The 144,179-nt window shown below is 37.9% G+C and overlaps 4 protein-coding genes, 1 long non-coding RNA gene and 3 other non-coding genes across 10 annotated transcripts; 6 read left to right on the top strand and 2 right to left on the bottom strand.

The window, feature by feature from the left end:
- The first annotated feature begins 2,930 nt into the window (after window positions 1–2,930).
- Window positions 2,931–5,748, top strand: CHST14 (carbohydrate sulfotransferase 14). Its single transcript, XM_063304211.1, has one exon. It carries the CDS (start codon window positions 3,355–3,357, stop codon window positions 4,462–4,464), a length of 1,110 nt encoding a protein of 369 aa, XP_063160281.1. The 5' UTR covers window positions 2,931–3,354; the 3' UTR covers window positions 4,465–5,748.
- Window positions 5,749–9,556: 3,808 nt separating this feature from the next.
- On the bottom strand, window positions 9,557–16,824 carry GLRX5 (glutaredoxin 5). The gene is made up of 2 exons (XM_063304215.1): window positions 16,457–16,824; window positions 9,557–11,815 (listed from the first exon to the last, which is right to left on the bottom strand). Exons 1-2 carry the CDS (start codon window positions 16,752–16,754, stop codon window positions 11,637–11,639), a joined length of 477 nt encoding a protein of 158 aa, XP_063160285.1. The 5' UTR covers window positions 16,755–16,824; the 3' UTR covers window positions 9,557–11,636.
- Window positions 16,825–17,117: 293 nt separating this feature from the next.
- On the top strand, window positions 17,118–20,082 carry LOC134498074 (uncharacterized). The gene is made up of 3 exons (XR_010067986.1): window positions 17,118–17,272; window positions 18,798–18,999; window positions 19,802–20,082. It is a non-coding gene; the product is annotated as an uncharacterized LOC134498074 (long non-coding RNA).
- LOC134498138 (small Cajal body-specific RNA 13) lies at window positions 19,428–19,700 on the top strand. The gene has a single exon (XR_010068004.1). It is a non-coding gene; the product is annotated as a small Cajal body-specific RNA 13 (non-coding RNA).
- A 10,223-nt stretch (window positions 20,083–30,305) lies between the features above and the next one.
- Window positions 30,306–30,376, top strand: TRNAG-GCC (transfer RNA glycine (anticodon GCC)). Its single transcript has one exon. It is a non-coding gene; the product is annotated as a tRNA-Gly (tRNA).
- A 255-nt stretch (window positions 30,377–30,631) lies between these two features.
- TRNAA-CGC (transfer RNA alanine (anticodon CGC)) lies at window positions 30,632–30,703 on the bottom strand. Its single transcript has one exon. It is a non-coding gene; the product is annotated as a tRNA-Ala (tRNA).
- A 5,568-nt stretch (window positions 30,704–36,271) lies between these two features.
- On the top strand, window positions 36,272–48,017 carry PDIA4 (protein disulfide isomerase family A member 4). Its single transcript, XM_063304210.1, has 10 exons — window positions 36,272–36,556; window positions 38,791–38,959; window positions 39,651–39,856; window positions 40,917–41,055; window positions 42,448–42,653; window positions 43,057–43,215; window positions 44,117–44,268; window positions 45,328–45,484; window positions 45,571–45,804; window positions 46,629–48,017. The coding sequence occupies exons 1-10, from the start codon at window positions 36,463–36,465 to the stop codon at window positions 47,042–47,044; spliced, it is 1,932 nt and encodes a 643-aa protein (XP_063160280.1). The 5' UTR covers window positions 36,272–36,462; the 3' UTR covers window positions 47,045–48,017.
- A 36,143-nt stretch (window positions 48,018–84,160) lies between these two features.
- Window positions 84,161–143,542, top strand: EZH2 (enhancer of zeste 2 polycomb repressive complex 2 subunit). Of its 3 annotated transcripts, none has more exons than XM_063304209.1 (20): window positions 84,161–84,324; window positions 101,876–102,000; window positions 103,880–103,981; window positions 107,647–107,763; window positions 113,908–114,028; window positions 114,707–114,859; window positions 120,367–120,469; window positions 121,497–121,660; window positions 123,457–123,548; window positions 127,951–128,191; window positions 132,441–132,610; window positions 132,774–132,868; window positions 135,807–135,847; window positions 136,633–136,758; window positions 138,160–138,338; window positions 139,692–139,787; window positions 141,781–141,862; window positions 142,399–142,479; window positions 142,580–142,664; window positions 143,224–143,542. In XM_063304209.1, the coding sequence occupies exons 2-20, from the start codon at window positions 101,884–101,886 to the stop codon at window positions 143,282–143,284; spliced, it is 2,226 nt and encodes a 741-aa protein (XP_063160279.1). In that variant the 5' UTR covers window positions 84,161–84,324; window positions 101,876–101,883; the 3' UTR covers window positions 143,285–143,542. The 3 variants fall into 3 exon arrangements, with proteins under 3 accessions (XP_063160279.1, XP_063160276.1, XP_063160277.1); XM_063304206.1 differs by having other exon boundaries at window positions 103,880–104,008; XM_063304207.1 differs by having other exon boundaries at window positions 84,161–84,328; window positions 103,880–104,008.
- Window positions 143,543–144,179: the final 637 nt, after the last annotated feature.

The following is a 144,179-nucleotide window of genomic DNA, read 5'->3' as shown; positions in this document are numbered from 1 at the left end:
GGAGATCATCTGGCCGTGTTTCTTGTCTGGTTTACCTGGAAGGACTGACAGAATCTGTCCTTATGACCTCACCCAAACTAGCTGTCACACCAGGGGCAGACAGCAGAATTCTTGACTTTAGACTAAACAAGTTGGGGCCGGGGGGTGGGGGGAGGTACAAAAGTGGGGAACTCCCTTCATTAAAAAAAAAACCCTTTCAATATACAGTGAAATAGCAATCAGGGAGTGGCCTATACCAACCCTTCCTTCTTTCTATGCCAGTTGGCTAAATAGAGGGAGAAGACTTGTTGAAAAATATGACAGTCTCCATCTCAGGAGCAAGATGCTCTGGCGCTTTAGTTTTCCCTTGGCTGGAGCTCAGCCGTAACGGATATATACAATATATATTACAGGAGTAAAGTATTAAAGGATTGTAATATTTCTTACCAAAAGCAATCTCTGAAGAGTGTCCAATCTATCTTCTTTCCAGATCTCCCTCAAGACACTTGCCCAGCTGACTAATTTTTATAAACATGGTGTAAATCCTCCAAACATATTCTTCAGCTCTTTATTACCTTAAACAACCTTCTCGGTAGGTTGAATTGCTTTTCAGAATTCTTAGGCTTTTTCTTTACCATTCTCATACTTCCTTTAGTCACAAATTTCAGCTGACATCAGACCCTCAAGCCATTTGATCAAACCAAGTATTCATTTAGTTTCAAAACCTAGATTTCAGTACTGTTTCTTTCCCAAAGAATACATTTCTCTTTAAGGATGTAGGAATCAATGGAAAATATTTTTCAGTGCTCTTTATCTTGAGCAATCTATTTCCCTAGATTCCAATTCAAGCATGCACGTTATCACATTGTTTCACACACTGTATCACTGAAAAATACGGTTCATATGTGAATGGAATGTTCTTTCCCTGTTCCTAAATTTTCAAATTCATTTAATTCCTTGAATGAGGAATAGGCTTAGATCTCCTTTCTGCCCAGATAGATTTTATTCAGTTTCTTGCATGCCTGCCTTTTTTAAAATGTTTTTGAAAGCCAGCGTGATAGATACTACTGGATGATAGTAATTGTCTAAAATGCTCAAATTCTTATGGTAGTTGTAAAACTGAAGGTGCTCCAGGTTATGTGCTGTCAACCCTTCAAAGTAAGTCTAGTCAAGAACAGAACCCTGTAGGAATTCCAGGAATGTTATTTTATTGTTGTAGACTAAATTAACAGAAAAGCCTGTCCTCCTTTTTAATCACAACAAGGTCAAGGTGGGTCTCTTCTGAGACTCCATCTAGGCTAATTTCCCAGGACTGAATAACCATTTTGCTGCTCAAGGCCAGAACTAACTTCCTCTACATGTGCAGGCTGTCTTTCCTCTCTCCAATAAATGTCTCTCTAAGATCCTAAAACTAGATAAAGATTAAGGTATCTTTGAACAAATGGAGAATGCAGCTTCTTTTTCACTCAGCAATGCCCAGTGTACCTCCAAATATTCGAGGAATGTCCCTGAGCATGTACAGAAGTGTGTTACTTTAGAAATGCCAAGTGTTGAAGCAGTTGTTCCTTCATGCCCATTATCAGCAGTCTACAATCCAAGATTCTTCCTTGTAGCTTTTTTACGTAGCTTCTTTATCCAACTGTTCCCCTTGTATTTTCTCCTCCTGTTCTCCCTGCTGCCTAGCACTTATTTCTGCCATTTCAGTATTCTGACAAAGCAGGGATCCAAGGAAAAGATAATTTCACAAGCATCCAGCCAGACTGCTCAGAAGGCTCCCACAAGAACACTGTTCTATGCTCTTACCAGCACAGTAATGATACATTTCTAAGATGAAATATTAGGCACACATCTTCACCCAAATTACTATTTTTTTTTCTTATACTTGATCTAGGGAATAGGATATATATAATGTACAGTGTGGAACAATAACTGAATTACACTAGTTTCTTCTGTAGGACGTGTTAGTCTATGGTGGCAAAACATCAGGAATCTAGTAGCACCTTTTCCAACTAACAAATTTTATTAAAAGGCATAAGCTTTCATGAGCTGCAATTTACTTCATTAGATGCATAGAATGGCTAGGCTGATGTAGGATTTAAACTGGGGTGAGGTAGGGAAGGGAAAGATAGGGAAGAGGAAAGGAAGACAGGTAGGTTATGCAGATGCAGCTTACATGTGAGACAGATTACAAGTACCTTACCAATTAACAATTGTAACATGTTAAAAACCCATTGTGTTTGTTGAGACCTTCTAAGGTTGCCTGAAACCTTTTGAATGCAATAATTTCTCCCTAAATGGTCTGTTAAAATCCTGCTTTATTAAAGCAATCACTCTGAAGCCTGCTATGGAGCATCCTCTGATATTTCTTTGTCCTTATTTTGGGTCCTGATAGTCAAACTTGTATCCATTAATTCTTTTGTACAAAGCTTGTCCCATTTGTCCTATGTAGAATCCAGAGGGCATTGCTGGCAGGTTATGGTATATACAGTATAACATTACATTTCCAAATGGCTATTTGAACTCAGTGAATTCCATTCAATAATACCCTACATAACTGTGTCCCATTAACAGCAACCTATGCCCATACAAATGCTGGATCCACACACTGAGCTAAGCTATAGTGTGATTTGCTTGGTACAGACATTTCACAGATGAAATAGTAATGTCTTTGTGTAACAATAACCAATTGTAAGTACATAAGCAGATTATCTCACCAAAAGATTGCTGATATGACAGAGGACTGAATTTGCAAACAGTATATTAGGCTGAGGACTTGTTGACATTCAGAATTGCTCACTTAAAATGTGTTTTTGCTCTTGTTCCTTCCTCCCCTCTCCCCCCCCCCCACACAAAAGAGTTGCATAGTTTCTGTCATGTGAATTATCTCTATTTATGATTGAAAGGAGGGAGGCGGCTGTTTTGGGTATAAGCTGTGCTTCGCCTGCTCACTCACTGTACCCTGAATGTTCTTTCCAGGAACTCTGCAGATGCAGCAGCTACAAGGGAAAGGGGAGGGGGAGGGGAGGCTCCAGTTATAGGAACAGGCCCTCCCTGCTAAGCCGTCACTGCCGGCGGCCGCCCTTCCTGGCTTTACAAAGAAATCAGCCCATCCGGTCTTTTTCGGCAGCTGCCCTGCAGGAACCTTTTCTTTCTTTTGTCTCATGGAATACACGAGTTCACCAGCTGTGGGGCCCTACTGTTGCTCCGCAGAAGACGTCTGTCGAGCTGGACTGGGCTGGGCTAATCAAGGGGGCTGCCAACAGCACTTTTGATATACAGCCAGGGCCCTTTGCCTCCAATCCGTCCAAAGCAACGTCAGTGGCAAAAGCATAGTCTGCCTCAAGTTTGTGCTGCCACCATCTGAGCTTCCAGGCCATGTTTCCGCAGCCCCTTGTGCCTCTAGTGACAAGACGCAAAGAGATGGGGGTGCCTTCTGTGCGTCGGACCACATTGTCTGCCAAGACCCGCCCACGTGGTACCAGTGGCACTATGCTGCTGCCTTCCATGTTGATGTTTGGTGTGATTGTGGCGTCCAGTGGCCTACTCCTCATGATTGAGAAGGGAATTTTGGCTGAAGTGAAGCCTCTCCCCCTCCACCCCTCTAACAGAGAGCTATTCTGGAGAAGAACAGGCAGCAGGAGAACAGCAGGAGATGTGGATTACCAAGTGCTGCAGGACATCCGAAATAGGACAATCCGTACCATGTGCAGACAAAAAAACATGCCTCGCACCATTTGGGACCTGTCAGCAGGCCAAAGGAGGACAGTGCTCAAACATATTCTGGTTAGTGACAAACACCGCTTTTTATACTGTTATGTTCCCAAAGTGGCTTGCTCCAACTGGAAACGAATTCTGAAGGTTTTAGATGGCACATTGGAGAATGTAGATGTTAAACTTAAAATGGATCACAAAAGGGATTTAGTTTTCTTAAGTGACATGAAGCCAGATGAGATTCGTTACCGGCTAAACCACTATTTCAAATTTATATTTGTCAGAGACCCGATGGAAAGACTTTTGTCTGCTTATAGGAATAAATTTGGTGAGATTAAAGAATACCAATTAAAATATGGTGTGGAAATAGTCAAAAGATATAGGAAAAACCCTGGAAAAAGCATGGGCGATGATGTCACCTTTTCCGAATTTCTCCAGTATCTCATAGATGAAGACACAGAAAAAATGAATGAACATTGGATGCCTATCTACAACTTGTGTCAACCCTGTGCTATAAAGTATGATTTCATTGGATCCTATGGCAGACTGGAAGAAGATGCCAATTTTGTTCTTGAAAGGGTACAAGCACCATCTTTTATACGTTTCCCAGAAAGGCAAATATGGTATAAGCCTGTAACTCCTGAAACTCTGCATTATTATATGTGTAGTACTCCAAGAGAACTTATAAAAGAGCTATTACCAAAATATATTCTGGATTTCTCTTTATTTGCATATTCCCTTCCAAATGTTACTAGTGAGTTTTGCAGAAAATGAACTGTTTCTACTCTGAAGCAAACTGTATCCTATGCAGTTTTCTAATTTTATAGCTTTTTAATACTTTTTGATATATAATGATTTACTATACAGTATATGCTATCTTTGCGTGAAAATAGCTTTAACTTTTATACTATATATACACGCGTCGCTGAATTAAGCACAATATGTTTATTTGGACTGTGTTATTTTTGTATATTTTAGGAACAATGCATTTTTATAATTACCAGAATACCAACTGCAGGACAGTAGAGTTTTGGGAAGGTTGTAAAACAGCAGGAGGAACAGAAATAGCAAAAACAAGCCTTGTTGCAGAGGGCTCAGAAGAACCTGCATGGTGTATACCTTGTCTCTCTCTGGTATGAGTTTGATACAATGTTGCATTAAAATACAGTGACATGGGATTTTTAAGTTGGTTAATGTAGCTATTAAGGTAGATAGCAGTCCTATATTATTTGGAAGTAAGTCACATTCAGTTTGCTAGACATGCTTCTGGATAACGAGCAGAGGAACAAGATTTAAATCAAATACAATTTATTTTATATACTGGTTTAATATATTCATCAAAGCTTATTTGAGCACTGAAATGTGGGGAAGGCCATTAACATAACTGGTTTATGTGATCAGCAAAACAATTTGATTACCTAAAATTCAGTATTGCTTTCACATTTTTTGAGGTAATAAACAGGACAGGCGTAGGTATGAGTAGCTGTATCTGTATGAGTAGCTGTATCTACTTTAGGTTCTCATAATGGACTTCGTATTTTTCTTACTGTGATGGTTTTGTAGGACAGCATGATTTATTTTTATTTTCTCCATGGATGTATATGGGGATGTGTTTTATTTGTGAAATAAAATATGTTTCACAGTCTCAGGATTTACTTCTAATTTACCTGTTATAATTTTCTTAGCCTCAGTTTTCAGGTCATTTCTTAAATTCTGATTATCTACCTGCATCCTAGATGGTATACGGGATCTCATCATCATGGCTTCATTCATTAGAAAGAATGAAGCAATCTACTTCTTCAGCCCATGAGGGCTGCAGACTGGACAGAGTTATGTGTATCATATGAACCACCTTTGCCACAGAAACAAGAATATTGTCAGAAATAGTGGAGGATATTGTACCAAATAAGATTCAACAACATTTTGTGGATGGAATGGAGGAGTGCCATCTTTTGCCGCAAGCAAGAAAAAGTCTAGGACCAACAGACCCAATAGCTTTAATTTTCAGGTATTTATACATTCTTTCCAGTTTAATGTGCATGTAATTATTTACTTGGATATTGTATTTTACCCTCTACTATGCATTTCTGAAATGAAAAAATAAAAACACACCACCATTTTCATTAGAGAGGATTTCTTTTACAGTGCTTTGTGTGGGAGTTCCAGCCCTTAGGCTTCATGGAACCCTTAATTTCACAGATTCTCAGGAAATCGTCAGTTCAGACTGATGGGCTAACCTGTTCCTTTCTTGGTAGCCCAGTATCCAGGGTGAAAGAGCAAGGGATAAAAGTCACTTGCTGAGATGGGTGGCTATAGAAATCAAGGAAGCAAGCAAGCAAGCAAGCAAGCAAGCAGTGACCCACCTTTGGCTCATCTTACCTATTGTAATGGTATGTGGAAAAGGCCTTGGGAGACTGGGACAAGAGACACTGCCTAGGTCAGATAAGAGACAACATAGCCTGCAGCTAGATGGTGGGCAGGGCAAGAAGCTCAGAAGAGACCCTCCCTAGTTTCTTAGGCTGTAAAGGAGACCTGGGGAGAATTGTACTTCTAGACTTGCAAGATTCTGTTAATGTAGCTTTACAATAAAGTAGAATTAGCTCATCTGGTCATGTTTCCTGTCTGGTCTACCTAGTAAGGCCGACACCTATGATTGTTTCAGATTATCCCCAAGAGAATGTAACCATAAAAGGAAAAAAGTTGCCACCCAATCTTTTTATCTTTGTTCAACTAGTTGTCTTTAGATGTGTGATAGAAATTAAATCAGCTATATGGTGAGGTGGGTGCAGATGTTCCTAGTTCACTGAACCATTAGTGGTCGACCAGCATAGGACTAAAAACAATATGCCTACTCATATCTTAAGTCCTTGGGGAGAAGAGGCTTCACCTACCACCCATAAACAACTGATAAAAGCTGTCAACACTGTGAAACAATTTTAAAGTGACAAAACAAGATATTTTTTGAGACTTCATGGGTCAATCCATTCTACATGGCATAGGGTTCGCTTACTCGAGGGACTGTCTCACCTAACATCTGCCTGGCTGATTCAATCTTGCAGGGTTGGTGTGCTCTGGGTTCCTTCGATTACCAGTGTCATCTCTCAGGACCCCAGAAGCATGCTTTCTCTGAAGCAGTACCTGCCCTTTGGAATGAGGTTCCTCCTGAGATCCAGATGGCCCCCACTCTGCAGTTGTTCAGAAGTGCCATTAAGACCTGGCCCTTCACCCAGCAAAAAACCCCTTGCTTCATTGTGCTTGCCAGCTTTGTTTTATTGTAATTTGTTGTGAGTTGCCCAGTTGTTGAGTCAAGTGGCATACAAGTTTAGTAATAAATAATTTTATTATATCATATTCTCTTGAGGCTGTCACATTGGCTATATACTGGTATTAGGATTTTAAGTACCATGCCTGAATACCAGTTGTGAACATTATGATCAGATGTGTTCTGTGTTCATATTCTGCTCCTGGCTTCTGTAGACATTGGATTAGTCACTGTGAACCATATGGACTTTAGGTCTAATAAAGCATGTACTTCTTGTACTCTTAATATGCAGCCTACATATTGACCAGCATTTGAGGATCAGCATGTGAAATTTTATTTATCAATCATGTTTCTTTACTGCCCAAGTTGTATTACAACGGCATACCTTTGCTGTAGCATTTAGAAATCCTGGCTCAAAAATGAAGCTCTCTAGGTGTAGCTTGGCCCATATTCTTAGCCAAATCTAATTGGGTTATTGGGTGGATTAAGGAGGACTGAGGAATAAAAATATTATGCATTAATTTAAGCTGTTTGGAGCTGAGATGGAAAGACATTTAGTCTTTTGAAAACCTAATGTTCACAAAGAAAGCAGAGCTAAGGGAAATCAGTTCTTTGCCTGATGGGGGGAAACAGTACAAGGGTAGGCCTAGCAATATTTTTGTGTCCTTCTTGCCTTCATTTTTGAGATCTGAACAAACTAAGTTTAAATCCTGATGCAGTCCCAGCCAAGTCTGAAGTTTGCAAGTAGGTCTGTAGGGAGGAGAAAGGATTTGTAGTTGCTCCATACAATATGAATCAGAAGTGGAAGAAGAGCAACATAAGCATAGAACAAAGCAGGATGGAAAGAGAAAAGCACAGAAAAATGAGGCTCTCTTATGTATACTGGATAAATAAAAACAGAAAAACAGTAAGGTGGACAACCTTGAACCACCCCAGTAGTAACTTGCTTTTGTAGAGAACTTCTTGAACTTGAAAGTAGTAATCTTGAAAAATATTACAAACCTTTAAAATAGGACACTCTTCAAAATCCTATTTAAAAATAGATTGGTTTCTAATGCAATTGTTTGCAAATAAAGTCCTAGCTTTCCTCAAGAATATGCATGTGTTGACATTTGTAATGCAGACAGTCAAGATATATCTGGCAGAGTTTTTCCAGACAATGAAAAATATTGCTATCAGTGATACTACAAATTGTCCAGTCTGCACATTTCACAAGGGCAACAAGAGTACATTCAGATAACTTGCCTGGTTTTGTATTTCCCTATTTCCCAAGATGTTTCAATTATCAGAGTGAGAAATAACAAAGAAACAATATCATGGTTTTAGTTTTTTGTAGAAATTATTATTTGAATGCATTAACTAGCACCCATTCTATAAAATGGGTATTTTATTTGTGCTTTTGGAAACATTAATTTATGCTCCAAGTACCTGGGAATCCAGAGGAGCACCCTTCCCTAAAGTCAAATAAGGATATCATCTCCATCACAGTGAGTGAGTTTTGAAAGGTAGTTCAGTATCTTCAATCCTGCTCATTATAGGCTTGGTCTTTATAATGAGTTACATACCACATAGAGAAAACATGCTTGAAATAAGTAAAGTAATAATTATATTGCCACCAAAAGAGAATACTAAGATACAAATAATACTGAGTAATATCTAGAAAATAGCAGGCCTGGATATTGGAGAGATTATGGAGAGGATGGGCAAGTAATGGAAGAGAGATTAGACATAAACAGTCAAGAGATAGAAGGGTAGTCTCTTGGTATCTTCTAAATCACAACTCAGCCTAGCTGGAAAGAAGTCTAGGAAGAAGCATTTCACATTAGTCAAAGAGACTCCACTTTAATGAACGAACTGTGAGGGTTGGTAGTCCATTTGCAATTTTCAAGATCCTGTATTTTCCCCAATGGTAGCATTCAGGATACCATACTGAAGTCTCTATAGTTCTTGCTCTCTTGATCTTTCCCAGCTGTGTATACAAATATATAGACTTCCCAGTAACCAAGTAGTAAGATAAGCTATACTAAATTATCAATTACAATGTTCAATTTTAATAGAACACTAAAAAGGGGGGCCACATTAAGAGCTATGCATACTCTCTGGTAAAGAAGTGAAAATTCAGTGGACCCTGTATCCAAATTCCATCTCAGAAGACATTTGTTATACTCCATATAGAAGAAAGATCTATCTCTTTTCTAATTATAAAGCAAGAAAATAGCTTCTCTTTCCCCATTCCTAACACTGTAAATCATGTTCAGCCATCTGAGATTTCAGCAAGCTTTATCCCACACTTTGTCTTTAGTCAGAAAAGCTAAACATGTTGTGTCTGTGTAATCAGAAATATTGCATACTAAAACCCCTTAGATAGCTCAAAAGGAACGTTTAAAAGAAACATTGATAGTAGTTTCTACATATTGCTTCGTAGATACTTGACTAAGAACAAATGCAGTGCATAAACCATATAAAGTTCCAATCTGAAAGACTTCAGTTAGCCCATTAGTGTTTTGAATCAAATAATCTCATTATATTGAAGAATGTAAAAAATCCATTTATATATCCTTATCGCAAAGGAAGATGGATATAATCATAGATCACGAATACCTGTTTCTCAGATAATCTGGGTATATTTTACACTGCTCATACGTATACAGTGTATAAGGAACATAAATGCACTGGTCTTTTGCTATAGTTGCACTGTATACCAAGAACAAATATATTTTTCTACTATGGTTACAAAGAAATCTAATATAAAGATGTTTTCAAAAAGTAATTCCAATTATTATTTCTTTAAATTTTTTAGCCTGTAACATAAAACAATGTAAGCTGAAGGTGTTAGTTTTATGCGAAACAGGAATTAACAGATGCTTTTGAAAATGTCTCTGTGTGTGTGTTTGTCACAAAATACTTCAGAATCTTAAAATTAAAAACTGTTTTGCAACCTGCATCCAAGTGGTATGTGTGCTGATATAAAAGTTCAGAGATACAACACTTTTTATTCCAAAATGAATCCTCTATTTCTTATTTTAAATTGAAAATAAAAAGTAAAGCTTAATGTGATTATCTGAGGCAGTCTTTTGGGTAGCAGCTTTTACTTCAAAACCTATCAACAATATCCAAAATCTCATTAAAACATCTAATACTTACTAGTCTTATTATATAAAAATAAACATAGGCTGATTATCACAATAAAAGCCCTACACAATTAAAAGTACTATTTATTTGCTCTAAGAGACACAAGGTCCAAATACTATGTCCTAAGGACATGTGTGTGTATGCACCAAACACTATTCGCCAAATTAAAATAATTGAAGCATTTCCAATCAATGCTTTCTCACTGTTAGTTATACCTTTAATTCTTGTTCTAAAGAATATATCAATGAGGATAAGGCATTAATAGCCATAAACCCTGCTCATGTGTTTACTCAGGGGAAAATCCCACTGAGTTGAATAAGAGTTATTCTTCTGGTAGCACTGTTGGACTTTTAGAGAAAGTTGGGATAAGAACAGTGGAATAATGTGTAAGCCTGCACCACTAATCCTGAGTTTGTTTCAGTTTATCTATTTTCTTACTCTCCCAGATCAAAAGAATGAACACAGAAAGCCCCGCTGAAATGGACAGACTATGTATTAGTATCTCCCAGCTACTCCTTCTCCAAATCAGCTTTAAACATTTCTTCCCCTTCCCATTTCACTTTCCTAAAGCTAGCAAAAACTTCAAAGTTTTTGAAGTTCTTTGAAGAAGTTGCTTTTCCCCACTTCTATCTTTAACGTGTTTAACTGCTTCCCTCTTAATATTAATTTTACACATTAATACAACTTTTAAAACTGTTTAAAAACTAAACATTAAAATTTTATTGTCAACATTTTGAAGTGGTAATCTACAGCCAAGAGTAGCCAGGATGATACACAGGAAAGAGTCTACAATCACCAGCCTATTGGTTAAAAGTAGTCAGAGGAGACAAATGTTAAACTCAATTTTTTATGAAGGAATGGACCCTGCACTCTTACCTCCTTAGATGCTTCTGGACATCTTAACAAGTTGCCTGTTTTCCCTTAAATTGAAACTTTGGTGTCAACACAAATACCATTAATACAAATAGTTATGCTAAAATAAAGGAAAATGAAGATGAGTGATGATAGCATAGCCTCCCAAAGAATCGCTGTATATACGTCAAAAGCTGTTTCTTCAAAAAGTTGGAAGAGCACCAGTAGCATCATCATCTGCGAAGAAGCCAGACTGTCTGCAATGTGGAACAAGTGCAGTTAAACATTCCAAGGTCCACAATGCAGGAGTAACTCAAGAGGATGTTTCATAAAGAAAATTAAAAACAAAACAAAAAAACAAAGACAAATAATTCCAAACTATTCTGGAATAAGTTCTTAGTGTGAAGGCAACTAAAAATGTTTATCGATTTTCATTTGACTTAATCCAATATAAAGCAGTGCAAAACAGAAGTGAATAGCTTTTTTACTTTGACAGCACTGTACTGCAAATGTTTTGCAAAAGTGAAAATTTTCATGACAGAATATTCATACATCAGTCTATTATACTGTGCAACAGATAACAGAACACTTAATGATAAATCTCATTAATTCAAAAACCTGCCTTTTTGAACTAAAATACAGAAGGCTTTTCTGGTACCAATTATCAAAAGGTGTCTTTGTCAAAGTCACAGTAGCTTCTTTATTTTTTGCCATGGTCTTTCTCTGATTCCAGAAGTGCAGACTGAATTCCTAATTTCTTAAGCTCTTCCACTAGGTCTCCACTTTGATGCATCTGGAGTAGTATGTCACAGCCTCCCACGAATTCACCATTGAGGTAGACTTGAGGAATAGTAGGCCAGTTGGAATAATTTTTAATTCCTGAATCAAAAAGTAAAAGGAGGTTACATAAAATATTCCCAAACATGATAAACAACATAGAACAAGGCTTCTGAAAGCCTGGACAAAAGGACAGCCATTAGAGCAGTGTTTTTCAACTTTGGCAACTTCAAGATTTGTGGACTTCAACTCCCAGAATTCCCTAGCCAGCATGCTCGAAGTTGCCACGGTTGAGAAACACTGCGTTAGACAATACTGGTGATGGATGCACTAGCTATCTTGCCTGTCTTCATAGTCATACACCTGTATTACTCTTGCTCTCCCATTCCCTTCCTGATGCAGGAACCTACCTTTCGTTACTCTGTAAAGTATCAGTTGCTCTGACAGCACTGCATACTGTAACTGAAACCAAGTTGAGGCTTCTAGATGTGAAGCTGATGACACCCACTGGAGCTATAAAATTTATTACCATGTACTAAGTAAAAAATGTTGCAAAGTGAGTGTTCCCAGAACATCTGATTGGACTTGCATGCATGAATGGACCTAACATGGGTTGGGACTTACGGGTAGTGAAGTTGGGAGGGGGAACATGCCAGGAGTGTGAAAACATCTTGTTTGGACTATCTCTGGTATCCAAGGTCAAGCTGCCGAACGGCTGGAGACAGCTGTGTGAAGCTGAACTGACTGGCACGAAGAGGGGGGGATGCATGCCTGAAGGGGGGGGGGGATTGTATTCATTGGATTGTTTAACTGAGGGAAAATGTGGGAACTTTTTTCACTGTTCTGTATACTACTCTCCATTAAAGAGATTTCTACTATAATCATGTATGAATCGATCTTAATGGCAGACTGAGTAATATAGTCATTACATGAAGCTGCAAATCCCTCAGTGGGACTCTACCTGGAGACATGTGTACCCAGCAGAGTCCAAAACCCTACAGAATGTCGAAATTAAGTAATACAGTAATTACAGTGAGTGGTTTCAAGTTAGAATGGAAGCAGCATTGGAAAATGGAGAAATGTGAGAATATAGAAGCTGAAACTAGTGTATATATATCAAAATATTTAGGAGCCAAAATACTGGGAAAATGTAGTTTTAGGGCCTATTAGTTTATGTAGGAAAACAGAAGAAATCTCCATGTGCAGCATTAAAAAATCTCCACTTTTTCCTATCATTGGTTATCATCTTTTTTGCTACAATTTACATAACTTCACAAAGCAACATTTTAGTATAACATTTTTCACTAGTTATACTGGAAGATGGCAGTGTAAACTGGCTAAACCAGCTAGATAGCAAATTACAATCTGAACAAAGGTTTCCCCGTTCTGACCAGATACTTAAGAACTGGATTACACACTAACAATCATTTTGTTTTTAGGGGGGGGGGGTTGTTTAAGATACAAGCTCAAGAAATTCTAAGACTGGGGGTGGCATATGGAAAACCTACATTTTAAAAAATAATATACAAGTGGGGAGGTTAATAAAATGTTGCACTGTATTCTCCTTCCAAAAGGAATATTCTTATTTCAGATTCCACAAACTATTTCTTTCAAGCAGAGTAATCTACTATCCTTCTTTCTTGTATTTTCTCTCTCCCCCATTTTTAAGAATAGTTTTATATACCTCAAACAAATACCAATACCCATTTACCCTATTTACCGGTGCTATAAACCTATCAACATTCATTAACTTGATTTTGGTTTTGGAAACAATATGTAGCTGTAATTAAAGTTCCAGCAGAGATCCTTTACTAAAGAACTGCAGAACTACATAAAGAATCATGTGATGTGTGAAAAATAATATTTTACAAAGATCTATTATATCTTAAAATTAAGCCTAAATATTTTTACATTAAATATTTTGTCACTATGTCCTGCTGATGCCTTCAGTTCTATTTGCCAATCCACTTTCATCCAAATTCTTATCTTTTTCTAACAGAACCTAGGGAGTTCAGAGTGTGGTATAGCTTGTTACACATATATGACTGGCATAATTTTTCTCACTTCACAAAGCACAGGAAGTAAGAATAATAATTATGGCACTGTTAAGTAGAAACCTCTCAAGAATGGGATTCCAGAGACTTCTGGAATCAGTTACCCTAATTCTCTTTTAAATAAAAAAAATAGCGTTCCGAAATCCCAACATAGACCAGGGTTAGTGACTGGATGTTATGCAAAGGAAAGGGGGGCAAGGGAGGAGAGGGGAAAATAAGCAAGGAGGAATTCTGTATGGATACACATACACAAAACATACTTAAGTTAACACAGGACATATTGGAAGTCAGGTGTCTATTTTACAAATTTAAGGCTGAAACTTAAAAATGAACCTATCTTCATACTTCCATGAAAATGCAGAAAACGCCTTAAACCACTTGCAGATTTGGATCTCATCTAGAGTTTTTGGACTTACAAAACTTACTTCCAACAAATGTACAGGACTGAAGATTAATTTCACATGATGAACTTAATGGTTGCTTACGAATAACAGCTATAGTTTTTGGAAAGAAATATTGGTTTTCCATAATAAACTCACTTAAGGGGACCCATACAAGAATACAACATTTTTCTTCCCTTTTGGAGAAGGAAAACATTTAATAATTTTTTCCTCATTAAAATAGCAGTTACTGAAATTTTCAGTATCTTCATTTCATCCATTAACACTATACCCATATCTAAATTCTTAATGAGTAGTTTATAGGGTTAGCCATTAGGACAAGTATATGCATTGACACAGAATTATTAATTGTTTACTGTATTTGCATAGGACTCTTTCACAAAAATACAAACACTAAAACATAAAATCGAAAAATATAAAACACAAACCAAGAAATCCAAAAATACAATCTAACTAGCACAATCTAAAAGAAATACAGGTGTCAGGCCCAAACACTATCTGGAAGAGCTCCAGCTGTTTCTGAAAGGCAAGTAAACTTAGGGATAGTCTAACTTCCAATGGGAGGTCAATCCAGAGGGCTACTACAGAAAAGCAGTGACTCAATGTTTTCCCCCTCCTCAAAGTATGAAACCACAGCTGTTTTTCCCAGCAAGCTCAAGCCAATTCAAATGGGCAAATATGGTCCTCAGGGTAGTTTGGTGCCAAACCGTAAAGAACCTTGTAACACAGCACTTTAAATTGGGCCTGGCAGCTTATAGGAAGCCAGTATAATGGTATGTACAATATAATGTACAGGTACAATGTGCTCCAGCTAGTAAAGGAGGACTCTCAAGTTCAAACCTACTGCTTCAGCGATAGTGCCTCCACATCAAGTCACCACTGGAACTGCCTGAGTACCCTGACGGACAAAAACTTCTGTCTGGCTAGGCTTCAGTTTTAATGTATTCCTTCCCATACAGACCCTCAAAGCCTCCAGAAAAGACCTTAACAACCTCACCGGTATGGTGGCTATGTGCCAGTACAATATGAGATGGCACTTGTTCTAACCTGCTTAATCCTGAATACAAGAAGTAATTTTGAGAAGGAAAGCAATCTACTTAAGAGAGACCAAAATTGGACACAACATGCACTTTATGTATCATTATTTAGTAAGCAGAACTGCATGAATGGTATCACCATTTTGTTTTTGCAATTCTTTTCTAACAGAGAGAGAGGGTCATATTACACACAAAGGAGAACAGGAGTTTAAATCTAAATAACTTTGTTTAAAATGGAATTTAAGAAGATGCAGCACTTCTTTCCTTGTACATGGTAAACCACTCATACTTAAATACCAAGATAAGCAGCAGAACACATTTTGCTATATGTGGTCAAGCAGAGAAAAAAAAAGTTCTGTAGGCTTTATTAAAGTCAAATGAGTATGTTTAATAAGTTAAGTAATGTGATTTTATATAGCATTAGTATGGGCACATAGTATGCATTAAGACTAGCACTGTGGGCTCAAATTCTAGCTCAGCTAGAATATTCAGCAGTAGTGCTATTTTATTTGCAGCAAATTAAAAGTTTCAGTGAATTCAATACAGTAGGGCTTTTTGCCATATAAAAATGAAGCATGCTGAATTATTTCTGGACAGCCTTCTTTTCCACTTTGAAAGCAAAGAGAGGCATTAGAGACTGAAGGCTTTCACTCACAATTTCCCCTTGATAACAGACAAGATTATTGTTTTCATCAGGCAGCAAAGTCTCAAGACCACAAGCTGCCAGAAAGCTCCATACGTCAAACCAAGCACCAAAAATCCGGAGGCCACTAGACGTCTCTGCCATTACCTAGTTGTCCGCATTTTTCTGCTCAGATAGCCCTAGCCCAGATGAAGGCAAGCAAATGGAGGAATACGAACAAGCACGTTCCCCTTATGCAGAGGCAGGCGGGCGAGGGAACAGTGGTTATTGCCGCCACTGTTTTTCCCCAAAAACCTAGTGCAATGGAATGGAAATGTGTCTGTGGTTTATAATTCTTGGTTTGGCCAGCAAAAATAGGTGACGCCTGTCCGGTCAAGTAAGTCCAACTTGCTTCATAAGGTCATTGAGAGGGGGAAAAGGGGGGGGCTGAGGAAAAAAGAACATTCGGATTGCTTTGGAGGAAAAGAAAACTTACGCATATAGCCTAAAAACCCCAGAACAGATAAACGAAACGCCGTGCGTAATACGTGGAGGCCTAAAAAAGGGCTGAAAACGGCTGCGGGTCCTAGTCGGTTGAAGAGAGGAAGGCTGAACAAGGCGACGCCTACCTTGCCGGAGTTCGGGGTCCTGGAGGACGTCATAGGCGCGATAATCATTAACGCCATGAAGGCGCAGGATCTGCACCACCGCGTTGCTGAAGCCGCACTGGGGCTGGGCCGGGCTGCCCTTCATGAAAACCACCACGGGGTGTGCGCGCACCAGTCGCTCCACCGCCTCCTTCGACCCACCGCCCCCGCCACCGGAGCTCGACTCCGCCTGACTCAGCGGCCGCACAAAATATCCCCAGACCCGTGAGCGCCCCGCCAGCCGCAAGGCTGCGGGCAGCCGGCAAAGTGACCCACTCATGACGACCACAACCGCCCTCACCGACCCGACTTCGCAAAACCTTCTCCCTTTAGCGCGACCTTCCTTGCTAAGGGCCTCCCAGAAGCACTCCTTTCTGATTGGCGCTGATGGTCCCGCCTACTTGCAAAGTAGTTCTGTGAAAGGTAGAAGCTACTATCAATCACTTTCAAGCTATCGGAAGCTGCTGGGAAAGGCTGTTTGCACCTTAGCCCTACGCGGCGGACCAATCCGGCGGCACCGAATTGCACCTCTGGATTGCGATTAGCTAAGCTCCCGAGCCAACCGTAGCGCGCCGACTCGGGCCTTTAAAAGTCTTTGCTGCAGATGCGGCGTTGCTGTTTTGGGTGTTGATGGTGTGGGGATTTATTGGGTCGTCGATAGTAAGGAAGGAGATGGAAAGAGTTAGGATCTTGAAATGTGAAGCTGAAAGAACATTTTTTGAAATTCTGTACGAAGGAAGAATAAGAGGGCACCTTCCTTTGCGTGCCGGGCAGATAGGATCTTGAACTAACGGAAAGGTAGCGTGGGTGAAGTTGAATCGTAATTGTCATGGAATAAGATTTTCAGGGGATAATACAGTTCATTTGTGTTATGACACTGCGTTACTTTTTGCTGCGCTGCTGGGGGGCTTGCCTGGAGTGGAAGCGAGATTTAGAAGGGGGTCGGGGGTTAGTTAATTGGTCGTTTAACTGCAGTCCGGCTCCCAACCCGAAATCCTCTCCAGGTTTCAGTAGGTGGCTTACCTACTGCTTAAAGGCAAATTCCAGCTTTTTATGAGAGTACTAGATTATATTAAGTTAAAGCAACAGGCCTATGTATTTCTTAGGCTATGGAGCTGTGATTAATTTTCAATTTAATGGCCATGTTCATAGGCATCCACCAGGGGGAGGGCACATGATGTAAACTTGGCTCCTTACATACTCGTGTAAAACTGTGTTACACAAGTACAAAGGGGCAGAGCTGATGTTGCAATTTTTCAATGTGCATTTCATCATACATATTAGCATCATCGTTAGGCCAGGGTTACAGTTTAAATGCTGTTTTTGTTTATGGTATATATCCAGATGTGCTTCCTGTAATTATCTGAGTTTTGCACTCTAGGATGAAGAACACATTTAGGCCTTGATACAGCTGCAGCTGCCTGAAAATTGCTATTATAGATCCTCAATCATCTTATCTCAAAGCTAAATATACCCAGCTCTCTCATGGTTCCCTCAGTCTCCTGAGCATCTTTCTTGCCCAAAAGGGAGTGGAATGATAGACTTATTTGGACATTATCTAAATCAGAGCATTCATAATCATTCTGATTAAGGTCCACTTCTGTTAACATTGCTCAAGTGACATATACAGAAAGCAAACCTATACATTTATGGCCAACACAGCTTCTAACCTGCAGATACCTGCAATGAAACTAGCATTAGACAGTTGTTTGGCATGGGATGGAATCTAGAGGGTCACATGTTGTGTGTTCAGGATTCATAATACCTGAATTATCAGGGTTATTAAATTCCTGTGATTTGAGAATGTTTATATTGATGTGACCAAAAATTGTATTTACCTTTTTTCACAGTCATGTTATATTCAAGTTTATGTTCAACAATTAAAGAAAAACAATTTTAGGTGAATTATTACCAAGTTTGTTACCTGTCATTTCTGTTTATTTCTTTTTCCTAAGTGAAGAACTTTGCATTTGTCTTGGTCAAACTTCCTTTTGCTTGTAAGTGATTATCAAGGTACAAAGTGGTATGCATGAGAGAAATTGTAATTCAAGGTATGGTTTCTCAGTACAAGCTGAATGCAAAATGATTGGGTTTTGTGCTTCTCAAGGATATTCAGCAATATTAAGTTTGAATTAATTCTGATACTTTCCAGTCTTCTAAACACAGCAAATAATCCATATTTTATTGTAAACCACCCAGGGTCCCCCGTGCGGGGGAGATGGGCAGTCATAGAAATATGATTGATAAATATTTGATGTCCTACATTTTTATTGATTAAATTCCTGAACATTCAAATCATATTTTTCTTTTTATGGCAACACAGATACATTTTTCATTGCTGAATTTAAAAAACAGGATCTATTAGTATGATGAGCATCTCCAAGATTACAGTGAACTCAGACATTGTTATACCACCAGTTAAGGATGGTCTCATGAATTATTTATACTGGAATTACCAATGAGCTGCCATAAGTGGAATGAAAAAAATGGGAGAATTAAATTCTGTGTTCCAAAGAAAAATAGAGGTACTTGCTACATTAATACTGATGAAAATATAATAGTTGAAGTTGATAGAGTCGGGATCTTTGTCCATCATTAATGGTAAAACAGAATTAATCTGAAAAAAAATGAGGATTTATGAGCATCCTATTTGTAATATTTAAATGGCAACACCATTTCAGGGTTGGTGTTCAATAACTATTGCTGCTGGGTGTGTGTGTAAAGAAGAGAATTTACAGTCATAGCTTGGTATTGAAAAAAACCACAGTAGGGTTTGTCTGTAAAAAATGTTTCCCCAAGTTCTAAAAAGTTAGCCATGCTAGTGACCAACAGGAAAAACAATGGATTGTTATGACACATTCAAGATTAACGCCATGTTTGAAGTTTTGTAGGCAAGGGCATATTCAATCAGCAGTATCAGAACTTGTCACAATTAATTTGTTGGTCCTCTTTAAGTCTGCAGCCTTGAAACTGCCCTTAGTTGGCTTGTACTCTGGGCATATTGGGTTTGCAAAGAGTATCTGATTGAGGAAGCCGAGGCAGGACTGTAAAAGAAGTAGCAGCAGCTCCATGTGCAATGTTCCTCTGACATACTTTACACTGTTACCACGGAGATGATGATTGTCCTTGTATCATTATCCATCTGTCAGCAGTAAGAGTAAATTTGCAGTGTGATATTGTTCAGCAGATGAAGAATTTCTGCTGGACACATAAAACTGCTACATTTGTTTATACAGTATTTTTAAAACCAAGTAATGCATCTCTATTATGTTCCAAACATATTTTAAAAAGTGTAACTATTCCCTTTTGGTGTGTTTCTGTTTTCAGACTACAAGCTGTAATTGAAGATTGTATCTCAAGAACTTGCTTAATATTTAAGTATGTAGCCTTATACCTGTAGAACTTGTTTTTTTTTTTTTTTTTAAACTTTGAAAGTCTAATGACATGGTAGGGAGGGGAGAGATGGTGAAAGTAATAAGATATATTTTATTATGTATCTTAAATCATTTTCTCCCAAGTGGATGCTGTGCTTAGAATCTAGTTATCCATTTTGTAGTGTAGTGGATATATTTTTGAAACTATTGACATACAGAAAGTGCTGTTGCATACAGAACTAGAAAGAGCTATGATAACACAATTTCCCATAAAAGCTACTAGCTAGATCCTAGTGATTTAACTGGATTTAATTTTAAATGCTATTATAATTAGTACCTTGAATGCCCTAAAGATCTATCTTCTGGCTTAAATTTTATTGTTCATGTTCACATGGAATGTTGCAATATGCATACATGTCTATCTTGCCGATGAAGGTTCTCCGTCATCCAGGTGGAATTGTCTGGTATTGTCCAAGCAGCGAAACGTTTCTACCTAAAAGAAAGAAATCCAGTTGCTGTGACTCAACCTACAGACAATGTCTATATTGCATGATTGTTTTGTTCAATGAGTTTGTTACCCAAAACACTCTGTGGTTGTCTCAGATGTAGAAAGGTAAGCTCAGAAATTTTGGATAGGCTATGGAGAACATGTCTCATTTCACTTGCATTAAAGGCAGTTAGTTGTGTCACTGCTGAAATAAATCCAACAGACTGTATTCTTGTCTCTTTGGTAATGATTGAGATTAACTTTAATAGATGTCCTAATACAGTAAGATGTACATGAAGGAATTGGTGGACCTTAATTCAGATCATGTGCCCTAAACTAGTGTTTGCATACTGGTTTTTGTCTTTTCCATTTCTGGAATAGCTCTTTTTTTAAATTTACTATTTTAATATTAAAACAGGAATAATCTTATTATCCAAAATCTAAACATTTCCTAGTTACAAATTCTGTCATATTCCCTTGAACATGTTAATGAATGCTTAATTTTATCTTCCGTTTTTAAATTTCAAGCAAGTTACGTGCTGATGACATCTTTGTGGGAGGAGGAGGAGATGAAAACTGCCCTATATTAACAAGCACAACAGAAATGACTTTTCTTTTCTGGTTCCATTGTTGTATAACAGCTTATGCCCAGTCCCATATAATTAAGTGAATCAGTCACATGGACAATGAAGGCCAAAGAATAAAGGATAAAGAAACTCTCTGCATCTGCAATTGTCCATTTCTAATTTTTTAAATGCCTGCATTCCATGTGATATGAATACCGTGGTTCATTAGTATGCATAATGATTTTATATTATACATATCTGGAAGCTTTTAGAGGGTTTTTTTTTTAAGTGTTGGTATCTGCTCTGTGGGACAGATCAATGGCTTATTTATTTATTTATATTTCAAATTTTGTCACTGCCCATCTCACTCTGGGCGGTTTACAATAAAACAAAAAGCTAAGGTAAGATTTCTCTTTACTTGGTGTATTTTAATTGTATAAAAGGAATAAATTGTCCAAACCACCAAAACAATACCTGCATTTGTCACCTGATTCACACATTGAATAAGCCCTTAACAATGGTTTGAATAAATCATGATTGAATTCACAGAACACACAAAATCAAAGTATACTGTGGGTCAACACAATGTGTGTGTTATCAACCAAATCAATATATTTTATTTTTATTTCTCATGGTCTGAAAATAAAGTATTCATTGGCAAATACCAAGCAGAATACAAATAGCACCTGAATTTAGGAAACCGGATTGTTTTTATTAGGAAAATTTAGAACAGTACGTTGAAATATAAGCTGTACTCTTACACAAAGTGGGAGGAAATCCACAAGTGGGAATGTGGCACATAATAAGAAAAAGAGTATGTTAAACATGGAGACAGTTTTGCTTATTTTTATCTATCTATTTCTGCAGGTGGTAGGATCAGAAATGACTGGAAGGACAGTATTTCATTTGTTCGGAAGCTGACCTGGTTACCCTGTCATGCCAAGCGACAGTTGGCTGGATTGTAGAACACACTAACCATATGCGTGATTTATAATCCATAACTGCAAATAGAATAAAACCAAGCAATTATATGACACTAAGCACAACACATACAGATAAGAAAAATCTACTTGGGGACACCCTTTTACAAATCTGTGTAAATATACAAAAGAATTTGATAGCAGTTAAGATATCTTAATATCAGTTAGGAAACTTAGATATCAATCTAGAAACCCTTCAGGGAACTGTTTAAGAATGTAAGTAATAAACAAAATAGTCTGTATGCCAGAGATTGTAAAGGAAAACTATTATTTAGTGACTTTATAACTTTTATTCCACAGAAGCAGCTTGTGTAGTATATTCTGGAAACAACAAATTCATAAAGCAGAAGGGAAATGGCTGGATCTTGAAAAAGCACAGTGGAATTTGGATTTGATTAAGTTGCTCAAATAACTAGCAATTTCTTTGTTCATACTATTAAGGACCTCAATTAAAACTAGAAATAAACGTATGTCAAGCCAAAAGGGAAGCCTTGTGTGGTGCAGAGTGGTAGGCAGCAGTATTGCAACTGAAACACTCCCCACAACCCGAGTTCAATCCCAGTGGAAGCTGGATTCTCGGTTAGCTTGCTCAGGTTGACTCAGCCTTCCATCCTTGTGAGGTTGGTAAAATGAGTACCCAGCTTGCTGGGGAACGTGACGACTGGGGAGGTAAAGGTAAAGGTAAAGGTTTCCCTCGACATAAAGTCCAGTCGTGTCCGACTCTAGGGGGCGGTGCTCATCTCCGTTTCAAAGCCTTGGAGCCGGCGTTGTCATAGACACTTCCGGGTCATGTGGCCAGCATGACTCACGGAACGCCGTTACCTTCCCGCCGAAGCGGTACCTATTGATCTACTCACATTTGCATGTTTTCGAACTGCTAGGTGAGCAGGAGCTGGGACGAGCAACGGGAGCTCACCCCGCCGCGCGGTTTCGAACCGCCGACCTTCCGATCGGCAGCTCAGCGGTTTAACCCGCAGCGCCACCACGTCCCTATAAAATGAGTACCCAGCTTGCTGGGGAACGTGACGACTGGGGAAGGCAATGGCAAATCACCCAAGAAAACGTTGCGAAAGCGGCATCCCCCCAAAGGGTCAGACATGACTCAGTGCTTGCACACGGGACCTTTCACACACTTTCACAAGACAAAAGGAAGGAAGCCATACTGTGATCTACTGTTTACTGTGATATATGAAGCCTTTGAACATTGTATACTATTTTCACAGATATTACTTAGAAAATAGGGTGATTGAACATTATTCCAACACCAAATCTGTAAAGATTATTTTTGCATAAAGACGTGTCTGTAAATGTCACTTTCAGTCAGTGGTGTGTATGTGTGTGTGTCTGTGTGAATGAAAGCATGGGAAATAGTTCCTAAATTCTTGCATCAGCTTCTCTACAATTGGTTGGACTTCATCCACTCAGTTGGACTTCTGTTTGCACATCTTTCCCCCCCCCACATTAAGAAATACAGGGAAGTACTGAATAGATAATTGGGTGTCCAATACATTCACACCAAAGGGAAAACCGTTACAGCAGTCAGATTTGTATAGACTGTAAATTCAATCAATCAATCATCATTACAGTCATAGACCAGTACAATTAAAAATACTCAGAAGTGTCTGATAAAATTCTCAGACGTGATAAAAGTACAATCCATATCATAGTTGAAATTCAGCAAGGCTGTGCAAGGAGTCTTCTGCACAGTGCTGGTGCAACTGAAGCCCCTCCTTTAAGCACTGAGGCAATCACATCCTTGCTACAATGATTATGAAAGTTTTCTGATAGCCTGTGCATGCAGAACCACATCACTTAATCAGCAGTCCCAACAGAATGTTGTCTGCGTGAGCACAAACACATATAGACAACTTGGGAAAGCCTTCAAAGCTGCAGCCCCCAAGCCTTCTAGGGCATGTGTCTGACTCAGCCTTTGAAGAGGGGCATGCTGCTTGCACCAGCCACTTTTGAATGTATAGCACAGCCGCACTGGGCACCTATGCATCTTTTCAGGAAAAGATGGCATTCAACTAACTGCTGGAGATGTTCTCAATGCTAATCTTACAACATGGTGACTGCTTTTTAGTGAGAAAGTATCTTGCATACTTTGGTTTGGAAAACTCATTTGTATTGAATTATGTATTTATGAATAACATATTAAAACTGGAAACTAGGAAGAGAAAGGAAATGGACATTAGTTGCATGTTCTTATGGTTACAAGAATGTTGTAAGGGTGAAGGATACTATATCACCTCTACAACAGTCAGAACTTGCCTCTTCTTCCATATTTAAACAACCATTCCATCCCTGGGGGGTCTTGACTGGACAATTACTAAGAAATCTGGTCTGCTTATATTTGTGAATGTTTGATTTCCCACCTACAGAGTTAGGTTAAATAAATAAAAGGAAATTAATCGTATCCTAAACAAATATATTTTGTAAGGCTAATTGAATTTGAAGAATTGATTATTATGTGTCATGCAGTCGTTTTTGACTCCTAACAACCACATAAATTTTCTTCATGATGATCTACCCCTAACCTGTTCTTTCAAGTCTCTCAGTGGTGCACTCATCGCCACTGTAACTGAGTTCATTCAGCCTTTGGTACATCTTGTTGCTGTAGGAAAGAGAAGAAGATAACCAGCAGCAAGGTGGATGGACTCGATTACGGTGGCGATGAGTGCACTGCTGGGAGACTTGAAAGAACAGGTTAGGGATAGATTGTCTTGGAGAAAAGCTATCTATGTGGTTGCTAGGAGTTGAAAATGACTGAGGGCATATCATCATCATCATCTGGCATCCAGTCCAAGCAGAAAAACCAAAAGCTGCAATATGCTTTCAGAAGGGATGTGAAGTAGAGAACAAATGTGCTTTTTGAGCTATTTTTGAGATAAGTTAAGGTTCAACAGGGACTGCTGTTCACCAGTTTGTTTTTTTCAAAAACAAACAAAAAAATGTCAGCCAGCTACCTATTGCAAAGGTGGTTGGGATACTGCTCCAAAAAGCAGTTAAGTGGCAAATAGCAGCTGGCAATGCCAACAAGAAATAACTAGCCCATGGCTAGCCTCCAACTTAGCATAGTAAACATGCTATTATTTAAAGATAAGGTTCATATAATATGACCTGTAGTTTGTTTTACTATTGCCCACTGAATAAACTACAGCTGGCTAGGTTTGCACAGTATCGTCATACAACATCGTCTACAAACCTCAGTGACTAGGTTCACATATGATGATAAAGAAACCTAAATATCTATGTTATGGCTTGCCAAGGTAGTGAAGGAGCTTACATTCCTGTCCTTATTCTGATGCTAGACCTCCTTTTCCTCCAGTCTCATAACTGGCTGAGTTCATACAACATACTAAAGCATATTGTGGTTGGATTTTATTTCAGCATGTGGTATAAACTACGACATTGTGATTTGTAAACTGTGTTTACAGCAGTGTTTCTTTGCTTATAGCCTCGACTGAGCTCTGTGTCAGCACGTCAACTTGAAGATGTGTGGATTCAACTCCCAGAATTCCCCAGCCAGCCATGCTGGTTGGGGAATTCTGGGAGTTGAAGTCCACACATCTTCAAGTTGCCAAAGTTGAGAAACACTGCTTTAGACAATGAAGCTTACTTTATATAGCCTGCTAACCCATAAAACCTTCAGCAAAGGATCGCTACCTTGTCGTGGTGCTGGAGCTTGAGCACCTCAATGATGCCATGAGCTAAACCGTGAAGGGCCACCCAAGAAGGGAAGGTCATGACAGAGAGGTCAGACTAAATGCGATCCCTGGGGAAGGTAATGGCAACCCACCCCAGTATTCTTGCCGTGAAAACTAAATGGATCAGTACAACCAGAGATATGTCGGTATACCATCGGAAGATGAGACCCCCAGGTCGGAAGATGGTCAAAATGCTACTGGGGAGGAACAGAGAATGAGTTCAACTAGCCCCAGACGTGATGATGCAGCTAGCTCAAAGCCGAAAGGACGGCTAGCGGCCAACGGTGCTGGTGGTGAACGGCGAATCCGACATTCTAAGGATCAACACACCACTGGAACCTGGAATGTAAGATCTATGAGCCAGGGCAAATTGGATGTGGTTATTGGTGAGATGTCAAGATTAAAGATAGACATTTTGGGCATCAGTGAACTGAAATGGACTGGAATGAGCCACTTCACATCAAATGACCACCAAATCTACTACTGTGGACAAGAGGACCACAGAAGAAATGGAGTAGCCTTCATAATTAATAGTAAAGTGGCTAAAGCAGTGCTCGGATACAATCCAAAAAACGATAGAATGATCTCAATTCGAATTCAGGGCAAGCCATCTAACATCACAGTGATCCAAATATACGCCCCAACCACAGATGCTGAAGAAGCTGAAGTAGAGCAGATCTGCAGCACCTACTGGACAACACGCCTAAAAGAGATGGTATTTTCATCACGGGAGACTGGAATGCTAAGGGGGGCAGTCAAATGACATCTGGAAATACAGGTAAGCATGGCCTGGGTGAACAAAACGAAGCAGGACATAGGCTGATAGAATTTTGCCAAGACAACTCACTCTGCATAACAAACACTCTCTTCCAGCAACCTAAGAGACGGCTTTATACATGGACTTCCCCAGATGGACAACACCGAAACCAGATTGACTACATCCTTTGCAGCCAAAGGTGGCGGACATCTATACAGTTGGTAAAAACAAGACCTGGAGCTGACTGTAGTTCCGATCACGAACTTCTTATCGCACAATTTAGGATCAGACTAAAGAGATTAGGGAAGACCCACAGATCAGCTAGATATGAGCTCACTAATATTCCTAAGGAATATGCAGTGGAGGTGAAGAATAGATTTAAGGGACTGGACTTAGTAGATAGGGTCCCAGAAGAACTCTGGACAGAAGTTGGCAGCATTGTTCAGGAGGCGGCAACAAAATACATCCCAAAGAAAGAGAAAACCAAGAAGGCAAAATGGCTGTCTGCTGAGACACTAGAAGTAGCCCAAGAAAGAAGGAAAGCAAAAGGCAACAGTGATAGGGGGAGATATGCCCAATTAAATGCAAAATTCCAGAGGTTAGCCAGAAGAGATAAGGAATTATTTTTAAACAAGCAATGTGCGGAAGTGGAAGAAGACAATAGAATAGGAAGGACAAGAGACCTCTTCCAGAAAATTAGAAACATTGGAGGTAAATTCCAGGCAAAAATGGGCATGATCAAAAACAAAGATGGCAAGGACCTAACAGAAGAAGAAGAGATCAAGAAAAGGTGGCAAGAATATACGGAAGACCTGTATAGGAAGGATAAGAATATCGGGGATAGCTTTGACGGTGTGGTCAGTGAGCTAGAGCCAGACATCCTGAAGAGTGAGGTTGAATGGGCCTTAAGAAGCACTGCTAATAACAAGGCAGCAGGAGACGACAGCATCCCAGCTGAACTGTTCAAAATCTTAGAAGATGATGCTGTCAAGGTAATGCATGCTATATGCCAGCAAATTTGGAAAACACAAGAATGGCCATCAGATCGGAAAAAATCAACTTATATCCCCATACCAAAAAAGGGAAACACTAAAGAATGTTCAAACTATCGAACAGTGGCACTCATTTCACATGCCAGTAAGGTAATGCTCAAGATCCTGCAAGGTAGACTTCAGCAATTCATGGAGCGAGAATTGCCAGATGTACAAGCTGGGTTTAGAAAAGGCAGAGGAACTAGGGACCAAATTGCCAATATCCGCTGGATAATGGAAAAAGCCAGGGAGTTTCAGAAAATCATCTATTTGTTTTATCGACTATTCTAAAGCCTTTGACTGTGTGGACCATAACAAATTGTGGCAAGTTCTTAGCGGTATGGGGATACCAAGTCATCTTGTCTGCCTCCTGAAGAATCTGTATAACGACCAAGTAGCAACAGTAAGAACAGACCATGGAACGGACTGGTTTAAGATTGGGAAAGGAGTAGGGCAGGGCTGTTTCCTCTCACCCTACCTATTCAACTTGTACGCAGAACACATCATGCGACATGCTGGGCTTGAGGAATCCAAGGCTGGAGTTAAAATTGCTGGAAGAAACATTAACAATCTCAGATATGCAGATGATACCACTTTGATGGCTGAAAGCGAAGAGGAACTGAGGAGCCTTATGATGAAGGTGAAAGAAGAAAGTGCAAAAGCTGGCTTGCAGCTAAACCTCAAAAAAACCAAGATTATGGCAACCAGCTTGATTGATAACTGGCAAATAGAGGGAGAAAATGTAGAAGCAGTGAAAGACTTTGTATTTCTAGGTGCGAAGATTACTGCAGATGCTGACTGCAGTCAGGAAATCAGAAGACGCTTAATCCTTGGGAGAAGAGCAATGACAAATCTCGATAAAATAGTTAAGAGCAGAGATATCACACTGTCAACAAAGGTCCGCATAGTTAAAGCAATGGTGTTCCCCGTAGTAACATATGGCTGCGAGAGCTGGACCATAAGGAAGGCTGAGAGAAGGAAGATCGATGCTTTTGAACTGTGGTGCTGGAGGAAAATTCTGAGAGTGCCTTGGACTGCAAGAAGATCAAACCAGTCCATCCTCCAGGAAATAAAGCCGGACTGCTCACTTGAGGGAATGGTATTAAAGGCAAAAATGAAATACGTTGGCCACATAATGAGAAGACAGGACACCCTGGAGAAGATGCTGATGCTAGGGAGAGTGGAAGGCAAAAGGAAGAGGGGCCGACCAAGGGCAAGATGGATAGATGATATTCTAGAGGTGATGGATTCGTCCCTGAGGGAGCTGGGGGTGTTGACGACTGACAGGAAGCTCTGGCGTGGGCTGGTCCATGAAGTCACGAAGAGTCGGAAGCGACTAAACGAATAAACAACAAAACCCATAAAACACAATGGCAGACTTCATATACTATTAAGATTTGTTTGGTTCGTGTGAATGCAACCAAATGTAGTCTATTCAATAAACCATGGTTAAGTTTTAAGAAAATATGCAAATTTAGTTACTTTTTTTCTCTGCATGTGTTTTCTCTGGTTTCTCTGCATTTCTATGTATCTGGGTTTTCTTGTTTTTGTACGTGTGAGAGAGAGAGAATATTATTTTACAGAGAGATATTGCCAGTATTTTATTTAAATAACTTCTTTGTTCAGAAGTTACTACACAAAATTAATTATGCCCTTGAAAAGTGTTAATTGTATCTGTGTGGAAAGAAACAATAATTTTAATTTGAAACTGGGAGACAAAATCGCAGTTTCTAAGACATGCCCACACAGAGCTCAGTCTGGGCTATAAGCAAATAGCATTTTGAGGTGCTGACTGTGTCTCTGAAGATCTGATGCTGAAGAGGATTTTATTGTTGGATTGTTTTAGCTGTTTCCACCTATGGTTAATGTGTAGAATATGAGAAATCCTAATGAATCTTTAAGAAGCTAAACTAGTATCTCTTAAAATTTCTAACATTTTGGGGAAGAACTGAAAGGTACAGTAATCTAAATAACATGAAAAGGATAAAGTACACACAATAAATTGCATAGGTGCTAACTTTGTGATGTGTCAGAGATCACTGTGCTAGCATGTGTAAAACCTCTCATTCTGGGAACAGAATTCTTTCAGAGATGTCTGGAATATGACATTCGTTTTCCACTACAACCTACCCCAGGAGTTTTCTAGAATTGGAAAACAGCCAGACCATCTCCAGAGCAGTAGGCCCAACATAGTTTGAAGTTTTGCAAAAGTTTTTGCATAGTCTTGCAAAATTCTCCAGAATGTTCCAAAAATATAAGGAGTCTGGTAGTAAAGGCATAAGCTTTTGTGAACTGTAGCTCACTTTATTACATTCATCAGATAAAATTGGTTAGCCAGACAGATTTTTGACAACCATAGACTAGCACGGCTTTTCTCCTACAGTGTCTGTAGTGTTCCAGTTTCTTTACTTTAGAAACCTATAGCAATTTTTGAAGTTACTATCCCTACAAAGGAATAAATTATTTTATGATAAAATCATTAGGAAAATATTTTAAATTCCCAGAACAGTTACTTCATAATTGCAAATTGATTCTTAGAGATGAAATCTTCAGAAATTCCAGTGTAAAACTGAATTATATGTAATGTCTTATAACAGCTGGATTGCATCATAACAATGACTTTCAATCCCTATGGGTTTAAATTAAGAAATAAATAATACTATTTAATTATAAGCTACTGCTGTTGCAACTGTCAGTGTTCTCCATACACTTAAGCATTAACACAATTGTTTACAGAATATTATATGCATTTCACTTATACCTGATCTCATTGTTTTTATGTATTTCTGTTACTATGTATCTTTACATGAATATGCACTTACTAGCTGAGGATAATGCTAGACAAAATTAAAATAATGGTAATCCTAGTGTAATATGATGCATAGATGTTTTTCCAGAAGGAAACTCTGAAACAAACATTCCCATACATGCATTGGTGGTTCAGTGGTAGAATTCTCGCCTGCCACGCGGGAGGCCCGGGTTCGATTCCCGGCCAATGCAACTTAATTTTGGGGGGGGGGAAGGATTGCAATTTATACTAATTATGTTTTTCACTAAACTTACATTCCAGAAATCAACAAAAATTGCATTGCCTAAATTAGGACAAAAGCTCACACATAACTCTTTGCAATCATATAAGCCATGTCTTTGAAATAAGTTTGTAACATGAAGACAAAAGTAAAAGAACTTGAATACACTGAAGGACTGTGAAGCTTTACATTTTAAAGCACTCATTGGATTGCTAAACAAAATCTTTGGAGATGCCGGGGATTGAACCCGGGACCTCACACATGCGAAGCGCGCGCTCTACCACTGAGCTACATCCCCCAGCTGACTGTGGCTGGTCAGTGAAGTATATGCATTCCACACATTACAATACTTCACAAACTTTTCAGAATTACTGTATAATTGTACACATATTTGCCCCATAAAAGAGCAAAACAGTGAGCCTATCCCTGCCACATGCTGGGACAGTAACGCGAGAAAGACAGAGTACACCACGCAAAAATTATCAATGAAACTTTCCTTACCTTTTAAATGTTGCATGTTTCCAAAGCTCCTCCCCACCCTTTCCTTGCCTGATAGAAGAGCAGGCTCCAAGGACAATTAATTCTATCACTGATGTTTTCCTGATATCATATATTTCTTTATGAAAGACTTTAATTTCTGTCCCAATCTTATTTAAAACTGACACACATCCACAAACAACACCAAAAAACAAAGCAACAAACCCATTAAAGAAAATTAAATTCCCTTTCTTTAAAAAGCTATTTCTACATGCCTGATCCCCAAGAATGTTTGCTTTCAACACAGTAACTAAGCATTAACCCAGCCATTTTTGCTTCTTCTGACAAACATCATTTCTCTCAACATGCACGTATCACCCACCACCTTTTTACAATTTCTCCATCCATTTTCCAGTTTTTAGTAAACATTCTACCAAGGCATACAAATTCTGCTTGTTCTAGTTTTTCAACATTTAGGTATAATTTCCAGTTGCTTATTCCATCCTCCTCCTCCTCCTCCTCCTCCTCCTCCTCTTCCTCCTTCTTCTTCTTCTTTGCCTTCAAGTCAGTTTTTGACTTCTGGCGACTGCCTGGACTAGTCCCTGCAGTTTTCTTGGCAAGGGCTCCCCCGCCCCGAAGTGGTTTGCCATTGCCTCCTTCCCAGGGCTGAGGGAGAGTGACTGGCCCAGGGTCACCCAGCTGGCTTCGTGCCCAAGGTGGGACTAGAACTCAAGGTCTCCCAGTTTCTAGCCTGATGTCTTAACCACTACACCAAATTGGACCATTTTTTCCTGCCAAACACAAATTATCTTGTTTTTTGGTAAATTAACTTTTAGATTTCTTCTCATCACATCATACAATCTATTTTTTACTGCAAATTATTCAGGTTCACAGCCAAGAAGATGGCATAGTCTGCATACCAAAGTACATATATATTTGTTATCTCCCACCAACTTAGTATACCACAAGCATTCCTTATACATTTATCCACAAATATCCAAGGACAAAGCAGAAATCCTTGTCTCACTCCCTGCTCAATGTTGAATCATTTGCCAAACATTCCACTTATTCTCCTGCATCCTTTACTTCCATCATTCACTTTCAACAACCAATCCTCAATGCCATAGTCATACAAAAAATCCCGTAATTCAAGTCTATTCACTTTAACATACTTCTAAATTTAGTCTCACAAAGATTTCTTTTGTTGAAGAACAAAAATCTAGTCTGACATCCCCTTGCTCAGCATAAACTACACTGCAGTTCCCAGATTTTATTAATTCTCTTGTCGCCTTTCAGTCAGAATTCTGATACCTTCCCAGACAAAACATTCTTTTTATATAAACTACCACATAAGCAGCTATGAATGTAATGCGCATACTTATGCCATAGGTAAAATAGCAATAACATTACTACCCATTAAGATTTTTGTCTTCATTAACTGGACCAAGAATATGATAAATATTTAAATCCTATTTATCAATTTAAATGCTGTAATATGTTCCTGTCACAAATATACACTTAACACTGACTTGCACCTATAGCATGATATTGTTACAAACATGTGAAGGGGAAAAGCACCTGCTGCACAAGGAAATTTGCCTTTTTTTAAGGAAAAGTAATATTGGATGAGACATTGCTGTAGGGAAAGTCAGAGCAGGGAAGACCAGAAGTTTTTTAATAGGGCTACTTGAGCAAATAAAGGAACAAAAACAACCTTTACATAGCTCCTATTGAAGAGCACTTAGCACTTGTTTATCAACTATGTCATAGAAGTATGTAGGATGGGCTTTCTATCACACAACCATATCACATTCATCATCAGAACAGCTGTACTAAAAAAGAGCAATTGAGGTAGGATTGTTTTCAACCCACAATTTCTCTTTGTTTTAACCCATTTTTCTTTTTAAAAAAAGTAATTTGTCAGAAAATTCATTTGTGAAACACTGATGCATATTCTGATCCGTTCTCCAGATGCTATTCTCCCTTATCATGTCCCTGCCAGCCGTTTCCAGACAACTTCTCTGACATTTCAGGTGATTACAGCTTTGGAACCATCTTGCTCTTGCAGGAGCAACTGAGATATCCATTGTTGGGAAGAACACTGAAAGCTTTGAGATGGGCTGACAATGGGCAGAGGGGCTGACAATGGGCAGGGGGGAAAAAAGGCATGGGGAGAAAGCACAAATGTGACTTTCAGTTTATTTGCTTCTGTACATATAGGCAGGGGGGTAAGATGTATTTGTGCAAAATGAGTATGTAGTAGCTATTTCTCTCTTGGAGAGAGATGCATTTCCACCTTTCAGCAAAATTAATCAGACAGATGGACTGCCGTGAGAAAATACACTTATACCTGTTGCAGCTGTAGTTTGATTAATCAGGTTTTGCTTTCTTCCTTTTTGCTAAACACCACCAAGAAAACAAGTGGGATTGTTGCTTTCAATAAGGCCCTTAGCAGCATCAACCCAGTGGAGATGGTTTGGACCACTAACATGGGACTCCTTATCTTATTTTTGCTCTGCTACATGGCATTTGCTTCCAATTGTTTCATTTTACACTCTGTTCTCATCTATGCTGAGTGAGCATTTGTATGAGGGTCAGACAGTCCATTATAACAACAATGCCCAGGTAACAACTGCTCCTCCACCCAAAAGTAGGAGGCTCTCAACCTATTACACTGCACAGAAAGGAGAAAGCACAGAAAATTAACACTGCTTCCAGTTTGGCCTAGTGGTTAAGGTGCTGGGCTAGAAACCAGGAGACTGAGAGTTCTAGTCCTGCCTTGGGCATGAAAGCTGGCTGGGTGACTTTGGGCCAGTCACTCTCTCTCAGGCCAACTCATCTCACAGGGTTGCTGTTGTGGGGAAAATAGGAGGAGGAAGGAATATTAGATATGTTCACTGCCTTGAGTTATTTATAAAAATAATAAAGGTGGGATATAAAATAAAGTAAAATAAAATAAATACAGCTTCCATTTAATTAGTAGCTTTTCTTGTCCCTGCCAAAAACTTATCAAAGGCCTGGGTTCCTTGCAAGGCTTCTTGTTCTAGTATCAGTCAGGAGAAGACTAGCAGTGTGTTTAGTTCATTCAGGATGCAGTGCCAGCTCTTATCTTTTTCATAATATTTAAGTAAGGCTGTAAACATGCTTAATCCGTATTTCAGCAAGTGGCAGGCTCTGGCTGATCTTGGCTGATTTAGAAAGCTAAGCAGGCTTGGATCTACTTAGTACATGGAGAGGTTCTATCTCAGGTCAGTGCTATAGACTACATTGGAAAGATGATGATGATGATGATGATGATGATGATGATGATGATAAAAAACACACACCCAACACCATTCTGGAAGAAGGAAATGACAAACCACTTTAGCATGGTATGTCTATATTGTCACCAGGTGAGCCTGATAAAACTTTAATCTGGCAATGGACTGATTGAGGGCCAATATAGTGAACCCAGTTCACCATAAATATGGCAGGTGTCTATATGAGTGATATCCAATTCCCTGATGCTTGCAGAGCCAGTTTTATAACTAAGTGGCTTAAATGTTCTCTGCAGCAGTTGACCTTTTACCAATCTGGACTGGTACTCAACCACTCCGCACACATATAGACTGGCTTTAGCAGTCAGTGCATTGATATCACTCATTTAGATTAGCATACTGCATATGGGAGGGGCTGCCTTTGATGCAGTCATTTCAGTGAGTACAAAATATGGCAGCTGAAATACCAAATGGAACTGGTAATGACCACATTATTCTAATATTGCATTATTTTGCTTCACTAGCAGTTTATTTCTAAGTCCAACACAATGTGTTTAAGTAAACTCATTCCTTGGCTAGAGACCATATGAAGGAGCATTTCTATCCATGTATTCCCATGAAGTTCTCAGGGTACTGATAGACCATGGGAGCATTTATTTTCAGTGGTGGTCCTCCACTTCAGAATACTCTTTTCCGAAGAGTCTGCTTAATGCTTACTCTATTCTCCTTCTGGTATTAGGCAAACCCATTTTATTCCCCAAGCATATTGTTTTTTCTTTTTAATTCTATGTTATTCCAAGTTTTTGATACAAGGCAACTAACAATAAACTTAAAACAAGCAAGACTAAATAAAATCAGGACACAAAAACTCAAGTAAATGCTACAAATGATGTAACAGATAAAAGCAATATTTTAAAGAGATAACTTGGTAAATTAAAGATAAATGTAATACCTATTCCAAATACCTGTATTTTTACAGGCAGTTTCCATTAATACTACCTTCATTTGTTAAGTTTTGCTATTGCAAAAGAGGATATTAAATGGCTGGTTCAACACTTATATCTCAGTAACAAGTGAAAATTTAATAGTAGGAAGGATGCCATTGGACTGGTTTTTCAACGAATCTGGCTAGGAAACATCCTATGTAATCTATTAAACTCTGATTCACACAGAACTTTTGGGGAGTTGTGTTTCATAAACATGAAGTAATGTGCTCAGCAACAGGTAAACCAGCCTATATTCTAATGTCTTTTCCCTTCATTACAGCGCTGCATTATTTTTCAAAAAGTTTTTCAGAAAAGTTTGGAAGAATGAACATACATTTTGGAGAGCGAGCCCTACAGGATACTGTAGTGCATTGTACAGAAAAAAAAAATCTGTTTTCATTCCAAAGTAATAGTGTTACCCCCGGGAATACAACCTCCTACGTGGTAGTTATTCAAACCTCTACCCTCTGCATTTCCTCGAGGTTTATATCTGCACCAAGAGACAAAGGCCTCAATCCTGAAAAATCCAGTATTCTTTCCATCCAAAATTCTGCAATAAGCCTGCGGAACAATAAAAGCTGATGGTTACACGACTATCTTCTGCTAAATCTAACAACATTAACATGTTTGTTCTTTTTAGCAAGGCTAGTCCAACGCCTGGTGACAAGGTATTTAACTAGAGCGCTACACCCTCCCACTCTAGGGCTCAACTGACGTGGACCAGCCTAAGCGGCTGCCGCCCACCCTCCACCTCTCTCCGTCCCTCTGTCAGACCAATCCCACAGCGAGAAGTGGCTTTCCCGCCGGCTAACGGAACCCACCGCCGTCCTCCCCTTTTCCTTTGTCCACTTTCCTCTTGCTCCGCCCCAGGGTTTGTTTGCCTTTCCAAACGAGTGGCAAGTCGGGATTGGTAGTTTCCAGGGTAGCCAATCCGTGAGGGGCACCTCAGAGGAGTTTTGTCCTTTAAAAAAAATCCGCAGACGCTGCGCGCACAGTGACACACCCCGCCGGGTTTTCTGTTGTGCGTACCGCCCCAGCTCCTTCTTGCAAATAGAGAGGAGATTTGCTGGGGGAATGCAGGCACGGGGACACTCCATTTACCGAAATCGAACTCCCCCCTGCTGAAAGTCAGTTCTTAAAACACAACTTTCATTCGTTCCAACACAAGTCCCTCTTGGATTGGTTGACTACTCAGGAGTCTCCCTGCTTTCCTAGCCAATCAGGGCGCACGACTTCCTGTAAATTCGCCTTCTGGGAAGGAGAGGCTTTCTTTCCCTGAGGGAAGGGGGAGGAGGCGGCGAGAAGAACTGGACGGGAGAGAAGACGTTGATGCTGCAATGAACGTCAAAAGAGTGTGCCTGCTAACCCTTCTCCTAGCGCTGGCACAGCTTGCTGTATTAGCCAGGTGCCAGGAGGAGGAAGAAGGGGAAGGTAAGCGTTTATCTCTCGGGAAAAAAAACCCTGCTTTCTCTAGGCTGAATCGATTGGCTGAGTTATTCCATCTTCCTGGAGGTGAGAAAGCTCAACGGGATAATGGAAGTGGCTCCTTCCAGTTCAGGACAGGCGGAAGGCATTTTGGGTTGGGAAGGTGCTGGTGGACAAACGGGAGATCGCGAGGAAAACAGAAGAGACGAAATAAAGAGGTGTGGAAGAGACCCCGAATGCCAGGCGGTCTTCTCGAATTGATGGTATTTAACATCCATATATGTTTGATGTGGAGTATTTCCTCCTTCAAAATTGCAGACATACTTTGATTCTGCACGTATATTGCTGCTTTTCGGATGTCTACATTGGGCATAATTTCCAAAGGAGGATAATACATTAGTGGTAAGCTCAGGGTAAGCTCTGCTATAAATTTGGAAGATACTGCTTTCAAAACTGGGGAGAGGGAATGCCAGTTGATTTACCAATTATAGGTAAATTGAATGTCCATGTTTAAAAGTTTTTTCTGAATATTGGGCAACAACAGGCAAAACTGACTTTCCTGGTAGCATGTAGGAAGTATCTAACTGCTGTTGGGGAAAATGTTGAACTTTCAAAATGACTTAAGGGTTTTGGGATTACCTTGTGAAGTACACATAGTTAACGAAATATTTTACCTCTTTGCCCCATAACCTTTTCGGAGTATGCTCATGAAAACAATCACTAATTGCTATTTTGAATGCAGAAAGCACATATATTTCATGAAAAAAATCTCAGGTTCAGTCATTGACACCCAACAGGCAGGAAAAGCAGTTAAAGGCTCCTGTCTGCAATCCTGCTGCCAGATAGTCATTACTGAGTGAAGACTACATACACGCACACATTATATATATGTGTGTGTGTCCGTATGTGTATATAGAGAGAAATTGACAGGACAAGGACAGAATGCACATCTATATATTTGTCTAACTGCATCAGCTCTTGCAGGCTATGGAAACAAGGTTTTTTGCTGCACAGTTAGCAGGTTTATGCTAGGATGTACTAGTTGTTTGTTGTGACATACAAATTAGATCTCTTGGGATGGTGTATTTATTTTTTTAAAATTATGTTGATTTAAACATGTGTAATTAAATCTCCCTAACCCTGTAATTAGTTCACCTTACACAGGCAAGTTGGAATCAGAGATAGAGGTTGTACTGATCTAAGGTAGTAAACATTTCTTCTTCAGCTAATTCATTCCAACTTTCTGTTAAATTTCACCCTGTGAAGGAAGTAAAATGAATCTCTTTGTTGTGATTTAAGTATTGTTTAAGAACTTCTGAAAAACATGCAGCTTGTATAAGTATCTGTCAAGATAAGTTATGGCTAGTATAGGTTGGAATTCTTTTCTTTTCACATAGTAATCAATGAATGGTAGGATTTAGGAATGTAGCACATGGTTTCGAATTTGAAGAGGTTGTTTAGTTTTGAAAAAGGTTGTTCTGAATATTTTGGAAGTGTTTCAAATTAGTTTAAACTCTGTTGAGTTCATAATGCTTCCAGAATGGCTGCACATCCGTAGTGGTTTACAAGCTTGAATTTGGGATTCTTTGGGTGGGAATGTTGTTCAGATGACATTATCTGAAGAATGAGCTGTCTGACGTATCTACTAGTATTTCATCAATAATTTAGCAATGTAGTGCCTTCCTAACTGTAGATCTACAGTTTCTACAAGCCTCAGCCATTAATACTAATTGTGGAAGTTATAGGTTAAAACATGTAAGGATGGCAGATTCCTTACTTTAGAAAGTGACCAACATTTTTAATGTGCAGTTTCTGCATGGCAACACTGATTTCATAATTTCTTCTACCAGCACACCTTTATGCTTATCACTTATTTCTTACTAGAACTCATGTAAAAATGCATAACCTGCCAAATGCTAGACAAAATTAAGGCTTTCCAGATCCTTGATAACCTCTAAGCCAGCAACAACCAGGAGGCACTATGCTTCCTTAAGAGGATTTAGGGGGTCAGAAGCTGTGCAAGACTGTATGAGGAGCACCACTGTAGAATTGAAGTTTTGAAAGAGAAGTATGGTTGGGGGGAACAGAAGGAGGAGAGACAGTGTGATATTCATTTGGGTAGTGTCCTGTGGTCCATTCTAAATATTTGGGCTTTGCTGAAATAGGATTGTAGCAGTGCATTTCATGTGCATTGCAATGCAGAGCTTACAGAATTAGAAAACTATATTCCTTTTAATTAGATTCTATTGCCAGTGAGGAAACTGATGATGATGACGATGACAATGACGATAATGAAGACGATGATTCAGAAGTAAAAGAAGAAAACGGTGTTTTAGTGTTGAATGATGCAAACTTTGATAGTTTTGTTGAAGGCAAAGATACTGTACTTCTGGAGTTTTATGCCCCCTGGTAAGCATGATGCTTTCACGTTTCCATTTTCATCTTTGAAACTGATTCTGGTTTAGTGCTGTTTACAATACGGTGGCCTACATGTGGATGGGTGAGAGCTGCTGCAGCCAAGCAATGCAAATACTGTTGCACTGGATGTCAGTAGGCCTCTAGGTACGTTTCAGAATGTGAGCTTTGGTGTTTAAAATCCGAAGTGGCTTGACTTCTAAGTTTTTGGAGAACTGCCTTATCTAACTAGAATTAGCCCATCCAGTCCATTCCTCTCAGAATTGTTATGGGTTCCTAGCTTATGAGAGGTGATGTCAGTGGGGGCTCTCATCCTATGAAAGAACCTCCCCCTGTAAGTTAGATTTGCAACAAGTTAGCTTTTGTTTTTATATTGTCTGAGTCTTTTGATTCTGTAGATCTATAAAAATGAGAAATAAATGCATAAAACCATAGCATTATTCGGGTGAACAATTTCACTCACATGGGGCCCACAAGGTTGAAGTCTACTGATGATGCAGCAACTTATTTTTCAAATAGCTTTCCTCTATCAGCAACCACATTCATTCCTTCAATATGATTAGAGTGCTACCTAGCTAAGCATTGTATTGAGATAAAATTGCCTTTGTCCTTAATCTAAATTTTTCTGTAGAAACAGAATAATAAAATAAACTCCTGTCCAAATTTACTCTCTTGTTTTCTTTAGGTGTGGGCACTGTAAGCAGTTTGCTCCAGAATATGAAAAAATATCCAAAACACTAAAAGAAAATGATCCACCCATTCCCGTTGCCAAAATAGATGCTACAACAGCCCCTACTGTGTCAAGTCGATTTGATGTTAGTGGTTATCCAACCATTAAAATTCTGAAGAAAGGGCAGCCAGTGGATTATGATGGCTCAAGAACAGAAGCAGGTAGGTAGTGACTTTTTTTCTTTGACCTATGTAACACATGAACTGGAAATAGGAAAGTGTGCCACTTATTTACACATAGCCTACAATTTATTCCAAATGCATGAGACCACCTTGAGTGATGTTTTTTTTAAAAAAATACATGAAGGCAATGTGTTGTCTTGTTACAAGGGTGCATTTGCAGGAAGATGCACAAGGAATCAGAATATTTTCTTTCTGTGTTTCTGGGAATCATGCAAAGGATATACATCTTTAGTGTCCCAAAGGGAGATATACAAACTGTATTTGCACTAGGAAAACTTTTATTGCTCCTTGGGCAAAACCTGGAAAGAGGATGCACCACTGTTTGCTACATCAATATGTGTACAAAGGTTTCCTATAGTGTAACCTATATTTGCTGAAGACTTTCTATTACAGCACCAGCCCAAGTAATCACTTGTTGATTAATTTTACAAACAGTTCTGGGAAGAGTACATTATTTTTTCCACACAGTTCTATTGTTTTGAAAATGTAGAATGAGATGTTGGTTCAGAATATTATTTGCATGCATTCTTTCATATAGTGTGGTGCTTTGTCTTTCAGCAGAGCCTATTAGTCAGTTTTCCAGTCTTCTCAAGAAGATGGCTGAAAAGATAATAGCATGCCCAAATGATATTTTTTATGGCTTGATTTCTGCTTGGTGTAAACCAGTTCTCCAACGTGCCTTCACATTTAGCACGATGCAGAATAGCTCCAAATACAGATACAGGCTTGATTCTCAGTGTCAGTTTTGTCTTGTGATTTTCCCAGCTACACCATTTTACTTACATGTAAAGGAGTGGTTGACACTTTAGTCTCTAATAAGAATAAGAAATCATTCTCATTCTTATACGAAAGTGCTCTAATGATGAAGGCAGAAATATGGCTTGATTAAAGTGCCCAAGACCCTTCTATTCTGGAGCAAGATGCATTTCCAAATTCTCTGTAGTGTACAGTTGTCCTTTTGTGATAATTACACTTGTTAAAATGATGCACATTTTGCTAGTTAAGAATAAAAATGAGTCTTTTCATATTATGTTTTTAGAAATTGTGGCTAAAGTAAAGGAGGTTTCACAACCTGACTGGATCCCTCCACCTGAAGCTACATTAGTTTTGACCAAAGAGAACTTTGATGCAACAGTGAATGAAGCAGACATAATTCTGGTTGAATTCTATGCTCCATGGTAAGAAGAAGTATATTTTATCATAGTTGTCATGACTTTTTTTTTCTTCCTTTGGCAGCACACCATAAGCCAAGGTTTCTCAACCAGGGTTCCGTGGAACCCTAGGGTTCAATGAGAGGTCACTGGGGGTTCCCTGGGAGATCATGATTTATTTAAAAAAATATTTCAAATTTGGGCAACTTCACATTAAAGAAGTAGGTTTCATTCTTTATTTTCAGTTTAAGAACACAGTTAATGCATATATACAGGCCTACACATGAAACTAATAATTTTGTAACTTCTGGCCTACATTCAAACCTGAACATGCAGGGGTTCCCCGAGGCCTGAAAAATATTTCAAGGGTTCCTCCAGGGTCAAAAGGTTGAGAAAGGCTGCCATAAGCCAACACTGTTGGATTGTGGCACTTCTTTTCAGAAAGTTTGATCTTTCGTAATAGGGAAGCTTTTCATGTATTTCACTGCTTCCATGTTTGCAGTTCATCGATATCTAAAAATCCTGCAGTTTTTTTAAAAAACATCTGACTTATACATTGAATAACTTAAAACTGCTAATATTTCAAAATAGGCCTGTGCAAAATTATCCCTTTTTTATAGCTATTTTCCTGTAGGCTAGGTTTGGATATTGATAGTTAATTATTTTACCTAATTAGATCTTGGCACAAATTTGAACCTGCATGGCACATGTGTGCTTTTGAATTACTTTTTAAAATTGACAACCAGGTATGATTCTATCCTCTTTAAGCCATATTATATTTACCATAGGATTCAAGTATATCACATTCCTCCCTGAAAAGCATTTTGTTATGATCTGAATTTTGGAGTTGGAAAACAGCCCACTGAGGACAAATTCATATTTTTCATATCAGCTGCACATCCACTTGGGGTTACCTGAAGCACTATTAAACCTGCATATCCAAGGCACTTATTTGAAAAAATGCACACATCGCTTTCATCCCTCAATCCAGGGATATAGCCTGTAGAAATGTCTGGTCACTTATATTGAATCAGGTCCCATGTGTAAAATAAATATGCACTGATGTTTCAGTAGACAAGTTGCTGGCTTCTTCAGGGCAGATGTGAAACTGAACATGGCAATAGATACCATTTCCATAAATATTGTGTATATTCATTGGAGCAGAACACCCAGTGACCAATTGCTAACTGCTATGTAGATGATGACTTGTAACACTGTTATATCAAAATATATGTTTCAATAATGTTTACCTAAAATGATATCTCAACAGTAACATTTTTCCCTTTAAAAATGAACACAAAAAAATCTTATATCTGAAATGTTATTTTTTTCCTTTTGTTCTGCTTAAAAAAATTCAGAACAGTTTTGAGAACTTTTAACTGTAAATTTTAACCTCTTTCTGCCTCCCTTCTGATATAGGTGTGGACATTGCAAAAGATTAGCTCCAGAATATGAGAAGGCAGCTAAGGAGCTTAGTAAGCGTATTCCTCCTATCCCCCTAGCAAAAGTTGATGCTATTGCAGAAACAGATCTTGCAAAGAGATTTGATGTGTCTGGATACCCTTCTCTCAAGATCTTCCGCAAGGGCAAACCTTTTGACTACAATGGGCCAAGAGAAAAATATGGTATGGCAAACTCTTCTGTTTGCAACAACCTGTAGATTTATTCCTATTTCCATTCAATAGCTGGGGAGCTGAGACTTAACGAGAGTTGACTTCATTAAGTCCAATATATGGAATCTATCTATCTATCTATCTATCTATCTATCTATCTATCTATCTATCTATCTATCGACCAAGCTGACATTTCTAGAGTCAGCCTGCTTCCCAAAAGGGGAAAAAACGGCATTACTTCAACATTCCTTTCTTTTACATGCCCTTTATTTTTTTCAACAATAATTTTTAGAACAAACATGATTTTTAGTTGATGGACTAAAACTCTGTAAGATTAGCAGTCTTCTTTTTTCAATTATAAGATACTAAATGGATGATTTTTCGGACCATAACAAGAGATTATTTTTGTTAACAGGAATTGTTGATTACATGATAGAACAAGCTGGCCCTCCATCCAAACAAATACAGGCCATTAAACAGGTACAAGAATTTCTGAAAGATGGAGATGATGTTGTTATTATTGGCGTTTTTAAAGAAAGCCAGGACCCAGCTTACCAACTCTACCAAGATGCAGGTACATTTTCCTTTTATTATGAAGTTGTAAACATTGCTCAGTATTAGCACATGGACAGTACTTCCTAAAGCTTTCTGAGAATGCAGAGCAGTGGAAAAATATCCTTCAAATTATAGATATAGAAATTAAATAATACGACGCCATCTTTTTCTCTTATAATTGCAGTGCCATGTTAATTCTCAAAAGGCTGTCTATATCAGTTGATAACCTCCGGTTCCTGCTTTACTAAAATGAGGTGACGTAATTCCCCTGTTCTCTCTCAGAGGAAAGAATAATATACATATTGGAGGAAAATAAGATTTGTTTATTTAATTTTTATCCCGCCTTTATTATTTATTTATAAATAACTCAAGGTGGTGAACATACCTAATACTCCTTCCTCCTCCTATTTTCCCCACAACAACGACCCTGTGAGGTGAGTTGTGCTGAGAGATAGTGACTGGCCCAAGGTCGCCCAGCTGGCTTTCATGCCTAAGGCGGGACTAGAACTCATAGACTCCTGGTTTCTAGCCCAGCACCTTAACCACTAGACCAAACTGGCATAAAGGAGAAGGCAAGCAACAACACACAGAACTAAGTGCAGGATTTAAACAAGTTAATTTGCTATTATCTGGCAGCTGATAGAGCTTCTGTCTTGATAGTAAAGAGCCTCTGCAGAGAATGGGAAATCTGAGGAATTATCCTAATTAAAGTATTATATAGATGATGTCATAATGTGGAACTACAAGGGTCAATCTGACTTCAAATAGAAACTAAAACTAGGGAGAATACAGAAGAGTTTTATTGTTGCATTTCTGTGTATAGTTATATTTTAATAAACTCTGGGAAATAGCAATACTGTGTAAAGTATTCAGATTTTTCAAACTTCAGAATGTCCTAATTCTTTGGGGTTTTGTTTCAGCTAACAGCTTGAGAGAAGAATATAAGTTCCACCATACTTTCAGCAGTGAAATATCAAACTTCCTAAAAGTAGATCCTGGAACACTGGTGATGATGCAACCTGAAAAATTTCAATCAAAATATGAGCCTACAATGTATGTTTTGGATATAAAAGTGAGTAGCTATGTCAAGTCCATATTAGGTACAGATCAGTTTTATCCTTTTGACTGAGTTATTTGCATATCCTAATTTGTGATGCTCCAGAGTACTTTTTAGAACTATGGAAGTATTTCTTTGAAAAACTGATCCAGGCTCCAAATAATGCAATTAGTTTTGCTGTTTCACATTGGGCTTTCTTGTATTCTGAACTTGCCAAGCTGGATGCAAACATCTAATGGGATTTCATAGTCATGATCCTAAGGTTAACTGAAGTTATACTCTATGTGTGTGTGCATGCATATAAACAACCTAAAGTTTAGAAATCATGAAATGCCTACAATCCAGAATAGGGTGGTCAATAAAAATGATAGAATTTTTATGGCTAGTAATCCCCAATTTTTGGCATGAATTTTCATTAGACTCCTTAGTATGCTTTCAGAAAAGGTTGAAGGCCCACTTTTTTTCAGTGGCTTTTTCCTGAACGGCACTTCTGGCTAATGTTGGTTCTTATAACTGCTGTTTGTATTTATTTTTTCTCTCTTCTCTTTCTCTTCTCTTATGGACATTAACTGAGGAGGGTTCCATCCTTGCTGGTGTCCCCAAAATATAATTTTAAATAAATAAATGAGTCAACAGCTTTCTTTCATACTTCTTTTTGCTCTTTTCCCCAATTTTCTCCTGACTATTCCCACTCTGTAAAAGAATTAGATGTTTTAAAATGTTCAACTGTGTGTGGGGTGGGGGTGGAGTGTAACCTCTTTCCAGCTGCATTTCTTCCATAAGAAATTGGTTTTTTGAAAGCTTCATAGATAATGTTTTTAAAGGCTTATTACTGCACAGTAATCCAAGGTCAAGGAAAGGTTTCCCTGAACTGAATGGCGCTAGATCTTGATTGAAGATTCTTCACTTAATATTTCTTTTAATTCACCTTTTGCGAATGAATAAGCCTCAATAACCCGCACAGGATATAAGGTTCTTCAGTTCTTTGTTAGGATTTGTGTATGAATATTCTCCATAGTAAACCCTCTTGCAAGCATTACATCCTCCAGACTTAGTTTTTGTTGCTGTAAACAGGAATCTACTGATGTTGCTGAAGTGAAAAAACATGTGGTGAAACATGCCCTGCCTCTTGTTGGTCATCGCAAGACTGCTAATGACGCTAAGAGATATGCTAAGAAGCCCTTAGTAGTTGTTTATTATATGGTAGACTTCAGCTTTGACTATCGTGTTGGTAGGTATAACTAATAAAGTAATTTTCATAATGATCTTGTACAATTTAATTTAGAAATCTCTAAATGGCATGTTTGGTATTTCCAGCTACCCAGTATTGGCGTAATAAAGTCTTAGACGTGGCTAAGGACTTTCCAGAATACACTTTTGCAATTGCTGATGAAGAAGACTACTCTTCAGAGATAAAAGATTTGGGACTGATTGACAGTGGAGAAGATGTTAATGCTGCTATCTTTGATGAAGCTGGTAAAAAATATGCCATGGAACCTGAAGAATTTGACTCTGATACACTTAGGGAATTTGTTTTGTCATTCAAAAAAGGTAAATGGTCTTGCTTGGATTTAGTTCATAGACTACTATTTTTTCTAATGGAAGGTGAAACAACATGGATATAGCACTACATGGAGATACTAAAGGCTGGATTTGTGTATCACACTAACCCATGGTGTGGTTTGTTTGATATATTCTTAATGTGCTTGAAACTAGCCACTACAGCATGTTCAAGAAGCCCTAGCCTTGTATGAGTAAGCTTCAAATAGGTGAAATTTTGTTCCAGCATTTCTTAGCCCAGTGTTTCCAAACATCGTTGGGGTAACAGGAATTGAAGTTCAACTTTAGTGAAGTACAACAGGTTGGGGAAAATCCTTTGTAAAATGTAGTTCCACACTTTGCATTGTTGATGAAATTTTGTTGTAAGGAGCAGCATATTGTATTGTAAGCATCCAAAATATCACAACATAGAAAGCTTTTATGTTCTTCAGCAATCTATATCTGGCTGAAAGTTAAATAGAAATTGGGGTGGGAGAAGGACAATATATTGTGTTCTTTTCCTCCTTCGCTTATGCAACAAAAGGCTACAGATGCCAAATGCTCTGAAAGACATTTTCCACCAAAGTGAAGGGATTCCATTCAGTTTTGCCTTCACTTCTGAGTCAGATCCTAGTGAACTCACTGAGCTTTTTATGATCCTCTGTGGCAAATGAGAAGTATCCTCTGATGATCAGGAAAAGGTATTTTGTGTTTTTGATTTAAAGAACAAATAAAAATACTAGCATGGAGCAGCTAATTTGGGGATTGTAATTTTGCAAGTTGGAATATAGGAGATGCTGTCTTGGTATAACAGTGTTCTTCTGCTTCCTTTGTAGGTAAACTAAAGCCCATTGTGAAATCCCAGCCAATACCAAAAAATAACAAAGGTCCAGTGAAGATTGTTGTTGGTAAAACTTTTGAATCCACAGTAATGGATCCAAATGCTGATGTTCTTATAGAGTTCTATGCTCCCTGGTGTGGGCATTGCAAGAAATTAGAACCCATCTATATGGAATTGGGTAAAAAATACAAGAATCAGAAAAATCTGATAATTGCTAAAATGGATGCAACTGCTAATGATGTCACAAATGACAATTACAAAGTAGAAGGTTTCCCCACCATCTATTTTGCTCCCAGCAACAAGAAGAAAAATCCAATTAAATTTGAAACCGGGGAAAGAGATTTGGAGAACTTGAGTAAATTTGTTGAAGAACATGCCACCAAATTAAGCAAAACAAAAGATGAACTTTAAGTAGAACAATTTTCAGATTTAAGGAAAAGTCTGTGCAAACTTACTGAAAGAATGGGGGGAATAGTGCAGCATCTGGAGCAAAGGGGATTTGGGGTAGCAAAACATTGCAGTATGAGATTTTTGTATTACAAAGCAGATCTGAACACTGCACTTTTTGATGTGAATTTTTATTAGTTTAATGTTCTTGATCTAAGAAAATACATTTTTTTGTGACAAATAATCTTGATTCATTTCTGTGTGAAAACAAAGCTTTAACCTTTATCAAACAAATTAATAAGACTAATTCTATCTGATTTTTTAATGGAGAGAAGGTGATACGGACATAAAAAGAAACTTTCTGGTGCATGGCCAAACACATGGCAATATATGAACTGGTTCTTCCTAGTCCTTGCAGAACAGAAGAATAATTCTAGATGGCAATAGTTTCTGTGCTTTATTTTTGCAAGTAACCACTGAGCAACCTATATTCATACCACTTGTGAGATTTATTTTTAACAACTGTTAAAAGATAAAACTAATTCTGAGATTAAAAAATGTTCCTTAGTTACTGCTTAATCCCAGTAAAGTACCACCACCATTATACTTACCAGATGTTTGAGGTGAAACTCATGTATGGCAGGCTATATCCAAAAGGAAGAATTTAAAGTATGGAAAACTAGTGCACCTTTTTTCTCTTCATAACCAAATTACTCAATTGTATGTTCCTAGGCTGGTTTTTCACTTTCATATATCTACACTTTAGCTTCCTGTGAAAGAAGTAAATTTGGATATTTGTTGAACTCTTCTGTTAGGAATTAAGTCTTACGTTTTGTGATCATAAGTTGTCTGTTGGCATGTTAAGTGACAGTAGCAAATGCACTCTTGTAATCTTCATGTAAAAATAAGTAACCTGATGACATTTCTGACAGTCCCTTGGCATTGGCCATACTAGCTGGATTTGGTAAGAACTGAAGAAAAGACAATCTGGAGGACACCAAGCTGCCTGTCTGCACCTTATGTGATGAAGATGCTTGAACAAACCAATCCTTATGCAGCACTGAACATAGTTGGAAGTTAGATACATGTTACATACAAGGGGAGTACACTTCAAGTATGCTTGAAGTAAGATGCTTGATTGTAGGCTAAAGACCAGTATCACCAGATACGATTCCTCAGCTTTCAGTCTGGGTATCTTCTCTCAGTAGGGAAATCCTGGTGCTGTCTCCACACTGGCAGGCAGTAGCACATCGCCCTAAGTACTTCTTGGATGGGAGACAGTCTGGGAGTCCCAGGGCTGTTGGCTGGACTGGGAAGTAAAAAAAAAATCCCTGAAATAAACAACAGCAAGCCATATCTGTAAAGCAGCCAAGAAAACTGCATGAATATAGACCTCAGGAATCAAGTCAACTTGGCATATTTGTCATGCTTTGATGCTAGCTATAGAATGTTGGAAAGCCTTACCACTTCCAGACCGGCAGAAGAGATGCAAACTGAGTTTGTATCTGGTTTGGACACATAACAAGGTTGTGTATCCCGTATTTCTAATACGTTTATTTTTAGGCCTTTTTTGTGAAAATTTACTCTAAATGCCAGGGCCTAATAAATCTTGATAAGTTTCTTCCTGTGCAATATATAGTATCTTATTTCCCCCCCCCCTTTGGCTGAATTAGTAACCTGCATTAAACATCAAAAGATATTCTAGAAGTATCCATGAATACTACTTACTAGTTTTGTCTAACTTTATATAACTAATAGAATTGCCAATGTAGAATATTACATTGGCAATTCTATTATTTATGTACATTTACACAAAACTTAAATTTTAAAATAAGTCATATATTTAGGAAAAGTTTGCTATTCACTATTGCAGCCTATTAAAGTAGTTTCCTTCAATTATTGTTTGAGGCACAGGTGTTGACATGTTCTTTGCATTAATCAGACTTCTTTTCACCTCTGATATATACTGTGAACTATTTAAAAATACTCATAATACTTTTAAATAGATTCACAGTATGTTGCTCAGCTTTAGAATATATGAGCATAAATATTGTGAGCCATAGTAAATAGAATTTCAGATTTTCATCTATCACAATTTGGTATACATATGGTTACTTTAAAAAGACACATTAACATTAATACACTTTTAGAATGAATCATAAAACTATACAGATGTAAAAGGAAGCCAAGCTCTCTAATTTGCAGTCCCCGCCTGGGGAACCCACAAATGTTCTGATAAATGTTCCAGAGTCACAATAAGTGAGATGGGCGGCTATACAAATATGATAGATAAATAAATGCCTACTATTACAAAAAGAAAAGAAATTGAACAAGATGGCTGCCTGATTAAAAACATGCAGCGACCATGTTGCTATTCCTGTTCTCTGGTTTTCCAAGCAATAAAGCTATTGGCATTGGAGGAAAAAAGCCCTTTCATATGTCAGTGATTCCCAAGAGAGGTTCAACTGCACTTGCCTCCTTACTGGTCTTGATCGATTGCTGGAAATTGGGGGTGGGGAGGCTGGATCAATACCTATACAGTATATTCATGCTGCTGGCCCCCATCATCTGCACCTAATTCTCTTGATGGAGAAATCAGTGCAAATATGCCTCCTCCCAGTACCGGCAGCACAGCAGATAGCTGTCTGTGTATGTGTGTTCAGAATGAAATTGACCGATTCCTCTTAAATTTGGCAAAGCTTTCAAGCAATACCTCCACAAAATTAATTTATTCTCTACGTGAGACAGCCTAACTAAAAGTTACTTCTTAGTGTAACTTCTATTTCCTCTTAATTACCCCTCCTTAAACCCCCTAAAATAACTGCCTAATTACTTTTTAATATTTTTATGTACATAATTCTAAGTAGTGGCTTAGGACTTTATACCCTTCTGAAACAAAGCCATAAAATCAACTGAAAGTGTAGTGGTCTGAGGACAGCCTTCCATTATTTCCTGCTCAACTGCTATATAATCAGGAATAATATCAGCATAATAGTAACTTACATACTGCAGAATATCATATAAAAAGAAACCTTAAGTATAAGATAATATCTGCCCTCAAATATCTGTGCCATATTGAGTCTAAGTAAAGTATTGTCCAGTTACAAATTATTTTTTCTTTCTGGAATAACACAACTATGATTTTTCTATAGCTGAAGCAAGCTAAGCCATTCAAAGGTACCCAAACCTTAGCCAAAAGCATTTGCATCCTTGATGCATTTGCAACTCCATTTTCAGAGAATCAAACAGATACCTTTAATAATAGTGTCACCAATCAAAAGACTAGTCAAGGGCAGTAGTGGGAAGGGGGGAAAGAGAGAACAAGGAGATCAATCTGTAACTGACGGTGAACAATCAATTGAAATTGAAGTAATCCACTACTCTCGGACCAGCCAGAAAAACAAGCAACCTTACTTTCTATTTATATATCTTTAATTTCACCTTTTTCTAAGGTATGGTGAAATTTTACTGCATTCAGTCCTTTTTAAAAATGATACAGTAGAAATGTTCAAATGCAATTCATCGACCAAAAAAAAATAAGGCAAATTTTCTTTGAACTACAGATAAACTTGCATATGAATCCTGTATCTCGTATCCTTATGCATGATGGGACACCAATATGCAAAAAGTAGCAGTGAGGTAGCTCCAGCGCGGGCTGAGCAAAGAACAGCTGTGGCGGATTTGTGAATGCTGCAGTTCTATAGGCTTGTTAACACCTGCTACGCAGAAGTTGGTATTAATAAATGAGCTGTTACCATAACAAGGGAAGTTTCCCGTTACGACAGTTTAACTAATGGATAATATTGGTTGCTTTGCTGACAAAGCGCTGTACAAACTGCAGTTTCTTTGGCATATAGTTACAGTATACAATTCACCTCATTTCAGTCACCGGTTGTCTACTGTGAGAACTCAACAGACCTCAGGAAATCCTTTCGAAGACAATTACATGGGAGGTAAACCATTGTTTTGTCCTTAGCTGATGTATTTTGGTACTCTGTAAGTCTATGAAAGTTGGTCTGTACAGCTTTGAGGGGATGATTGGATGTAGATTCAGTCAAATCATCCCTTTGAATCAAGCATAATCATTTTCAAGGGATCAGTTTAGGTAACTTTGAACTGTTTTAGAGATTCAAAGTGAATTTAGGGATTCAGTGGACCTCCTGACTTTGCAGAGTCTCTAACACTGTTGCAGCATTTTTTTCCATTGAAAAACATGAGGCTGAGTGGTATGATGACTTTCTTAAATAAACGTAAGTAGCCAGCCAGTTTTATAAACTGCAAGTACTGCCTGTCTGAACAGTCGGGGACTCCTGTTCTGAAAGAGAAAGTCAAACTGATGGTTCATCTTTCTAAATTTGGTCTGCTCTGCCCTTATGATTTTCTACCTTTCTGCAAATCCGTGACTTTTACTGCATTCTTCTCCTTCCTGAATGTTCGGTCTTTTTATCTGACCTATAGTCTAGTCTCTGAATAGCATTTGTTTTTGGCTATCTCTGTTCCCTCTTTCATTCCGGTTCATTTTCCCCACTTTCTGTTAGACAAAGTTTTGTTTTGTTTGCTATTTTTTATTTTCTTCCTGCTAGTTGTCGACTTGACATGTCAATGAATGCCTTCACTGGATAAGATCTTCTGAAACAGTGTGCTTGATGTTAGGCTACTGCATATAATGCATGGTATTTCTTTGTACAGTATGTTATAGACACTCTGATCGTACACATACCTCAAGCTTTCTTTTTATGAAAATAAAACAAACAGCATATAATACATTATTCATAGAATAACCTTGTTAATGAACCAAACCGACAGAAAACCCAAATAGTCTGAGTATAGTTAATGTTTTGGTCTTTAATAAAACTCTTTTTTTACGAAGTTTCTACTTTTTTATTATTTTTAGGAAAAATTTTGCTTTAGTGCTGCCCAACTTTTTAATAGGCTCTTTGCTAGACAAAGAGGCCACTGGGCTGTCTTTTCTCATGTACATTATTAGGAAAGGTCTGTGTGTCTTCGGGATGATTTTTAAAAGATGTATTGCAATAAACCCTTCAAAGGTATCTAGCTAAAATGAGGCAGATCTGTTCTCTAAAGTGTCAACCACGCCTGCCATTTTCATCCCTTTCTGCCAAAACAGTGAAATAGCTGCAGGCATTTTAGTGCTTCCCGTCATAGTTTATGGTTAAACCTTTTATTGAATCAAATCTCAACTTAGTCCAAATCAGATTTTGCCACCTTCAGTTTGGGTCTGATAGGATTAGGCAAAGAGAGGAGATGGGTTTGACCCTGGTCACTTCTAAAAGACAGGGAGGAAAGAAAGGGTGCACCCTCCATTTTGTTTGATTAGTATAAATTTGATTTTAAAAAGGAAAGGAACTGAAAATAAAGTACAAAATCAAAAGACTAGTCAAGTGAAGCAGTGGGAGTGGAGAAAGAACAAAGAAACCTGTAACTGACTGTGATCAATTAATTATAAGCACCACTGCAATCGGACCAGCCAAAAGAAATGGAACCTCAAATTGAATATATAGCTGTTACAAGCAGAGATCTCTAAGTCATGCTTAGGAATTGTTACTCTAATTACATGCTTTTCAGAGTATAATACTTCTTTTCTTTGTGGTTTGATGGCTCCTGGTTGTTATTAAAATACAAAAGGTTTCTTTCAAGAATTCTGATGCCAGAGACAACGAGAAAGAAGTGCCTTCTGGGTAAATACTATGCAAATAAAAGACTGCCTTCAGCAAATAGAAAAGCGCGAATAGACTGAGGCTGTCGACTTTATATTTCTTGGGTTTATAATGAGTTGTGACAAATTTTGTTAAGATCATTTGCCAACATTCTATAAAAACACGTGGTTAAGCCCTTAAGAGATAGATATCAGTAGAATGCACGCAATTTCTGGTGGGTGAGTTAGGTACAAGATACACGTTTGTTAACTTTTGGGGAGAAAGGCAGAAACCGAATGAAGCAGCAGCAAATATACACAAGCCTTTCCCCTTTGCTTTTCTGATCTTGCTTAGCCAGTATTGTATATTGCTTCGTGCTTTGCAACTGACGTGCAGTAGGAGAGTTCATTACATGTGTATCCATCAAAGCGAAAACACAATAAAGAGGTCATTTGAAACCCGCTTTATAAAAGTTGCTCTTTGGTATTTTTACTTTTCTCTGGAAGCATAATTTCTGTTTACGAGGGTTAATATTAGTTAAAAATCATAGTTGCCTTTTTTTCCCGAGTTGGGAATACTAATACCAGTTTTCTCTAAAACTAATTCAGGAAGAATATTTTCTCAGAACTAAATAAAACAACAGCTATTAATCTTTGTTGTCTTCAATGTTTTTTATAATAAGGTTCCTGTGTCTTTAAAAGCTACTGTATGTGACTGGTTGAAATTCACCATGTGAAGCTTTGGAGCATGTCGTTTTCCCCCTTATTGGGCCACCACCTTCTGAATGTCTGATTGCCAGGCTTCCCTTAATACCACAGGAGCCTTGGGGATAAGTCTACTGGTGTAATTTTCACCTGACAGTAAGAAGATGGTTTGTGGTCAGCCTATTTGGGGGATTGCTTTCTATGTGAATCTGCTTATTTTTATCATCAGAGGCTGTTCTCTTTATCTCTCTGCTTTCAGGAAGGATTGAAATCAAGCTGAAATAAATCGATTGAAATGTAACTAAGACTAGATATAGTTTTGAGTTCTACTAGAAATCTGATTTCAGTTTGATCTAGCGTATGTTCACATTATTAAACAAGATATACCACAGAAAGAAACTACTAGACTCAGTCTCACTAGCTAGGATAATAGTCTGAAGCCTTGTCAAGATAACAGTATTGATTTATATAGACCTATGTGATTGCTGCAACTGCCAATCAAAGGATGGCAACTTTGGGCACCCTAAGAGAGGTATTTGGGAAATGCAGGTGGAACAGCAGCCTTGAAGCAGGCTCAAGGTCCAAGCCTCAGGACATTTCCTCCTGTTAGGGAATAATTTTAGGACAATTGGCAGAATAGAGATAATTTGTAGAAATAAGTGAACCTGTTTCAAAACCCCTGCTTAAGTTATTTAATAAAACTCAATCTATTCCTTTGTTCCTATGTTAACCAAGTATCTGTGCTATCCTGTCTCTACCCTATGTTCTACCCAGTTACATTACCTTAGAGCAGGGTTTCTCAACCAGGGTTCCGTGAGAGGTCACTAGGGGTTCCCTGGGAGATCATGATTTATTTTAAAAATTATTTCAAATTTGGGCAACTTTACATTGAAGTGGTAAGTTTCATTCTTTATTTTTAGTTTAAGAATACTGTCAATGCATATATACAGGCCTACACATGAAACAAATATAATTATTGTGTATTTTCTGGCCTATATTTGAGCCTGAACATGCAGGGGTTCCCTGAGGCCTGAAAAATATGCCAAGGTTTCCTCCAGGGTCAAAAGGTTGAGAAAGGCTGCCTTAGAGGCCTAAAGAACTTCTAAACCCTTAAAGGGGGTCAGTCCCGGAAGGAGAACAAAAATATCATTTAGATCATTTATCATTTATCCCAGGGGGATAACAGCCTATTCATTTAATATATTACAATGCAAAAATATTTTGAGGAATATTAGCAGATAGGGTTGGCATAGTTGCTCATAGATCAAACGGGACTTACTAAAGGAAAGCAGGGAAAATTAGTTTGTCATCAATTGTGACAAAAACAAAGTAGTTCTCTTTTCAAGAATTTCTATCATGATCATCACTCTGGGAAAATAGATGGCATTAGTAGCAATCAGGAATATTGGATAAGACTGCCTCATTCAAATATTCATAATATCAAAGTGTAAGAGACAAATAGAGATTGGCAGCATTTTTGTATGATAAACACATTATTTGTATTTTGGAAGACATCAATATTTAAGTGGAAGTTTAATATATTACTTTAATTAGAACTACTACTGTATTGCCTGTATTCAATCTCTCTACTCTTTGATATTCTCCCAGGCACAGTAGCAGAGAACAAACCCCTGCCTTATTTCACCGTGGGATTTCTTCCCTGCCTTTGTGATTTTGGGTGTCAGAATTTTATTTACTGTAAAATGTCCAGCTGGGTTGAGACAGAGTATACATTTCATAAAGAAATATGTAAATAAGTAAATGGATCACAATATTTGTTCCAAGTTAATAACCATTCAGCCATGTTCTTCTCCAATTGAAGTTCCTGGATCACTTCAAGGGCAGCCTCACATACATCACATAGCAACAATCCAAAATGAATGAATTGGAGAGCATGGATGATTGCAACTAGGGTCTCTCTGACTTCCGGTAACTTACCACACAAAATTAGAAAAAGGCACTTCAAACATTACTTTTGTGAAGTAGCAGGAATGGAGGCCAGGAGATGCTGCTTTTCAGTTGCTGCTCTAGTTTTGTGGAATTAAGCCTTGCCTCCACTCCTACAGTTCTGGAAACTTGAAGAAGGATCTTTCCTTCTTCGGTAAGCTGATGAATACTTCGTTACTGCAATCATTGCTTTACCTTGAATTTAGTGAAATTGGTTAAATTGTTTTTTATTGTGATCTTTTAGTTTATTATAAATTTATTTTATTTACTTTTCAATATTATTTTAATTTTGTATTTTTGTATTTTTGATTAATAATGGGTTGTTTTAAAACTTACGTATACTTGCAGTGGACATTTAAACAGTTTGTGGATATTTTTTGTTGACTGTTGACTGTTGACTGTAAACTGCTGTGAATCTACACTGATTCAGCAATACATGGGTAGAATAAATTAAACTACAAAAGTCACTTGTACCTTTGGTGCTTTTAATGACAATGCTGCATCAATGAGCATGGCAGTGTATGAATCTGGCCATTGGGGGCAGTATGCCTCCCTCCAAAAAAAGAGGCTTCAGCATATCTGGGTCAATAAACCACCTGTTGACTAACTGTATTGGCATAAATATGGTGAAGACAGGCACTCCTCGCCTCTCATCTTTAACAAACCTGATTGCATGGGATAAAGCTGCCCAATCTGCATTGCAAAACTCCAGACAACTACTAGATGGAAGCAGAGTTAGATGTTTCTGTATCGCTTTGCTGTCTTGTCTTGTGATCATACGATTTTCTGCGGCTTAGACTTGGTAGCTCATATACAAGGTCTCAAAAGGAGCTATAGCAGGAGATTATCGAGAGAGAGAGAGAGAGAAAGAGAGAAGAATTGCCACCGCTGCTGGCACCACCTCCCCTGCTGCCAATCCCAAATCTTCACTAAGTAGATTTTACAGTCCTAACTAGATAGCAGAAGGCTAATGGTTAATCAGGGGGAAGGGATGCTTTGGATGACCGAGGAGGTAGAGGAAGAGCTTCGTGGAGCTCAGGCCAGTGGGAAAGAAATGGCCACGTGCCCCTCTTTCCTTTCTACTGCTCTCAGTTCCACAGACTGGGGAGTGGGATTCAGCATCTCAGCTCTATCACCATTGACTACTGCTTAGAGCTGGAATCTGCTCCCACTTGAGAGGTCAGAACATATAGGACAGTTTCCACCACTGTTCTGTATATGAATCAGGCAAACACATACTTCATGTAATTGGTTTGACTCAAATGTGTAGGCTGGTTCCAGATCAGGTTGCAAGGAAAAACTAGAGGTGAACCTAAGTAGATGTGGAGAAAGTAGTTCTTCAGGGGATAAAAAAATCCAAAAGACCAGTCAAGGTTAGCAGTGGGGTGGAACTTAGAAGGGTTAGTGAAACTAACAGTAATAATTTCTGGTAACCCACTACTTTCGGACCAGCCAAAAAAAAAGGCTTGCTCAGTTTGTATATATAGTTCTCAAGATGTAGTTTTCTTATGTTAGGATGATTAATTTTTAACAAACAGATCAGAAGAAAAACTGGTGTGTGATTTATAGTGTATGTCAGAAACTAGATTAGATAACTGGTTTAACTTGTATTTTATAGCAAAATCAAGAAATAATATATTTGTATTTCAGAAACTGCATGATGGGAAATGTAAATATGTTAATAAAAAGCAGTTTCTCTTCTCTTGTGTGTTCAAAAAAAATGTTTTGGATGACAAACTTCTAGCTTATGAAATGGAATAAGGAGAAAGTTATGGCAGTCTTTAATATATTTGAGGGATTTATTTTTCCAAACTTTAAAACAGTCTCTGTATTTTCACACTTCAAGAGAGAATGATTCTCCATTTCTAATACACATAATGCCAAAGGGTTTATGTTGAAATTACAGCAGATGGCAGTAATGCATAAAGAAAATTCTCTCTGTATCTATTCTGGGTTGTTCTTCCTATCAGGTTGAACACAGAGATCTAGGAAAAACTGTGGTATTGTCAATTACAGATTTTGCAAGGAATATTGCACCTGAGTAAAACAATTTGGTTTTTAAAAGTAGCACACAACTTTCATATCATTTGAAATATCACTTTAGATTTTTTAAACACATAAAAAGATTGATGCCCTCAGGTCTAGCTTGGCTTTTGAGGGCTACATTGACACTTCCAGGTAATTTTCTTCACAGAAGTAATTAAGTATTTTTGTTGTTGCCCTTTCTAGCATGTTTTTCAGCTCCCCAGTCCAGTCTATAGCCCTGGGGTTCCTCCATCCTAGGTAAAGGTAAGGTAAAGTTTCCCGCTTAGTGATGTCCGACACTAGGGGGCGGTGCTCATCTCCGTTTCATGGCTGAAGAGCCAGCATTGTCCGAAGACACTTCCATGGTCATGTGGCCAGCAAATCCCCAAATCTAAACCCTACAGCTTCTGAGCCCAAACAAGGTCAGATGCAAGGTGCCATCTGCTGAGTGTTTACATTTCTGCCATTCTTTAAAATCCTTTTAGACACTACATGAATATCTTAATATGTTTAACTGTGAGCCAACTTTGGGTTCTTGTATTTCTAGACACAGATTGTAACAGGTATCATGCCACAGTATTACACAGATTTGAAAGGCTGTAATTTTTTCTCTCAGTGACACAACTTGGCACAAAAGCTCTAAAGCTGAAAGACTTTAAGCATCTTGATGGTCACCTTGTGTAAAGATGGCAGGAAAAAAAATATTTTATATTTGTTACTGTTTCAAAGCAATCTTACACAGAACTGAAATTTTTAGGAAGACTAGTATGGTAATGCTGTCTTACTGCCCTTGGAAGAAAAAAAGGCAAACCTCTAATATTGTTAAATAACCTTCTTCTGAAATATAGCTTGATTACTATCATTATTAATTTTCTTTTATATAAAGCCATATGAGAGTGTTAGATGTGCCCTAACATGTACGCTTTGTTCATCCAACACTGAATCTTAAGAGATCATGAATGAACTTGGAATGCATCACAACACATGCCAGAATATACAAAAGGATTCTTCAGTAGACAAGGCAACATGCAATGGATTAACTAAAAATTAAAAATGGGAAAACTATTGACTTATGTAATGCAACACTTCCAACATTTCCTACCCTGGTGCAAGATGTGGTTTTTCTGAATAAGTGATAAGAACTTTTACATCTCATAAAACTTAGATTGTAGAGAGAACAAATTGATAGTAGCTGACATTTGCTTTGAAATAGATGGCTGTTGCTTACGGCCCTCACTCTATTTTTGGTCACGCAGGAAGTGTTGGTAAGGTTACAAGATGGTTTCTTTGAGCACATGTCAGATTTCTTATGCTGATATTAATTATAAGAACAAGATAGATCTAACAAATTTCATATTAACACTTCTGATAACATCTCAGATACTGAAATAACTTGCCTAGAATTGTAGCTCTTACTCTGTCATCCATACTTTTAAATAACAATTTTATGTTGTTATTGTTGTTTGTTGTAAAGCAAAAGTTTCATTTGCTGGAAGTAGTAACACATATTTAATCAAATATGTCATAAATGTAGTTCTTAGCTGAAGTGATTATTCATATATGGTGGCCCTACTCCTAGAACTTGGAATTTTTTTTAGAAAGGGATACAGGTCACACTGATAAATGTTTAAAAGAAAGTGATATTAGGTTCCAAATAGCATGCTTCATACAGGATGTTTTCTTTCTTGAAAATAGGATATATTTTAACTTGAGTGACCAAGGTTGTGTAAGAGGATATCTGGTCCAGGTCCAGAGTTAGGGCCTGGAAGAAGCAAAGACATAGTTGTTCAGTCAAAGGTTTAATTCCATAGGAGTAACCATCAAAAAGATACATGGAAGAATAACCAGTCAACTTGAAAGGCAAAGACAAATCACTCTGAGTCCTATTTGAGGGAAAGGGGAAATGAGCAAGAGTCTGGGTCTGGGCAGAATTGATTTTCTAGGCCAGTTTAGCAATCAGGGTGCAAGGGAACTTGGTTACTTGGCCTCCAAACAAAAAGGTTGACATTGGAAGCCATAACTATCCTTACCCTTGCTCAGCTGAGGCTGATTAAACCAGATCTGGCTGGAAGGACATCCAGGCTATTGAATTACTCTGCCTTAACTAATGGTTGTCTTTTAAGAAATGACAGGTCACAAATGACCCTGCATTTATACTGTGATTTTATTTATCATTTCTGGTGTTTTCTTACTCAGTATAGTAATATATACTGTTGTTTTTGTTTACTGTTTTCTACTTGTTTTGTTTTTTTAATATATCACAGTTTGCCTAAAGTCACATGGACAACTAGACAGCTTATACAAATATACAGTATATATATTCCATACGAATGGAAAAACTGGATCTTTTCCCAAGATCATCTGGGTACAGTATATTGAGCTACTCTTCAGAATATCTTTTCCCAAGGAACAACATGGCCCTCCAATGTTCTGACATTACACTCAGCAACATACTGAAGAGTGTAGATCAGTGACCTCCGCCAGTGATCTCAAGCTATTGAAGTCTAACTCTGTCTCTGTCTTGGTTTATTTGGTGCACAGGGCTTGATGGGGTTGCCCAATTTGAAAAATCCCTAAGGAGTCTTTCTTAGGTGAGGCCATGACAGAAGTTAATCTACTTACAGTGATTCGTGTACTTCCGTTAAATGACAAACTCTTAATGATTTGCATTTTTTTACAAATACCCACCAGTCTTGAGCAGTGGAAATACTTCAAAGAACTGTTCTTCATCAGTTTTTACTAATCTACTTTCAATTTGATTTCACCAAATTAGAAACTGAGAACTGCTTCTGACCATTTTTCCCGTTTCTGCTTTTACTAGAATGAAACAACACCCACCCACGCTTGGTATGAAATCCTGACCGTTGCTGTTTCTTTGCAACGTTGCTACAGTGGTGAGTGATTTACAATGAGAAATGTCTAGATTAGTTTCTGCAAAACAACACTTTCCTGCCTCCAAATTCACCCTCCCAAAGTTCCTTTATAGAAGAGAAACTGTTGGCAGTTTATAGCATATGTTGGCAAATAATATGTGGTTTCAGCTTAAAATGCTAATATGTATGTGTTCATGCCTCAGAGATCCACGAGATACTTGTTATAGTATTGAAATGAACAGCAGCAGATTAAAGTCAGACTCCTGTACAATATGAACTTTCAAAGCTGATCTACATGTTCTGTGTATGTGATGAATGCATGGAAGGCTTTTTACTTACCGTTTGATTTAAATTTTAAATGTACAGCTTTATTTGAAATAAACACTCCAATCCAACTAAGTTCATATCTACCAATTTTTTAAACTATTAGTTTGCTATGACAAATTGCTTTAGTAGTACCTGACAGATATGACTTCATAATCTTCAGTTCTGAAATGATGGTGTCTTCAGGTCATACTCATCATCTACAGAAATGATGTATGTGTTACCTTGCTTTTGTACTTCAGAAAAGAGATACATTTTAACAATGGAAACTCACTAATTTCATTTTACTTTAAAATACAATTCCATGATGTGGCTGAGAGAAAAAAATACAAAATAGCAAAAATGAAATGAAGGCTGTTGGGCATGGAAGTTAAATATGTAACATTTAACCTCCCTCCACCCCACAACTATTTGTGTCAAATATATGCTGATATATTCAGCATCCAAACTATGGAAAACAATTTTAAAAAGTGAAAATAATCTTCAGATATATGCTTTCACTTAAATAAAGGCTTGACTTATGGGGCTATTTTAACAATTACTTCAATAATCTGTAATAGATACAAACTGAGTATTATATTGGTATTACTTTCAATTTTACAACACATTATATGACCAAAAGAGATTACTAGTTTTGCACGTAGATTGTGGTTGTGTCTCTAGAAACTGGGCCAATATCATGTAAGAGAGTGACAATTGCCAGATGGCAATATTTCTTCCATACTTTCATTGACCTCATTTACAGTTATATCACACATCTGCTGATAAGTGTTCCATCAAAAACTAATGCCATAAAACTATATAGCAAGGAAAGTCCTCTGATCCACTCACAAGATCAAAATCTTTTAATTTTCAAAAGGTGTTTTGTCTGTAGCCTACTGTTGTTTGGAAAGATTTTCTGGCTATTAAAGCTATATTTTAATGCTTATGTTATACTTTTACTATTTGTTTGGCACTCATAAAATATTGTATGCTGCTGCTGAAAACATACCCAAGGAAAGGAGAATTAAGTGTTACAAACTACACCAATACTTAAAGCCTTTTTCAATCAAATCAAAACCTTTGTTATGGCCTTTAAGCCAGAGAACACTACCTACAATAAAAATACTTAAACCTATAATTGATAAAACTGAAAAATAGACATAAAATACAAAAAAAAATAAAGTAGCAATAATACAGATAACAGTGGCAATCATCAAAATTTGTACTACTTTTCAACTGTGGGTAGGACGGGTGGCACAAAATTGGGCAACCTGGAAAGAGATGTCAGGGTCCTGGTCAGATAGAAGAGAAGCCTTGTGCTCCCTACCAGGGAAGTTCTTTAAAATGGGATAGGTAGATGTCTTCCTTGATTCCCCGTAAAGAGAACAGCATCTGGCTTAGGGATTCCACAGAGCCATCTCCACGTGGGCATAAGCGCTGCTGAAAAGGAATGTCTTTATATTGCCTCCACAAGACTACAGCAGGTAGTGCATCCAATCTAGCCAAGGTGAAGGCTCAATGAAATTCCAGAATTAGAATTGAGGAGAGATAAGACGATGGCACATGCCCATTTGGGAAAAATCCATGAACCACAGGGTTAGATACTAGGCTTAGACTGGCTTGAAAATTAATATCCCAGATACATTGCTTAAGATGACTCCTGGCATTTTCAAATCCTAAAGAAAGACCTAAACACTGAAGTTTGCTATGAGCTCTTCCTAGCCAGGCTGATTTAAAATGGTCTGTGGGAATTTTACCCAGAAATTAAGTAGACAGCACCAGACTCTGGCACCTACAGAAAACAAACCTGTCTCTACACACATCCTTTCCAAATAATTAATTAGCTGAAATTGGAACTCTGATGGCAGCTCTGAGCCCATAGGAAGAAAGCTGGAAGATCTCAGTGATCTCTATGAGAGGTCCTCTAGATTTTACACACCCAGGCCCTACATTTTTGCTTCGGCATAGCTGCTAGGTTGTTACTACTGCCCCCATCTTTCCCTCAACGGGATGTCTTTACCTGGCATCCTCCCTTTAACCATGGTTTGTGAGACATACTGTATAGGGATCTCATTATTTATATTCTTAGGGCAAATAACAGAAAAATAAAGGAGGTAAAAATGAAATATTCTATAGTGCCACTTCATAGGCCTGGAGCATGAGTGGTGTAACTAGGGAAAGCAGCTCTCCCTCCTTTGGAAACAGATCAATCTTGAAACAATATATATAATTACTTTTAAAAATTAAAAAGAGTGTAATAAACTTTTCATTGCTCTAAGTATAAATGTATAAGAAAAAATAAGACTTAGGTAAATACATTTATAGTGCTACTAAAATTACAGACAGTGTCTAAAAGAATGTCCCCTACAGAAGTACAAAGGAGAGTTTAAGATTTCTGAGCAGACTGTAGGTGGTATTGGTCTGCTCTTTACTGCTCTTGTTTGAAACCATTTTGAGGAGGTTTTGATGCAAAGAGGTTCCACTATGCATAATCCACCCACGAACGGAGCATGTGCAGAGGACATTATTTATCAGGCAAAGAAACAGCAATTAGCTGTTTCCAGCCAAGGCATTTTGTGCAGAACTGTTATCCACTTGAAAACTTCCCATACTTCCCACCTTTCTTTTGTCTTTTTCCATATTAGAAAAATCCATTACGGAGGAAAATGTAGAATAACTGTGTTAGTGCAAGGCTGACTTTGTTAGGAATCTTGAATATAGTAATAATAATAATATATTATATTATTATTATTATTAATATAATCAGTATACTAATAAAATAATATATTAAAAGAAAAATTAACTATAAGTTTAAGAACTTAAAGAATTTGAAATAAACAGCAAAAGCTAAATAGGAGTTTGAACAAAGAAAGTTATAAACAAATTTGTTCCAGACAAATTTGGGGCACTGAAACTTTTACTATAAGATTTTGAAACTAATTATATAAAATAAACAGCTTTTCATGGGAACCAGAATTATTTTGTCTACTATAAGTCATAACAGAGATTAGAGACTTTTCATTGTTGTGCTGACACTGATGGTTTTTAAGATCACTTGGCTATATTTATATTTAATTTTTTGTATTTTTAATCGTTTGATTGTTTTTATTATTGTTAGCCACCCAGAGTCACTAGTCTGAGATCAGTGGGTATATAAACTGAATGACTGAATGAATGAATACATACATACATACATACATTGGATGAAGTTTCAAAAATTAAAGGAGAAATACAAATGATAAACCAAGAGAATGACCTGGGTGTTGTCTTTTTATTGGATTTACAAAAGAGGCTTGTTAAAGTCTCAAAGAAGCCTTTGTGATGGGAAAAAGAAGAATTAAAGGGAGAACAGATCCTATGACAATGTTTGAATGAATTAAAGATTAAGATTTTAAGAAGTAAAAGGAAGAAATATAAAGTTGGTTTATTTGATCAAGGTTAAAAATATTGTTTCTATAAAGTTTTGGCAACCTTTATGGACTTTTGGCTGATATCAGGTTTGAAAACTTGATGTCTTATGGATTTGCTTATAGATAAGGGATGGGGTTATGGGAAGAAGAGATATCTGTTTGTAACCTTATAGGGGATGAAGAGCTACCAAACTTGTTTATACTTGTTGTGATGAAGATTGGAAGTTACTTCTTTATATATTTCTTTTTCTTTATCTCACTCTTTCCTTTTTCCTTTCATTTCTTTCTCTGAGTTTAGTTTCTATTAGTTTTTCTTACTGTAATTAAAACCTTCAATAAAAATTATATATAATTTTGTGCCAAGGGTCTACCACACTAGACAGGCACAAAGTGCAGACTGTGCAGAGAGGCCTCAGAGACAGTCCAACACATAGTGGCAGGGTGTAAGATGCAGGCAGGAACAGCAAACACTGAATGGCACAACCAAGTAGCTGGCATTGTGAACAGCGTATATCTGCACAGCATATGGGCTAGACCCTCCCAAGTCCAGATGGGAGATTCCACAGAAGGTCATGGAGAATGACAGGGCTAAGATCCTGTGGGACTTCCAGCTCTAGATGGAGAGGCGGGTATTGGCCAATCAACCAGACATTGTGGTAGTAGACAGGGACCAGAAGACAGCAGTGGCAATAGATACAGTGATGTCAAGTGACAACAACATCAGGAAGAAGGAGTATGAGGCTTCTGGTGGGAATGGCAGCTTGAAAAATGTCTCTTTGTGATTTAGCTTCATAAGTAGACCTAGCAGCACGGCATTTTAGGGCTTGGGCAGGATCCCCTGGAGCCCAAAAGTATTCCCTGGATAAAGGAGAACCCTAGGAATTACCCCCTGTGTCCTCCAGATGGCTGGTCATAGCCAGAAGATTGTAAACGAAGTTTACAGATTGAGCAGTGAGTGATCAGCTGGGAAGTGGGATTATCATCCTTTCCCAAGGCACGCTGCAGCCGTTTAAACGGACTCTAAAACTGACCACCCCATTTCAATGAAGAATGAAGAAAAATTTACAGGACTTTATTCACCAAGATCAATGTGGGTTTCTACCCAAAAGGCAATTAAGAGACAATGTGAGAATAGTTTTGGACATTATAGAATATCTACAACAACACAATGAACAGCAAGCAGCTCTCATTTTCTTAGATGCAGAGAAGGCCTTTGACAATTTGAACTGGACTTTTATGTTCAAGGGACGCGGTGGCGCTGCGGGTTAAACCGCTGAGCTGCCGATCGGAAGGTCGGCGGTTCGAAATCGCGCGGCGGGGTGAGCTCCCGTTGCTCGTCCCAGCTCCTGCTCACCTAGCAGTTCGAAAACATGCAAATGTGAGTAGATCAATAGGTACCGCTTCGGCGGGAAGGTAACGGCGTTCCGAGTCGTCATGCTGGCCACATGACCCGGAAGTGTCTATGACAACGCCGGCTCCAAGGCTTAGAAACGGAGATGAGCACCGCCCCCTAGAGTCGGATTCGACTGGACTTTACGTCAAGGGAAACCTTTACCTTTACCTTTATGTTCAAAGTTTTGGAAAATATGCATTTTGGAGATAATTTTATTCAAGAAATTAAATCAATTTATGTACCTCAAAAAGCGCATATTATTCTAAATGGCAATTTAACTGAGCCTTGTCATACACAGAAAGGAACAAGGTAAGGATGTCCTTTATCACCTTTACTCTTTATCTTAGTTTTGGAAGTTCTGAATAGAGACATTAGACAAGATGATCAAATAAAAGATTTGAAGATAAAGAAGGAGGTCTTCAAACTGAGGGCCTTTTTGGATGATTTAATTTTAATATTACATGACCCTTTGAATGTTGTTGAACATTTGATGAAGAAATTAAAGGAATTTGGATCATTAGCTGGACTTAAAGTAAACAAACAAAAAACAAAGATGTTGATCCAAATTATGACTACACACAATCAAGAAATGTTGATGGGTAAAACTGGTTTTAAAATTGAAAAAAAAGGTCAGATATTTGGAGGTGACATTATCAAACACGAGTTGTATGTTTTTTCAGAATAACTATATTAAATTGTGGAGTGATATTAAGAAAGACTTGTTAGGGTGGGAAAAATTAGAACTGTCAATGATGGGTTCGATATCTGTGATTAAGATGAATGCTTTGCCTAGAATGTTGTTTTTGTTCCAGACAATACCGATTCTGACAACAGATTTACCATTTGAACAATGGCAGAAAGATATCTCTAAGTTCATTTGGCAAAGGAGGAAACCAAGAATCAAGTATAAATTGTTAGAAGATGCCAAAGAATGAGGAGGTCTAGGTTTGCCTGATTTGAAATTGTATTTTGTTGCCTGCTGTTTGCTATGGATGAAGGATTGGGTGACTCTGAAGGACAAGAAATTATTGGAATTAGAAAGACATGATCTCTGATTTGGGTTGCATGCCTACTTGTGGTATGATAAAGCTACAGTTAATAAAGATTTTAAAAATCATTTTGTTAGATGTGCCATATTGAGGGTTTGGAATAAATATAAACCAATATTGTCTCCTAATGTACCTATGTGGTTGTCCCCTCAAGAAGCTTTTTTTAGAAGAGAAATGGCAGGCTGGTTGAGATATGAAGATTTGCTGAATTTTGAAGAAGGGATACCTAAACTTAAAACAAGGGAACAACTAGAATTGGAAGGTCATATTTGTCACTGGTTTAATTTTGCACAATTGTCAGAACAGTTTAATTGATAAGAAGGTATATAATTTTGTTAATGAAAAAACACAATTTGAAATGGAACTTTGTACAAACGATGAGCATCTTATTAAGAAAAGGTATAAAATGTTGTTGCAATTGAATGTAGAAGATGAATATGTTAAAGACTGTATGATTAAATGGGCTAGGAATTTTGGGTATAATATGCTTGAACAATGGGAGAATATGTGGAACAAAGATATGAAGTTTACTTTGAATTATAATTTGAAAGAGAATTTTTATAAAATGATGTACCGTTGGTATTTAACTCCCAATAAGCTGTCCAAACTGTATAATGGGGTATCAAATGTTTGTTGGAAATGTTTACAAGGTGAAGGAACTTTCTATCATTTATGGTGGACTTGTGGAAAAGCTAAGAAATTCTGGAATCAAATGTGTATTATTATTCAAAAGATTCTCAAAGTGGACTTACAATTGAAACTGGAGCTGTTTCTCTTGGGTTTGATGGACCAACAGTTTGAGAAGCAACATGGAACTCTGTTCTTATATAACAGCAGCAAGACTCTTATATGCTCAAATATGGAAGGATGCACAGAGTCCCTCAATGGAGGATTGGATGATTAAGATAATGGAATTGGCACAAATGGCTAAACTGACATCACTTGATAACAGAAAATACTGTAACTGGATTTGTTTCTATTTGGAAGCCGCTTTTGGAATATTTGCTTGTAACACAAAAAAATGAAGTTTTGATTTGGGGTTTTGATGATTAAATGGTTTGATTTTAGAGAAATAATGTTACTAAATGTTTAATTAATAGCAAGAGAATCTGTGTTGGAGAAGGTCAGAAGCCATCTGTCTTACATGATTTTCTGTCAATTTTTGCACTGTTTTAGTTTCTCTTGTTTCTTTTTTAGACTTGTATTCTATATGTTCTATATTCCGTATTTTGTGTTTTAATTATATCTTGAAAATTAATAAAGCTCTATTTAAAAAAAAAGGAAGAAGGAGTATGAGAACCTGGAGATGTACCAGGGCCTGAAGGAGGGACTAGAGAGGATGTGGAAAGTGAAGGCCAAAGCGGTTCCAGTGGTGGTAGGAGCACTTGGGGCTGTGACTCCTAAGCTGGGAGAGTGGCTCCAACAGATCCCAGGAGGAACCTCAGAGCTCTCTGTCCAGAAGAGTGCAGTGCTAGGAACAGCTAAGATACTGCGCAGAACCCTCAAATTCCCAGGCCTCTGGTAGAGGACCCGAGGTTGAGGAAGACGCATATCACCCATAAGGGTGAGGAGCGATTTTTTTTTATAGATGTGTGGACTTCATCTCTTAGAATTCTCCAGTCAGCATGGGAACTAACTGATCCAGTTTTAACTTTCTCTTTTCGTTTCACAAATAGCAGGCTTTCCAAGACACACGTAAGTATGTTTTAACTTGTATTCATCATCTGATTTCAGTGCTTAATTGAAATATTTTGGATTTCAGGTGTTACTCAAAACTTCATTATATTTTGGTATATTTTAAATACAGTTTAACTAAAACAACTTTTCAGCAGTTATTCTGGGAAGCTTGTGAAGAAAACACAATAGCAGACTGAATACTGTTCTTTCTAGCTCATTCCCCTCTTCTTTTTGGGGGCAGTTTGTTTGACTGCTTGGCATTTCTAGCATTTAGTTGGCTAGATGCCAATCAAAACTACCTATAGGTGCTTTCCTAATACAGAAGCTTTGTCCTTGAAAGGTAACTGTCATCACAGAGTTGAGATTGTATTCCTCCTCTATAAGTAAAATAGGAAATCCCTCTACATTTTTATTTCCAGGTTTGGTATTATGATGGAAAACCTGATGGCTAGTCTGCTGGTGGTACTCTAGCCCTGTATTAGATTAAACAAACAAACAAATATCTCACCAAAAATTGCTAATGGGAGTATTTCTGTTGTTAAACCTGAAGAGTTTTTGCATGATGTTGGATCTGATTCTCAAGTCATCAGGCATTACATTCCCTCTAGGGTAAGGTAAAGGTAAAGGTTTCCCTTGACGTAAAGTCCAGTCGAATCCGACTCTAGGGGGCGGTGCTCATCTCCGTTTCAAAGCTTTGGAGCCGGCGTTGTCCATAGGACACTTCCGGGTCATGTGGCCAGCATGACTCACGGAACGCCGTTACCTTCCCGCCGAAGCGGTACCTATTGATCTACTCACATTTGCATGTTTTCGAACTGCTAGGTGAGGAGGAGCTGGGATTAACAACGGGAGCTCACCCCGCCACGCGGTTTCGAACCGCCGACCTTCCGATCGACAGCTCAGCGGTTTAACTCGCAGCGCCACCGCGTCCCTCCCTCTAGGGTACTGCAGCCTAAAAATGTATCACCAGAAAGCTGATCATTTGGCCATTATAACATCATACAAACTGTCAAGCTTTCACAGTCCCATGATTTTAAACTTTCCTCCAAACCTTTCCCCATTCCTTCCCATAAAAGAGAAGAAATTTAACATTAGTGTTGGTCAACTGTTATAAAGACAGATTACTCTGAAGCTCTCCAGGTGATCTTGATCTGATAGCAACTCTCAGTCTAGCTTATTTCAGAGATATATGAGAACAGAGGAAGTGTTAGACTTGCACACACTGTCCTCAGCTGCTCGGAGGAAGAGTAAAAAGGTAAAGGTAAAGGTTTCCCTTGACGTAAAGTCCAGTCGTGTCCGACTCTAGGGGGCGGTGCTCATCTCCGTTTCTAAGCCTTAGAGCCGGCGTTGTCATAGACACTTCCGGGTCATGTGGCCAGCATGACTCACGGAACGCCGTTACCTTCCCGCCGAAGCGGTACCAATTAATCTACTCACATTTGCATGTTTTCGAACTGCTTGGTGTGCAGGAGCTGGGACTAGCAACGGGAGCTCACCCCGCCGCGCGGTTTCGAACCGCCGACCTTCTGATCGACAGCTCAGCGGTTTAACCCGCAGCGCCACCGCGTCCCATGGAGGAAGAGTAGGACATAATTAAATATCTTTCATTATATGGCTACCTGAATAAATTATAACAAACGAACACAGTTCGTATTCACCAATCTGAATATAACCAACCATCCACATATAGCTATCCATCTGGTGATTAATAAATCAGGTTATGTTGCCTGAGATGATAAAATGAGCCTGGTACATCCCCTGCCTGAGAGCCCATAGTAGATGGCTGGTAGGCAACATTCAATTTGATGAGTTGCAAATTACACAAAGTCCTGTTTTAAATTTACAGTTCACTTGCTATATGCTGAACAAGAAAGAGGAGCTAATTTCCAAACATCATATTTATACTTGGCGTTATTATGTATAAGTCCTGCGCAATCCATCAAGCTATGTATTATTTATTTATTTTATTTATTTTCTACCCACCTTTATTATTTTTATAAATAACTCAAGGCGGCAAACATACCTCATACTCCTTCCTCCTCCTATTTTCCGCACAACAACAATCCTATGTCCTACCATGTGTTTTTCTCTTCGCTCCCCAGCAGCTGCAAAACTTGGACGTTAGTCTGTACCTGATTTGTTGCCAAGTAGGGCTGATGTTGTACAATGTGTGAACTATTACATACAAAATAGTATTTTATTGATTTTACATTACTTTTTAAACAATTATTTTCTCCTTTAGTGGCTCATATATGTTAACCAAGAAAGGCAGGAGTTGCCCTCACTCCCACTCTCTAAAGACAAGGAACAAAGAGTGAAGGGAGACCAGTCTTTCAAGGGAGTGGTGTTATTTAAGTTACTTAAGTTAGGCAACAGGAGGTTCCAGTGTACACCTCCCATCTCCCTAGTGTGTTCCTCTGCTGCCATTGATCTTCCTGCTAGCTCACCTCCTGATCTTTATTATTTTAAAATCACATTTAACTCTTCAAATCAATCATGGACTCCTGACAGTTTACAATAATAATCATTCCAGTGTCTTCCCACTATTACCATCAATCCTTCAAACCCCTCCCCTTCCATCTTTTTACAGTTGCCAATCTTCCTGCCAACCCACCCCCAATATCTTTGTTTTAAAATGATTATAAAAATGGTATATTTTATTTCATTTAGCCCAGAATGACAAAAGATGAGATGTAACGTAGGAAAAATGTAATAACTGAAGCAACCAACCTGGCTAGAAACACTCCTGTGTCAAGGCCAGTAAGAAAAATTGAGCAATACGTTGGCACATACAGGTAGTCCTCGACTTACAATGGCAACTGGGACAGGAATTTCCATCACTAAGCGATGTGGTCGTAAAGCGCAATCATGTTGTTAGTGATGGCAATCCCTGCAGTCCTGGTTGCTGTTGTTAACTGAATCCCATGGTGGTTAGGTGAGTCAAGTTCCTGCCAGCTTCCCACAAACAAAGTCAGTGGGGGCAGCTGGCAGGAAGTCCCAGGCCTGCAGGCAGATGAGAGGTGAGGGGGCACTCAGGAGTGCGGGGGAGGGTCGGGGAATGTGTGCAAGAGGCATGGGTTGGGGAGTGACTGCGAGAGGTGCCACACGGGACGGGGAGGGTGTACAAGGGTGCAAGGGGGTGTGCAAGAAGCACTGTGCAGGTCAAGGAGGGTGTGCAGCTGTACATGAGTGGCCAGTGTGACACAAGCGAAGAGGGAGTGGGGGAGCCTATGAGGGTGGGGGAGACTTACCCCCATGACTTGTGACCTTCCCTGCTGGCTTACCCATTGACTTTCTGGGGAAGCTGGCAGGGAAGGCTGCAAATGGCGATCACATGATTGTGGCTGCTTGGCAACTGGTCAAAAGTGGGAATGAGTTGTCAAGCACCCAGACTGTGATCACTTGACTGCGGTGGGGGGGTGCTGGGATGGCCAGAACTCTGAGGACTGATCGTAATCACTCATTCAGTACCATCATAACTTCAAACGGTTGCTGAATGAATGATTGTAGGTCAAGGACTACCGATATGTGCAGTTCAGGCTGAGGTGATCTTCCTAGCTAGAACAGCAATTCGTTGTTTTTTTATGGTGCCCAGTGGATGGGGCAAAAAGTGTCCCCGTAAATGGATTTAAAGTGCTGCTCTTTCATCTGTCCCAGAATAATTGTTGATATGAACTGAGGATTCTATTTTACAGGAATAGAATCTCTATGCCGCCTCTCCATACCTGTCTGAAATAAAGGGCCAGGTTGGTCTCCTTTGTAACGTGGTATATTATCCCCTAATCAATCCAAAATGAAATTTCCATGCACCATCACCTACCTGTGTTTCCTGTAAGGCCATAAGAGGTAATAAAACTACACGAAAACATCACCTGATAGGAAACAGTATGCACATAATTGTTTTTATAGATTTTTGTACACATATTTTCTATCTATGTTTTGCAGTGTAGTCAAGTCATTTGCTGTCATGGTCAGGACATATCTTTTATTAATTACTTAGGCATCATGGATCAGCCAGTAGATTGTAGTATTCACTGTGATGTTTGAGAACTGGATTTTCAGCTGTATTATGCACATGAATGTATTTTCCATATGAAGGCATATCTTTCAGTTATTCATTGGTGATGAAATACCTGTTTCAAAAAAGCTTGTGCCGTTGTAGATTTGCATGACAGTAATGGATTTTGAAATGAACTGAGGCAGACCAGACTGCAATTCTGTCTTAATTCTGTTAGAATTAAACAGGAGCATAGTAGAGGATGAAGTTTTTGATGAATCAGGGTGGCGGCAGTGGTTCTGCAGAACAGTTGGCAGTACCAGAAAGTAGCAGATATTATAACAGAATGAGAGCCAAATTTACATGATAGCAATATAACCCAACAGGCTTATGCTGTATTCTTATAAAGTATGGGGAATGGGAGGGAATTGTTTAAATCATAACATCGACAAGTGTGGTGTGGAAATTTTCCCAGAAAATTTGGGGCACTTATATATAACTATTGTTTCTTTTCCAAAATATCTTACCAAACAGTTTCAAGCTAACTATGATTGTCTTGATTCATGCCATACTCAGAATGTAACGAGTAAGGAGGGAACACTATGAGCCAATCAGTGTACATCTCCAGCTGATCAGTAGGACAGTACAAAAAAAGTCATGTTGTCAGTGTCCCCGTTAGAGCTATTGCTAGTCCTGGAGTAACTAAATCCCCTCCGCTGTACTCAGAACAAAAAAGGAAAATAAAATCCATTGCTAATGTTCCCACTCCATGTTTTTAGTACATGTTGCATGACTCTGATTGTTTGCAATACCCCCCCCTCTCTCATTGCTTCCCACTGCCAAATTGCCATTCCTTTGTTAAAAGCTCATGCAAATTGTGAAGGTGAAATGATAGCAATTGGCAGTTTTATAATCAAGGGGTAGGCAGATAAATTATAGAAAAGCATGCAGAAGAGAACCAGGGGCAGGACAATAAATCCCAGCAGGGGGGGAATGGAGATAGGGGAGGGAAATGGCTGCCCTGAGTCAGAAGCCAGTAGCAGAGTAAAGCTAGAGTTCCTAACAATTAGAAAACACACTGCCCACAAGTTCCGCAGAGCAACAGGGATTCAGAGGAAGAACTAGCTTTATTGTTGTTTCAAGCACCTAGGAGCAGAACCCAGAAATAAAATCAACTTGGGGGTTGTCTAAGTCAATCCCCTGCCCAGTGCAGGAATCCTCATACCATCCCAGACAAATAGCTGTCAAATCTTTTCTTGATTTTTATCAGGAAATTACTTATTACTTCATTATCAGGAAATTACTACTTCAAGTTTGTTAAGCTTCTACCCATTGGTTCTTGTCCTACCCTTGAGTGCTATTAAGAATAAATCCACACACTCTGCCCTATGAGATCCCTACATGTTTAGAAGACTGTTATGTCTCCCTTTAGCCTTCTCTTCTTTAGGCTAAACATACCAAGTTCCTTCAACTGCTTTTTGTAGGATTTAACCTCCAAGCCCCTCACCATCTTTGTCAGTCTTCTCTGAACTTTTTGTGTTGTGGCAACCAGAACTGGACACAGTATTCCATATGCACTGTGACTAGTGCAGCATAGAGCGATACTATCATTTCCTGTGAACTTGACATTATATCTCTGTAGATGTAGCCCAAAAACTCATTGGCTTTTTTTGGCAGCTCCAGTACATTGCTGGCTCATGCTTAATCTGTGGTCTATCAAGATTCCCAAATCCTTCTTGCAAGTATTACTGCTAAGTCAGGTCCAGCCTATCTTGTACCTGTGTATCTGGTTTTTCTTGCTTAAGTGCAGAACCTTACATTTCTCACCACGGAACAACATTGGATAGGGCCCAATGTTCAAGTCTATCAAGGTCCTTTTGAATCTTCAGCCTGTCTTCTGGGGTGTTAGCAATCCCTGCCCCCAGGTTTATGTTATGTGCAAATTTTATGAGTATTCCTTTTATTCTCTCATCTAAGCCATTTATGATGTTGAAGAGTATTTGGCCCAGGACAGAATCTTGACATACCCCACCACATATCATCCTCCATGTGGACATAGACCTGTTAAAGACCACATACTGACTATGGTTGTTCAGCCAACTGCAAATCGCTCTGGTAGTGGGACCATCCATCCGATATTGTCCCAATTCATCAAGAACGAGGCTATGGTCTACTTTATCAAATGCCTTACTAATGTCTAAGTATACTACATCCGCAGGATTAGGAATTAAGCAATTCAGCCTTATTGTTTCTCACCATCTTTTCCAATAGGCCAACTGTTCTGCACATACCCAAACAACCCTTGGCATTCATAGCTAGCCTGAGCTCATGGGGTTGCAATGGCATCTGGGACTGCTGGCATTGCTGTTGCTAAGCGATGTGGTCATGTGATGTTGTGCTTTACGACCACATTGCTTAGCTATGGCAATCCTGGTCCCAATTGCTGTTGTAACCCCAGGACTACCTGTACTTCCTACTTCTTCCGATAGCTTGCTGAAGTCAGCTTTTTTGAAATCCAGAACCAGGCTACCTTCAGTTCTCCCTGCCTGCAATATGGTGAATATAGTCGCTCTCTCCCAAAGTTCCAACTGTTTCCACTTCTTTGACCACTTCTTCCCTGTTAGTACAGTATGTATTAAGTCCAATATAGCTGAACCTCTAGTTCCCTTCTCCACATTTTGGACAATGAAGTTGTCTGCAAGGCATGTCAAGAATGTCAGATCTCCTGCTTACCACAGAGTTTGATTCCCAGTTGATGTCCCAGTAGTTGAAATACCCCATTATCATGGTGGTGTATTTCTTGGATACCTTGGCAATCTGGTTTATGAAGATTTCACCTATGTCTTCTGTTTGGTTGGGTGGCCTGTAGTACACATCTACAACAATGTCATTTTCCCCCTCAATATTCACCCAGACACATTCAGGAGGGTTTTCATCCTTGGGGTCAGGGAGGGAGGTCATGAATTTTCCCCAGACCACCAGAGCTATAAAATCAGACAGGTCCAGAATTCATCCCATAGTGGTACAAAGCTCTTATGTGAAAGTGCCCTTCCTCCCCAATTGTGATTTCTAAAATAAGTATTTCCTACAGTTTGACTACCTTTGGTCCTCAAGACCATTCTATTTACTATTAAAGTTAATGTATTTTTAGATTTTGCTTTGGAAAATTCTAGTCATCGTGGATTTGTATGGCTTAATTAAGTGTGCTTTAAGATTGTGTTAATGTAATCCTACATTTAATGAAAAATAATTATCTTGAGTGGGACTTATAAATAAATGTTTAGAATTGTAGTTCCTGTTATAAATTAGATATTTGATTTAAATACTTTGATAAGTATTTAAGTGGTTTAAATGTTGGTTAGGAACTGGGGAGGTCTAAATTAAAATTCTAATTTAGCCATGACACTCAGCATTTTGTTTCAATGCCTAATTCATCTTTACAGTGTTACAGTACTGTGAAGATTAAATGGCAAAACTATGTTGTCCTGAATTCCTTAGAGAATAGGTTATATACAAATATCATAGATAATAATCTGATTGTCAGTCTCCAGAAATGATGAGGGCCACACAAGCGTATGGTGTGTTTAACAAGTGAGATGCTCATGCATAAAAACGGTGATAGAAAAACAAAACAGCCCAGTAGCTTGTTTATATAATTAGCCCATTTCATTCACTCCGCTGAATTAGTCATCTGTACTTGCTGAGCTTGATTCTGAGCTTTCAAGAAAAACTGGGAGAAATGTTAGACAAATGAATAGATATATGAATGTGCAAAGATTCAGGAATAAGCTTTGTTTTCAGATACCATGCTAAAATTAAATAGCCAAATTTTAATTCAGCTATTAATAAATAGGGTTTAAGTGATACATGTTTGACTCACACAACACATGGTAGATTTTACTTATAACATGAAACCTGTGATTGGAGTTGTTTTGTTTGACAATCCCAGTTTTGACTGGCTCCCAGCATGGCACAACAAAGACAAAATAAAAATGGAAATTAAATATAGTTTAAAATAATATAATCAAAACCATCAATAGTATCTTTCTTTCCTAGATTAGTGAATATATACTACTGTGACTCAGAACATAATTTATTGTTTATGCTTTAATTAGAGGGATCATTTTTAACTATTTCTTTAGTGGATCATGGTCACTGTTCTAGACACAAAGTATCTGTTCTTGTTGCACTTAAGGCAGAACTTACTTACATAGAAGTATACTGTGATGATGAATTCACTTGGAGTTACTTCTAGTGAATACATAAAGTAGTTACATAAAAACTGCAGTGGGAAATATGTCCCTCCAAGCAATCACTGTGCAAATGATTTCTCCCTCCAAAGCTGAGTTAAAAAAACAAAACAAAAAACAAATCCTAGCTGTTTGCAACAATTGACTGTATTGATTGGTTAGTATCTCTAACGTCATGAATCTCTCCTTCCACCTCAAATCTCCAGACCAATTTTGCAATCTGAGTTAAAAAAACAACCTGCCCCGGAGAATAGAAGTTTTGTAAAAGTGACAAATATTTTATTAAAATATTAAAATCAATGGCAAGCAGAACAGAAATATGATTGGTCTATAAATAAGCATTCAAATTACTACTATGGAAATTAGTTAGTTGCACTGCAAAGGCAAAAAGAAATCTAACTAGCATCATAGAAGAGCCTGCTGCAACTTGGTTTTTCCCATATATTTGTGCACAGCCTTAGATGACCACTACCTCTGTGGGTACTATATTCTACAAGACCCCTTACTGTATAACACACTGCTATTCTAGTATTCCTGCTGACCATACCTTAGCTGCAAAATGCTTTTCTTCTACTCTTTTGAGCTAAAGACTTAACAGTGAAATAATGGAAAGACAGGAGAAAAAGCTCCAAATTTCTGCTGACAGGATGCTTTGCAGATCTGTTATTCTCCTGGTATGGCATGCATTAATTATGAACAAATTATGTTAAATTATCATCAGAATGACCTATTTATCTTTACTGTTTGATTAGTAGCATGCACACTCTCAAAATCTTTTCTTTAAAATAAATGAAGAAAACAAAAAACATAGCTACACACCATCAAAGGCAATACCAGCCAGAGCATAAAACAACTAAAAGAAGTCATACAAGATTGGAAAATGTGGAGAGACCTGGTCCATAGGATTGAATCAGACACATTTTAATGTATAACATCATCGTCATCAGTGGTCAACCAGATTCTTGTATTCCAGATCTGGTAGCCTTAAGCAAAGGGGGAGATCAACCTGGCTGTCTCCAATGTCTAGAAAAGAAGAGATGCAGTGAGCTTATTTGGCTGTACTTGACCAAAAATGTCCAACAGATAATTTGAGTAGGGACTATATGGACAAGGGGAAAGATGATTCTAGCCTCCATCTATAAAAGAAAAGATCAGGACTTCTGATGGGAATATGGCTGACTGAGCAGCTGTGTCCCCGGGTTTTGTGGGCAGAGCTGAAAATGCATGCTTTTTTGGGGGCTCAGCAGGCTATTTCCTGGAGCCCAGAGCTTTTTCATGAATAAAGAAAAAGCTCGGAATCACCCCATCTGCTCTCCTGAACGCTGTCTTGCAGCCAGAGAATTGCAGCATTTGTGACGATCTGGTAGGAGATGACAGGAGGTGGGGGACGTCACCATTTCCAAGACACGTTTGTAGCCTTAAAGGGACAGTAGGTTGAGCCACCCCATTTCTAAATCACCCAGTTTATATATATATTTTAAGTTTCTGTACCCCAAAAGAGGCTTTCCACATCAAGAAGAAGCAGACCCTCTTGCTGCTTATTGTTATTTCTGGTTTACGTTTTTATTTTTTTTAAAATTTTTGGCTTGTTTTCCCATTGATTAAGGACGACTGAAAATATATAATTGCCTTCCTGTCATTATTTTTGTACTGAATTTGTAGGATTGAATATTTTCCTGCACGTTGGATTTGCCATTTTGAATCTTCAGCTTTCTGTTTCTCTAGGACCTGCTTGTTAGCACACTTTCTCTTGCCAATTTCATTCAGAAGTCTTTTATTAACTTATTAACTCCTATCTGTGTGAGTCAAGTATCTAGGGGGCACCATAATCTACTGCCTGAAATATGGAGGATTTCGAGGAGATTTTTTTTAGAGCTTGTTAGCTTAAGCAGACCTTCAAAGAGACTCTCTCGGAGTGCCATCAAACTATTCTGAAGAATATGAGGGACACTGGAGAAGATATTATTTCTAAAGTGTGTCATCTGGCTGAAGATGTTATGGAGGAAGATGGAGATTTTGGCAAAGATGGAGATGTTTCTATTGACAGTGAGATTGAAGTCATGCAAGGCAAAGACTACATTTTGGTGCTGAAGGGGTTAAGGGGACAGTCTGAGCTGCAGACTACTAAGAAAGTTGTTTTTCTGGGGCATTGTTATGGCTTTCCAAGGGAATGTTATGGGAGAGAAGAGAACTTGCTTTGTGGGAGATGTTTTGCTGAGAAGTCTGAGTTTTTAAGGGGGCAGTTGGGCTGCTTGATCTCTGTATTAAAAATGCCTTGTATGTAAAATGGAGATATGTAAATGTCTTGGTATATTTTGAGATGGGGTAAAAATTTAAGAATGCTTAATCAGATTGACAATGAGGTTTTTTATGATTTTATGTCTCTTTAATGATTTGGATTAAGATTTACTGGTTTCTTTTTAAGGTTTATTTGATTTTTAAGATTTATAAGGTATAATAATTGCTTGGATATAGGTTTAATAGGATTAAGATTGTTGTAGTATTATTAATTATAAAAAAATTAAGAATGCTTAATTGGATTGACAATGAGGTTTTTTATGATTATGTTTTTTTTTAATGATTTGGATTAAGATTTACTAGTTTCTTTTTAAGGTTTGTTTGATTTTTAAGATTTATAAGGTATATATAAGGTATAATAATAATTGTTTGGTTTTAGGTTTAATAGGGTTAAGATTGTTGTAGTATTATTAATTTAAAAAGTAGACACTTTATATGTTTTTATAATTTGATTTTTATTATAATAGACAGAAATATATAGAATAGTGTTAGGAAGGAAATAATTGAATAAAGGTTGTGTATAGGGGAAGGAAGCTGGCTTAGACATTTATACTTTTTTTTCTTTCTTTAATATATGGGGAACTAGCAATTTTTTAGTGATTTCTATGTGTGCTGATTTATTTATTTATAGAAATAATGTGATCTTGGTTTGATATAGAGCAAGGAATTGATTATGGAAATCACTGTATATTCTTGTTGAAAGTCAGAAGTCACTTCTTATGTAATCTTTAAAATTCTTTTTCTTGTGTTTCTCACTTTCTTGTTTTTTTTCTTTTTGTAGTTTTTTTTGTTTTTTGTAGTTTTTTATCTTTGCTTTAAACTTAATAAAATTCTTATTTAAAAAATATAAAAAAGATCAGACTAGCTTGAACTGAATATAAACGTCAATTTCCTGTCTGTTTTTATACCTTCTGCCTTCTTTTTATTGATGTGAGCTATTTCAGATCATACTCTGTGAAACAGGTGAAAAATACAGTAAATAAGATAGGAGTATTCCAAATTGGCCCGTAAGGTGGATCCTCCACTTGATTAAAGGATGGACTGGCTGTGATATTGATTACAAAATATTTACTTGTAGAAAAAGAGCCATATTAGTCTATGGTAGCCAAAAATGAGGAATCTGGCAGCACCTTTTCACACTAACAAATTTTATTAAAAGGCATAAGTTTTTTTGAACTACAGAAATGGAGTGGCTAAACTGATGTTGGATTTAAATTGAGATGAAACAGGTGGGGGGAAGAGGGGAAGACGGGGTACTTATGTACATGAGACAGATTACAGATACTGCACTTTATCAATTAACAGTTATAACATGTTAAAAATCCATGGTGTTTGTTGAGACCTTCAGAGATAAATCTGAGACCTTTTGATGTGAGTTCAGAAATCTCACACTCAATTGTGCTGATAGTTCCCCAACCCCAGTATGGTTATTTGAGATCAGTAATGGAATGTCTTGGGAGGCTGAAATGCTCTAATGTTACTTTGTCCTTGTTTTCATTCTGGTTTGTCAAACTTGTGCCCATTAATTCTTCTGTGCTACAACAAAAAATATTCATGTGATAATACTATGTTATTTTACATGTAACTACCTTTCCATCATCTGGTGGTAAAATGTGACCACACAGATGCTTTTTTAAAATTAGTCATATTGATTAGCCATATATTTCTTGGCCTAATCCAACATGCTATGGTTAATTTTTAAACCTTTTCATTTTTTTAAAACTTTTAAACATAACTCTAAATAGTTTACAACTTGTTTACCTTAAGAACTACATCCAACCTGATAGAAATGCTTGCACACACAGAGCTTTTTCTTACAGCTTAAAATGCTTTGTTCAAATTTGTGAGTCAGCAGAAAAACAGGCAGAAATTCTGCTGTTCCTATTGCCAGCCCCAGTTACCTTTGTTCTGGCTTGCAGTTGGAGAACATTATCATCATTTCCTTTGCAGGGATGGCTGCTCTCCTACAACTTTATCACCATCACCAGCCAGTGGGAAAACCATCTGCCAATTAAAGCATGGCTAATTCACATAGATTTAGTCCTCTACTGGAAGAGTACTAAATGTATGTTCAAAATAGTGCAAAAAGCTGACAGAACTATACAACCTAGCTCTCTGTTGCTTCATGGTATATCCTCCCTACCTATCAACTGTTGTTTGGGCTGTTTCTGAGCACAAATTTAGCACTAAACCTGGGTTTAAAAGCAGCCTGAAGGTGACAAGCATGGGAAGGGACAGTTTGCACCATGAAGTGGCAGAGAGGGACCTGATTCTTTTGCTCCTGCTTCATCATAATTCCCCCTTGCCAGTCAGCTGCTAGCTGGAATGATTCAGGTTTCTAAACCTTACCTCCATGGCAAATGCTCGCTCTGAGAAAACTAGTCTCTCACACTGCCTGAAGGAAAATGGCCCTGGAGTATAGTATCCAGGAAGCAGAGGAGCCAGGCCCACAAAAGCCAAATACATGCTTGGCTGATTGCCCAAAGGTGTCACTTAACAGCATCAATAACGAAGTGTCAGTGAACTGCATCAGATGGTACTCGAAGTAAAATTGCTATGGCTGGTTGGATGCTTACGGGAGAAAATACTATTTGAACACCAGAACATCTAAGGATGACTTTAATCTGCCTTAATATAACTTGGGGAAAATATGTGAGCAATTTCATGAGGACATGGCACAAAAAATTGATTGCCAGGGCATGTCTGTGCTGTGATTAGGTGCTAGTGGTGAAAGGCTTTAAGATATGCTTTGGGGATTCACCTAGTATGCTCACTGTTGAAACAAGGAAAATAAAAGTCTGCTAAATATGGTAGTTCAGGCCTTCACAGTAGTGGCCCCATACAGGTATGGAATTCCCATCATCTTTGAAAACTTATCTCTGTACTGCAGTCTTTAAAAAATTGAATTGCTTGCTTAATTCACAATGGCTAGCTTCCATAGCCATTTGATTCCACATTGCTTTGTAACTGAGATGTTCTCCTTCATGGACCTCAAATTTGTCATAGAATTAATCTTCCTAGGATTAATCTCTCCAACACACTGTTAATCTTTTTCTATTCCTGACCATCACATTAAAAGAATACTTCACCTAGTGCCAAAAGGGAAACAAGACTGAGACCAATAGCATACCTGTTTGCCACCACCAAAAATCTCTCTCCTCAGTGGTCATGTGGCACATCTCTTCTGTGTGTTAAGTATTGTACAACAGATATGTGTAAAGCATGTGAAAGATGTACATAAAGAAATGGCTGTTTATATAGAATTTTGCAGAAGATCTGGGAGCGACCTTTAAAGCAACCACATGAGGTTTGAAAAAGATGTAGCTGCTTTAACAATTCAGAGATGTGCTTCATTGCAGCAACTTTGAAACCCAACATAATAGCAATTTTATTGTAATAATTGTTTTAATTGGATTGTTTTGTTTATAATTGGGAGTTGAGCAGCCTAGAACATCATCAAATGAATAAAAACAATATAATGATGTGCATATTAACTGATTTTAACTTATATACTTGTATCTTTCTTTATTATTACAGTATCACCTTAGCATATACAAGACAACGTGAGCAAAGTATTAAAGTTCTTCCCCTAAGTTTACATTCAGCACTGTCCCCTATTGTAGGGAAAAAAAAGTTTCAGTTATTCTTCTCAAAACAGGAATTGCATTCATATAACAGACTGATCCACAAACCACAGTCAACTGTGTGAATCTAGTCTGTGTAATTATTATTCAGTTCTGCAAACAGACAATTGGGTTAAGTCTATGACTAATAATTGTTTATGTGCCATCCAATCCGTGTTATAACCATATAGATAGAACTTCTCTATAATGATCTGTCCCGGATCTGGTCCTTCAGGTTTTGTAACGATGTACCCATCATCCCTGTAACTGAGTCCATCCACCTTGCTATTGGTTGTCCTCTTCTCTTTCCTTCCAACTTACTCAGCATCACAGACTTCTCAAGAGTTAGGTCTTTGCATAACATCTCCAAAATGTAATAATTTGAGCCTGCTCATTCATGCCTTGAATAAGAACTCTGTTCTATGATCCAATCGTTAACTTTTCTTGGTTATCCTTGGTATTCTCAGGAGTCTTCTCTAGCACCAAACTTCGAAAGTGTGAATGCACTTTCTCTCCTACTTTTTCAAAATCCAACTTTCATTTCCATAGTCTGTCACAGGGAAAACCATTGTTTGCAGTTCTGATCTCTGTAGTAGCAATGAATCTTAGAAAGTATACTTAGAAGTAGGTATAGACACATAGCTTCTGAGTATACTTTCTAAGATTCATTGCTACTTTACCAGGTGCTAGTCTGCAGGGCATTTCTTGACTGCTGGTTCCTTTACCGTTTTCAGCCAATTCTAAAAGACAGAATCTATCCACCTCTTCAGTATCTTCATTGTTAATGCTAAGGTTGGGTGCTGTACCTTTTGACATTAATTTGATTTTCTCTATATTTAATCTTAGTCTCATTTTTCACTTGACTTTAATGGTTAATTCCATACATCATTGTTAAATTAACTAAGGATATGTCCTGCAAACAAAGGCAGTGGGACTTTCTTCTGAATAAAGATACTCAAGAACAACTGTACTACTGCCGACCAGCCAACTTAAGTATCGTGAAGTACAATTATCTCCCTAACGCGTGGGAAGCGGGAAAGGGAAGTGAACACAATGCAATCTTATCTACTTTCTTGAAAAAAAAATGTGGCTCACGCTATACGTGCCACGCTTTATACCCGGTTGCAGCCTGAGTTTCTAAGGTGTACGATTTTAAGTTCAAGGTAACTGTCTTCTTTGTCGACGTTATTGGGTGTTACGATTTGCAGTTGAATTTGAAAACAAAAGCACTATTCCGCTATTAGTATTTCTTTAATGTATGTATTGAATATCCTCTGGTGCAACATAACGGGTGTTCGAAACCATGGAAATATTTTGTGCAAACTCGCTCCTCCACGGCGATTTGCCTACGTCCGCTTCGTTATCCGAGCAAACGGCTTCTCCCAGGGTGGGCGGCGACTGCAACAGGCGACGGCGGGAGCCGGGCACACAGCCCGGTCTCGAGGCGTGTTTCTGTTCCACCGCTGGCGCGTTCACAAACGCTTGCGCGCGCGCGCAAAAAAGCCCTCCAGCTGTTGAAACCGTTAACGGCAGCCCTCCTTAAAAAGCTGGTTGAACGAGTGCTCCGCTGGGGCACTTATTCCCACTGTTCGGAGAGGACTTGAATTTTTTTTTCCGATCCCACCTCAGGAGAAGGAAGACTTTTCACGCTTCAGCCACGTATTTCCACAGAGGAAACGGGAACAGAGCTTGGCGGTAAAGGAGGACATTAAGATTTTGAAAAGAGGGGAAGGAGAAAACTCCCCGTCTCCTCCAGCCAGCGCGAGAACAAAGAACTTCCCTCTCTCTCCCTTTCCCGCCCCGCACGTGGGGGGAGAATTGAATTCCCCACCCCTCGATTGCTCCTGACACCGCCTCCTCCCGCCGCCGATTGGTAGATGCCTCGCCCCGCTGGGCGGAGAGGGGGAGAAACTATCCAATCTGGACGACGGCAGGTTCTTTCCAATGAGAGCGGTGGCCATTGGGCCGCCGCCGGGTTTGGCGCTCTGTTGTCCGAAGCTGAGGACAAGAAGACAGGGAAGAACAGTGAAGTGAACCCGACGCACGGACAGAAAGTGAAAGGCAGCGCGGTGGGCGGGAAGCCACCGGCGGCGGAGTAGGTGCTACAACCAGGGAGCGGGCTAGCGAGGAAACGGGCGGCGGGGAGAGGAAAAGAATGACACACCCGCTCAGGGGCTCTTTGTCGTGCTTGGGGGCGGGGGATGGGGCTCACGCAAGTTAAGGTGGGGGTTGTCTATAGGGCGAGGGGGCGGGGCTTCCTACGAAGGGTAGCCTGGGAGTGGTGTCTCTGAGCGCCCCTCCTCCAGTTAAATAGGACTTGAATTAGAAGGGGGTACTAGTAGTGTAAGCGAGGCTTGTGGAGATACGGCAGGTCTGCCGAGAAATGAGACTAAATGGGGGTGGCGGCGGCTGTGGGAGGGCGTATGGGATTCATATTGAGGTTAGAAGTGAACCTGTGAGAAAGGGAAGGTGTTTCTCTAGGAAGCTGAGATTGCTCAGAATTGATAGGATTGTCATTTTCTTTCTTCATTCAGCACCTAGCATATCACTAAAAATTCCTAGATGCTGGGTGTCATGGATAGTATGTGGCTATTTAGGCAGTGGGCATCCAGTATGACACTTGTTTTAATAGAATTTTAAGGAATTGTGAGAGAGGGTGAGGTTGAATCTCCTGTCATAGGACCAGTTTCCTTCATGAGAATTGAGGCACCCGTGTTTTATAAGAAATCTTTCAAATGAAAGCCAAGGGGTGCAAACTCTGGGGATGTGATGAGAACAAATGCTGAATGAAAATTATTCTTTGTTCAAATCAGAGCTTTTTGGTCCCCCTAAATATTTATTAGAGATCTCCTGTAGACACAATAATGTGACTGAACAGGCAGATGGTTGAAGAGTTGGAAGCTCATCTCCAGAAGGAAGGGACAGAACAGGTTATATTTTTAGAGATGGAATGTATTCCTGTCCTTCCCTGCTCAAATCCAACAAGACTCTTTTCACTGCATTCTCTTTTAGGCTGCAGTAATTGTTTGAAAGAGAGGTCACTTTGTAAATTATTGAGAATTCAAAATTGTTTATTGAAACACACACTAGATATGTCATTTAATGGTAACAAAGGAAAATGAATTCCAAAGGGAGGTTCTTTAGACAGGAGAGCTTTACATCTTCTGAATCTCACTATATTACTTGTTTTGTATAATCTGGGTGTGGAATGGAAGATGAGTTGCCAGTGAGGAAGTTTCAGTTTGTAATTTCCAAAATGTAAAAATGCCAGCTGTGATTCTATATATACCTATTTGGAAATAAATCTGCTTAAACTGAAGACATTGACTTCTGAATAGGGATGAGTAAGTCTCTCATGGGACAGTACTGGTAAAAAACATTAATAAAATACTGACCTTTTTTCAGTTAATTCACAAATTTAAACATCAGTTCCTAAACTGGCTAATATTCAAATACTTAAATTTTGTAAGCAGACTGAAACCTGGCAAACAGTGATTATCCTGAATAGTTTTATCCCATAATGGATTTTCACTAAGAATATTTTATCAATGGAAGTATTCTTTATTTTAGATAATCCCTGACATGTCTTAGTATGTACTGACTTGGAAGTAACATTTCATGCTGTAACAGAGCCTAATTTAGGAAGTGCCACTTGAAGTTTTGTAAATATTTGCATTTTTATCAAATTGTTTCTTTTTAATTGAACTGCTCAACTAATCAACAGCATCTCTTTAATTGATCTAAAAACTTCCAGTTGATTTTTATATTACTACTAGCAGCTTGACTTGCTGTATGAAAATGATACTGTTGTATAGTTCACTGTAGCACAGGGTTTCTCAACCAGGGTTCCATGGAACCCTAGGGGTCCACGAGAGGTCTCTAGGGGTTCCCTGGGAGATCACAATTTATTTAAAAAATATATTTCAAATTCAGGCAACTTCACATTAAAGAGGTAAGTTTCATTCTTTATTTTTAGTTTAAGAACACTGTAAATGCATATATACAGGCATACACATGAAACAAATATAATTATTTTGTAACTTCTAGCCTTTATTTGAGCCTGAATGTGCAGGGTTTCCCTGAGGCCTGGAAAATATTTCAAGGGTTTCTCCAGGGTCAGAAGGTTGAGAAAAGCTGCCATAGCATATAACTTACAATGGTTTATCTTAAGAAAGAAAATTGTTATTTTTCTTTGCAGTATTCTTTTTTGTAGCTATAGGATGAAATTTTGGAATCATTAGTATTATGAACAAAATAAGCAAGAAAGTTTAAAAGAAAATACTGTTTAACTGGCTAAAAGCCACATTGTATAGGTAAACATCTGACTGCAACAATGATATTGATAAACCTATATTGCCTGGTACTGTTAGTTACAGTGAAGAAATTAATGAGAGAATTCCTGGCCCACTGTGTATTTTATGTACAGATTATTTTAAAATATAAATAGTACTTCCATAATAAAATACCAACCTCTTTAGTATCCCTTCACATTAGCAGCAATTTTGTAGATACTGTCTTTTGAAGTGGGATGGCTATAATCTAATAAATAATATTTCTATCATACTTATTGGTCCACTGTTACTGTTTTTGTACAGACATACATGTGAATCATCAGTCTTTACTGATACAGTGTAATCAGAATTAAATAAGACACTTCCTTAAGGATCTTGAACACTATTAGTGCATGAAAGGGCAGTGTCACATACATAAGGATTTTTCAAACTTGAGGTTTGATTTTTTTTTAACCTTATTTATCTTTCACATTTTTATCTGACTACATTAAAGACACACTTGGCAAACATAAAAGATACTTCCCCCCCAAATAAATAAATAAACCCAAAGTGGAGAACCAGCAATCTCTAAAGATTTCTGAGCTACACTACCAGCATCCTTTTTCATGGGACATTTTGCCTGAAGCTGCTGAAGTTGTAGTTCAGCAAAGTCCAGGAGAGCCATAGTAGATTGAAATAAAAAGGGTGAAATAGCTTTGGTTTGCAAATCTTCTATAGTTCTTTTTAATTATATGTTTGCTTCCACCTATCAGTTGAAATGGAGGAAAATATTAATTTTTACCCTTCCTGAGTGTCAAATACTGTCACTGACAAAGTAGAGTAGTATGGGTTTAAAAACAATTTATTACCTGCCTAAATTCAGCAAATTGCAATGATATGGCTAGGTGCACTAAAGTGGATATCAGATATCTGCAAAAGGAGGGGCCAATCAAGGAGGAGCAAATTACCAAAGCAGAATCACATTGTCATGCAAATGTTTGTGTTTTTGATGAGGTTCTGGAGAGACTAAGGTCAAAAAAGGGTTCTCTAGAATGCATCCGTAACAATTTTTTCTGAGGAAAAACAGTCACATCCCAGTAATTGAACACTGATTTATTTGGCCAGAATGTTAACTGCCTAAGTAATTGTGAAATTCAGGTTTTAATTTTTGTAAATTGAAATAGTTAAATTTTTACACTTGGAATAAGTGGAGCAACTGAGGCATACATTTTTGTGCAGTTCTAATAGCTTTAATAAATAAATTTGCATAAATTACAACAAACAAGTTTTTTATTGTCAACTTTCTATCACTAGAGCTGTGCCAGTTGATCAGGTTCTGAGAATTTTTTTTTTTAACTAGCAGGTTCTGTGGCCTGAAAAAAAAAGAAAAGAAAAACCCTGCTGTACAAGACTGCATGTAGCTTTGAGGTAATGGGATATGAACAACAGTATGTTGGCTTGCAGGAAAGTTGCATCATTAGAGAATCCAGCTTGTTTAGACTAGAATGAACATACTTAGGGTAAAAATGTCTTTGGTTATGCTTCTGCCAAACTGTCAAAATGAGGCAAGACTCACTGGTATCACACCCAAGGAACACTGCATATGAAAAGGGAATGACTAAGATTGGCAACCTAGTCTTCCTGTCATGTAGAAGATTGCAGCTTGGAATATAAGAGGATAAATACAAAATTGAATGAATGAATGAATGAAAGAAAGAAAAATAGTGTGTAAAACTAAGAGAAAAGGGAAGGATGTTGTAGATCTAAATGAAAGTGTCCTGATCTTTTGAAGTGGGATTGATGAATATAGATGTGAAGGGGTAGGTTTAATAATGGAAAAAAAAAGAATTAAGATATATGTCAGAAAGTATGGATTGGTGTCACCTGGAGTTTTGTGGCTGTGTATGAAAATAGAAATTTATACAGTGTAAAGAACAAAAAACAATGTATGAATCATTGTAGGATGTGGTGGAAGCAAGGATTATTTGCAAGGATAGAACGGTATGGAGAAGTATAGTAAATAGTGTTGGTGTAAATTAAATTTAGGCATGTTCCCCTTTTGGAATAAGAAAAAAAAAGAAAATTAGTGTGCTTAACAAGTATATTAGATTTGGGAATCCCAGAAGGTATGTTAATTCTTTCATAACATAATTCAACAAGTGTTTGTGTATTATATTGTCATGTAATGTCCCTTTATTCCTAGCCATCATTTTCTAGCCATGATTGGGCAATGAATTGATGCTTCAGTAAGTTGTCTAGAAAATTATAGATCTCTTGAGTCACACTGTCAGATGGCTTCATTTTTGCATTGGTGATCATTAACAAGGAAGTGGTATTCTAGTATGAAAAAATGGCCTTCTCCTGGCTCTTTAATGGAGGTCTCATCAGTAGTGCTCAACAGCATAGACTTGATTAACTTGAGAAGGTGCCTTAAACAATAGTGAAGACAGAAGTCATAGCCTGCAACACATATGGCATATTTTGTGTTCTTGCCTGAAAACAACCAGGCATATATTTGCAAGCTTGTAGGAGTACTTGAGGAAAAAGTCAAAAGACTGGAGCAGCAAATAGCCACGCTTAAGAGTCAAAGATTTATTAGATAAAAAAAGGAACTGCCTTAGGAGTTGACAAGAGGAAACATCTCTACATAAGTAAGAGAATCAACCAAAGAAGCAAGTCCAGTGGACAAGAAGCAAGTTTAATAGAAAATTTCTGCATTATTGGAACTTAGAAATGCTTTAAGGATCTTTGCAGATGAGATAGGATTTGAGCCTTTAAGAGAAACAACAACAACAATGCAGTACAGGCAAGAGGATAGTATATCATTAAGAGGATATTGAGGATGCAGCTGGGCTCCTAAAGAGGACAAGAAGTGACTGTTATCAGGAACCAATATAAATGTGGGCTGACACATTTTTCAAGACTTATCAAATCCACTGGCAACTATTCTTTCCTACATGGGGACAACAGATACTACAAAGGAGATCTAGGAAGGAAAGTCTTGAATATCCTGTCATCCAGCTTCCCAGTTTATGGAAGAGTACTGGAAGGGAGAGAATAATATTACAAGTGAATGACTGTGGAAATGGTGTTGATGGAGATATTTGCTTTCTGGGACCATGGTCTTAATTATCTGGATCATAGACTTCAGGGATGAGGTGGCTTGCACCTGTTAAAGTAAAACTGGCTAAGCTATAGTGAGCTTGATGAGAAGGGCTTTAAACTGTATTCTGTGGGATTAGAGATGGGTCCAGAGGAAAGACCTCAGATAAGGGTTTATGTGTTGTAGAAGAAAGTGGAAATGTAATAATGGGGTCTCAACCTGAATCACATTGTAGGATGGGTACATTTTTTGGATGCTGACAATTAGTCAAAAAGAACAATAAGAAAAATACTACTGGTGTCTACTATCAACCCAGCTCCCCTAAACAAGGAATATATGTGGGTGATGCCTTTCAAAAGCATATTACATGTCTTTGAAAGAGCTGTGAATCATGTTGTGACACATGTTGGGAGTTCAGTTCTGAGAAGCAGGGTCCTTCCTGGCAATTCCTAACTTGCCTTGTTGATGACTTTCTCCTTCAGAGAATAAAGGGACAAGAAGATCAACCAACTTTGACCTAATACCAGCCAATACTGAAAGTATAGTCAAGGAAATGAAAATAGCAGGATTATCGGGAGAAAGTGACCATGTAATGCTGGAATTCTTTAGGAAAACTACAGTGGAATGTAGTCATACTTGTTTGACTACATTCCCTTACTCTCCCTTTTGGGGGAGATGGGCGGTAGCAAAATTTGAATAATAAATAAATAAATACTAAAACCCCCCAGCAATTTTAATAAACTAAAAAAATACCCTCTAAATTTATTTGTAAGACCTTAAAGTGGTAATGATATGAAGTCAGCATGGATTTATCAATATTAAGCCTTGCCAAACTAGCTTTATCTCAGGTAATTTGCTTAGTTGATTGTGATAATGTTATAGTCATGATATATCTTGATTTAAGCAATTCTTTTGATAAAAACCCACAGCATACTGATTAGCAAGCTACTTATACATGTGTTAGATGGCGTGACAATTAAATGGGTAAAAGTTTATTTATTTATATTTTTATCGCCGCCCATCTCCCTCATACGGGGGACTCTGGGCGGTTCACAATAAAACAGTTTAAAATTCAATAAAATCATAAATAATATCAATAATCCATAATCAATATCAATTAATATAAAATGTAATGAGATCCAAGTAATGGCAGAGCTAATACCACCCAAAGGGGAACAAGACCGGCCTCGGCAGGACTAGGAAGCCAACCAACCTCAAGAATGGCTCTTCCCCTCCCCACTCTAGGCTTGGTGACAAAGCCAGGTCTTCAATCATTTCCTGAAGTCCAAAAGAGAGGAGGCTAGCCTCACTTCTGGGGGAAGGGTGTTCCAAAGGGCAGGAGTTGCTGCAGAGAAGGCCTGTCTCCTGGACCCTGCCAGATGAAGTTCTCTTGCAGACGGGGTCTGCATGAGCAGGTGGGATGGGTTGATGTAATGGGGATGAGACGGTCCCTTAGGTAACTGGACCCATGCCATGTAGGGCTTTAAAGGTGATAACCAACACTTTGAACTGGACCCGGAAGCAAACTGGCACCCAATGCAGCTCGCGCAGCAGTGGGGTAATATGTGCTGATCTTGAAGCACCCAAAATTGCCCGTGCAGCTGCATTTTGGACCAGCTGTAGCTTCTGGATACATGTCAAGGGTAGCCCCATGTAGCGCATTACAGTAGTCTATATGGGAGATGACCAGGCCATGAGTGACCGAAGGGCCTCTTGCTCCAGGAATGTTTTGCGTAACTGGTGCACAACATGTAGTTGTGCAAAGGCCCTTCTGGCCATGACTGCCACCTGCTCTTCGAGCAGGAGTCATGAGTCCAAGACGACCCGCAAATTACGCACCAGCTCTGTCTGGGGCAGTGCAACCCTATCCAACTAAAGATGGCAAATTCCTAGGAGCAGAGGGGCCATTAACCCACAGCCACTCCATCATACCAGGGTTCAGCTGAAGCCTGTTGTTCCCCATCCAGCCCCCACCCCCAGGCACCTGGAGAGGGCAGTCACAGCATCACTTACCCTGGGATAGAGAAGTATAACTGAGTATCAGCATATTGATGATACCTCATCCAGTGGAGACGGATGATCTCACCCAGCAGTTTCAAGTAGATGTTAAAAAGGAGAGGAGAGAGTACCGACCCCTGAGGCACCCCACAAAGCCCTATCTCTCCTCCCCTATTAACACTGACTGGGACCGGCCCTGGAGGAAGGAGGTGAACCAGCGTAAGACTATGCCACCCACCCCCAACTCCCTGAGCTGACCCAAAAGGATACCATGGTCAATGGTATCGAAAGAGAGGTCAAGGAGAGCAAGGATGGATGCACTGCCTCCATCCCACCCCCGCCAGAGATCATCCATAAGTGCGACCAATGCCGTTTCTGTCCCATATCCTGGCCTGAAACCTGACTGAAAGGGGTCTAGATAATCTTCTTCCTCTGTGATCCTCTGGAGCTGCAGTGCCATCACCTTCTCAACCACCTTCCCCATAAAGGGGAGGTGGGAGACTGGACGAAAATGATCTAGCACGGTAGGGTCCAGCGATGGTTTCTTGAGGAGGGGGCATACCAACGCCTCCTTAAAGGCCGCCGGAAACACCCCCTCCCACAAGGATGTATTTACCATCAACTGCCCAACCACACGTCACCTCCTGAGCTGCCTTCACCAGCCAGGAGGGACACGGGTCTAATTGACAGGTGGTAGCATTTACAGTCTGGAGGATCTTGTCCACTTCCTCAGGTCCAACAGGATCAAACTGTTCCCAGATAACTGTGTAAGTGTGCTCCCCAAGCATCTCCACAGACCCTGTCTCACGCTTGGAGTCCAACTTAGAGCGAATCTGAGCGGTTGTATCCTGCAGATGCTCCGAAAACTCCTCAGCATGGCCCTGTAGATGATTTTCTGGGTCCCCTTTCCCCAACAGGGATCGGGTGATCCTAAACAGGGCTGCTGGGCAGCATTCTGCGGATGCAATAAGAGCGGAGAAATACTGACATTTCGCCACTCTTACCGCCACAAGATAGGCCTTAATCGTGGCTCTAGCTTGTGTCCGGTCGGGTTCAATCTTCATCTTTCTTGAGCGGTGCTCTAGGCATCTCTTAATCCTCTTCGGAACCCTCAGCTCCTCTGTGAACCAAGGGGAGTGTCGGATTCGATAGGATAAGAGAGGCCGCACAGGTGCGATCCTATCCAAGGCTGTTTCAGAGTTAAAGTTGGAAAATTTAACTCAATGTTCATTAGTGTTTCATGAGACTGGAATAAAATATCCTAGAAATCCTATAAAACTAAAATATCAACTTTATCTAGAAAGAAAATTTGATATACAAGTAGTCCCTGCTTAACAATGGTAATTGGGACCACCAACTCCAACACTAAGCGATGTGGTCATAAAGTGTGACGTCATGTGAGCATGCTGACTTACAATGGCAATTGTGGCAGTTCTGGTTGCTGAATCCTGTGGGGTCGTAAAGCATGTCACAGGATCACCATTTGTGACCTCCTGCTGGCTTCCCATTGACTTTGCTTGTTGGAAGCCATCAGTGAAGGTCGCAAATGGCGATCACATGACTGCAGGACAGTGCAACCATCGTAATTGAGAACCAGTTGCCAAGTGCCTGAATCGTGATCTTGTGACCATGGGGACACTGCAATGGCTGCAACTACAAAGACTGGACAGTCTCATTCAGCACCATCATAACTTTGAACAGTCGCTGAACAAGTGGTTGTTAGGTGAGGACTGCCTGCAGTACAGATCCGTGTATTGAACTATGTTGAAATCAGGAATGGTTCCTAGTTTTTATTAAGTTCTGTTTAAGATTTGAGATATAAAGTTATTCTAGACATCAAAGTATACTCCCATACTGTGACTTAGTTAACCATTCTTCCACAGAAGGTATCAAACATCCTTTCCAATAAAAGGCATATAGCATCCTTGTAGTAGTTAGCATATACAAAGCTAATTTGGTATACCCTGTGGGAATATATAGTTTTGTGAAGTTTAGTAAAAATATTGTAGGTTGAAGTGGGAATTCAACTTTTAAGATTTTTTCATTCTAGTATGAATTAATTTCCAAAGTTATTGAGCTTTACATCATTGCCACCAAACATGAAAGAATGATCCAACATGTTAATTGCAGTTCCAGCAATTTTTAAAAAAATGAACTATCCCTTTTTCATAACAAGGACTGGGGCAAAATATCAATGATAAAACATTCCAATTTTCTCTAAGTATAAAATTTGGTGTAAATTCTTCCATCAAAATTCCCATTGTTGGATGTTTATTACTGCATCTAAATCCGGTATCCATTTAATCATGTAGTCTTTGACTTACTCAGGTTCTGAGTCATATTTCATCAGCAATTTATAAGGCCCAGCAGATGCTCCAAATTATGTACTGTAAGATTTTCAAATCCAGTCAAATTTCTATGTGTTCCACTTGTTTCCGTAACTCTCTTAATATTATGCTACTTACTTGAAGATATTGAAACCAGTCAGGTGAACTAAGCTGTTGTGAAATAAGAATCTCCAAAGATTTTATCTTACTAATAAACAGATCTTCCAATCTAAATGAAGTATCTCTCCACTGAGCTTATGACTTGTGTATCTTTCAGATCATTCAGAAATGTATCCTGTTTCTGCATGGCTTTCTTTGATGCCAGAGAGATAAACCTGTCATAAATGCTCTGCTAGCATCCGATAATGTGGATTTCAAGAAAAGAAACAGAGTTAAATTGGTTCAGTTAGGAAGTTAGAAAGTTGCTGTGAGAAAAGGTTGTGTTGCTATTGTTTGTGAAATGGAAGCCCATAATGAGTACTCATCAGCATGCTTTAAGCAATGCGCAGTGATTGAATTTTTTACTGTCAAAGGAGACCCTGCAATTAAGATTCACCTCCAAAGGCAGATTGTTTATGGTGATTCCTGTTTTGAAGTACTGTGCATTGTTGAGCCAAAAAAATGTTAAGGTGAAGAAGAGCTGATTTGTGTGATCAGTAATGAAGTGGATGACTTATGACAGCAGCTTGATGTCATAAGAGAAAGATTGATGAACTGATTAAGGACGATCAGATCACTCAAAGGAACATTGTTGTCAAGTTTGGCATTTCACAGGAACAATTGTGAAGTTGGATTTCAGTCTTACCCATTTGTCATACAGTCCAGACTTGGCAGCATGCATCTTTCACTTTTTTCCAAAGTTGAAGGAATATCTTTATGGGCATCTGTTTAACTCAGATGAAGAGGTACAAAGGACTATGAGGACCTGGTTGAAGAGACAGATTGTTAAATTCTTTTGTGACAGTTTTAAAAAGATTGCTCATTGCAGGCAGAAGTGTGGAGATTATGGTGGTGATTATGTGGAGAAGTAAATAGAGGTAACAAAAGAGCTCACGTCAAGGATTATTTTCCTGTTTCATTTATTAAAATATCCTTATTTAAACTAAAGTTATGGAGGTGGAGGCATAGTTTTCATTCAACCCTTGTAGAACTTGTTAAAATTACTTAAAAGGAATTGAAAATGTAAATGCTGAATGGGGATATGATCGCACTTTCAAATAACTGAAAGGTTGTCACATAGAGGAAGATCATTATTGTTTTAGGGTACAGACATAGAGTATGGATTCAGTTAGAGGAACTAAGTTTCCAACTGAATGTTAGGAAAAATAAACAGTAAAAACAATTTGACAGAGGGTCCAATTTGCAAGAGAGATGATTCATTGAAAGCATTCAGAGTTTAGATAGCCATCTGTGCTTTAATTTGGATTCCTGAATTTAGCAAGAAATTAGACTCAGTGCTTGAATGGACCCATTTGATTCTGATTCTATGTTTTAAATATCTTTATGTTGCAAAGAACAATATTTTGTGAACTATATTCATGAGCCTTGTGGTAGGTGTAATTTCACCAAGAGTTATCCAGGTTCACTTTATTATATTGCTTTGTACTTCATCAGTGCAACATGCCAGTTTTGAAAGTGTTTTCCCCACTGTTCTCGCACTATATAGTCTCTGCAGGTCCCCAGATTGAATAAGTACAATGTGTTAGCTATTGCCCTAAGTCTCTAAAACAGGCAATACTTCTAAACTGAACTCTGAACTGGGTGGTTGATGCTTATCCCCAATTTTAATAGACCCAGGTAAGCAGCAGGAACTGTCAAACCCCTTGTGGACTACTATCCCTGGCTGGTGAATTACAATTACAAATTGTGCCTATATGTAAAGCCTACATCAGAGAAAGTTTAGTATTGTTTTGTTGAGCTGAAAACACTGTTGTGCAGTGACAGTTGATTTTAACCTTATATTGACTGTAGTGCTCCTGACTCAAATTTGTATATATTTTTAACTTTAGCTAAAAATTTTAAACCATGTTAATGTAGTAGCAGTAAAGGTACTTTTCTTTTAAATAATGAGCCTTTTATGTAATCTCTGAAAATTAATGAATCTTATGGTATATAGTTCAGCATGCAGGAACCAAAGTGCAACCATGTCCCAATTTCATTATTGTTCTCCAAATGCTGTGATTGCTGATAGCATCCAAGACTGAGTTTCTGTATTTCAGAAGCAAGAGATGGATATCGGGACCTGGCTCTCTTGAAACAAATGAGTGACAACTTAATTAGCTGGTATAATAAGTGGTAGGGCCCAGAATATTAGAATAAAATCTGTAGTCCCCTAAGAATAGGGGACAAATTAATTCACCTTTTAAGTCAGACTTAACCGGTCATATTTCTCAATCTTATATTTTAAGCAAAATGGAGGTATTCACAGATATATGTACTTTTTCTGAATTTTGTGAATCAGTTTTCAGCTTGAAATATTCATATGTATGTGTATATATATACATATACTGATAAACTGATATGGAAAAAGGGAACTGTGCATAAATTGTGTGCCCCACCCAGAATCACATGTGAGATGGGCAGCTATATTAAACAAACAAACAAACAAACAAATTTGCAGTGGTCATTCATCCTTGGGTGATTTTGCATGAACTGCTTCTGTAGCAGAAAAATGATTTTTTTTCTTTAATTGTTAATATTAGCACAATCAAAAGAATCTTTTTGAATTCAGAAATACAATGTAAATTTGTAGAAAATTATTGTAGAAATTAATACAATTTTAGTGATATGTTAAGCTTGTGTCAACAGGTTTTAAACATTACTGCATGTTAAAATAGTCCTGCCCTCCCCCCCCCAATTGGAGCAAGTTTTCATAGCATAGAATATCACAAGGTAATTTCATACACTTAACTCCGTATACTTAACTGCATACTTTTCACTGGTGAGGAGACTTTATTACACATTGGTTACACTGTTAGCTGAATGTGCTTTCTCTACATTTGGAGCTGCTGACTGCCTGTGTCAACTGTTGTGTTAATAAACTTGGCACCATTTACCTAAATGGCAACAGTAAATAATGAAGAGAAGCTGCTTGCCTGGCCACTGTGGCTGTTTTTTTAATGTGAATGCTACACCTGAACACTTCTTTGTGTAGCAAAGAAATAATAATTATTAAAGAAAATAATAGTTTATTTGACCTAACATCAGATTACCCAGCATTGTTAGTTGGCCCTTAATCTGCTCAAACAAGTAAGAGTAGAGTTTAATGGGAATAGTACAGTGAAAACCCCATTTTTAAAAAGAAATCGTAATGTGAGGAGACTGCATGTTTCCTTCTAATGACCCCTTTGATTTTCTTTACTGATGGACAGTTAGGTATAGGTGTCTGCAAGGGTGTGTAACAAAATGTACATTGTAACACAAATCACATTACTTATGTCTGCGACATTGGGATACAAGCACAAAAGGTCAAGGTTTATGTTATGACATACATTTTGTAATTTTTGTATATCATGGTTTATACCAGATAGCTCTGCAATAAGTTGCTGTGTTTCCTATTATGTGCCAGTTGAATATAATTATCAAAAGATAAGCTGATATAGCGATATCACATTTCATATGCAGTGCTTCTTTTCGTGACTCAGTAGGACATGGTAGTGATTAGTGATGGTACATATTAATGATCATGGTAGTGATAATTAGTATGTACATAATTTTAGGTATTGTAGTTCATTTAATAATGCACTGAAAAGATAGTTTTTCTATATACTTAAGAGCTATAGAGACCTCATTTACCATCATTTTCTATAAAAGATGTAAGAGAAGCTGACATCAGAGTATCCTAATTCTTCATTTGTTTGCTGTACAGAATTCCTTACTTAGAATCACTAGATTTTTTAACACCTTTCTGTTCCCATTAAAGCACCGTATTTTCTTAAAAATAGCATATTCTATTTCTACTTATGAAAGTTTATAGATTCTTATTTACAAACTACCTAATCTGCACACTAAAAAAGGTATTTATTGTATGAATAAGAATTTATAAGCTTTTATTCTTATTTGTAACTCTGCAGGATGATTTTTGGAAAAAGCTCCAGAGAGACGACGACATCATCATCATCATCATTTCAATTTAGATAAGTCACCCACCTCACATTTGTGACTCTGGACAGCTTACAATTAAAACGTAAACAGTACCAAAAAAATCAAAAAATAAAACAGCCACACAAACAGTAGAAACATTAAAAACAATTAAACAGTTAAAGACATACAGTATGATCACTGGGAGAACACAGCCATTCAGAAACAATGCAGCCATTTATGGGCTCCGCACCACTCTCAGATCCCCAGGCCAGATGGCAAAGCCAGGTCTTCAGGCCCTTTCGGAAGGCCATCAAGGTTGGGATCAGCCTGACCACCGGGGGAATGATGGGGTGGGTGCAGCAGCAGAAAAGGCCCTCCTCCTGGGTCCCACCAGATGACATTCTCTCTCTAGTGGATAAAACCCACAACAAGCCTCTTCTGCTGGAACTGATGGGATGGGTAGATGTTACTTGGGAAAGGCGGTCCCTCAAATAACCTGGATCAATGCTATGTAGGGCTTTATAGGTTATCACCAGCACCTTGAATTGGACCCAGAAGCAAATTGGTAACCAGTGCAGTTTGTGGAGCTCTAAGGAGCAGGTGTGATGTGTGCAGACCTAGGTGTACACATAACTATCCGTGCTGTTGCATTTTGCACCAACTGAAGCTTCTGAATACTCTTCAAGGGCAGCCCCGTGTAGAGCGCGTTACAGTAATCGGTATGGGAGGTGACCAGGGCATGACTGACTGAGCGTAGAGCCTCCTGATCCAGGAATGGGTGCAACTGGTGCACAACTTGAAGCTGTGCAAAGGCTCTCCTAGCCACAATTGGCACCTGCTCTTTGAGCAGGAGTCTTGAATCCAGAAGGAGCCCTAGATTGCGCACTGGGTCTGTCTGGGGAAATGCAACTCCATCCAGAACCAAAGATGGTAAATTCCTAGATCCAGGTGGCCCCAAAATCCAAAGCCACATAATATATTAATATATTATTTGTTTATAAAAAAGTGTAATTAATTTTGTCATCATTTTTGAATTATTTATTTATTTTCTATCCTGCCTTTATTATTTTTATAAATAACTCAAGGCGGGGAACATCCCTATTACTCCTTCCTACTATTTTCCCCACAACAAGCCTGTGAGGTGAGTTGGGCTGAAAGAATGACTAGCTCAAGGTCACCCAGCCAGCTTAATAGTTCCAAAATGATAATACAATTTAGTGGAAATATTTAATAATTGACTTAAGGATTTTTTAAAAGACTGATTCAGTGAAAGCTTTTAAGAACATATGCTAAAGCTATAAACCTTTAAATGCCTGTAGTCACAACAAGATTATCCAAACTTTTATTTATTTATTTATTTGATTTTTTTGCCCCATCTTTATTATTGGTCAACTCAAGGTGACATAAATATCTAATGTTCCCACATCCTATTTTCCCACAACCCAGCTGACTTTCATGCCTAAGCCTCACTGTCTTCTGGTTTCTAGCCAGCAACTTAGCCACTACAGTAAATGGATAATCTTACGTTGGTACTGGAACCTTACCAGGCAGCTATTCTTCTAAGAGTGTTATTTGTACTAAACATTCATATTGTCAAAAAAGGTGTCTTATCCTCCAAGTCCTGTTCAAGAAAATAATATCCATAACTGTACCTTGGACGTAATTTTTAGAGCATACTATATTCCTACACTTATTTTATGGGATGGGTTTAATGCTAAAATTGATGCATCAGTAAAAAGGCACCAAACATCTTACTACACTTGAGTAAATTAAATGATATAAGCCATTTAAATATATATATATACATTGTGTGTGTTCATATTATACAGGTAGTCCTTGTTTAGCAACCTCAATTTAGACTGACAACTCAGTTGTTAAAGTGGTCGTTAAATGAAACCTCAAGTGTGCTTATGTTCTTACTTTAGCTTTTCTTTGCTTTACAGACCTGCAGAGGTTGTAATGTGAGGATTGGTCACGAAGTTACTTTTTCATCACTGTTGTAACTCTGAGTGGCTGCTGTCTGAGGCAGTCGTTAAATGAGAACTACCTGTAGAAATGTTCCACAATCATATGAATGTAACAAAAGTTTATGTATTCATTTTTTAATTTAAGACCTTTTAATCAGTATATGGCTATAGTTTATTAGATTCCGAATTTTAGAAGCTCCTTATCTTTGGCTAGATTCAATGCCCTTCCAACAGCTATTATTGAAGGAAGATACCGAAACATCCCTTTCGAACAAAGACTGTGCCCATGTAGCAGAGAAGTAATTGAAATGATGAAACATGTCATTTTGTATTGTCTTCTCTATGTAGATACTCGCCAGGAATTATTATCTCCATTTTTTACTAGACATACAGGTAGTTCGGATGGTCATAAATGCAAACCTGTTGCCAAGCACCCAAATCGTTATCACATGACTGTGGGGATGCTGCAATGATCTTAAGTGTGAGAACCGGTCATACGTTGTTTTTTCCAGCACTGTCATAAGTCTGAACTGTCACTAAACAATGGTTGTTAAGCAAGGACTACCTGTACTGTAACACAGACACATTTACATATTATTCTCTCTTGGAATAACAGCAGAAAATAGTAAGGAAAGAAACAGGGTGGAAATTAGTATAATGGGTGGATATGCACTGGGAAAAGGGAACAAAACTGGATAGAAATGAGGAAGACATGGAAAAAGGTAATAGCAAAGAAAGGAAGGGAAAGAAAGAGAGATTCTGTTAAGGCATTACAAAAAGAGAAGTTAACTCAGAGCAGCAACAAACCTTCAAAAGCATCTTTCCCTTCCCTCTACTTCGCAGCAGAAGTGATTCTAAAGCCATGTGTACTTCATTCTTGGTGATGAAAAGCAATTATGTATAGGTTTTAAAAAATGAAACTTATTATGGGGTGTGTTATCTTCCATGTTGTTTTTATAATTAATTTTATTGGTTGTTTCTGATGTCTCATGTAACTAATGTAATAGAACAGGGAACTTTCTATTAACACTTGAAAATGGTGTTCATCATTGTGTCAGATACTTTGTTTACGTGGCTTCAAATAAACGTGACTCTGATACTTCACCCTGATAGAGGATTAATGTATTGTACTTAATATGTTTATACTTCATAGTGACTACACTGAAAAAGCATACCTAGTCAATGTTTTAATGTCTATAATTGACATCCCTTTGCTGAAAAAAGAAAAAAAACTTGTACACATTTCTAGCTAACATAGGACTTCAAGGCAATTCATAATACATCATCACAGAAAAAATATATCTTAAAATGATTTCTAAATGTGAAATTCAGGTAAAATTAGCTGGAGGCCTTATTAATGAGGTAATACTCATCTCTCAGAGTGAGAATTTATGTCCATGACAGCTGCTTTTACTCCTCCCTGCCCCCCCACCTATGACAGCTATAAATATATTTATGATTAATGAGATGTTTGAATTATTCGTCATGACCAGAAGCTGCAGCTTTTTACTACCATTCTACCCACATTTAATAATAGCAAGCTTAGGCAGCCTTTTCTCATAGCAAGAGTGTAAATGACTCACCTGTCGATAGTATTGGAAATTACAAATAGCTATCACAAGCTGCCGGCTACTAATGTAGCTTCTTGGATCCAGTATCCTTAGAATGGAGTAACTGTTTTTGGAGGGAATATGAACTATATTGTTTGATTTGAACTTCTAAGGAGGAAAAGAGTGCTGGCAACTGTAGACGGGTTATGCCCATATCACCTAATTTACACAGGAGTTTCTTCTTAATTATATAAACATTCTTAATTATATAATCAATGGCATACATGTACATCAGCCACTGAAAGCTGATTGTGTTTGATTTTACATCCACATTTTATTCTTTTCAGGGATAACTATGGGTCAGACAGGAAAGAAATCTGAGAAGGGACCAATTTTTTGGAGGAAGCGTGTAAAATCAGAATATATGAGGCTTAGACAGCTCAAGAGGTTCAGACGGGCAGATGAAGTAAAGGTAACTAATTTCTTATTCCAATGATACAAACTAAAGATTATTTCTATTTGTTTTTTGCTACTTTTGTAGCTAAATATTGCCTATTGATACATGCTGATTCTGAAGAAAAGCCACAATGACAGTATTCAATAATGAGATAAAGCTATCTTAGCAGTTGTTCCTGGTATGGGCTATTTAGCTGTTTTCTATATGATATTTTTGTCTCTTTTAGAAAGACTCTGGTATTGTTACTAGAAAGATAATGTACATATATCCAGAGTGCATAATTTTAATCTTTCTGAACATACAGTTTGGACTTTTACAGCAGAATGGCTATAATCCAAAATGCCCAGGATTGCAATATTTGACTTTAGGTAGAAACAGCCATGCATCTTGCAAACTCCTACTGAAACTCTCTTTAGTTTCTGAATTGGCTAGCTATGTGTGAAAAGGCTGTTGTTGGAGAAAACATAAGCTTAAACAGTTTTTTGAGTGTGTGGAATTAATACAGTTCTTGGGATCCTATTTCAAATGGTACTACTTGTAAGCATGGAGTAAGTTAAAAACACAGTGTCTTGCCAAATATAGCTATGCAAAAATTCAGTTTGGAGATTCAGTTTGAAGGCAAATCAGTTAAATCTCCCAATAGAATTGACTTTCCAAATCATGTAAAATTGATTGCTTCTAAGTCTATCCAGGGATTTAGTTTGGTGACACAAATTGAATTAATTATCAAATCACATGTGATCTACACAGGTTTATATACAGAATATAATCACCATACAAGAGTTTTAAATGCATTCTGAAAATTATAATTAAAACAGTTGCCTGAAAAAAAGTACAGATCTGGGAGTGTAATAGAATGATTTATCTTTTTAAATTGTTGCTTTAACTCCATTCTATAAGAATAATATTTTTCAGTAATAAATATTTTGTTCAACTGTTTTCATTTATGGTGTGTAGTATTTAAAGCACTTATGCATGTACACAGTAACTTTTAAGGTCTTTCCTCTGAACAGCTTCTTTTTCCCTCTCCCAACTATTTGTACCTAAAACTCAGGATCAGAGACCAGCAACACAGACTAAGAAAGATGCTGGTAAAAGATGCTAGCTTGTAAGATTTCATTTCATTTCCATCCCATCATAATTAACATGGATTCCCACCAGCTTATATTCATACATTATAATCACAGCATAAACACAAGGGTTGTGCAAAATATTTACCTCCACACCCTTCAGTCACATTGCAATTCTCTGATTTTAGTCCCTGTAGCATTGGCATTCTGGTGTATGGTTATGGATGGCAGATCTTTTGATTAAATGTATATAATAAACTGGTTGACCTCTTGTTTTGTCTGAAGCCATTAGATTCTATGTTTAATTAGCCATTTTTGAGATTTTTGAATGTTGTTACATTTTAATAGGTCTTAAATATTTTGATGAACAAGGGGAACTACAAAATGAAGGAAAAGAGTATACTGTCTGCCACACTCAGGATCACTGTGGGAGAAGTTATAGCTACCCATCCTCCATCAATCATTAATAAGATTGATATTTCCTACTTCAAATGGAAGAAGTAGTGATCTTGCAAAGGATGGCCAGGAGTGGGGCAGTTAATGTCAGTGTCTCCAGCATCACTGAGATTCTGGGCAAGATTTTTTGTTTCTCAATTAGTAGCAGAGAAACCACAGTCTGTTTCCCACTGGGTACCTGAAAGAATGAAAGATAGTGTATTTTTAAAACTAAATTCTATGACTGTATATAAACATATATGAAACTTGGTGGATATGCTTGTGTGAAAATACTAATCTTTGATAGTGAGGTGGGCATTATTTTAGAAGTCCAGATAATTCAAGAAATATGTGTGGGTATAGTCTCTGTTTCTAACATTTATTTCCAGAGCATGTTTAATTGTAATCGTCAGAAGATACAAGAAAGAACGGAAATCTTAAATCAAGAATGGAAACAACGCCGGATACAACCTGTACACATCATGACTTCTGTGAGCTCATTGCGTGGGACCAGGGAGGTTGGTTAACCTGTGTTGTAGAAATCCAGTTACAAAGTTGTCAACACGTCTTTGTTTTACTGGAAGAAAATTGGTTTGCTTGCTTTATTTATTTATTTATTTATTTTGCAAAATAATGACTTATGACATTCTGTGCTTATAAATTGTTCTTAGGAACGCCATTCTCTTGAATCAGGCAACTAATTTAAATAAAATTGTATGGAAGAAAGGGGTTAGTTTATTTATTTATTTAGAAAATGTATATGGCTGCCTATCTTACATATGAACTTTGGGTGGATAACAACGATCAGCAAAAACCAATATAATAAAACCTCTATAAACCAAGCAAAAAGCAGAATTAAAATTATCATAATACAATAACCAAGGCACTGTATAACAACTTACCATACAAACCACACCTATACTGGGCTAATCTAACATCCTGACCCAGCATCTGGAGGAAAAGCTAGATTTTCACAGGTTTCCCAAAGGCCAGGAAGATCAGGACCCTCCAGATACTGGGGGAAGGCTGTTCCATAGGGCAGGTACTGAGACAGAGAAGGCATAACTTCTTGGTCCTGCAAGACAACATTATTTAACAGAAGGGACCTGAAGCTCATTTGCCTTATCCAATTTGGTGGGGCGGGCACACACCCTCGGAAATAGATGGTTCGGCAAGGAATCGGGCCTATGCCAGGCAGGACTTGAATAGCACCCAGAAGCATACTGGGAGCCAGTGCAGCTTGTTCAACCATGGTGTAAGCTGGATGAACCTCGGTGTGCCCAGAACTGCATGTGCCACTGTATTCTGGACTGGATGAAGCTTCCAGATGTTTTTCAAGGGCAGTGCTGTACAGAGCATATTGCAGTAATCCAATTGTGAAGTGAGGAAGGAATGAGTGATAGTGAGCCTCCCAGTCCAGGAATGGGCACAACTGGCCCATAAAACAGATTTATGCAAAGTCCCCCTAGGTATGGCTGCCAACTGCTCTTCAATCAAGAGCCTTGAGTCTAGGAGGATTCTCAGATTGTGTTCTTCTTTTGTGGGGGTGGGGAGTGCTAATGTATTGAGGGTAAAAGGTTAAAAAATCTCCAGATCCAGAGGGTCCAAAAACAAAAAGCTGCTCAGTCTTGCTAGGGTTGAGTCACAGCCTATTCTTCCTCATTCAGACCCTCATAAACACCTGGCACTGGCTAAGCACCTTGATGGCATCACTTGTCTGGGCAGGGGTGGAGATGTATAGCTGAACATCAGCAGCATGCTGATGATATTTCACCCCATGCCGAGAAATGAATTCCCCCAGAGATTTCATATAGATTAGGAAATTAGGAGTATACAGTGAGAGATGTTAGTCTTGCTGGGTAGTCCAGACAAGAAGTACGACCAGAGCTACTAGCTCTATCATTGTAAGGTTACATTAACAGAATCTTACAAAACTGAAAGTATTTCTCCCCTCCTTTCCTTATACTCTCCAGAAAACTAGGGAGGGTCCCTCCTGAAACACTTCCCACACCCCTTCCTCTCCTTCTGTGGACTGAGATATCTTTTACATGCCGGTTGTGCAGTCTGCAGCTGTCCTCCTTATCTCCGAAGGTCATTCCCATTTACATTACAGAGTGGAACCCTGAGGCACCCTGCATAAGAGGAACCTAGGGCTAGATCTTTCTTCCCCCTAAACACTGACTGAAACCAGCTCTGAAGGAAACCACCCCAGGACAGTGCCCTCCCCACTCCTAACCCCCTAAGCTGGTCAAGAAGGATACCATGATCAGTGGTATCAAAAGCCCACCAGGATATCCAGGGAGACAAGGATGGATGTATCACCCATCTGGAGCCCTTCAGAGGTCTTCCAGAAGTGCAACCAATGCTTTCTTGAGGCCATAACCTGGCCTGAATCCCAAATGAAAAGGGTCCAAATAATCTGCTTCTTCCAGGACCCTCTGAAGCTGTGTGTTTATCACCTTTTCAACAACATACCCTAGAAAAAGAGAAGGCTAGAGACTGAATGAAAATTTTCCAGCACTGTTGAATCCAAATATGATCTGATGGCAAATGACTGCCTCCTTCAAGGCAGGTGGAACCACCCTCTCCTGGAAAGAAGCATTAATTTCTACTTGGACTAACTACATGCCACCTGCTGGGAAGTCTTGACCAACAAGGAGGGACATGGATCTAAAACACAGGTGGCAGAACTCACTGCATCAAGGACCATGTCCACTTCTTCTGACAGATGCCTAGAGAAGTCCTCAAAGTGGCTCAGCAAGAGTTCCCCACCCACTCCCATATCAAGAAGGGATCTGGTCACCCTAAACAGGGCTATCTGCAGGTGCAATATGAGTGGGAAAGTAAGCCTGCTTCACCATTCTTAATGGTTAAAGGCTTAAAGGTAATGCCTAAGAAAGGCTATTACCTGTGCTCAGTCAGATTCATTGTTTGTCTTCCTCCAGTGGCACTTTAGGTGTTTCTTGTATTGTTTCATCTCCTGGAGTTTCTCTGAAGACCAGAAAGAGCTGCATAATCCACAATCACATAGAGGCTGCACAGACACAATCCAATCTAAGGCCATCACCGCCCACTCATTCCAAATTGAGACTAAGACCTCAGAAAGATTGTGCTCCAGAGCTCTGGGACCAATTCCAAGTTCCCTCTGGGACCCCACTAGGTCCATCAGTCACATGGAGCAGACTAATCAAATAAGCCCTTCCTCCTTGCAGTGGGGGGCAACTACAGAAAACACTAGAGCTAGGAGAGCATGATCTGTCCATGGCAAGAGACTGATGTTAACATCCCCCAAGCTTGGATCATGTCTCCACTGCCCTGAGACAAAAAACACCCCAGCCTTAACATTTCTTTTCAGGTGTCCTCTTTGTTTGTACTATCTCTTAGCTAGAAAAAAAATTAAGTTTCACATAAAACAGGTAAAGAAAAAGTTTCAACTTTTTTGCTTTGACATAATAGAATTGGCTTCTGGGAGTCCCATGATCCCTTTATTGTACAACTTGGCAGTTTTCTCCCTTGGTAATTGTGATAAGGCAACTGGCTTTTTACTCTCTTCTCCATTGTATGAGAAGAAACAGAAGCCTTAACAAAGTCCTTCTCCGTTTATAAACCTTGTCTGCTACCTAACCAAAAAAAAAAAAAGACTGAACTGGACAGAGAGGTGAGAAATCTTTGGAGGAACTTACATGATGAAAACTTTTTCCGTGTCCTAGTTTACACAGAGTTAGTTGGCCCTTTGTCACATCAAAATATGGCTCGTCTTTAAAACTACTTGATATTTATGAAATTCTTACTATGGCATCTCTTCTACAGAAGACAGATTGGTTTAAATAGCATATACAATTCAGTTAAACTCTGAATTACACAAATATTTATCATCCCTGACTTCTTAGAAGTTGATTAACATCCACCATTTTATATATGCAGAAATAATTTATATAGCTATTTCATATATATGAAAAACACATTAGAGGCTCTGCATTGGAGTGAAAGAAATAGTTCTGTTTGAGCATACTTACATCTGTTAATGTTTCTTAGTGAATTAAGACTGTTCAAAGACTGAAAAGATTGATATTCCGTTTAAATCATTTTTTTGTTACTGCTATATCTAGTTTGAAAACAATTTACTACTAGTTATATAACTTATCTTTTCTCTTAGTGTTCTGTCAGCAGTGACTTAGACTTTCCAAAACAAGTTATCCCTCTCAAAACTCTGAATGCTGTTGCCTCAGTACCCATAATGTATTCTTGGTCACCCCTTCAGCAAAATTTTATGGTAAGTGACTATGACCCTAAAATTTGTGAAATTAAAATCAGCAAATCAATACACTTTGTAGAATACAGTCACTGGATTATACTAAATATGAATGTCAGATTTACAATATGTTGTAAATTCACCTTTCCTGTGTGCCATTAATGAATATAAATGTTCAGCAGTTTTAATTGTGTATTCTACATGTAGTCCTCACTTAACAACCATTTGTTCAGTGACTGTTTGAAGGTATGACCGTGCTGAACAAATGGTAGTTACAGCTGGTCCTCAAAGTTACAGCCATTGCAGCACCCCTGTGGTCACATGATCAAAATTCAAGCGCTTGGCAGCCTGCCTGCATTTATGACCACAGCGTGTGCTTCAACTATGTGGAAATATATCAGCTTAATGTGGAAATATTTATAAAATTGGAATCACAATTTCAAGAAATAAGAATTGTAGGAATTATTAGCAACTGTGTTGTGTATCAGATTCAAAGGTTTCTCTTTCCCAGTACACATCCCAAAAAAGTATGCTAACCATGGAATGATGAGAAAATGTGAGCCCAAGAGGATTTAGGTTTGTTGGTTCCTTGTTGCAGCTTCTATTTTTCTTTCCCTTCCCTATGCCTGTAGGATAGCTTTGCCATCTCAATTATTTTAGTGTGGAAGTTCAAGTATCCTTGCCATATTCATGGCATATTTTATTTTTATCTATAAACTGTCCACTGAATTGATCTTTATTCCCTGCTTTAACTTTAACCAATAAATAATCAGAGTTGGCATCTAGTTTGAGTACTTGGATTTTTCACTACCACATATGATTTATAAAGCTATACCAGTGATGGCAAACGTATGACATGCGTATCAAAGGTGACACACCACGACATTTTGGGTGGCACGCAAGCGTTCTCCAACACTTGACAACAACTATTCTCCCTGTCTGAGTTACTAAAGAAATGTTTCTTTATATAATAGCACCACACATGATTGTATTGTATTTTTTTTAAAATAAATGAATATGTAAAGAATTGTTTCGCTTTTGTTTGGGGGTGGAGTGACATGCCAGCAGAATCAAGTTAGGCATTTTCTGAATTTTTGTTTTGCTGAGCCCAAAAGGTTTGCCATCACTGTCTCCAAAATGGATGCTTTGTTTATTTATTTATTTATTTAGGCCAAACCCACACACTGAATGTATCCCTCTGTCTACATCTTTGGACTTTTTATATAAAATTAGTAATACAAAAATCACACAGTCACAAAAAGCCTTTAACATTGCCAGTTAAATATTAATATTTTCCATAACAAATATTTTTAGAACATCTATTAGTATTAGCCTTAATATCATATATTTTTATTACTATTTTTAATTAACATGATTATTCACTTAAGTACTCTCTCTTTCGTCTGTCCAGTCACATTCAACTTTCAAAGACTTTTTTAGATTAGTTCTCTCCATTCTTTCTTACGTTTTACAACTTCATTTACTGTTTCTAGGTTTAAACCGTGATGTGTCCATACAGCATTTTCCTTGCCAGCCTTGTTTTCTAGCACCTCCAACCTTTCCTAGCATAACTGATTTTTCTGAGGAATATGATGACATGACACGATGTGACTAAAATAAGGCTGGCCTTAACTTGGTAATCTTGGCTTTCAATAATATTTCTGGCTTGATGCAGTCTAAAATCTTGTTCATTATTTTTGCTGTCCAAGGTATGTGCAGGAACTGTCTCCAAACCCATAATTCAAAAGGACTTAGTTTTCTTTCACCTGCTTTTATCATTGTCCAACTTTCACCGATTTAGGCAGCTATAGAAAAAAAAAATACTAATCTTCATACTAGTCATTGCAGTGCACCCAAGTAATATTCTACATTTAATTTCAGGTCTAATATCTCCTGTTTGGTCAATTTTGGAACTGAAAATAAGTCCTCAACTAATTCAGTTTTTTGTTGCTGATTTTTATCTTGCTGTCAGCACCTTAATATTTAAATTCAATCCAGCCTTTTCCCTTTCTGCTTTGACTTTTGGGATAAGTTGTTTTATAGCCTCTTCATTTTCTGACAGTAGAGTGGTGTCATTTGCATATCCTAGACCAGTGGTTCCCAACCTTTTTGGCACCAGGGTCCGGTTTTGTGGAAGACAATTTTTCCATGGACCGGGGTGGGTGGGGGGAGATGGTTTCGGGATGATTCAAGCGCTTCCTCTTTTTCCTGACCTTTTATTCTTTTTTCTTTGTGCCATTTGGAGATAGCAGCCAATGGGCTTGCTTTCTCTGACAGGAGGTGGAACTCAGTAATGTGAGCGATGGGGAGCGGCTGTAAATACTCAGGCTGTTAATTCGCTCACTCACCTGCCGCTCACCTCCTGCTGTGCGGCCCGGTTCCTAACAGCCCACGGACCGGTACTGGTCCAGGGGTTGGGGACCCCGTCTAGACTGTTAATATTTCTGCCACCAATCTTAATTCCAGTTTCTGATTCATCTAAGATTTGTCTTAGGATCATCAACACTGCCTCTATATATAAGATTCATCAACACTGTCTCTCTCTCTATAAATTAAATAGAAGTGATGATAGAATACAGCCCTGCTACACACCTGTTCCACTCTTGAACCAGTCCCTGTTTCTAGTTTTCCTTCTTAGTTTTACAGTGATTTTATTAAATAATTTAGATGTTGTGGAATGCCCATTTCTTTCAGTTTTTTTCGTAATTTTTCATGTTCAGTGCAATCAAAGGCTTTGCTAAATCCAATGACACATAAATATCTATTCTTTTGAATTTCGTGCCCTTGTTCCATGATCCATTGAACGTTTGCAATGTGGTCTTAAGTGCCTCTTCCAAATGTACCATGAGCAGCTCCTTTTCTATGACTGGGCCCAGTTGATACTGTATGATTTTCAGCATTTTGCTAGCATTTTATATCAGGGCTATTGTGCAGTAGTTGAGCAGATTTGTGTGTCACTCTTCTTTGGGGTTAAGATGAATGCTGTCCTTTTGCAGTCGTTTGGCCACCTACTGGTGTCCCATTTTTTGACATGGTTTTTTAATTACTGCTATTTGTGTTGATTTAAGGAATTCTGATGGAATGCTATTGGTTCCAGGGCTGATGGAATGCTATTGGTTTCAGTGTCGGTGTTACTTTGTCCTCCAATATATGTAGCTCTGCTTCAGATTTTGGTTACATGGTTGAACAACAAAAATTGTATACAATTTCTCAGTTTATCCCTTTATTTTGATTCGTTTTCGATCATTTAGTTCCTCTCCATCTTTGGTTTTTTTGTGTGTGCACAGTGAATGGTGTCTGAGATTTTTTTAGGACAAAAATTTATGTCCTTTTTGGTTTCTTCTCTTCATTTCTTTGCAATGCTTATTCTAGTAATTTTCTTTCTTTTTTTCTAACTTTATAATGCAATTCCACATTTAGCCACCACACTTCATCTTTGTTGCCCATAGCTTTAGCTTTCCTTCTCTATTCAGCAATTTGCATGGGATCTTCAGACAACTATTTGCTTGTTTTCAGCAGTTCTTTTGCATGGGGTATTTTATTGATACGTTTTTCACTTTTTCCCCATAATTTATCTGGTTACTTTTCTATGAAGTTAAGTAATTTGAATCTGTTATTTACTTCAACTGCATGTAGAGATGAAATTTTGTTGAGATATTTTCTGGTCGTTGTGTTCTTTTTGATGTTGCAGAATTTGAATTTGAAATGGACTTTGGCTACAACTACTTGACTACAAGTAGTTGATGATCTGAGCCACAGTCTGCACCAGGTAAAGTTTTAACAGTGGTAGCTGTGTTTTCCATAAGAAAACACAATTAGCTGTACAAGATATAATCAATTTGATTGTCGTACTTTTGGAGATGTCCATGTGTACAAGTGGGGTTTGGATTGAATAAAGTGTATATTGGTGATCCTCATCTGATTTTCTTGACAGAACTATACAAGTGGTTATCTCCTTCATTTTTTTCTCCTAAATCAAAGTTGCCAATTTCTGTTTCTTTTTTGTCTCCAGTTTCATCATTGAACTCTCCCATGAGGTATATACTATATCTGTTTTCAGTGTTTGTTGTAGGGCTTCTTAAATGTCAGCACAGAACTGTTCTAGTTTTTTGGATACATCTGTTGTTAGTGCATACATTTAGAAAATTGTGACATTCACAGGTTTAGTTTAGATTCGAATAATATAATAATACAGAATACATTATTCTGTAATTTACTGCTCAAAAGCTTTCAGTTGATTAGGTGATTTTTTTGTTTGTTATCAGTGCTATTCAATCCTTCTGATGTTATTTCTGGAATGGTATATTGCAAACTTGTCTGATTGAAAGCAGCCGTTTCCAGTCCAGTTGATCTCACTAATGCCAATAAGTCTATTTGGTCTTCGTAATGTCTTTCTTGATGATATCCAGCTTCCCATGATTACATTTCATATGTTCCTCGTGCCATTCTTGTTCATTTTCTTCCAAGAGGGTTTTGCTTTCTGCATCATATTTTCCTAAACTACTTGTAGCATGTCTTTGCATTTCTGCAGCATATTTGATACTTTCTAAACTGGGGGTTCCCCTTTCCAGTACATGCTTGAGCTTTTCTTTGAGAACAACATTTCCATAAATTGTTGGTGTTGATATTAGAATAGGTCACCAGGTCTTTCTCCAGCCTTCCTCATTTATTCAGGCTTTGGACCAGAGCATAGATGTGTTGCCATCTGTATGGTTGACTTAACATAAATACTACTGATATAAAACGTGTTATATAGATTGTTATATGATTATGTGACTATATAGCCGATCCACCTACAAAAATAATTAATCATAGGGAAGGTTCAAATTTACTAGTAGTTCTCATAAGTCCACAGGCGCATACTTACACTCACAGGGAAATGTCATTACATGAATTGCTGCTTCTCTAGATTGTATATGTGACCAATGTAATTTACATAATTATGCTATCATAGAATTCTTTTCATTGTAACACAGAATGGCTTTGACCTGTGTATATCTCTCCAAGAGCATTGTCTGGCTGCACTTTTCACAGTAGTTGTCTATTTCTGCTAGCTTTGATGGGGCATTGTATAACTAAATTATTGTTTATTTTATAAAATATATTCCAATGAAAGGTATTTTCATAGCAGAATAATTTCTAAAACAACCTTCTTCCAAGGTATTGGGTACAGCTCCAATAATTCCAGAAGCTGTTACCAAAAAAGTACCTGTTAATGTGACAGAAGAGGAAAACTATAAAAACATGAAAGTAAATTTATTAACTACATTTACTTAAAGGAAATAAACGAAATCATATGTAATCTTTTTTCCTGGCCCCGCCTTAATTTTTTGGATCTGGCCTCCAGCAAACCACTCAAATGTTAACTGCAACCTGTAGCCCAGAAAAAAATTGTGCATCCCTGAGATTCTTCAGTCCTCAGCTATTGGATAGAATTAGAGGAGAAGTCAGATGGCACTGAACCTAAATTAACCCTCATCCATTGTTTGATAAACCATCACACCAAATCTTAAGTTCCTTAATCTTATATGACCTGTCACCCATTTTTAAAGAGCTACATAGGAGATTACGTTGAATCTTTTTGTTTCTAATTTAACAGCCTTTCTGAGAGAGGAAGAGGGAGAGAGCCTTGAGAATATGACAGCTGCTGCACTGATAAGAAATATGGATTAGTATGTTGCATTAAGTTGTTGTCAATGGTAGTTTGTAGGGCAGAATAGCTGTTTTCAGACAATGTCTCTCAGAGCAACTGAAATCTTAAAGAGAGAAAAACCCTGCCATCAAGCAATTTAAAAATATATACATAAAAGAAATTGAGTGCAAAGGTTAGGGTGGAGGAGGAAAATTAGTTCTGAAGTCCAAAGTATTTATATCTAATATTGATCAAGTTGATATTCTTTTTTTGGCATTGTGGTTTAAAAACAATTTTTGACCCTTGTTCTCTGATTACTCAGAAGGCCACAGTATACTGACATTTATCTATCCAGCCCCTGGCAAATAACCTTCATTCAATCTGTGATGCAATTTTTCTGCAGATCAGCTAAGATATTAATGCACTGTAGGTTGTCCTGTGTTACTGCGTAAGGGATTGAAATATCTACAGCTCTTTACCTTTGTTCACAGAAGCAAAATGCTTTACTTTGTCATATTTCTCTTTTTTTTTAGGTAGAGGATGAGACAGTTTTACATAACATTCCTTATATGGGTGATGAAGTGCTTGATCAGGATGGAACATTTATTGAAGAACTAATCAAAAACTATGATGGAAAAGTCCATGGAGATAGAGGTAAGTTATGCTGTGCCTTTTTGTAAAGCATTTGCTTCTGGTAGTTGATATGGTCTGTCTGTTAAATATAATATGCATTGTTTCTGAGAAAGCATTCATTGCATCAAATGTGAATGTGATTTCCATTCTTTCTGATTCCATTTTTGTATCCTCTCTTTACAGATGGATAGTTTCACCTGCACAGTACAGGAAACCTACTTGGTTATATTGATGCCACTTTTTGACACTGAGTTTAATGCAATAATATGCGTGTTCATTGTACTAAATATTTTGTTCATAACTATTATTCATAAAAGCCTTAAGTTTCCTTAATAAATAAAGGATTTTAGGCTGTTGTCTAAGTCTAAGTCTTGTACAGATCTTTCAATTCTTACTTGACAATAAAATAAAACAATAAAATAAATAAAAGAATGGAATGAATAGTATTGAGCAGTAACTACAAAATTGAAAAATTTCTCATGAGAATTACTCTGTTGTCTCACTAATACATTTATTTCTACATGGATAAGTATAGATCTGTGTGTTGTAAGCTCCGTGGCACTTACTCTCATTTAAGTGTTTATTTTGATTCAGGCTTAAGAAATTGCTTTGTCTTTTTCTGTATGATAGACTGGATTTCCTTACAGCCTTGTAATAAATATGCGCCTCACCAGGAGTTTGTTTATGCTTAATTTTCAGAGTGTGGATTTATCAATGATGAAATATTTGTGGAGCTAGTCAATGCACTTGGTCAGTACAGTGATGACGATGACGATGATGACGATGATGATGATGACGACAATCTTGATGGGAGAAATGAAAAACAGAAAACTCAGGAGACCAACAGAATGGGTATGTTAGTAGGATTTAGAGATCTTTGTAGTATGCTGGCCTTACTAAACAAGGAAAGTCTGATAATCAAAATACATACTTTCAGTTATATGTCTTGAGAAAAAAATTCTTAAAAGCATTATCTAAAGCTGAATGCCAGCAAGCACCACCCTTTGATTTTTATAATATTGAGTGATGATTAATGTTTGTGGAACATTAATCATGCACAACACAATATTATGGTTATCATTATTTCAAAAGTACTTAAAGATGGACAGGCCAATACATAGCAATATGGAGAGGATTGTGGCTGATCTCAGAAAGCTAAGCAAGGCCAGATTGTTTAATACTTGAATGGGAGATTCCCAGGTTATGTCAGAGCTAGTCTGGTAAGTTGAAAAAAACATCTCAGAAGAAGGCAACGATAAGCCACTTCCATATTGTTGCCAAGAAAGCTACATGGATATCAGCAGAAGTCACCATGTCTCCATGAACGGAATACCAAATTGAGTATGTTGCCTGATGCATGTGTGTAGCCAGTACAAGCTGGAATAATGGAGAGTTGTTACTCACATAGCCAATGAAAGAAGAACATAATAGCAAGTCTGAATGTTAGAAAAACAAAGGACAGGTGGAAACAGTCCAAAAGAAGGGGGCTTAGCAATCTCAATGCAATTATTTAATTTGTGTGTACATGCTCCCACCTCCTGGTTAAATAAAATAATGCTAACTTTGCATTACTGCACCTATATTTCTATGATTATTTGATGCAGTATGTTGAAAGGAAACTTTCTAAACAAGGTGTTATCTTTGGAGGAGCCTGTTACATTGGGCGTGCAAGAGAAGGTAGTGCAAAAGGGTTTGGATATTGTGTCTATCTAGCAAGTCAGCAAGTTGGAATTCCTATAGACCACAACCACTTTACCTTTCCATCTAGCCTATTGCACCATACAGTAATATAGCAGACACTGCTGGGAGAGATGGTGTTGTTGATTTCTCTCAGCCAGGCCTTTGTGATACATCCCACATCAGCACTTTAATCCAGGGTTAAATCCTGGATAACAGATGCTTTACCAACAATATTTACCACTGAAGAGCAAAAATTTTAGTTTGGGTAGGGGATGTCATCACTGTCAACTTGCTTGCTTAGAATACAGCTAAAAGGCCCATTCTCTTTTCCCTGCAGTGTTCAGTTACAGCTTTCCTTCATACCAGCTCCACTGGTTATTATTTCTTTGTTGAGTCTCAGGGCATTTCCAGTTTCCCACTCTCCTCAATGCATCTCTTAACACACACCAATTCACCAGCAGCTTCTTCCTGGTAGCTTCTTTGTTCTGGATTTTTAAAGAAAAGTGTAGCATTTTCTACACTTCTCTAAATTCTAGGGCAGGGAAAAACTAATGCTAATTTAGATGAATTAATAAGAATGAATTAATACCGATCTCTGAAACTCATCAAAAGAAGCTTGCTTTGACCTGAAAAAATTTGGAGGTTATTGTTTTCACACATCACTTGACCACTAGGAGGCAGTGTACAATTGGTTTCATCTTTATTGGGACTCATCATGCACATGCAGCTGTTATAATTAGTATAGATTTTATATGGTCCAAAACTGTGCTGGGGATTAAACTCATAGTGCTTTATAAAGTGCACCTAGCTTTATAATTGCCTTGATGTAGTCAAGGTTGGTGGGACAGGAGATATATCAACTATCTATTTCTGTGGTTTTTACCACATATTACACACCTGGAGGTCAAGTAATGTATAAAAACCATGGAAATATATATTGAAATAGTCTCCCACAGGGGTGCTAGAACTTCCAGTATGAGGGCATGGCATAGTAACTGCTCTGTTTCTCTAGATTGAAAACTCAAGTAAGGAAGATGTATACCCCTCATAGATGTATACCCCTCATAGATTGGGGTTATTGTGCAGCTTTTTTCTCAAAATCTGCTTGCTTTCCTGCCTATTTTACATTTTATCTATTTGCTAAATTTATACCAACTTCACCTCCAAGTTCTGTCAGTGGTTAACAACTGAAAAGCAAACAATACAATAATAATTTAAATGAAAAAAGCAGCAACCAGCAAAAGATAGATGGTGACATCCCAGTCATTCCTTCAGAAAAGCTCTTTTTTCATCAATTTCAGGAAGGCTGTGACAGAAGGGGTTAATCTAGCTTCCAGGAAGAGGCTATTCTAAAGCAGATGTTTTCACACTTTTTCAAGGCCATGGAAACTGTTAGTTTAAAACGAAATTCTGGAACCCTAATCAAGAGGTAAAGCTCTAGTGTGTTTACCTGTCATGAGTACTGATGGTGAGCATGAGGGGGCCCCTATCCAGGGGGGAAAACGCATGCATAGTACTGAGGAGAGAGCAGCCATTCAAAGAGACACAGATCAGACCCACCTTAACTTTTGGGGTTTATCTGTCTGGGTTTTTCCCATGCTTCTTCAGTTTGTTAGGATTTTCTGTCTAATGTAGCAGTAATAAACACTAGAGACCTATTCCTTGTCTTAGCGTGGTTCCTGGCTGTTAGGACATCACCTCTAATCAAGAGGTAAAGCTCTAGTGATAGAAGATTGACTGAAATTAAGGAATTTTTTGTTTGTTTGTTTTAACCTTAATTAAAGATACTCTTGTGGAACCCCATCAACTTCTCATGGAACCCTAGGGTTCCACAGAACACAGTTTGAAAAACCCTGTTCTAGAGTATAGGTGCCATTACCAAAAAAAATAAATAAATCCCGTCTTCAGTCCCTCTCATCTCATGAATTAATACTGATTTCTGAAACCCATTAAAAGAAGATTTGTTTGACCTGAAAAAATTCTGGGGCTATCAGTAATGCATTGTTTTTATGCATTACCTGACCACCAGGAAGCAGTGTATTTAAACCCTAACCCTAACTCACAGTTTAAGTCACCTTGGGCCCACACTAATCACCTGCAGTCATTCTCTATCCAGAGTCCTTTGTTTCACAACTTTTTCAACTTGCTCATTTCCTGCAATTGCAGAGCATCTCAGGAAAGACCATGAAGACCCAGTTTATCTCTTAACACCTGCCTTCCATGAAGAGTAGAAACTGTCTCTTGTTTTTAAGGCAACCAGGCCAGTTATTAAAATTCCAGATCTGGGCCTCCACTCTTAACTCCCAATTCTTGTAGCTCCCAGTTCCAATCTTAGAATTACATTAGAAACACATTTGGGGACTTGCAAAATTGGTCTCAAACATCTTGGTTGTACTGTCTGCTGAAACAAAGTTGGAGCAGGGACCAATTTGTATTGCTACTTTTGCCTCAAAGAATATCAGTGCAGTAGGGATGAATTGCCCTCCTATGATATAGAGAGGTTAAAATAGCTGCAGCACCTCTTTGTACCATGTGTGATACAGAGGCATTTCTCATCCAGGTGAGTGGAGCATTTTCCCTTAGTAATTAAAAAAAAAGACCTGCTCAATAGGTATTAATAGTCTCATTTTTTTCACTCTTTATTATAGTTTGGTGAATCCTTTGACTATAGTCATTCAACAAATTCTAAAAACTCTATGATTCTACAGTGAACAGCTGCCACAAAACAAAAGAACAACAACAAAAGCTTTGTTTTCTAATCTTTCCAATATTGCACAAGAGTGTTTAATGCTTTTAGCCCTATAGTCAAACATGACAGAATGGGTATTATCATAGCCATACAAAAATACCCAAATATGCCTCTCAGCTATCTTAGGGGGATTGGAACTATTTTTTTTAAAAAAATTAAGATGTTATACAATTTTATTTCTATAGAATTTGAGTAATAATGGAGCAAGGAGACATTCTTTTTTTTTATTCCCCATGTTATAGAAATTGGATCAGGTAATTTGCCATGGGAAGCCCATCTAATTCTCATGTTGGTGTTGCTATGAAGTTTATATGTCAATAGCAAGAATCTTTTGTCTGTGATAGTGGCCATCAGGGTCTTCCATAGATAATCTCTGGCGATTGAATCAAAGGCCAGTTTTAGGTCTCCAGAGGCTACATGAAATGGATTTAAAGATATGGATGTATGTCTCCAACAACTAATGTGAAAACCATTGCTTGATCCACAGGAGATCTACCTTGCCTAAACCCTGCCTGTTCCTCTCCTGTAGTATTATCTTCTATACAGGCATAGAGTTTCTAATATAAGTGTTTGCCAAATGTTTTGCTTACTATTCACAAGGCTGATTGGGCAATAATTTCTACAATCTTTCTTTTGACCTGTTTTATAGATTAAGAGTGTGATAGGCTGATAACACAGGGATTCACACCCTGCCACTCAAAGGGCAAGGTGTCTGATCCCAGCTAAGCTGTCCCTTAGGATCAATGCTATGCCCCTTACCTCTGGTTTTGGTGTTGAGCTTGCTGCAAGAGCTAACACCTGGATGGGCAAATTTTGGTAATATATGCCAGGCTTCCCTGTTTATCCAGTAATGGATGGATATTAAAAATGAATTTTCTGTTTACTATTAGCTTATTGAGGCTAAAGTCACTAAGCATCCATTCACATAGGATCCAGGACTGAGGCAGCTGAGCCAGAAACAAAGATAAACACAGCATTTCAATTCTCTCTTCTGTAATGGCCACCATATAACTGGGACTTCCCAAGTGAGTCTACAAGGAGCCCAGGGCTTTGAAAGCCAGGCCTCCACGGTATCTATCTATTAACTGCTGGGCTCTTCAGCCCAACAATACTATCTCTTTATAGCAACATCTTGCTTGAGGCATGTGGTACCCACTACTGCACTTCCTGGATTCCTAGGTAGAAAAGATGCTGTCAGCCTCTGTCCCTGACTCCCCTCTTACTTTCTGTTAGATGCAGTAGCATGGTTATCTTCCACTTCTGCCGTTCAATGCTGAATTCCTCTGGCAATGAAATAATCTTTGCTTTTGCCAGCCATAGCAACATCACAACAAGTTCTTGGAGTCAGTTCTTGTAGCCTATCAAAGAGCTAAGCCCTCTACAAGGCTCCATTCTCCCAGTTTCAGTTCTAACCAGTTGCTCTAGTGACAGTGGTAGCTCACTGCAGCTTGCAGGAACATCACTGCTCATATAACGTCTGCAGGGTTCAGTCCATCAACACAGTGCCCACAACCTGAGGCACACAAAGATGGAAAAGAGACCTCCACAAAATGTATCTCCCTCTGGAATGGTAAAACTCCAATAATCAGATCTTATAGTCCTTACCAATCTCTTCTCTTCCAATTACTTAAATAATTGAACTGGCTTAATATTTCAGTGTGCTGAAGCCTTGCTGCCACAGTTCTAGCTAAATAAGTTTTTTTAGTCTCTTCTGAGCCTGTCTCAGATTGCATTTAACTGCAATTTCTTTTTCTTTTTTTTCTTTTCCCTTTTTCTCTCTTGCCTTTTCAATTAAAGCAGCACACATATATGAACAAAAATCCAAATGCAAAAGATAAAAGCAATTAAAATTCAGATAATAAGATCACTTCCTTTTAGACACCTAGCTAAAGAGGTGCATCTTTACAGATTTCTCTTTGTTTCTGTATAGAGAAAGAGAGCCATCCACCTCGGAAGTTTCCTTCTGATAAGATATTTGAAGCCATTTCTTCAATGTTTCCTGATAAGGGTACAGCAGAAGAATTGAAAGAAAAGTAAGATGTTATTTCTTAAGTTATATAAAACAGAATCTCCATTTCTGGAGAAGTGATGTACTAGACATAAGAGTCATAACAAAATGTAGGATGGGGAGAAGCTTAACAAAACTGTTTAAATGAGATTGTTAAGTTTGTAAACTTAGATTGGTGTTCCATGTTGTCTGAGCCTATTGACATTGATCAGATGTTGGAAGAGCATACTATTTGACTTTGTGAAAGTGGTTACATTTTGGATAAGTTGGTTTTTGGTTTTTTTGTCTCTTTGTAAGATCAAGAGCCCGTCTAGTGTAGTGATTAAGGTGTTAGATTAAGACTTCAAATCTACTTTTAGCTATGAAACTCACTGGGTGACTTAAGAGTGAGTCACTCTCTTGACCTAATGTACCACATAGGATTGCTATTGGATGAAATGGCGATCCCCATGCAAGCTCCCTTGAACTCTTGGAGGAAAGGCGGGCTGTAAATCCAAGAAATACATAATAAGTGCTGTCTTACTTCATTGAGAAAGAGCCTTCAAGGAGAATTTACAGCTTAAGCTTGAAACCAAGCTTACTTTTAATTTAAAAGCAAACCCTTTCTATTAAATTTTTAAACTGTTTTAATGTTTTCAAAGCTTAAAGATACTAGGTAGTGAAATTTAAAACCAAGGGAAAGCAATCTTGAAATTAAATTAAAATAATATATTTGTTTTAGGAAAAATACAACAAATTCCTGCAAATGACAATGTTTAAATCAATTTAAAATTCCATTGTTACTGTCCTGTTACCAGGAGGAAATGCTCATAGCCAGTGCTGACATATTACCAAGATAACGTCTTCCATCCACGAATGGATGAAAGTGTACTTTGGCCATGTGCTACAAAAAGCTATTGGGTTGAGCTAGATTAGAATGTTTAAAATGTGGCTTCTTGCTAATGTTAGTGTGCATTACTTAACTGAGATGGTATGCTCTGTATTTCCTAAAAGTACCATAAAACCCACTTTTTAAACACATAAAATAGCAGTCGTATTTACTTCTTCTGTAGATACAAAGAACTTACTGAACAACAGCTTCCAGGAGCTCTTCCTCCTGAGTGCACACCAAACATAGATGGACCAAATGCCAAATCTGTTCAGAGGGAGCAGAGTCTACACTCCTTTCATACTCTTTTTTGTAGACGGTGTTTCAAATACGATTGCTTCTTACATCGTAAGTGTAAAAACAGTTTTAAATATCTTTATCAGCAGGAAAAAAAGTTGAAATATTCCATTCTGGCTGGTTTACACCTGTTACATTCATGAGCACTAGAGTCCAAATAAGGGTTTTTGTTTTTTCACTTTCGTGCTCTTTCTTCTTTGTTCTATATAGCCAATAGAATGACTTTATTGGTGTTTAGTTTCATTTTTTAATGATCCCAATTTTTCTATGTATGAAATATGAATATGAGAACTTAGTCTTTTTGCTGAAATTATTTCCATCCTTTGGTTTTGGGGCAAGGCATTTTGGTATGTGGTGGCCGCTTAACTCCATACGTAATGTAATGACTTATCTGGGAAGTTATATGAAGTGGAATTTTTCAATGTGCTAGCTAATTGATACACTGATTTAAGAAAGCTTTATTTTTTGGGTGCTTCTTGTAAGTAAAAAGGCTAGCAAAGTAAAGCATAATGCGGAATTGAAGACCATACAACTGAAGGACACCAGGTTGAGGAAGTTTAAACAAAAACAAAGCTAACTCAGAGGAACCAGCAAATTGTGTAGTTGATAAGCTGTGTCCTATTTATTACAGCTGCCAGTATGTCTTTAGCAACTTGGAATTGGAGTAAAAAGAAAGACAGAATTGAGTGTCATCTGCATGTATTTCAAGTTACACGATTTCTTAATGAGCATAGAAGTTAAAAGACAATATTGTTTTTCAAATTTGCCTTCCAGAAAGGATCAAAATAATCTGAAAACTATGCCACTATTCCAGAAAGGCAGTCTAGAAAAGTAATAGTGCTGATGTTCAATTGTTAATATTACCTCTGAACTACTTTAGCTGAGATTTCTCAGTTAATAATCATGAAGCATAGCTTCTATTCACAAAAAGACTAACATCCAGTGCTGTCCTTTTATAAAGTTTATGGGGAATTTTTGTGCAAAGGTTATGTCAGTGTAATACAGCTATTAAAGAGAATTGCTATAGAATGAAATATAACAAAGTCATACTGGAGGTATTTGTACCTGAAATTTTCAGTCATCCCACTGTATTATTTCAATATTGCTAAGTAGCTCCATCATGAGTATTGGCGATTTATTACAGATAGTTCTCGCTTAATGACCACAGTTGTGACCGGCATTTCAGTTGCTAAGTGAAGTGGTCATTAAGTGATCTGACCCAATTTTATGACCTCTTTTGTGGTGGTTGTTAAGTGAATCACTTTAGGTGTTAAGCAAACCAACTGGTTAAGCGAATCACATGGTTCCGCATTGTTTTTGCTTGCCAGAAGCCAGCTGGGAAGGTTGAAAATGGTGATCACATGACCACAGGATGCTGTGATGATCATTTAGGCATGAAAGCCGGCTGGGTGATTTTGGGCCAGTCACTCTCTCTCAGCCCAACTCACCTCACAGGGATGTTGTTGTGGGGAAAATAGGTGGAGGAAGGAGTATTTGGTATGTTTGCCGCCTTGAGGTAATCATAAAAATTATAAAGGCGGGATAAAAATAAATAAATAAATGCAAATCAGTTGCCATGTGCCCAAATTGTGATCACGTGACTGAGGGGACACTGCAACAGTTGTAAGTGTGAGGACTGGTCATAAGTCATTGTTTTCAGAACCATCATAAGTTTGAACCATCACTACATGAATGGGTTGTTAAGTGAGGACTACCTGTACATTAAGATATTTTCATGCTGCTTAGCAGAAGATTTGTTTAAGTGAAAGTTCATTATTATTATACTTCAAATATGCTCCTAGATAAATCTACCAGATTTATTTTGCTTATTTTAAAATCCTTTGTAGCATTCCACGCAACTCCTAACACTTACAAACGGAAAAATACAGAAACTGCAATAGATAATAAGCCTTGTGGGCCACACTGTTATCAACATCTGGTAAGATTATTTTCTTTCATTGGCTTTGTTTTTTAAACTCTTTGAACTGAAGGGAAAATAGATATATTCATAAAATTGCTGTTCCAAGAAAAAAAGTTCAGTGAGACTAGTGGTTTGCTGAATGCCAAAATTATATGTAGTACTAGAATATCTACACTTTTACTCAGAGCTGCACAATTTGAGGCTGCAAGTCTACATGCGGTCTCCAAAAGCCTTGAGTGTGAGCTAAAAGCGCTTCCAAAAATTGTCTGTATTGTAATTTCTAATGTGAGAAGGAAAATTTTGTAAACTACACAGGAAATCAGAGAGCCAGTCTGGTATAGTGGTAAGGTGTTAGCCTAGAAACCAGGAGACTGTGAGTTCTAGTCCTCCCTAGGCATGAAAACCAGCTTGGGTGACTTTGGGCCAGTCACACTCTCATTCCAAACTCACCTCACAGGGTTGTTGTTGTGGGGAAAATAGGAGGAAGAAGTATTAGGTATGTTTGCTGCCTTGAGTTGTATATGAAAAAAAAAGTGAGATAAAATCTAAAAAAAAATTGTATTAACTATACTTAATGTATAATTTTGATTCTATTTAAATGTAATTAAATTAACTCAAATTAGGTTTGTGTTTTGGCTGGCTAGGCTGTTCCTCCCCACAGTCATCCCAGAATTTTTCCTCTTTTTCTTTCCTCAGCTGCCATTGCTGATATCCTACCAGTCAGCCAGCTCCCTCCAAACTTTCACAAGCCTTGCTTCCCTGTAGTTCTTGTCAGTGCCCCAGCACAAAACAGACCCATTTTGTTATATGCACAGACCAAAATAGCAAAAATAGGAGTGTTAGGACCACTCAAGTTCAGATGTTCCATGCATGTAACTGTTAATGGATGGAACATTTTGCATATCCCCACTGAAAAGCTACCTCTTGTCCAGTATTGTCTGGCTCTATGGTTTGCTTGTTTCAGCTGATACTGGGACTAAACAAACTGGCAACATTCCTGATTATTATGTATTGCTGTTGCTGTTCTTTATAAGCGCATTTGTGGATTCTGTGTTAAAGGTTGAATGCTAGTTTTAAAATGGTAAATTCAGGTTATTTTACTATAATTTGTTCAGATTTTTGTTTTGTTTTGCAGTTTGGCCTAATAAAGGATTTGAGTGAATATTGAAATTACAAATGAAAAAAAAAACTTGGATAAAGTAGTGCATATCAGTCTAACATCTATTGTAAACTTTCTGTAAGATTTTTTTTTATTTTTTAGAAATCTACAAATGTGTTGGAAATATGCATAAAGCTAGTCAAGCCTAGTAACTTTTCAGTATCTCACTCCAGCTTTTCATCTGATCAGCAGAAGTATTTTTTCTGCTTTGTTAAATCCCAAAGGCCATAATACATTAAACCTTCTCCAAGACAGTAAAGATTTCTACAGAGTGTAAATTAAATTCTCGCTTGGTGATCCTTTCTAATTATCACCTTTCTTCAGGGTGATCTGTATGCCTCATGGGCCCTCTTTGGTTAAAGCTGTCTACCTGTATATTTTATCTGCATACTACCGAAGCTACTTTGTTCCTCACAGAGAAGAAAAGAACAGCTACCTTATCTTTTCATAGACATCATGTCAGGCAGTAGAAGTATGAGGCAGTTTTCAAAGTTCCCTGTCAATGCAATCCTAATGAAGATAGTTCCTCTTTCAGCTATTAAACATTATTATGCATTGAAGCCAGTGAATCTCATCTCTTTGGAAGGCTGTTGTGCTTTGTTTCTTCTATTAAGTAAAGTCACCTAGTAGCCTTTAGAAGAAAAAAATTGTACAGGAAATTTCTGTTGAAAATATCCTAATCTGCCAAAACATTGAAAAGGAAATTTCAACCACTATTCCAATTGGTTGTTAAAATAGAGAAAAGTTAGATTCCTCTATGTTGACATTTGAGAGGTACTACTGTAAAAAAAAAAAATTTATATAAATTTAGGTACCTACTTCAGAGATTTCAAGTGATTTACAACAGGGTTAAAAACATAAAACAAGTAATTAAAATGTAATAAAGATCATATCCAGCTCAACACCAAAGTCTGGTCACCGTAAAGTCATATAAATAAAAATTTAAAAACCAACCTCCCAATGGTCTTTGGAACAGAACCGGCCTAATAGCTTTGTGGAATACCAATAGGATATTTGTCTATGGTTGGCTTGGCTGCTTTTAGAAAAACACCTACCTCAAAATTTTGTGTCATGATAAATGAACAAACCATAGCTATTGCAGAAAATTCCCTCCCACTATTTATAAGGCTGGCTTACATACTGAAGTTTTGTTTTCAAGAAAAAAACTAAGATTCTGACTAGAGAGAAACTGGAGCTGGATTTGCTGAAATGAAAGTCAAATGAAGCAAATAATTTTTGATCACATAGACTTCTTACTCAGAAAAAATGGCAAAAAATCCTGTTGGCAGTTAGCAAGACAAATTACTAATTTAACTTTTATTTATTGAAATATTTCACTATCTCTAAATATAGTAGTAAGGAACAGAAAGGAATCAAAGAAGTAGAAGTGTATGCCCAAGGGAGATTTAAATTTAGATTACTTGAAATGCAACATTTTTTGGAGTAAAGATAACAATTTAAAAAATGGCTTGAATGGGGATTTTCTTAAAAGTGGCAAACAGTAACATCCCATCAGTCCATTGGGGCATGCCTAATGTAGTTCTTTAAATCCAGCCATCAATTGCTCAATTTTTTATAGTGATGCGGTTAGGTCCTTATTCTAATCTTGGTCTCTGTGAAAATGTAGTCAGGATTTTTTACCTCTTAATTTGTAAATACTTAGATGCATTCCCAGTGTGGCCTTTAGATTAGAGACAGATCTCCTTTCCTTTAAACTATTTAAGCTCGCTCATTTATTATAAATATCACTGGGCGTTTCCTGGAACATGATTTAATGCCCTTCCCTTGGCAGTTTTATAGGGTAGGTATAATATCCTAGCCCTCCACAAATGGTGTCCTTCTGAAATGGGAGGCTGAATCGATCAAATGTGGGTTTTGCCACTGCACGTTCTATTCTCACCTTTAGAGTAGATGGCCCTTTGATTCACATTGAATTAAAAATCTGCCAAACCATGCAGACAAATTTTATACAGGTAGTCTTCACTTAACAACCACAATTGAGCCCAGAGTTTTGGTTGTTAAGTGAGTCCAGACTAATTTTACGACCTTTTTTTACCATGGTTGTTAAGCGAGCCACAGCGATCATTAAGTGATTCAAGATCAGGGCTTGTGGTTTCCTTTGGTTATTAAGGGAATGCCATGGTTGTTAAGTGAACCAGGAGTTACTTTGCAGTACGGTGGGGTGATGGAGTGTGATAGTCATATGTTTTCCACCAAAAAATCACTATGGAAATGTTTCTGTGGCTACAGTAGTATTATTTTCAGTTAACATTACTGTTATTTTCAACTAATATTACTGGTTGATTATTAAAAACTTTTACTGTAAGGTCTTCATTGGAATCTTTGTTCTACAGTACAGTACTAAAAAGGTGTAAAGGTACTGTACAGCACTGTATTTTTTTTTCCTGCTGTAGTAAACTGCAGCTTTTGTATTTCTACAGTACTGCATATAAATCTGATTTTTATAAAAAAAAAAAACTGTTTTAGAAACAATAAACCAGCATTCAGTATTGTTAAATATAACTAAAAATTAGGCAGAGGATGGAAGCATGCCACCATGCAAATCTCTACTTAAGTTAAACAAAAACTGGGAAAAAATTAAAGGCAAGCATATAGTACTGTATGGAAAAAGTACTTACCTTTCCTGTACAGTAAGGCACACACAAGGCTCCCTCTGCTGGCTGCTAAATCACAGGAAGTAGTACGGCCACATGACCCGGCCTGCTGCCTTAGACATCCAGCATCACAAGCCTGGAGGACTTCCTGGTACCAAAGGGCAGTCATGTGACCCAAAATGGCCACCACTTCTGGGATGGCCGAATCCAGGTCACATGATCGCGTGAGGGTCATAATTTCGGGCCCCAGTTGGAAATCTACTTTTGGGGTACCATTGTAACTTCGAACGGCCTTTAAGTGGCTGGGTCAGTAAGTGAAGACAACCTGTATTATCTTTTTTCCTAACTGATAGAGTCAGCAACATGACATACATAATCCCCAATTTTTCTTTCTAGCAATAAAAATACATCAAACTACTGAATTGTCAAGGGAATTGGGTTGGAGTAAATTAGAGTGTTTTAAATTTTAGTTATGATTTCATTATATTCACATTCATGGTTTGCATTGTCACTTGTAGTCTGATCTAATACCATAGTAATTTACTACTAGTACTAGATCTAGCCAATCTTTTTGAATCCCATTTTTAGCTAGGATCTATTCTGTGTGCACTTTCCACTATCTTGCAAATGTTTCTGTGCATGCTAGGAAGGAGCCAAAGAGTTTGCAGCTGCTTTGACTGCTGAGAGAATAAAAACACCGCCAAAGCGCCCAGGTGGTCGCCGAAGGGGAAGGCTTCCAAACAATACCAGCAGGCCCAGCACACCAACCATAAATGTGCTGGAATCAAAGGATACAGACAGTGACAGAGAAGCTGGAACTGAAACTGGAGGTGAAAATAATGATAAAGAGGAGGAAGAGAAAAAAGATGAGACTTCAAGCTCTTCTGGTGAGACAATTGTGGACTGTTGCTGGCTTTGTAAAAATATTTATGCTGGGACTGGGAGTATTGGATTACACTTTGTTTGTTTTATTGAAGGGCCATAGTTTTGTATACTACCTGCTTTTGAAAATACAAAGTTAATTTTTCATTATAATAATTTGTTGAATTACCTTGCTTTGGATTCTATAGTACAATCATTCCCTTCTGTGCATCCTCCAGAATTCACAACTAATCTGAATTACTGAGAATCCTGTAGGGAATAAGAATTAAATTCAGAATTCAGTTAATGATCATTTCAGAATATATAACATTTTTCTGGGTTTGTACATTTTTTATGTACGTATGCATATCTTCCTTGACTGAGCAAAAGTACTTTCTGTGAAATTGGTGTGTGCATGTGTAATTTTTAAAAAGTAGTTAAAAGTTCTTTAAAGTTTTATTGTATAAGAGGTTAATGTGGTAATCAGAGCCACTGAGTTTCCAGAACAATGCGACTAGGCATCCAGCAACAGGATTAACTTTCCTAATGTCTGGGAAGGTAGAATTTCCCTTTTCTACTCTTCCTTTGCACATGGTACTTATGAAAAGGAACAATTTTCTAAGTCCACAAATAAAAAGTAGACCAGCAAATTTAACTCAAGGTCTATGTTTTGAGAAACAAAATACAATCCACTTCTACTAATAATGAAAACTCCTTTAAAGCATAACAGTAATGTTAATGGAATGATGTTTATCCATCATAAGAAAGTCCCACTGCTATTCTTAGTAGGCCCTACACATGTTAGCTCTAACTGGTAAAAATGATTTTTCTGGCACTTTCACTTCATCAAAAAGAGAAGCAAAGCAAGGATTTTTCTGACCTCAAGTACAGTATGTCAGCTCTAGGTTCTTCTGGCACTGGAATTTCATCAGTGGCATTTCCTCTTCAGAAATGTGTGTTGAACAGCGGAACTGGAACTGCTTTAAATCTCTAGCTCTCATTAGGGCTAGGAGGCCCTGTCCCTTGGTCTCGATACTGGGATGGCCTTATTGATGCTGGGACATGTTTTGGAGAATGATTTCCCTCTGAAGTTGTTCAGACAGCTTCTCCAAACACATTTTATTCGGGCTTTGCACTTCTTCCCTTTTAAAGACAAAAAAGTATATTGGAATGTACAGGGACATAAATTGGGTACTTAACTTGCAGCTCCTTAATGCAGCTGTGCTTTTCCCCAAGGTTGTACACTTGATCCTGAGAAAGTATGTATTTGGTTGAAGAATTTGCAGGTGCTATGTTAACGTTCCTTCATGCTTTGAGCACTTTTTTCCTTTGAATCCAAAGTGCTGCCCCTATTGTTAATTTATTGTCTGCTAATGTAATATGTAACCATTCTTCCAAATGCTCAAGGTTTTTATGATGTTATTTCCCAGCCACTGCCCTTCTAATATTGGTCATTTTAAGGGATTTTTAAAATTTTGTAATAACATTTGTATAATTATTTTCAATTCATTTGGGATTTTTATATTTTTAAGAAATAAAATAAATTGCCAGATTCTACTCCAGACTTTGGGGAGTTGGGACTTTCTGGCATTTTTATCCCTATTTTCCCTTTTTCCTACTCAAATTAGACTTATTATAGCTTCGGATTATTACAGGGCAGTACTTTCCAGAGATGAAACCTTGCATTTTTCAAATTGCTGATTAAAGATGTTCAGTGCCTCTGACAAACAGACGCCAATGCCTCTCCAAGTACAAGACTTTTGTTAGTTTTAATTAAACATTTTAGCAGTTTTTCCAGTTGCTCCAGTTTTTCACCTAGATTGCTAGCAATCAGACAAAACAAAACAGATCTTCTGGATCTCAGCCTCATTTTGGCTAAAGAGAACCAACCAACTAAATAAATGAACAATTACTGTGTAAGATACTTCTGATTGAATGTGATGGAAATGTCCAATCAGTTATATGTGTGTGACATTTTTTTCCTTTGTGCTGTAGCATGTGCTAGACTCTTCAGTTGTACCTTAGATAAAAATCTGAGGAATGGTTTTCTTGACAGTGGGAATTAATCCACTGTTTGATACCTTTATCTCATCAAATCAGAATTAATCATTACAGTACACACCCTTTGATACCTCAAGGGGTACCAAAAATGCTCAAACATTGATTTTCTAACTTCATGCTGGAGCATGTTACTATAATCACACATGTACCATGTAAAATCAGTTACTTCTATATCATAAAATGAGTTGGCGTACATCCTTCCAGTCCATCTCCTTCTCTCTTTCACCCAGCATGTTGTCTTGTTTTCTTTCTACGCCAAGAGTAAATCAATGCTTCAGTCAAACCTGATACAGGAATACCTTAGAATTTCCTGCCTTTTGAGGATATGATTAGCAACATTTTTATTCATTGCTCCTCCGAATGTACCATTAATTGATTTTTTTTTAATTTTTAAAATATATTTTTATTGAATTAAAAAACAATAATAAAAGACAATACAAACTAAACTCAGAAAGGAAAAGAAAAATAGAGAATAGAAAGTGCAAAGGAAAAGGGGAAAAAGGAAAGAAGAGGAAAAAATAAGAAAAAGAAAATAAGTATTTAAAGAAGTGACTTTCGATCTTCATCACAAGTACAAACAAACTTAGTAATTCTTCACCCCCTATAAGGTTACATACAAGTATCCCTTCTTCTCATAACTCATCCCTTATCCATATGCAATTGCATAAATCATTAATATTTCAGTCCTGATGTCAGCAAAGAGTCCATAAAGAGTTCCCAGAATTTTGTAGAAATACATCTAATTTAAACCTTGGTCAAACAAACTAACTTTGTATTCCTTCCTTTTGCTTCTAACAATCTTGATCTTTAATTCATTCTGATGTTATAGGATTTGATCTCTCTTCAGTTTTTCTTTTTCCCATCTCAAAGGAGTCATGATCCAGGTGATTCTCTTGGCTTATCATTTGTATTTCCACTTTAACTGTCATCTCTGTCTTAGAATCCCCATTTTTTTTATTTTCCAGTATTTCAACAGTTTCTTTATATTCTAGTATTTCTGCATCAGATAATGTTAGTTTCAGCTCTTTATCCTGTAGATCTTCCAAGGTATTCTCTTTCACATCTTGTCATTTCTTCTTTCACATCTTTTCGACATAGTCTATCTATAGAAGCAGACGACATTGCTGCCATTCTGGCTGCTAGTTTCTATCCCCGTTCTTCAAATAAAGAGATATTTCAAGTGTCATACTGTTTTCTGTCATTTTGTCTCAATGCTGACAAAAGGCAAGCCTGTCTCTTTTTAAAATCTTTTTTCTTTTGTGCCTGGAATCTTTGGTCCCCTCTAGTGTCCAGTTTCTGAAATCATGAAGTCTTGAATTTCTGTTATGACTTAAGGTAAACTAAACAATTTAATTCCCACAAAGGTGTGTTAATCTATATAATTATTTCCAAAATCTTACAGCAAAAGTCATTCCAAATTTGTCTGGTACCTTAATTTGTTTATAACTTTCTTGAATTAAAGTCTTTTTTAGCTTTTCACCCTTTATTTCAATGTTTTTTTTCATTCTCAAGCTTTAGTTAATTTTTCTTTTATTCTGGAATAAAGGTAAACTCACCAGGTGGCTTTGCAAAAACTTGTCATTTTGAAGATCTCCATTAGCTTAAGATAGTTAAATAGGTAATTTCAGAAAGTGATTAGAAAGTGTGTTTAGCGAACCCAGTATCCTGGTTGAGAGTGTGATAGCTCCTCTTTGTCTCCTGGCATTCAGACCCACAGGAAACTACTATCTTGTGGTCTTGCAAGGAGCAGCCGTCTGGAGCACAAATGGGCGATCTCCCGTCCTCTCCTTATCCAGAGAAGTTCCGTGGGACTGATCTATTTGCCAGTCCTTCATTCATGACTGCAATGTCATCTCCACTCATATGGAGACGTGCTAGCTCACCATTCCTAACCTAGAAGTCCTGGATGTGCCATTAATTGAAATTAAAAAAATAAAAACTCGTTGCAGATTTTTAAGGGTTCAAAGTCAAGTCTGATAACATCATACAGTGCTAAATATCAGAACTAGTAATCTGAAGTCCTCCTTATGTTCTGGACTACAGCTCCCACAATCTCTTGACTTTGGTCAAGCCTGCTGGCTGTAGAGTGTACACTTTGCCTACCCCTGCTGTTTTTAAAATGGTATCCCACTGAAAGTAGAGGGCTTGATTTTTTTCTGTTTAGTCATCACTGTTATTTATGAGCCTTGAAACTGTTTACATTTGATATTGCAGAAGCAAATTCTAGGTGTCAAACACCAATCAAGATGAAGCCAAATATAGAGCCTCCAGAAAATGTTGAATGGAGTGGTGCTGAAGCTTCTATGTTCAGGGTTCTCATTGGTACCTACTATGACAATTTCTGTGCAATAGCCAGGTTAATTGGGACCAAAACATGCAGGCAGGTAAGCATGAAATGATGCGAATGTCTTTAAAAAGACTGCTAGTGAAACAGTATAAACATTTTTTAGTAATTTCAAATATACTAGATTTTATGGAGAGTGCTAATCAAATTCTACTCAATAAAACATTGCAATGAAACTTAGAGGATGTTTAATCTCTTTACAGGTATATGAGTTTAGAGTAAAGGAATCTAGTATTATTGCTCCAGCACCTGCGGAAGATGTTGATACTCCTCCAAGGAAAAAAAAGAGGAAACACAGGTAAACCAATTACTTATCAGCCATCCCACAACATTTTTAAAGTGGAAAAAAAGAATTTCAAAATATATTAATAACATGAATGTCACAAGCGAAGATCTAGTGAAAGTCTAAACCATTATTTTTTGTAAAATAAATAAATGAAATAATGTGTTGTGTGATCTCATCAGAAAATTTTCAGTATCTGAATGGAAGAATGGATTGCAAAGCAGTGTACAAATTCAAATGCAATTACAATTTGCTGAAACTTTGTCCTGAATATAAAGATTGTATTGAGATATAAAAAATTCTGTTTTAGATTTTCCTGTAATAACTAACTTTTTAAAATCAAAACAAATATAAATAATGGATTTTTTCCTAAAATAATTCCACTGCCAAAATTTGCCCCAGTTGAAGAGTATTGGCAATATGGGAGAAGGGCGGGGGAAGCAGCTCTAATTCATTGACATCATCATGTCATCAGCCCACCACTTGTAATTCCTGGTGACATAAAATAATAGGGTTCTCCTTCCCAGTTGTTATTTGATTGGTATCCTGCCCTTTTGTCCAGAGATCCCTGAAGTGGCTAACCAAAAATAAATAACAGCTAAAGACGCATAAAATCTGTTAAAATCACTATTAAACTCCATCAGTCATCTGAACTGCATGTTTGTCAAGAGAAATGAATATGGAATCTTTATAATGCCAAAAAAATTAGTGGGGATGAGAAAACATTCATCTGCTGACTTCTCCATGGAAGAGTCTATGGACAAATGCCAGGTCTTTGGCTTTGAAATGGAGATGAGCACCACCCCCTAGAGTCGGACACGACTGGACTTAATGTCAAGGGAAACATTTACCTTCCAGGATGCTCACCATTAGCAGGACACAAAGGGGTGCAGTCAGTGTACAAGCAGACTCAACAAACTACCCATATACTAGCAGTATTTGAATTTACAGTCCCATGGTATTCCCACACTTGTATGTAAGGCTTACTTGTACACAAACACACCTTACTGGCTTTCTTTAGTGAACCCATCAATGTGAAATCTAATTTCCCTGTACCAAAGAATCCTTTAAAAATGGTTATATCTTGTTTTTTGGGTGAATCAGCAGTAGTAGGAAACTGTGAGCATTTCTGGCTAGTCAGTGTTCTGCTGGTCAGAGCATTGTCCTCATCCAAGCAGTATGTGTTGTGAATGATCTGCAGCCTCAGAGCCAGTGCATTCTGTTTGACCCATATGGGTTGGTGGTAGGATCCTAGCAACAAATTGCTGTGCTGGGCTGTGAGAACTGGGCTAATAATAGGGGGCATGCCAGGGTAATGGCTACTTCCACTGCAATTCAGATGAAGCAAGGATTAGTAGAAACACCCAGATGGGCTTCGTGGGATTACCCTTCAATATGAACATCTCTCAGATGTTGCTTAGGGACTGGAGAGTCTCCCAGATGCTGCACAGATCTTTTTTGTTTGGTTTACATTTCTTAGATGACAAGAACTAGAGAACCATCCGAGTAGGATTCACTCAGTGAACTAGTAAGTGACAAGTGTGACCCAAGTTACTTAGGATATTAGGAACAGGATTCAACCTTCGTTGTCAGCTGTATCTGAACAGTAAGCAGGCTAGTGTTAGTGGTCTGGAAGTGAGGTAAGATGGCTAGCACTCCTCTTCCATTGATAACTGTTCACTATAGCCAGAGTTTAGCAGTGGTTGGCCCAAACTGGAATGATGCATCATGTCACATTATTCTGGCTTTCTTGGATACCACAAAGCAGAATATTCTGCATTATTGGTCATGCCAACAGATAGAACTTCCCTTATGCTTGGGAGTGTGCTAAGCATGCTGTCACAAGATGAGCTTAGAATCCTGGTGCAGCCAAGAAGAATCCTGTGCTTCTGAAGATGAAACAGCGTTGGTAGAGGTGGTGGTTGGGAGGATTCTTAAAACCAAAGTTCTGATTAAAAAGGACAAGAAATGCTCTTCTCTCTGTGTATAGTGGGAGTACGTATGTATGTAGCAAACAGCATACCAGTGTTATCTGCTAATACCTACATACACTTAATTGAGATAATTAATTCCCCTAACTAAGGACAGAAGTTCTTGCCGGCGGGGTGGGGTGGGGTGCCTAGTTAAACTTCAGGAGCTGAATTTTAAAACAGATAGTTCAGGCAAAATTCCCCTGTTTTTTCTAACCATTAACTCTCCTTTACTGTTTTAAAATTAAGATTGAAACCCCACCCTGAAAGCAGTACACATAAACTAAAAAGGGATAGGGTTTTTGTGGAATTAGCTCACAGGCAGCCAACCACTTCCAGAAACATTAGTGAATTCAGTCCAGGTACCAACTCTCTTGCAACAATCCAGATCCTTATTCATTGGCTTTCAACATCAGTTAGTTCCCAAATGGTTCTTCACTCAGCCACGTGCTTTGCTTATGGATCTCTCTGCCATTCTTGTTTCCATAATCACTACACTTCATCACAGCCAGTTCCATCTGATACACTGGCTAAGATGAGATTTAAAAAAACAACAACAAGGTACAAGACAACTGTCTAATCAAGTTGTTGGGAAAAGAACAGAACACTCACAATAGCCCCACATGGAACAGCCTTGTTTTGCTCTGAGTATGGAAATAAAATATGTTTTTGTTCTGTTCTCAAAACATAATCTCAAACTATAGGTTTCAAGGTCAGAATAGAGATCATTCACACTTAAACTGTATGACACGTCCCTACAGAAAATTACAGTTTATCTTTAAACATGTCAGAGCAAAATTAATATTACTGGTACAATAATTAGTATCTTAAAGATGTGGTCTTAAGTGACATTTTGACATTGCTTGTTTTGTTTCTGAAAGTGATACAAAATACTAAAATCTCTTTTCTAAGATGCAGCTTGAATTAGGTATCTATTCCAGGTGAAAATCTATTAGGTATATTTTATGTTCTTCTTTTTATAGATTGTGGGCTGCTCATTGCAGAAAGATACAGCTGAAGAAGGGTTAGTGTCTTTAAAGTCAATATATGTCCAGAAATTCTGTTTTTGTTTTGTTTTGTTTTTAAAATAATGAATAACATTCAAACAAATAATCCAATCTGGTAAATTTTATAAGCAAGTGATTCCAGTATGCACATGAAGACACTTTGCCTCTAAGGGTATTCTGGTTTAGTTTAACTCAGAGGGCTACCCCTTGATTTGCATGTCCTAAGTGTGAGGAATAGAAACTACCAGTCGAAGAGAATATATGTAGCTCAGGGTTGAACTGTGGAGTCTGTGATGCTCTCTGAGCTTGGTTGTTTCCTTACCCAACTAGGTAACATCATCAGTGCTATGATGATAATTCAGGTAATGAAACATCTACAAGCAAATAACCAAGCACCAAAGACTCCACAATAGAAGCTACACTGGCTCAAGGCTTAGTATAGTATTTTCCCAGTTCTAGGAATATAGCAGGGAAGTGGGACAGCTTTGGGATTGATCCACCTCCATAACGCAGAATTTTTATAGTAGACAAACTATGGAGGAGACATCCAAAGTACCTTATTTTCCATATTGCTGCTTTGGCCCAGTGCAGGGAAAGAGAAGAAGAATAAAAGATTCTGTTGAAGTGCGTTGAATTTAGCTTATTTCTCTTATCCTTTCCCTAAGTTCTTGAGAATATGTAGGGATGTGCAAGGTTTTTATATAGTTATTTGGGTGAAAGGGATGAGGATCTCCTTTTATACTCTTCAGAGGATTTATCAATTTTCCTGTCCTTAAAAATGCCTAAATTTGTTGTTGTTCAGATGGGTCATCTAATCATGTTTACAACTACCAGCCATGTGATCACCCACGCCAGCCTTGTGACAACTCATGTCCGTGTGTCATTGCACAGAACTTCTGTGAGAAGTTCTGTCAGTGCAGTTCAGAATGTAAGTATTGGGGAAATTTTATTTTTTAATATAATTTGAACAAGAAGTTGTATTACTCATGAAGTGTTAAAGCCATTCTTGTGGTAACCTTAGCAATGTTTAATCACACATAGCTGATTTTAAAACAATTCTGGTCAGATGGCAGGAAGAGGATGAGGAGAGTTTCACAATTTGCCTTTTTGGTGCCATTGTGAAGTCTTCTCCTTCTGGCAGAAAATAGTAGAAAGTCCAAGATTGAGAGTATAGTAGGGCAAATTGCTAAAGCCCTTCCACCTCATTCCATACTCCCTGTCTAGTTAGCTGTATTCTTTCCTTTGGTTCTGGGTTGGAGCTGTGTTTCTTTTTTAATTAACCAACAGCCCTGTAATCTTAAACCACATGATACCAAGTTTAGACCTTTCCGAGAAAAGAGACTGAGCAGGTAGCTATTCAGACTGGAAGACTGGATTTTTAAAACAGTGTCAGGTTAGTTGTTTTCTTATTTAAATTGTAGATAAAACTCATTTAAAATATGCAGTTATTGTGACAGTCATAGCAGCCATTAACATTTCCCTGTGCAATAGTTTTTTCCCATAATTACCGTTTCTTTGGAGCTTTTGTTTCTTCATGAAGATCAATAATAATGAATAAGATCCCAGAAGGGAACCTTGCCAGAGAAGGTATTTATAGGAAAAAGTACATGTTCTATGGTGCAGCCCCCGATTCAGAGAAGGCCAAGAGATTCACAGTTTCAAGCCCTTGGACCATATCCAGCTCCAGAAAGACTTGACCAGCCTCTCAGCCCCTCCAAAAGTTGCCTCTGAATTGTAATTTTGGTGAAAGGGATATTTTTAAATATAAGGGGCTGATATATAATTAAAATTTGAATTCAATTTAAATCACATTTAATTTTTGTTATGGCCCCACCTGCTTCTTTGTTAATGCTTCCTGTACCTCCCCAGACCACATGCCATTCAAAAGCCATTTGTGGCCCTTAACCTTCAAAAAGTTGAACATAGCTCTCAAGGGTTCCCTGGTGCATGTCCCCAAATCTGCAGCATACAGGGTTTCCTCAACAAATGTAGGATTTATGGAGGATGGAAAGTTCAAATGGGATTGTCATAAAGCTTTACTGATAACACTGCATTTTGAATAGCCAATATTTTTTAAAATAACACATTATATCTAAAATGTATGAACTGCTTGTACATATAGTTGCCATGCTACTACTTGAACTGCTCCCAGGAGTTACATCCAGATATGCAACACCAAGGTCCATTTGAAACTCTTTGGGTTTCTGCTTTAGTTTTGTGACTGTACTTGCATTGCCCAGCACTTTAATCTGCACAAAGTCCTGAGCAATCCAGAAATCTGTAACAGGAGTTAAATAAGTTGATTCAGCTTTCATTTTTCTGTTTAAAGGCCAAAACAGGTTTCCTGGGTGCCGCTGTAAAGCACAATGCAATACAAAGCAGTGTCCTTGCTACTTAGCTGTACGTGAGTGTGATCCAGATCTCTGTTTGACATGTGGAGCAGCTGATCATTGGGACAGCAAAAACGTGTCTTGCAAGAACTGCAGCATTCAACGAGGATCCAAAAAGGTGGTTCATCTTTTTATGAACAGATGGCACATTTTATCTTTGTTCATGCCAGACAGCTCTGCAAAATGTATAGAGCATGGATGCCTAGAGCATTCTTCACCAAGAAAGTGGAAGATGGTTTCTACGTAACCTGCTCCCTGATTTCTATCACTTAGTTTATTTGGGAATCATCTGAGGGTGTTTTTTGTTGGGCTGGTGATCAAATTAGGTTTGTAAACCATTATATTTTTATTACCACATGTTTGCAATGACAGGATGTGTGAAACTGCATATTCAGAACTTGTATATCGCTTCTCAATAGACAGTTTACACACACTGTTGGAAGTGAAGTTATCAAATGCTTGTATATTGATGCTTGTGTGATCTGTAACACTGCTCTAACAGACAAACCACCTGCTCTATACTAGGGTTGGTACATAAACGGATTTATGTTAGACTACCCCATGAAATTTGTTGTTTATTGATCATATAGAGTTTATCTTAGCAGGCAAAAATGTGCATATCTAAGGTTGCTACTTTCATTTTGAGAGAAATTAAGCAACACAAAATAAATTCAGTGATGGAAAACAGGAGGTTCTGTAATAACAGTTGCTTCTGGAAGGTCTTACCATGTTTAGTTTATGTAAAAAAGTGAAATATGAGATTTTGGTAATAGGCAATATATTCATATTTGTTATATATATAAGTACAGTGGAATTTTATTGAAATGCCACAGACTAGTTTTTATGTCATAATTAAAAACTTGCCATTGGGGCTTTTCATGGCACAGTTCTATGCAAACTAGTGCTATAAAGTTCTTGTTCAGATCTTATTCTTGTCGATGGACTTGTATGGAACCTCCTTGTAGATGATACAGTAGCAGTGACACAAAACAAATAAGTGAAATGCTGCTCCTGTACTAGGTATAATTTTAACTGACATTTATATGCCTTATTTGATACCTTTGCAGTTTTGAAATACTTGCATTCATACAGTATTATGTAGATATCAACTTTTAAAATGAAGGAAGCTCTGGAGGTTTTACAGCTGGTACAAACATTTTAAAATACTCATTGAAAAATTGGGGAGGGATGGAGAATACTCTGGTGTGGATTCAATGGAAGATCACAGAAGCAACCTTGGTGTTTCAAAACTGTATTTTCTGAGCATGCTGCTATGAATGTCTGAGTCTGCACGCCAATACTTCACTATTTATATGAGCAGTCACTCAAAAAAAACCTTTATTGTTAGTTGGTCAACTACTTTTGCTTGTTTTTTGTCCCTTTTAATATTGCATAGAATGTATTTGTTAGAATTAAGTACCTTTTCAGCTTTATTGGCTTGTTTAAGGCACTTGCTTTTTCATTCTGCTAGCATTTGCTGCTAGCACCTTCTGATGTGGCAGGCTGGGGGATTTTCATTAAGGATCCAGTGCAGAAAAATGAGTTCATCTCTGAATATTGTGGTGAGGTAAGAACAACTGTTTTGTTTAGTTAGTATTCTTATAGTATTGTATCCAAGTGAAATACTTTGTTTACACCAAAATTGCTGAGAATTCCTCTTCTAATCTACATCTTTTTCAAATGTATTTTCTTTATAAGTAAGTAATGTGGGAGAGATAATAGGTCCACATAAAAGCCCATATGAAAGAGCATATACCTTGGTTTATACTGGAGTTCGAAGAGTGTTGCATACATGGAGAGAAGGGGAGTTGGATGACATTTTATGAAAAAATACGCTGCCTTCCAATACACAGAAGCTAAACATCCCTAGCTGTGAAAGTGATATGGGTGTAGTAATTTGGAAGGATGTTGCTATAATTGGTAGTTTTAGGAATTAGACCAGCAACAAAAGTTTGGGAGCATTTATGTTGTTTTTCTCCCAGACACAAAAACTGAGGTCCACAAGGATGACACAAATAGTGAAGCAGGAATAGACACGCAGAGGGAGATACCTCTTTTTCCCCTCCCCTCAGTATTCAAGTGATAATAAAAATAATTTTATTGACATTGAGTAAAACCCCTTCTGCAGAAAAATTACTGGAAGCCCCTTTCTCTGCATAACCTTATATCCAGATTGTTAGAGAAGGTAAGACTCTTCCCACTCCTATTGATTTTGGTAGGATTCGCCACCCCACCCCCTCACATTTCAAGTTAATTGCTCAATTGATTTGGGTAGATGGGAACTTTCCTTCTGAAAATCAGTGAGGATAGGAGTCCAAATTCTTCCGGCAGCATTTCCAATAGAATACTCCTCTCCCCCATCCAAATGTAGAGAAACACTGCTTAATTTACTTGCTAAGCGGGAAAATAGTATGACAGTAATGCATTTACTATATATCTTGGGCCCTATTACTGTAAACAGATGCAATATCCTGCTGTGGAAATTCCAATCGTTAATTTTTATTTTAATTAAAATGAGAAGGTGGCACTGTGAAGTGTAATGTGGAATATCATATTATTTGCAAGAAAGCCTTTGGTACCCATTGGCACTGAAAAAAATAAAAATGGTGAGGTAATTGTAGACCACCATTTTGAAGACCCTCCTGGCTGGGGTGTGGGGGGGAGACTTAAGTTGAGGTTGTAGGGGAAGCATACTGCAATGGAGGAGGACTGCAGGCAGGAACAGCTTTGCCAGTTTGTAACTTGCCATATTAAAGGCAACCTTTGGAAGAGAGTGGCCCCAATATGCTCTCAAAATTCAAAGGTGCTTCATAGCACATAAAATAAAGAATGCTTTCCTTATATTTCAATAGAAAACTGAGGATAAAATTAGTACTGTATATAACAGACCCATGCCATCTGCCTAAGGTAAGGCATTGGAAAAAAATACAGTGTCTGAAAGGTGATTAAAAACGGGTGGCCAAGCCACTCAAGACCAAATGTCAGCACTTCTCAAACTGGGTCCACCTTCCCAGGGTCACAAGCAATTTAAAGAGGTTGTGGGGGTGTTTTTTTGCCTTAAAATTGATCAGATAAATCAGAAGCACTATCAACAGTTTGTTGGGCATGCAAAGAGCAAGGTTTGAGGTATGGCCAAACTCATAGTTCTATCCCTTTGTCAAAACCATCCACTATTTAAAGCATTGAGATTGGCAGATGGTTTCTTGTTGACTTTGGTGTGGTGTGTGGTAGAGTATCTGGGATATCTGTGGAAATGTAACATGTTAGTGAAGCTCAGTAACTATTTTTTGCCCAACCTTAATTCCATTTAAATCAGTCGTTTTTATTTATGAGAGGAGATGCAGTAAATAATTTATTGTTTTGAGGGAGGTTGTGGTATCAGAGTTTGAGAAGCCCTGCAATAGGTTGTAGTGGAATACAGTAGGAGAAAAGTGTATTTGCAATAATTTCTAAGTAGCTGAATCAGATGTTTTGCAAACTTAAAGGTGGAAAGTGGGGGAGGAGTGGCACAACGTAGGTTCTGCATGTTATCCGAGCCATCTTTTAAATATTATTTTCAGATTATTTCTCAGGATGAAGCAGACAGAAGAGGGAAAGTCTATGATAAATACATGTGCAGTTTTCTATTCAATTTGAATAACGGTATGTGTATTGTTGTCCTTAACCTTCCTCTATTTTATTCACATTTCTTATCTCAAATACTGGTTACAATGCTAATGCTGCTTCCAGCCACCTCATCAGAATTGCTAAGATTTTAAGTTTGAAATGTTTAAAATAATGTTCTTGGTGGATGTAACAAATTAATGTTCAATTTTATCAGGAACTGAAGACCTAATACACATTTGTGAAAAACGCATTCTTTTATAGGTGCTGTGATCAGCAAAGGTGGCACCTTATGAAAACTGGATGTTAATTGACAAAAATACCCAAAATGTTTGAAAGGAAGCATTTAAACATTATGGAAGATATGTGATGTGATACAAATAAAATACGTACATATCATGAGTTGTTATAATGCAGGGGAAGTTTATAAGCCAAATCAGTAATTAATGCATAATAATTCAGGTGGCAGATAGCTGCAAAGGTTTTCTTGCAGAGTAAGACAGTATTTTTCTAAGAATATTACTATATTTCCTACACTTCAGTCAGTTGTGAATTTGTCTATTGTTTTTATTTAGATTTTGTGGTTGATGCAACACGGAAGGGTAACAAAATAAGATTTGCAAACCATTCAGTCAATCCCAACTGCTATGCAAAAGGTGAATATACAGCAGGAGTATAATGAGCAACTCATTCTCACATACTTCAAGCAGAAGATATTTGGAAAGCCTTTCCTCAACTTCTCATTTTCTTTTACAGTCATGATGGTTAATGGAGATCACAGGATAGGCATATTTGCTAAGAGAGCCATTCAGACTGGTGAAGAGCTGTTTTTTGATTACAGGTAGGGATAATGCTAAAACCTAAGGTAGGGTTAACGATACATTTCAGTATTTGGGTCATGAGAATATTTTTTACTAGCTACTATTATCAGTAACTAATTGCAAAAAAATACGTGTAATCAGGATTATTACATTGTAAGCTTCATAACTGTTGTATGTAGGGATAACTAATTTCATTTCTACAGTACCTTTTTGTGAAGAATTCTCGGAGTGACTGGAAACCCCTTACAGACTTTTTGCATAAAAAATGAACTTATGATTTATGGTTCTGATATTAGACAGAATATAGAAAGAAGAGAGTCATGATGTAACCTTAGAGAGATTAAACTATAATTGTACTTATAACTGCTATAAAGATCGGAAGCTACTTCATCTTTTTTTTCTACTTCTTTCTTTTTGCACTTTTAGCTTTTTATTTCTTTTCTCTTATTTCTTCGATCTATTTTAGTTTTTATTAGTTATTGCTTTTAAAGTTTTGAGTAAAATTATATTAAAAAACCAGAATTCTTGGGGCACTTTGTTTTAAAAAACAAATGCAAATGATTTTCCTTTTTGTTCTAGATACAGTCAGGCTGACGCCCTCAAGTATGTAGGCATTGAAAGAGAAATGGAAATCCCTTGATACCAGCTACCTCGCCTATAAAACAGCTGCCTTATCTTCAGGAGTTTCTAGTACTGTGGGCAATTTTATTTTTAAAAACTGAATTGATGCAATTTGGAATGCAAAGTACTGTACCTGTAATTTATAGTGACAGATTTTAAAAATCAACTTTTTATTGCCTTTTCACCAGCTGCAACATATTTTGTACCATTGAACTTTTGCAATAATGCAGTGTGGTACACTTTTTGAACCTTGAATAAAGGATACTTGAACTTTGAATTCATGTTGTTTGTTACCATCTTTAAACAATGGCTTGGCTGAATGTATAGATGTAAAAATATTTGAAAGTATATTTTTAGATGAGAAATCTTGAATCAAAAATACCTGTGAACATTTTAATACTTTATTTACTGATCCCATAAAGATCAACTAACCATAAAAGCTGTTCTTAGTGTTTGTCCCTCTTAGTTGCATACTCACTGCTTTTTACAGTGAAGCTTATCAACACATGATGTGACAAGAGGGTTTGTCAGTCAGCTGGCTTATCACAGAGCCTGACACTTGATTTGGGCTGAGAGGGAGTGACTGATCTAAGGTTATCTAGCTGGCTTCTGTGCCTAGCGGAAAACTAGAACCTGGGTTTGCCTGCTCCTAGTTCAACATCTTAACCACTATATCATACTGGCTCTCTTACAAGAGCAGTACATTGTTAAATTAAACTTATTGTCACTCGTCGTAATGAGCTTTATGCATCTCAGATTCTTTACTTTATCTAATGGTACAAGAAATCATTGTAGCAGTTTTACAGTGACCTATGATGAGGTCATCTGTGGATATAACACGTGAGCTCAAAGGTGTATATTAGAAGTCACCATGACGGCTGTTGTTCTCCCCCTACTCTTCAACATGCTACAGA

This window comes from Candoia aspera, chromosome 4 (genome assembly GCF_035149785.1).
Source record: "Candoia aspera isolate rCanAsp1 chromosome 4, rCanAsp1.hap2, whole genome shotgun sequence".
Lineage (NCBI taxonomy): Eukaryota > Metazoa > Chordata > Lepidosauria > Squamata > Boidae > Candoia > Candoia aspera.
Note: the sequence above shows the minus strand (reverse complement) of the source record. Positions and strands in the feature narration are given on the sequence as shown.

Bases quoted from the DNA above. Each gene is read 5' to 3' on its own strand.
- CHST14 (XM_063304211.1), top strand. From the start codon at position 3,355: ATGTTTCCGCAGCCCCTTGTGCCTCTAGTGACAAGACGCAAAGAGATG.
- GLRX5 (XM_063304215.1), bottom strand. From the start codon at position 16,754: ATGAGTGGGTCACTTTGCCGGCTGCCCGCAGCCTTGCGGCTGGCGGGG. The intron at 11,816-16,456 runs GTAGGCGTCGCC...TTTTTGATTCAG, and splicing joins GGACCCCGAACTCCGGCAAG to GAATTAAAAATTATTCCAAC.
- PDIA4 (XM_063304210.1), top strand. From the start codon at position 36,463: ATGAACGTCAAAAGAGTGTGCCTGCTAACCCTTCTCCTAGCGCTGGCA. The intron at 42,654-43,056 runs GTATGGCAAACT...TTTTGTTAACAG, and splicing joins TGGGCCAAGAGAAAAATATG to GAATTGTTGATTACATGATA. The intron at 43,216-44,116 runs GTACATTTTCCT...GTTTTGTTTCAG, and splicing joins CCAACTCTACCAAGATGCAG to CTAACAGCTTGAGAGAAGAA.
- EZH2 (XM_063304206.1), top strand. From the start codon at position 101,884: ATGGGTCAGACAGGAAAGAAATCTGAGAAGGGACCAATTTTTTGGAGG. The intron at 104,009-107,646 runs GTTGGTTAACCT...CTTTTCTCTTAG, and splicing joins CATTGCGTGGGACCAGGGAG to TGTTCTGTCAGCAGTGACTT. The intron at 142,480-142,579 runs GTGAATATACAG...TTTCTTTTACAG, and splicing joins TCCCAACTGCTATGCAAAAG to TCATGATGGTTAATGGAGAT.